This window comes from Martes martes, assembly GCF_963455335.1.
Source record: "Martes martes genome assembly, chromosome: 10".
Lineage (NCBI taxonomy): Eukaryota > Metazoa > Chordata > Mammalia > Carnivora > Mustelidae > Martes > Martes martes.
Genome location: NC_137898.1, coordinates 51,299,839 through 51,444,017, shown reverse-complemented (window position 1 = coordinate 51,444,017; position 144,179 = coordinate 51,299,839). Strand labels below are relative to the sequence as shown.

Here is a 144,179-nt window from a genome sequence, read left to right as displayed (position 1 = left end):
AACTTTCCCTCGCCTGGATTTTCATCACAGCAGGCAAGCTTCTGGTTTCCTCCTACCTCTCAGGAAATGTCTTCTCAATCACCTTCATGGGAGCCTCCTTCTACATCCCATCCCTGATGTTTCATTCATTCCCTTGCTTCCATAACAGAAATCTCCAGCTTGGATCTCTCTCCATAGCTTCAGTTCTATGTATCCAATTGCCTACTAGATACCTCCACCTTGATCTTGCACAGGTCCCTCAGATTCAAGATGTTCAAAACAGAGCTCATCTTCTCCTTCAAACCTGCTCCTTCCCAAGTGCTCCGTCTCTCCGGAAAGGGCACCACCATTCTGCCAACACCAAGTCAGAGACCTGGCAGTCATCCTGGACTCCAATGTCTCCACTACATCCAAACAATCATGTCAACTCTACCTTCTTATCATCTCTCAAAGCCAACCTCTCCCTCCGTGCAAGCTTCCAGAGCTCAGGGCCTCATCATCCCTCACCTGGTCTATTTCTCCTCGTCTGTGGTTCTTTACTGGTATCCCTGTCTCGAACCTCACCTGCCTTCAGTGCATCTTTCACAAGTGGCTACCGGACTAAAATGTAAATTTCAACATACCGCTCCCAGTGTTCCTCAGGCCAAAGTCAAAACTCCTTCATATAACCACTCAGGAGAACTGTTGAGAAGTACCTACTAAAACAAAAATGTGCCTGCCCACTTCTAGGTATATACCCAAGAGGAATGAGTACATATGTTCACTAAAAGACATGTACAAGAATGTTCATAAGAGCTTTAGTCACACTAGCAGAAAACTGGAAATAACCCAAATGGCTGCCAACTAGAAAACGCATAAAAAAGTTGCTGTATTTTTATTCAATGGAATACTATGGGGCAAGAAAAGGAACAAAGTCTCATAAGTTTAACAACACAGAGACATCTCATGATCATTATAACGAATAAAAGAAGCCAGATACAAAAGAGTACAAATTGTGTAAGTCCACTTCTGTGAAGGCTAAGAACAGACAGAACTAATTAATAGCAATTGAGACCAGAACACTATTCCCCTGGGGGTGGGGACTGACTAGGAATGGTGTGAAGGAACCTTCCGGAATGCTACACATGTTTTAGATCTTGATCTGAGTGGTGATTATAGGGATGTGTATACATATGTAAAAATTCACTGAGATGTTGGCTTAAGCTTAATGGACTTTATTGTGTGTGTTTCACTTCAATAACTAAGCTGAAACAAGAACTGCCCAGCGAAAGACTTTTATGATCTGACCCCATTCTACTTTTCCAGCTTCTCTCCTATCACACCCTCACAGGCTACGCTCCAGAGACATCAAACTGCTTATACCAGAGGTTTATCATTTTTCCCTCATACACGCTTTCTTTTACCCACACTCTTCTCTTCGCCTAAAAGACATGAAGTGGGTCTTCGTAAATATTTAAATGAATGAAATGTTATATCTTGATTCTAAATATACAACACCTCAAAGAAAAAGGTGTTTGCTGAGATGTTCCCGCAAAAGCAATGAGGTATGGATGAAAGTTCTGGAGTCAGCAGGTTAGCAGGTCCTGAGAACTAAGGCTGGAAGGAAACTAATCTGCTCTTGTCCACACATTAATTTCTCTTTCATGGATGGTTTTCACATCTCCTGAAAAACTTTTTCAATATGTCTGAGCTGGATATGAGGCAGTAAATTTTTCTAGTTGCTTATTCATCCTCATCTGCTCCTTTTTTCTTCCTAACATATATTCATCCCTTCCCAAGGCACACCATGTTCCTAGGAGGGAAGATGCCCCAACCTCAACTTCAAGCTCTGGAGTTGGCTTGAAATAATATCTTTCATTCTAGGGCACCTGGGTGGCTCAGTTGGTTGAGCGTCCAACTCTTGGTTTCAGCTCAGGTTATGATCTTGTGGTCTTGGGATTGAGCCCCATGCCTGGCTCTGTGCTCGGCGTGGAGTTTGCCTCAGATTCTCTCTCCCTCTCCCTCCTACTCACTCTCTCTCAAATAAATACATAAAATCTTTAAAAATACATATCTTTCATTTTATTCCCCTTAGAATAGTCATGGGTTCAGGGATAACCATATGTTTTAATCAGAGTGAATCTCAGTCCCTTTGCTTGAAAGGCTGGTGTGCAAGTGTTCTTTTTTCTTCCTGTGATGTGGTTGTGGTGAGAAACTGTGGCAGCCATCTTGGTACCAACCTGAGGAGGGTAAACTAAGAGAAACACTGAAACCAGTGCTGAGGCACTCCCTTCCTCAGGGTCTCTGGTTATATGTGCCAGTGCACTTTCTTATTGTTTGCACTGGGTTTGTTTTTATTTTTATTAGATTTTATTTATCCATTTTGAGAGAGAAAAGAGAGAAAGTATGAGAGAGCACAAGTGGCGGGGGAGGTGGGGGGCAGAGGGAGACACACTCTTCCTGCTGAGCAGGGAGCCCAATGTGGCTCAATCCCAAGACCCCAAGATCACAACTTGAGTGGAAGACAGACGCTTAACCGACCGAGCCACCCAGGCGCTACTGTTTGTCTTTAAATTGTGGCAAAATATACACAACATAAAATTTACCACTTCAACAATTTTTAAGTGCACAATTTAGCCACCTTGAGTACATTTACATCATTTCGTACTGGTGATGTACGTTGGTACATCACCACCATCCACGTCCAGATCTTTTTTCGTTCTGCAAAACTGAAACTTTATACCATTAAACAGAAACTGCCCATTCCCCTACCCCACCCACCCCTGCTCCTGGCAACTACAATCCCACTTTCTGTTTCTAGGATTCTGACTACTCCAAGCACCTCATATGAATGGAACCATGCAGTATGGTGGCTGGCTGGTTTCACCCAGTGTAAAGTCTTCAAGGCTCGTCTATACTGTAGCATGTGTCAGAATTTCTTCTCTTTTTAAAGTCTGAAGAATATTCCACTGTGTGTGTAGACCACATTTTGTTTATTCCCCCATCAGTGGACACTTGGGTTGCTTCCACCTTTTAGCTATTGTGAATAATATGATTGTGAATATGGGTGTACAAACCGCTGTTATGTCTCTGCTTTCAATTCTTCTGAGTACACATCCACAAGTGGAATTGCTGGATCATCCAGTAAGTCCACATTTAATTTTTTTTAAGATTCTATTTATTATTTGACAGAGAGACTCAGTGAGAGAGGGAACACAAGCAGGGGTAGTGCGAGAGGGAGAAGCAGGCTTCCTGCTGAGCACGGAGCCCAATGCAGGACTCAATCCCAGGACCCTGGGATCATGACCTGAGCTGAAGGCAGATGCTTAACGACTGAGCCACCCAGGTGTCCCCCATTTTTAATTTTTTGAATAACTTTAATACTGTTTACCATATCAGCTACACCATTTTTCATTCCTACAATCAATGTGTAAGAGTTCCAATTTCTCCACATCCCTGTCAAAATTTACTTTGTTTTGTTTTGTTTAAATGATAGCCATCATCAGGGATGTGAAGTGGTGGCTCACTGAGGTTTTTTGACTGGGTTTTTTACTTACAGCCCCAAAATAGTTCCATATAAGCCTCCATAAGGAAATTTTGGCTGGGTAGCAGGTGATCCTCTCCGTGAGATGGGAGAATGATAGTTGGGTAGAACTGAATCCTCTCAGAAGCCTAAGAAATAAATAATTGCTTTATTCACAAAGCTGATGCTATCTTGGTATAAATGCCAGGACTCCATTTATTTTTTCAACGGTTCTAAAAACTGCATCAACGTTCTCTTCTGCTTTAGGAGGGTCAAAAATCCTTCCAACAAATATTTACTTTAAAATGATAATACTTAACATCTGAGTGAATACTAAATGTCAGACACTATTGTAAGTACTTCATGTGCATTAGTTCATTTAATCCTCATAGATACTCTGTGAAGTGGATATTACCATTATCTTTATTTTACAGATGTAGAATCTGAAGTGAAGGTTAAGTAATGCTAAAAGTGGCAGACCAGGACTCAATACCAAGATGTCTGGCATCAGATCTGCCTTCTTAACCACTGCTCTGTACAGCCCACATGTGCCAGGCAGTGTTAGGCATTATGGAAGATAAACCTGAATTTAGAGGCAAATCCTGCCCTCAAAGATCTAAAAGTCCATCCTTAAGACCTCTTCCAAAATATAAATATGACAATTTCTGTTTAAAAACTTTCGGTGGGACGACAGGGTGGCTCAGTCGGTTAAGCGCCTGCCTTTTGCTCAGATCATGACCTCAGTGTCCCCTTGAGCTCCCCATTGGGCTCTCTGCTCAGCATGGAGTCTGCTTCTCCCTCTCCCTCTCTCTCTCTGCCCCTCCCCCTGCTCATGGTGTGCGTGTGCGCATATGCATAAGTGTGCTCATGCTCTCTCTGTCTCAAAAAATACAATCTTTTTTAAAAAAACCTTTGGTGCTTCCCTGTCTACTTTTCCTCCATAGGGAACCACATGAGCAGGACCAGTTACATAATTTACAGGGCTTAGCACAAAATTAAAATGCAAGGCCCCTTATTCAAAAAACAAGGGGAAAGTTCCATTAAAGGTGCTAAAAATAGTTTTTTCTTTTGAAAATGTATTTTTTTAAGATTTCATCTTTTTAAGTAATCTCTGCACCCAAGGTGGGACTCAAAACTCACAACCCGGAGGTGCTCCCTTTCAAAAATATTTTATACTTGTAAAACATAGTAGGGGTAATATCAATACATAAATAACAAGAGCTTACAAACTGCAAAAAAGAACTTTTTAGGGACCTAATTTTATACAGTGCAATAAATAAAAATACTTTATTAATGTGCTATCTTGATCATAAGATTTTTTTTGCCTCATTTTACTAGAAATTCATGTATGAGGTCATCAAATTTATACTTTTAGGATCTTCATTTTCAGTCAATATAATTAAGAGGACATCATTCATTTTCGGCAAATGAAAGGTCACAAGTGAATTTTGATAATCTGTAATTTTGAGAAGGATCCTTCTGCTTGATCCAACTGTTATTGGGTCTACTGAGAATATGTACAGGCTATAACATACTGGGATACGGTTTTGATCAATTATTTTAAAATGTAAATTTTAGAGCTTACGATTTTTGTGGAACAATTTTTCTAAAAAAATTTAACTCTTCATACAAATCACCTTGGGGTGAGTCTGACTTTAATTTAAATGTAAATTTATACAATGGTATGTCAATGTTTCCTTTGACATTTCCTGTAATTTGTGGAGGTCATATAAGAAACTAAAAGAGGCTTCATGATTTATATGTAATTCAAAACACCTATTTATGTATTCATCATATCTTTAATAAGGAAAAATTAATTTTAAAATTGTCTTCCTTGTTAATAATTGGTTAATCTGAAGCTTCATATGAAAATAGTATTCTTGGGGTCCCTGGGTGGCTCAGTTGGTTAAGCATCTGCCTTTGGCTCGGGTCATGATCCTGGTCCTGGGTCCTGGGTCCTGGGATTGAGCCCCTCGTCAGGCTCCCTGATCAGTGGGGAGTCTGCCTCTCCCTCTCCCTCACCCCTCTGCTTGTGCTCTCTCTCAAAGAAAGAAAAAAAGAAAGAAAAGAAAAGAAAGAAAGAATTATTCCTTTCCACCTCATGGAAAAATTTTTGTATTTGGTTTCTATTTCTTAGCCTGCGGATACTTGTTTCCCAGTGTTGTAGCAGTTTTAAAAACCAGAGATTCTAAACTCTTCAAAAAATTCTAATAATTCCCTGTTATGCTTGACTGCAGGATGTATACACTTGCTTTGATTTTGTAATAATTTACTGACAAAGTTTGCTGCCTGAGGGTGGGCAATTTCTGTTCTGGTGCTTGGGTCAGAGTTAATATTTGTGCTGACACCACAGGAACAGGCTCTGGGGGTGGGCCAGTCACCGTGGGTCTCAACGCTGCCCCGCATATACACACCTTCCTTTCTTCTTGTTGCTGCCACTATCTCAGCTGCCTGTCTGAGCTTTGCATCAGGATATGAGCTAGTTTTATTATTCTCATGAAGGCAAGTCATAGATACTATCTAAAGAAATGGAGGGTGAAGGACATCATAGAAAATGATAATTAGGGGTGTCCAGGGGGTGGCTCAGTCAGTTAAGCCTCTGCCTTTGGCTCAGGTCATGATCCCAGTGTCCTGATCAAACCCCACATAGAGCTCTCTGCTCAATGGAGAGTCTGCTTGTCCTTCTCCCTCTGCTCCTCCCCCTGCTTGTGCACTCTCTCTCTGTCTGTCTCAAATAAATAAATAAATATTTTAAAAAAGAAAAAGAAAATTGTAATTATAAAGGCAACTTCAAGAAGAAAAATCCAAGACTTCTAAATAGCAGAAGAGCCATGCACATGAAACTGGCCTTAGAAGAGACAGAAATGATAGAGATCAATTTGTAATGAAAAATAAAGAAGGTTGTCAAAGAATTACTCTACCTCTTAAAAATGAGGCAGGTTGGGGTGCCTGGGTGGCTCAGTGGATTAAGCCTCTGCCTCCAGCTCAGGTCATGATCTCAGGGTCCTGGGATCGAGCCCCGCATCGGGCTCTCTGCTCAGCGGGGAGCCTGCTTCCCTTCTTCTCTCTCTGCCTACCTCTCTGTCTACTTGTGATTTCTCTCTCTGCCAAATAAATAAATAAAATCTTAAAAAAAAAAAAAACAACAAAAACGAGGCAGGCCCAGATAATTTCACAAGCGAAATTCGAACAAACTTTTTAAAAAAGTAGATTATTCCAGGGCAACCCCCTCAGGTCCCCTCCCTCCTCAGGAGCCTCGTACTATCACTTTACTATCACTCAACAAAACTTGTTTTGCTGCTCATTTAAAAAAGAAGAAGAAGAAAAAAAAGTGGAGTATTCCAGTGGTTTGTTGGTTTGTTTGTTTGTTTTTTAAGATTTTATTTATTTATTTGACAGACAGAAATCACAAGTAGGCAGAGCAGCAGGTAGAGAGAGAGGGGGAAGCAGGCTCCCCGCTGAGCAGACAGCCCGATGCGGGGCTCGATTCCAGGACCCTGAAATCATGACCCAAGCCGAATGCAGAGACTTTAACCCACTGAGCCACCCAGGCACCCCTTCCAATGGTTTTTAATTGTTGTAGAATCATGGGAAAAAGTTCAAGTTTTTTCTATGAAGCAAGTATACCATTAATATCAAAACTTGAAGGGAACCTACCTGATACAGTCAGTGAATCATGGGACTCTTGATCTCAGGGTTGTAAGTTTGAGTCCCACATTGGGTACAGAGATTATTTAAAAATAAAACCTTTTGGGGCGCCTGGGTGGCTCAGTGGTTTAAAGCCTCTGCCTTCGGCTCAGGTCATGATCTCAGGGTCCTGGGATCGAGCCCCGCATCGGGCTCCCTGCTTGGTGGGGAGCCTGCTTGCTCCTCTCTCCCTCTCTGCCTGCCTCTCTGCCTACTTGTGATCTCTGTCGAATGAATAAATAAAATCTTAAAAAAAATAAATAAATAAAAATAAAAAATAAAAAATAAAAATAAAACCTTTTAAAAAATAATCAAAATTTGATAATACTGTATACCCACATAAAAAAAAACCTATAAATCAGTATCACTTATGACCATCAATAAAAAGTCCTAAACGAAAGTTAGCTATTAGAATTAAGCATCATAATTAAGTAGTATACATTTCAGAATGCAAATATGGTTTAATATTACACCATTTAGGGGTCCCTGGGTGACTCAGTGGATTAAAGCATCTGCCTTCGGCTCAGGTCATGATCCCAGGGTCCTGGGATTGAGTCCACATCAGGCTCTCTGCTCCGTGGGGAGCCTGCTTCCTCCTCTTTCTCTCTCTCTCTCTCTCTGCCTGCCTCTCTGCCTACTTGAGATCTCTGTCTGTCAAATAAATAAAATCTTTAAAAAAAAATTATACCACTTACATAACTAATCATAATAAATAAATTAGAAGTAGCAAATGATATGATCACCTCTATAGATGCTACACAGCATTTTAAGTATGTATTCTTGGGTTGCCTGGGTGGCTCAATTGGTTAAGAGTGTGACTCTCGATCTCAGCTCAGGTCATGAACTCGGGGTCATTAGGCTCCACACTGGGCATGGACCCTGCTTAAGATTCTGTCTCTCCTTCTCCCTCTGCCCCTCCTCTCTCCTCTATAAATAAATAAATAAGCATTCTTGAGAAATTCTAGAGAAACAAATTCTAGTGAGAAAAATCTATCTCAGTCCCAAAGCCAACATCAAACTCAATCGGTAAACACTAGAAAGATTTCTATTAGATTCTGAAACAAGACAAAGATGATCACTTGACTATTATTTAACACTCCACAAGACATACTAGTCAAATCAACTAGACAAAATAAATCAAAGGTGTGAAATTTGGAAGAGAGGCATGTTGCAGGTGATATAATTGTATACCTAGAAAATCTAAGAAAATAAAATGCAAAACTACTATAAATAATAAAGAAAAGCACAGTAAACACTTGCAAAATCATACACAGACACAATATAATAAAGCTGAAAATATGGATCACTAAATAAATGGTACTAGGACAAATGAGTAGCCACTTAGACAAAATGAAGTTAAATCCATTCCTCATGTCTCATTGGGTTAATTTCAAATGCATAAAAGACTTAACTTTTCTAAAAATTTCAAAAATATGAAAAGAAAAATGGGAAAATACCTTTCATCTTGTACTGAGGAAAAATCTATCACCCAAAATCCAGAAGCCATAAAGGAGTGCTAAATTCAACCATCCATAAATATACTCTGATGTTTTAAAAACACAAGTCAAAAACAATAATAATAATAATAATAATAAAAAACTTGGAGAAATGTTTTCATATCAGATCACAAAGGAATAATCTCCCTCATGTACAAAAAGCCATTAGATATAAATAAGTAGTGACCAGTAACCCAAAAGAAAATAGGCAAAGGATATGCATTAAAAGAAACATAAATTAATCTTTAACTTAAACATATGAAACAAAAATTCAAAGGTTGATAACACACTCTCCTTGCAAGACTAGGGAAATAGGCATTCAAATATTAGTGGTAGGAGTGTACAAGGACATAAGTTCTACAGAAAGCAATCTTAAAATATCTATTTAAATTAAATATATAAAATTTTTAATATGGATTGACTTTCATGTCTGAAAAAATGACATCTGGACAAAGCCATTCAGCAGTCTGTTTGTAGCAGCAGCAGATTAGAAGCAACTCAAATGTTCATCAGTAAGTGGCTAGAAATAGAAATTTTATGACATCCATAAAATAGAACATTATGCAGCTACAAAAAGGAATGAGGAAGCTCTATATGTTTTACATGGAAAGATCTCCAAGATACAATTTTTTGAGAGAGAGAAAGAGAGAGCAAGCAGCAGGCAGAAGGGGCTAGGTGGGGGCAGAGGAAGAGGAAGAGAGAGAATCTTCAGCAGTCTCCACACTCAAGATAGAGCCCAATACAAGGCTTGATCTCAAAACCCTGAGATCATGACTTGAACTGAAATCAAGAGTTGGATGCTTAACTGATTGAGCCACCCAGGTGCCCCTCCAAGATTTACTTTGAAATGAGAAAAACAAAGTACAGAACAGTGGATATTCTGTCACCTTCTGTGTAAAGAAGGAAGAAAAACAATCTGTATTCGTATTTGTTTATATACACACAAAGAATCCAGAAAGATATAAAAGAAATTAAGGAGGTGACTGGGTAGATGGAGGTAGAAAATGGGAGGGAGGTTTTCAGTGATTATCTCTTTATACATTTTAATTGTTGAGCCATGTGACTATATTGCCATAAAGAAGAAGGAAGAGAAGAAGAACTAGAGTGGAGGTGGTCTTTATTATCATGACCACCAAAGTAACTGAAAATTGAATGATGTCTAGATCCTAACCATTTTTGAAAATCACGGAAATTTTCAGTGTTTGTTCATAGTTCAACTTCAGCATAAAGTATAAGTGAATTTCTCCTAGTGCCACAGAATTGTTAATACCTGATTATGGTGAATTATTGTCCTGGACCAATTTAGGCAAAAGAGGCAACAGATAACAAGTTTTTAATTCTTGTGGCAACATTACTAACTATTGCCTAAAGTCTGTGGGAAGAGAATGGTACAATCAACATACACACGCAGAGGTCAGTCTTTAAAATCATCATATAAGATTACATATTAGAGATGCCATTATCCTTTTAAATTAGCTCATAGAGCCTATTAATAAGATAACAAGTTAAGGTGTGACCTGTGATTCCTTGCAATTATCTGTTTAACCATTCTGCAATTTTCTTGCAGATAACTAACAATGCCCTTTCATTTATTATTGGTCAACACAAGCCAGTTTGTCAATTACTTCTTACTTCTAAAATATTGTTCATGTCAATGTTCAAGAAAAAAGGAAAATAAAGAGAAAAAGAAAAGGAAAAAATAGAGTTCATATATCTTACATCAAAAACTGGGCAGTGGGGTGCCTGGGTGGCTTAGTCAGTTAAGTGTCTGCCTTCTGCTCAGGTCATGATCTCAGGGTCCTGGGATGGAGTCCTGGATCCACAGGGAGTCTGCTTCTCTCTCACCCTCTGCTCGTGCTCTCCCTCAAATAAATAAATAAAATCTTAAAAAACAAAACAAAACTGGGCAGCATATGCGACAGAAGAAGCAGGGACTTTGCAGTTATATAAATACATTTGTAGAAAAAGTAGCCCTTGCTTCCATCTCACTACCATGACACCAGAAGGATGATGACAAAGTTTCTACAACGAACATGTATTACTTATATTTTTTTGAAGATTATTTATTTAGGTATTTATTAGAGAGAGAAAGAGTCGAGGGCAGGACCAGAGAGAGGGAGTGAGACTCTCAAGCAGACCCCCCTGCTGAGTGTGGCGCCCCATGCAGGGCTTGATCTCACAACCCTGAGATCATAAGCTGAGCTGAAAGCAAAAGTTGGAACCAACTGAGCCACCCAGGAGCCCTGAAAAGGTATTATTTTTATAATTAAGAAGAGAGAAGATTTTTTTAAATGTAAATGTGTGTAAGCCGAGTGAGGAAATAGCTCTGAATGTTAACTCTGATCCTGTCCTGTGTTATCTGTGAGATCTTGGTCAGAGTCTCAGTTTTCCCATCTGTAAACTGAGGGCAAGCATACCTGCTTTCCAGGGTTAAAGTTAGTTGCAGATGAGACTGTTTGTGATGGGCTGAGTACAGGCTCTGGCACGGAGGGGCACACAGTGAGAGAGATCCTCTTTCTGCACCTGGTAGAGGCAGGACCCACACAAGCCAAGCCTGGCTGGTGCCTATTTCCTAAGTCCCTCCTCTATTTGAGCTGTTCTATGGCTGTGCCAAAGCACAGGTACTTGCCCCTGCCTGTTGGGAGAAACCCGGTTATTAATCCATACCCATGGCATGACTGTAATTAGGAAACCTGGAATTTCTGGAGATAAGCTAGCTCTGTTTAGCTCCCAGAAGGGTGTTTCTCTTTTTATGCAGGATACTGAAATGTCTCCAGAAGTATATAATATAGAGAAGTGAGAAATTACAAAATGCTTGGAAGAGCAAGAAGCGTATGCTCTAGGCTGAGCCTTCAGGAATTCCCGGAGGACACCAGCCCTGATTTGCCAGGGAAGCCGCTACTTCTGCACAACCCGGGCAAGCCTCAAGAGCTCTCCAAATAGCTGTGAGTTCAGACACCTGAGCCTGAACTCTGTCACTTCTTATCTATGTAACCTTGGGAAAGTTACTTAACTTCTCAAGAATCAAGATAAGGAAGTTACCATCATAGTATCTGCTTTCCAACACCTGTGGAATTATTTCTCCAACTTATATGAGCAAAAACAAGGCCAAAAGCAAATAGAAAACAGCCTCTGCCTCACTCCTATTTTTCAAATCTCCCACAATTACGTCTGACTAGCAGAATGTAGGTCAGTCACATTCAGGACCCTAGCTGCAAGGAGGCCTAAGAAGAGCTGTTTATGCTGGTTTTTTTAGCAGGGCTCAAAGGGATACCACAGGGACTTGGAAGTCAGTGCTGATGACCAAATAAACAAATCTATCACAGAAAGAGTTATTTAGTTCCTACTGAACTGGGGCAACTTCTGGAAACACCTGTTTCTGCTGCAGGGGTTCCAAACACAGTCAAGGTCAAAGCTCATTGTGCTCACTTGAAAATGTAGTAGGCATTTTTGTTGCCTCTCAAGCATCCCTTATCCATTACCTCCTCCTAACAACGCATAGATTTTCATTCATTCAGGTATCCCTCTACCTCTCCCCTATGCAACCCATATGCTTTGGAAAATGGACCCCCATTCCATTTCCAGAAGTGGGTCCTAACTGGTTTATATAAACTAGCACATTCTATCTTCTTGGCCATAGTCATTGGCACAAGGACAAGTCTCTCCCAAAAGAACTGACTTAAATTTCACCTTCCCTCTCTACACAAGATCCAAGTGGTGAGGGTATAATTTACAATTCATCTCTTTCAGCTATAGGTTTCTTTTCTGTTTCTCATTCTTCTTCATCCACTCCTACAACCATTTCTTCATCTTGTTCTCTGTCTTCTCTTGCATCTTCTTCTTCTTTTTTTTTTTTTTAGATTTTATTTATTTATCTGACAAATAGAGATCACAAGTAGGCAGAGAGGCAGGCAGAGAGAGAGAAAGGAGGAAGCAGGCTCCCCGCTGAGCAGAGAGCCCAATGTGGGGCTCGATCCTAGGACCCTGAGATCATGACCTGAGCCGAAGGCAGAGGCTTTAACCCACTGAGCCACCCGGGTGCCCCTTCTGTTGCATCTTCTGTATATACATATAAAATGAAAATATTATTCAGCCTTAAAAAATAAGGAGATCCTGCCTTTCGTGATAACACCCATGAACCTGGAGGACATCATGCTAAGTAAAATAAGCCAGACACAGAACTAAAAATACTGCAATTTCATTTGTATGCAGAATCTAAAACGTTGAACACAGGGAAGCAGAGAGTAAATTGGTGGGTTACCAGAGGCAGGGAAGTGGGAGAAATGGGGGCATGGTTAAAGAGTAGAAGGTTACAGTTAAGTAGGATGAATAAGTCTAGAGGTGTAATGTACAGCATGATGACTGTAGTTAATAACACTGTATTTTATACTGGAAATTTGCTATAAGAGTAGAATTCAGGTGCTCTGACCACATACACAAAACTCACTATTTTTCTATTTCTCAAAATTCACCCTTAACAGAGTAAAGGTAAACCACAAAAGGGAAGAAGATATTACAATATCTATTAACAACTAATAGTCATATCCAGAATACATAAAGAACAATTAAAAGTCAGTAAGAAAAAGACAAATCAATTAAAAAAAAAATGAGCAAGGGCACCTGGGTGGCTCGGTTGGTTAAGCGGCTGCCTGCGGCTCAGGTCATGATCCCAGGGTCCTGGGACTGAGTCCTGCATCCTTGCTCAGTGGAGAACCTGCTTCTCCCTCTTCCCCTGTCTGCCTGCCTATCGCTCCCCCTGCTTGTGCTCTCTCTCTGTCAAATAAATAAAGTCTTTAAAAAAAAAATGAGCAAGAAACTTGAATGAGCACTTCATCAGAAAGGATATCTAAGTAGCCCATACACATATGAAAATGTACTAGATATCATCAGTCATCATAGGAATGCAAATTAAAACCACAATGAGATACCACTGCACTCCTACCAGAATGGCTAAAAATAAAAAGACTGACAATAACAAGTATAGTGTAGGATGCAGAGAAAGGAAGGTACTTGCACCCAGCTGGTGGGCGTGAACACTGACAGAACCACTCTGGAAAGGAGTTTGACACATGCAGTGTGTACCAGCAATTCCCCTCCTACATACATATATAGATGTGTGTGTATATATATATATATATATATTTATATATATATATATAGAGAGAGAGAGATCTATATATATATACAGTTTGAAAACCACTGGAAACAATAAAATTGATCTATGGTGTTAGAAGTTAGGATAGCGATCGTTCGTGGGTGTGGGGGCAGGGGTGTGTGAGGGCTACAGAGTGGTAGTTATGAGTTCCATTCCTTGGCCTGGGTGGGAGTCATGCAAGTGTCTCCCATTTCAGTGGTGATAATTCGCTGATCTGAATGCATGCTTGTGATTGCTGCATGTTGTTTGTGTGTTGTGTTTCATTTTAAAAACCTGCTAGAAAAGAGCTACATGATGAAACTGAGGAAATCTTCATAAAAACAAAGCCAAAAAGACAGAAAAATGAGTGAGTGGTAAGATGAGGGACAGAACAGGGGCACCTGGGTGGCTCAGTGGGTTAAAGCCTCTGCCTTCGGCACAGGTCATGATCCCAGGGTCCTGGGATCGAGTACCACATCGGGGGGGTCTCTGCTCAGCAGGGAGCCTGCTTCCTCCTCTCTCTGCCTGCCTCTCTGCCTACTTGTGATCTCTGTCTGTCAAATAAATAAATAAATAAATAAATCTATCTTAAAAAAAAAGATGAGGGACAGAACATTCAGCATCTCAGCAACAGACATTCCAGGAAGAGAAAACAGAAAAAGAAGGAGGAAACATCCAAGGAGTAATTTAGGAAAATTCCCCAGAAATGAAGCCCATGAATTTCCAAATTATTGAAAGGGCCTATTAAGTGCCTACACTGGATGAAAATACACATACTTAGGCAAATTTCATCATCAGAAACAAAAAAAGATCCCACAAGCTTCCAGAAAGGAAACACAGGTCTCATACAAAGGGTCCGACATCAGAGTAGCTTAGGACTTCTCAGCAGTGACACTGGAAACTAGAAGGCATGAAACAACGCATTTAAAATTAAGAAAAAGTATGAGCATTGAGAATTGTGTAAGATTGATGAATCACAGAACTGTACCCCTGAAACATATAATACACTATATGTTAATAAAAAATAATATAAAATTAAGAAAAAGTATTTCCAAACTAGAAGTCTATATTTTTCCAAACTAGGAATCTGTAAGAACAGATTAACAACATTTTCATATATGTAAGGTCTCGAAAAATGTACAGCCCATTACTTCCTAGGGATGTTACTGGAAAATATGTTCCACTAAAATAAAGGAATAAAGAAAAAGGAAGGCATGGGACCCAAGAAAACAGAATATTCAATACAGGAAAGTATAGTAACCACAACCTCTACACAGTGGGACATCCTACAGCCAGGGTGATGGTAAGAAGAGAGCCCAGGGGGCACCTGGGTGGCTCAGTTGGTTAAGCAACTGCCTTTGGCTCAGGTCATGATCCTGGAGTCCCAGGATCAAGTCCCACATCAGGCCCTCTGCTCATCAGGGAGCCAGCTTCTCCCTCTGCCCCTCACCCGTTTCATGCTCTCTCTCTCTCTCTCTCTCTCTCTCAAATAAATAAAATCTTAAAAAAAAAAAAAAAAAAGAAGAAGAGAGCCCAGGATGACAGTGGGCCCCAGGCAGCCACCAGTCCAATCTGAAGCAGGCCCAGGGATAGAAGAGACTTCTTTAAGAGGATGGGAATGCACTGAATGTCTGGTAAAAAATAATGCATTAAGAGGAGATTTTTGACAACCAGCCAAGGGTTCAGGGTTAAATAGTAATTAACTCAAGGAAACTAAACAGAGAAACTCCAAGGGGGTCATTCTGAAGGACCACTCTAGCTCCAGAGTGCCTATGGCATCAGTCAAGGCTGTGCTCATGCCTACATAGCAGCCTGGCTTCTTTCTCCCAAATCCCCATCCCTGTCTTCTTCCTCTCTATACACAGGTGTTGAGCCTAAGGGTACCCCCTAATAAATATCCGATACACGAAGCTCCATCTCGGAGTTTACTTTCTGGACACCCCAAACTGCAATACAAGACAACTCCAGAGAAAGGAAAATTTGAGGAGGGAAGGACAATCCATCATATTTTACTACACCATGCAGCTATCAATAGCATTTACAAAGAACTCAAACTTTCACTCTTTGCAGATGACATGATATTCTATGTAGAAAACCCAAAAGATTCCACCAAAAATTTGCTAGAACTGATACATGAATTCAGCAAAGTCACAGGATATAAAGTCAACGTACAGAAACTGGAATCGGGCATCTGGGTGGCTCAGTTGGTTAAGCAACTGCCTTTGGCTTAGGCCATGATCCCGGAGTCCCGGGATCAAGTCCCATGTTGGGCTCCCTGTTCAGCAGGGCGTCTGCTTCTTCCTCTGACTGTACCCCCTTTGATGGTCTCTCTCTCGTTCTCTCTCTCTCTCAAATAGCCATTAAAAAAAAAAAAGAAAAAAAGAAACTGTGGAATTTTTATAAACCAATAATGAAGCAGTGAAAAGAGAAATCAAGGGATCAATCCCATTTACAATTATACCAAAAACCATAAAATACCTAGGAATAAACCTAACTGAAGAGGTAAAAAATCTGTATGCTGAAAACTATAAAATACTTGTGAAAGACATTGAAGACATGAAGAAATGGAAAAATACTTCATGCTCATGGATTGGAAGGACAAATATTGGTAAAATGTCTATGCTACCCAAAGCAATCTATATATTCAATGCAATTGTGATTAAATAATACCACCATTTTTCACAAACAATCCTAAAATTTGTATGGAACCAGAAAAGACCCCAAATAGCCAAAATAACACTGAAAAAGAATAACAAAGCTGGAGGCATTACAGTCCCAGACTTCAAGCTATATTAAGATAGTATGGTACTGGCATAAAAATAGATACACAGATCAATGGAACAGAATAGAGAACTCAGAAATAAACCCTCAACTCTAAGGTCAACTAATCTTCAACAAAGCAGGGAAGAAATCCCAATAGAAAAGAGACAGTCTCTTCAACAAATGATGTTGGGAAAATGGACAGCAACATGCAGAAGAATGAAACTAGACCACTTTCCTACACCACACACAAAAATAAACTCAAATGGACCAAAGACCTAAATGTGAGACAGGAAACCATCAAAATCCTGGAGGAGAACACAGGCAGCAACCTCTTGGACCTTGGATGCAGCAACTTCTTACTGAACACGTCAGGAAAAGGAAACAAAAGCAAAAATGAATTATTGGGACTTCATCCAGATAAAAAGAGTTTCTGCACAGCAAAAGAAACAACGAACAAAACTAAAAAGCAACTCCTGGGATGGGATATGAAATTTACAAACGATATTAGATAAAGGGCTATTACCCAAAATCTATAAAGAACTTATCAAACACAATACTCAAAAACCAAATAATCGTTAAGAAATGGACAGAAGACATGAACAGACTTTTCTCCAAACAAGACATGCAAATGGCTAAGAGACACATGAAAAAATGCTCAACATCACTCAGCGTCAAGGAAATACAAATCGAAACCACAATGAGATACCCCCTCCACAGGTCAGAATGACTAAAAGTAACAACTCCGGAAACAACAGATGTTGGTGAGGATGCAGAGAAAGGGGAAGCCTCCTACACTGTGGGTGGGAATGCAAGCTGGTGTGGCCACTGTGGAAAACAGTATGGAGGTTCCTTAAAAAGTTAAAAATAGAACTACAGTATGACCCAGCAATAGTACTAGTGGGTATTATCCATAGGATACAAAAATGCCAATTCGAAGGGACACATGCACCCCAATGTTTATAGCACCACTATCCACAATAGCCCAATTAGGGAAAGAGCCCAGATGCCCACTGACTGATGAATGGATAAAGAAGATGTGGTATATATACACACAGTGGAATACTACTCAGCCATCAAAAAGAATGAAATCTTGCCATTTGCAACCATGTGGATGGAACTAGAGTATATTATGCTAAGTGAAAAAAGTCAGAGAAAGACAAATATATGATTTCACTCATATGCGGAATTTAAGAAACAAAACAAATGAACATAGGGAAAGGGAAGGAAGACTAAAATAAGATAAAAACAGAGAGGGAGGCAAACTGTAAGCAACTCTTTTAACTATAGAGAAGAAACTGAGGGTTGCTGGAGGTAGGTGGGGGAATGGGCTAATAGGTGACAGGCATTAAGGAGGGCACTTGTTGTGATGAGCACTGGGTGTTATATGTAAGTGATGAATCACTAAAATTTACTCCTGAAACCAATACTACACTATATGTTAACTCAAATTTAGATTTTAAAAAATAGCATTTATATAACTATAATAACATCAATTTTACATATTAATCTAACTAAAATTACCATATCATTTTATCAAGAGGATAGGAGAATGGAGGAGATGCATATGTGTTCTGGGAGTATAGGAGGAAAGGGAGAAATCCTCAATTTCTATAGCAAGAAATCATAGCAACATATCAAGGAATAACATCTAAGATGAGGAGTGCCTGGGTTGCTTAGTCAGTTAAGTGTCCAACTCTTATTCTCAGCTCAGGTCTTGATCTCAGGGTCATGAGTTCAACGCCCAGCATGGAGCTCACTGAAAATACCTAAGATGAAAAATCAACAAGTAGCAAATAGTAGGCAGTTATTTAGAGCCACATGGGTAAATACCAAAAAAATTAGCTAAAAAGGAGATGAAAGTCATTACGTTTGCTCCCAGGCAAAGAGGAAGAGTGGGTAGGGACTGACTGCTATTGTTCATAGCAAATTTTATAGACTTAGTTGGCTCTTCAAACTATGAGCATGTCTAACTATTATAAAAACACAGCTAAAATTGTGAAGGAAAAGGAACCCTCATGCCCTGTTGGTGGGAATGCAAGCCAGTGCAGCCGCTGTGGAAAACAGTATGGAGGTTCCTCAAAAAGTTAAAAATAGAATTACCATATGATCCATAATTCTACTACTGGTTATTTACCCAAAGAAAATGAAAATACTAATTCAAAAAATGTATGCATCCTTATGGTTATTATAGCATTATTTACTATAGCCAAGATATGGAAGTAAACTAAGTGTTCATCCATAGATGAATGGATAAAGAAGATTATATATATATATATATATATATATATATATATATATATATTCAGTCATAAAAAGAATGAAATCTTGCCATTTGTAACCACATAGACAGATCTAGAGGATATACTGCTAAGTGAAATAAGTCAGTCAGAGAAACACAAGTACTGTATGATTTTACTCATATATGAAATTTAAGAAACAAAACAAGCAAAGAAAAAAGGGAGAAAGCAAACAAACAAACAAAAAAGAACAACAACAAAAAAACCTCAGACTCTTAAATTTAGAGAACAAACTGGTGGATGCCAGAGGTGGGTGGGGGTTGAAATTGGTGAAGGGGATTAAGAGTACACTTACCGTAATGAGCACTGAATAATGTATAGAAATATTGAGTCAGGGATGTCTGGGTGTCTCAGTCGGTTAAGCAGCTGCCTTCAGCTCAGGTCGTGATCCCAGAGTCCTGGGATCAAGTCCCACATTGGGCTCCTTGCTCAGCATGGAGCCTGCTTTTCTCTCTACCTCTGCCTGCTACTCTGCCTGCTTGTGTGCCCTCTCTCTCTCTGATAAATAAATAAAACCTTTTTTTTTAAAAAATGCTGAATCATTATATTGTACACCTGAAAATAATATAACACTATATTTTAATTATGCTTGAATTTTTTAAAAATTTTAATTAAAATGAAACAAATAGATGCCCAAAAAACAAACAACAACAACAACAGAAAACCCACATGTATTTGAAGTTAATATTAAGACTTGGCTATGTGATCAGGTGGGTCAACTATGGTATCTCCATACAGATATTACACAGGCCCCTTGAAATGAGGCCAAGATGAATATTTATTGAAATGAAAGGATGTTAAATGGTAAAAGCAGACTTCAAAGTGATATGCATAGATATCTGCCATCTTTGGATCCCTACATCTTTTGGCCTTAAATTTAAATAAATATGGCTGAAATCTTCATCTTATATACTGAGGAAAAGCATACAGCAAATATACTAATATGTAAACAAAATATATATAAACAAATTCCAATGCCCTCCCACAACACTGGTACAAATTTCCAGTTGCCTAGTTCTCATGTTTACTATGATTTCCTCTTCCTGCCACTCTGTTTTCCTGGCATCCCACTTTCTGCAGTTGTTCCCTTCTCTGTCCCTAATAAACACAAATATGGAACACTGTCTCTTTTCCTTGATTTCCCCAAAGACTATCTTAACATGAGGCACTGGCAAAGGGGCTCCAGTTCTACATGGCACCCAAGACCACTTAAAATCAGCAGGAGAATCCCTGTTCTTACATGCCCTAGATGACCCTAGGAGAATCCCTGTTCTTACATGTCCTAGATGACCCTGCTTCTGGGGGATTCTCACTGGACATTCTTCTCCCATCCCTGTCTTTCACCAAGTGGATTGGCCCCCTCTAGGTCCTCACCTGCTACCAAACTACCAAATCCTTCAAGTCCTTTGTTCTCTTATGCAGAGTATCAAGGAACCTGCTTTTCCCAGCAGAAAAATCTTGACTTTCCATATACAAAAGATGATCAAGAATCCTTTTAAGAGTAATTTCCTCCAAAATGAACAAGCAACCAGAGCCAGTTTTTCTGTTTGTCTTCCCATTATATGTGTAATAATGACCATGTATTATTGCTTTGTAATTAAGTTATTTTCAATAAGAGAGACACCATGGAAGTCAGGAGTTCACCCCATGAATAAGTGTAAATGTCAAGTGCCTTGACTGCAGCTACTACCCACAAGTTCCCACTCCACGCCAGGCCAAGAAGATGCTCATTAAGGCAGTGTGGGATGTAGAGGCCAAGGCAGATCCAGGATTCCACAAAACTGCTGAGCCCAGTGTGGGCTGATCAGCAACAGAACCCCAAGGAGACATGTGGTCAGTGCAAACAAGCTGAGACCTAGCCATGGGGGACCAAACTGCCTTCCTCTTTCCTTTCAGTATCATCTGCCCAGGACTCACTCAGGTGTTGACCCAGCCCCTGGAAGCCTTCCCTGAAAGTCCTCTCACCAGTTCTGCTATTTATTAACTGTGTACTTATTAACCTACAAACTCGACAGGAGATTGAAGAGAAAAAGAGCAGAAATTCTAGGAACAGAAAATCCACCACTTTCTGAAAGGCAGAACATGCGGAGAAGTGAATCCAAAGTGACAGAAAGATAAACCGCGGGGCAGGGGAGCAAAAGATTAACAAGGAAATAAAGACCATAAATGACACACTGGGCCAGATGGACATCACAGATATATTCAGAACATCCCATCCCAAAGCAACAGAATACACCTTATTCTCTAGTGCACATGGAACATTCTCCAGAATAGATTACATCCTGGGTCATGAATCAGGTCTCAACCGGTATCAAAAGACTGGGATCATTCCCTGCATATTTTCAGACCACAATGCTCTGAAGCTAGAACTTAATCACAAGAGGAAAGTTGGAAAGAACTCAAATACATGGAGGCTAAAGAGCATCCTACTAAAGAATGAATGGGTCATCCAGGAAATTAAAGAAGAATTGAAAAAATTCATGGAAACAAATATAATGAAAACACAACTGTTCAAAATCTGTGGGACACAGCAATGGCAGTCCTGAGAGGAAAGTATATACCAACACAAGCCTTTCTCAAGAAAAAAGAAAGGTCTCAAGAACACAACCTAACCCTACATCTAAAGGAGCTGGAGAAAGAACAGCAAAGAAAGCCTAAACCCAGTGGGAGAAGAGAAATCATAAAGATCGAGCAGAAATCAATGAAATAGAAACCAAAAGAACAGTAGAACAAATCAACGAACCTAGGAGCTTGTTCTTTGAAAGAATTAATAAGATTGATAAACCCCTGGCCAGACTTATCAAAAAGAAAAGAGAAAGGACCCAAATAAATAAAATCATGAATGATAGAGGTGAGATCACAACCAACATCAAAGAAATACAAACAATTATAAGAACATATTATGAGCAACTATACACCAGCAAATTTGACAAACTGGAAGAAATGGATGCATTCCTAGAGCATATAAACTACCAAAACTGAACCAGGAAGAAATAGAAATCCTGAACAGACCCATAACCAGTAAGGAGATTGAAGCAGTCATCAAACATCTCCCAACAAACAAGAGCCCAGGGCCAGACCGCTTCTCAGGGGAATTCTACCAAACATTTAAAGAAGAATTAATACCTATCCTCCTGAAACTGTTCCAAAAAATAGAAATGGAAGGAAAACTGCCAGACTCATTTTATAAGGCCAGCATTACCTTGATCCCAAAACCAGACAAAGACCCCATCAAAAAAGAGAATTAAGACCAATATCCTTGATGAACACAGATGTGAAAATTTTCACCAATACTAGCCAATAGGATCCAACAGTACATTAAAAGGATTATTCACCACGACCAAGTGGGATTTATTCCTGGGCTTCAAGGTTGGTTCAACATCCACAAATCAATCAATGTGATACACTACATTAATAAAAGAAAGAACAAGAACCATATGATACTCTCAATAGATGCCAAAAAAGCATTTGACAAAGTACAGCATCCTTTCTTGATCAAAACTCTTCACAGTGTAGGGATAGAGGGTACATTCCTCAATATCACCAAAGCCATCTATGAAAAACCCACAGCGAGTATCATTCTCAATGGAGAAAAACTGAGAGCTTTTCTGCTAAGATCAGGAACATAGCAGGGATGTCCACTTTCAACATAGTACTAGAAGTCCTAGCCTCAGCAATCAGACAACACAAAGAAATTAAAGTCATCCAAATCAGCAAAAAAGAAGTCAAACTCTCATTCTTTGCAGATGATATGATACTTTATGTGGAAAACCCTAAAGACTCCACTCCAAAACTGCTAGAACTTGTACAGGAATTCAGTAAAGTGTCAGGATATAAAACCAATGTACAGAAATCAGTTGCACCAACAACAAGACAGAAGAAAGAGAAATTAAGGAGTGGATCCCATTTACAATTGTACCTAAAACCATAAAATACCTAGGAATAAACTTAACAAGAGGCAAAGAATCTGTACTCAGAAATCTATAAAGTACTCATGAAAGAAATTGAAGAAGACACTAAAAAATGGAAAAATGTTCCATGCTCATGGATTGGAAGAACAAATATTGTGAAAATGTCTATATTACCTAAAGCAATCTACACATTTAATGCAACCCCTATCAAAATACCATCAATTTTTTCAAAGAAATGAAACAAATAATCCTAAAATTTATATAGAACCAGAAAAGACCCCAAATGGCCAGAAGAATGTTGAAAAAAGCCAAAGTTGGTGGCATCACAATTCCAGACTTCAAGCTCTATTACAAAGCTGTCATCATCAAGACAGTATGGTACTGGCAAAAACACAGACACATAGATCAATGGAACAGAACAGAGAGCCCAGAAATAGACCCTCAACTCTATGGTCAACTAATCTTCGACAAAACAGGAAAGAATGTCCAATGGAAAAGAGTCTCTTCAACAAATGGTGTTGGGAAAATTGGACAGCCACATGCAGAAGAATGAAACTGGACCATTTCCTTACACAACACACAAATATAGACTCAAAATGGATGAAAGACCTCAATGTGAGATAGGAATCCATCAAAATCCTTGAGGAGAACACAGGCAACCACCCCTTCGACCTCAGCCGCAGCAACTTCTTCCTAGAAACATCGCCAAAGGCAAGGGAAGCAAGGGCAGAAATGAACTATTGGGACTTCATCAAGATGAAAAGCTTTTGCACAGCAAAGGATACCGTCAACAAAACCAAAAGACAACGGACAGAATGGGAGAAGATTTTCACAAACGACATTATCAGATAAAGGGCTAGTATCCAAAATCTATAAAGAACTTACCAAACTCAACACCCAAAGAACAAATAATCCAATTAAGAAATAGGCAGAGGACATGAACAGACATTTCCACAAAGAAGACATCCAGATGGCCAACAGACACATGAAAAAGTGCTCCACATCACTTGGCATTAGGGAAATACAAATCAAAACCACAATGAGATACCACCTCACACCAGTCAGAATGGCTAAAATTAGTAAGCAGGAAATGACAGATGTTGGAGAGGATGCGGGGAAAGGGGAACCTTCCTACACTGTTGGTGGGAATGCAAGCTGGTACAGCCACTCTGGAAAACAGAATGGAGGTTCCTCAAAAAGTTGAAAATAGAGCTACCCTATGACCCAGCAATCGCACTACTGGGTATTTACCCTAAAGATATAAATGTAGTGATCTGAAGGGGCACGTGCACCCAAATGTTTATAGCAGCAATGTCCACAATAGCCAAACTAGGTAAAGAACCTAGATCTCCATCAACAGATGAATGGATAAAGAATATGTGGTGTATATATATAATGGAATATTATGCAGCCATCAAAAGAAATGATATCTTGCCATTTGCAACGACATGGATGGAACTAGAGGGTATTATACTGAGCAAAATAAGTCAATCAGAGAATGACAATTATCACATGATCTCCCTGATATGAGGAATTTGAGAGGCAGAGTGCAGGGTTTGGGGGGTAGGGAAGGAAAAAATGAAACAAGATGGGATTGGGAGAGAGACAAACCATAAGAGACTCTTTAATCTCACAAAACAAACTGAGGGTTGCTGGGGGGAGGTGGAGTATGGAGAGGGTGGTTGGGTTATAGACATTGGGGAGGGTATGTGAAATGGTGAGTGTTGTGAAGTGTGTAAGCTTGACGATTCATGGACCTGTACCCCTCGGGCAAATAATACATTACATGTTAATAAAAACAATAAATACATAAATGAATGAATAACTTTGGAATGCTTGGGTGGCTTAGTCGGTAAAGCGTCTGCCTTCGGCTCAGGTCATGATCCCAGAGTCCTGGGATCAACTCCCGCAATGGGCTCCTTGCTCTGCAGGGAGTCTGCTTCTTCCTCTCCCTCTGTTCCTCCTGCTCTCTCTCTGTCAAACAAATAAATAAAATCTTTTAAAAAAAGAAAAGGAAAAAACACTTTGCAGAGATGGGGGGCACCTGGGTGGTGCAATTGGTTAAGTGTCCGACTCTTGGTTTTGGCTCAGATCATGATCTCACGGTCCTGGGATAGAGCCTCAAGTTGGACTCTGCACTCAGCATGAAGTCTACTTGAGGTTCTCTCTTCTTCTCCCTCTCCCTCTGCCCCCCACTTGTGCTCTCTCCCTCTTTCTAAAATAAAATTTTAAAAAATTTGAAGAGAAGAAATAGGCCAGCTAAGAAACTATACATCATCTGTCCTGAAACCCAATTTGCGTTCATTTTTGTATGTGATGCCAGGTAGGGGGCCAATGTTATTCCTTTGCATGTTGATACCCAGCTGTCCCAATACCATTTGTTGAAAAAGACTATTCTTTCTCCATTGAATTATTTTGGCACACTTGTCAAAAAACAGTTGACTGTAAATGTAAGTATGTATTTCTGGACTCAATTCTATTCCACTGATGTATATGACTGTCCAGTCAATACCACACTGTTTTGGTTACTGTAGCTTTGTAAAGTTTTGAAACTAGTAAGTGTGAGTTCTCCAAATTTATTCTTCCTTTTCAAGCTTGTTTTGGCTCTTCTGGATCCCTTGAATTTCCATATCAATTTGAGAATTAGCTTATCAATTTCTGCAAAGTCAAATGGAGTACTGATAGAAATTGCAGTGAATTATAGGCCAATTTAGGGAATACTACCATATTCCCAATATTAAGTCTTCTGATCCGTGAACACAGATGTCATTCTATTTACTTAAGTCTCCACTAATTTCCTTTGGTGATGTTTGGTAGTTTTCAGAGTATGGGTTTTACACTCCTTTTGTTAAAAATTCCAAAGTATTTTATTCCTTTTGATATTATTGTCAATAAAATTGTTTTCTTAATTTAATTCTCAGTTTGTTTATTGCTCCTTTATGGAAACACAATCTATTTTTGTATACTGATTCTGTATACTGAAATCTTACTCAGTTCATTTATTAGTTCTAATAGTTTTTAATAGACTCTTCAGGGTTTTCTAAATACAAGATCATATCATCTGCAGATTACTCTTTTTCAGTTCGGATGCATTTTACTTAGTCTTCTTGACTAATAGCTACTAACTTGTTTTTGAAAACCATTTCTTTGCTGGGACTGAAACCTAACTGCTTCAGCTTCCCAGATTAAAGCTGCATTTGGGATTTAGCAACCTTATTCCAAACAAAGAACTACCCAAGAGAATCACCTCTGTGAATTCAGTAAATTGAAATATGTTGCAGACAAAACCAAGCACCCATTTTAATTCAACATTGATTGCTTTTTGCTACAAAGTTGTATAAATTCATGTTGTCTCATCATGCTACAGGGGTAGGCTTAGCAAACTGCACAACCAGGTGTGCTACCATGGTGGGCTGAGGTCACCCAACTCCAGCTCTCACCAGAGTTTCCTCCAATCTCCAAAACTGAAATAAACATGCACAAACCTAAGAGCAGAAAGCTTTTATAAAGTCTTACAAGATGTGTTCAATGGTTTTGGTTCTCAGTTGTAACATCAATGAGAACAACAACATTTTGGAAAGTGCAACATAAAGATTCCAAGAGTTGTCTGGCCCACAACTGCCCACAGAGGTAGGGAAGGTATTATCAGCCCTCAAAGCCAGAATTTACTAAAGATGGAGCAGGAGATCAGGGACCAAGAGGTGAACTAAGATGAAAGAAAAGTAACACACAGTTTGGTCCAGGGATGCTCTTGACCCAGCTCTGGGGTCAGCAATCAAGCAATTGAAACCAAGCTTCCAGGGATTAATCCTGCAGTTCCGAGGTTGCTGCAACTGTCCGGCCTGTGTGGCTCGAGTTAAAGGTCAGACCCTAAAATAAGCCTCTTTCGGAAGTTGAGATCACTGTGACTCCAGCCTGAGGGCGAAAGCAGAAATGTTCAGGGCCTACCTCACCCTGGAGGAAACAGCAGGGTGAGGGAAAGGCAGGAAGGAACCTCAAGTTCCAAGGATTCTCGTGTGCCCCACCAGCCCCACCTCCCTCAGAATTAGTATGAGTAAAGGAAGTTCAAAACAGCTAGACTGTGTCCCACAGGTGAGTGAGCCAGTAAGCACAGTTACACACACCATCTCACACATTTTAACTTGGCTACACGCACAAGTCTGCATACTGAACTTTAGTGTAGACTATGCAACCCTAAGGCCTAGGAGATAGGCTTGACAATGCTTCTTCCTCAGCCCATACCCAATCTATCACCAGGTCCTCTCAGTCTTGCCTCTGAAGCAACTCTAGAACCCCTTCCCTTTAACTCCACCATCCCTAGTCCAAGCTGCTCTCGTCTCCCCTTTGGCCACTAGCTGGGATGCTCACATCCCTTCCTCAAAATGAAAATCTGAACATGTCACCCACCTTCCGGAAACCCTTGCGTGACTTCTCAGGGCTCTAATAGTAAAGGTAAATGTCTCCATGGCCCTGCACAGATGGGCTCCAGCTCTTGCTCAGCTTCCTCCCCACCACACTCCCCACCATCCTCTGCTCCATCCTCTGGGTTTGTGTGCTCTCTGCTCCTTCCCAGCACAGACACTTGGCATACCATTGCTCCCTCTACATAAACACTTCTCCTCCTCATTTGCCCAGTCAATTTCAAACTTCAACCTCAGAAAAGTCCTCCTGACCTCACTGACTAAGCCAAATCCCCTAGGTTCTCACAGCATTGGGTGTCTTCACAGAACTGATGACAGCTGGAACTTAACATGTGAGTGATTTTTTAAAAATTAGTACCTCTCTCTTCATTAGACTGCAAACTCCATAAAGGCAAGAACCATATATATATATTTTTTAAATATTTTAAAAGATATTTTACTTCTTTATTCTGAAAGACAGAGAATGTGTGCAGGCGTGAGCTGGGAGAGGGCAGAAGAAGAGAGATAGAATCCCAAGCAGACTCCATGCTGAGCGCAGAGCCTGACGTGGGGCTCCATCTCACGACAGTGAGATCATGCCCTGAACCGTCAAGAGTTGGTTGCCCAACAAAGTGAGCCACCAGGCACCCCTAAATCTTTTTAATATGAAAAATTAGGGGCACCTGGGTGGTCCAGTCGGTCAAGCATCTGCCTTTGGCTCAGGTCATGATCCTGGGGTCCTGGGATTAAGTCCCACATCAGGGTCCTTGCTCACCAGGGAGCCTGCTTCTCCCTCTGCCACTGCCCCTGCTTGTGTGTGCATTTGCTCTCTCTCTGACAAATAAATAGAACCTTTAAAAAAATAAGAAAAGAAAAATTAATGAGCTTCCATGTATCTCATCCAGTTCCAATAATTAGAAAGGATCACAAAGCAGGATGCTGGGATTCTGAAGCAAAACCCTGCCATCTACAACTGAGATTTATATACCTTTTGAGAAAGAGCTCCAGGCACATGACTGGGCCCTGGTTTGGATGAAACGCTTGACCATGAGGATTAAGTGACAATACATCAAGAACTTCCCATTATGAACTGGGTTCTGCCAAACCATGAAGTCAGGTGCAGGCATCAGTAGTTCACTGTAATGGAAATGTAATGGAAATGGTGACCAAGCTTGGTTTGCTGATGGGTCAGCTTGGTAGGTGGGTGGAATACAGAAATGGACAGCAGAAATGACAGTCACATTCAGGGACAGCCTTGAAAGACAGTGAGAAACAAGAGAAAGCAAGGGGAAATCTTCCCGAGGAGCAGAGCTGCAAATGGTTATGGAAGGAGAGCAATATATAGGACACTACGTATATATTCCTGAGCAGTGGCCAGTGGTCCAGCTGGCTAGTCTGAGGACTGAAAGAAAAAGGTCTGGAAGACTGGAGACAAGAAGGTCTGGGGTATGGGCATGTGGCTGGACATTTGGGAGTAGGCACAAAGTATGAAGACTTTTATATCACACATGAGTACACACCAGAGAGCATCCCCCACCAAAAGGAACTGAAAACTAAGTAGATTAAATCAGTCAGTCACTTTGTCACTGGCACTGGCAGAGATGTAGGCCACACAGAGGTCCAAGAGCACAGACCCCCACATACCAAAACTACTCTAGCTACTGCTGCCTCGGAATGTCTATTCTGCCAGCAAGAGGCCAATGCTCAGCCCCAGTAAAGCACTATTCCTTGAGGAGCCCAAGAGCCACTTGGGGGCAGATCAACTCCATCAGGCCCCTTGCATCCTGGCAGGGCCAGCAGTTCATCCTCACAGGGACAGAGATCTATTCTGGGAATAGGTTTGCTTTTTCTTCCCACAGAACCTCAGCCAGCACCGATATCCAGGTGCTCAGAGAGTACCTAATCCTCCGGTAGGGAATTGCATCCAGCAGAGCATCCAACCAGCACACCCACTTCACAGTGAAGCGAGTCAGGGAGCGGGTTCATAACATTAAGTCATATATACTTTTACTGGTCATGTATGCGCTACAGCACCCAGAAGCTACCCACCTCAGAGAAGACTGGGATGGCCCACTGAAGGCACAACGGAAGCACTTGCTTCAATGACATGAGGCAGAAATCTGTAAGACCTGGGTGCCATCCTTCAGGATCTAGTATTTGCACTACATCCAAGACCTTTATGTGGGGCTATGTCCCTAAGGAAGACTACATGGGTCTAGGAACCAAGAGGCAGAAGGAGTGGCCACACTTACCATCACTTCCAGGACCCACTGAGGGACACTGTCCCTTGCATACCTGCAACTCTTAAGTTCTGCAGAGTTGGAAGTGCTAGTTCCTGGAAGAGTCACACTCTTGCCAGAACTACATTCTGTAGGTCCTAGTGCATTGAACCACAGCATCACCTGCCACCAGCGTACTTTGGACTTCTTACGTCTGAGGACCAGCAGACAAGAGTCACCAACTTGGCAGAGATAATTGAGCCTTAACAACAGGAGGTGGTGGGAATGGGTAAAACATATGCAGAACCCAGGGCTTCTCAGACAAAGAGCTGATTCCAAGCCTGAGACAGAAAACGTATAAAATGAGCCTGGAACATCTTGAAATTCCACACAGCAACCGCCAGGGTCATGTAAAACAACTTGAGAGGCAATTTGAAGAGGCTCCCAACTGCCAGGATGGGACAATAAAGATAATAAACACAAAGGAATGAAACTCATCAGATACATGTTAAGTCTGTGAGTTCACAACAATGTTTTTTAAAAAATAGCCACCTTCTGAGTATAACTGGGAACCATCCCAGTACATTATCTTAGAAGTCAATAAAAGGAAAGAATTAAGCACTTACCCTGCCTTTCCTATAAACTCTGAGAAATCAAATACATGAAGGGCAGCATCTCCTTATAAAATTATTCCACCTAATAAATGAAACAAAATGATAGATTAGAAGATCCCTATGTTGTAAACCACCCCTCCCCCCCAGTGAATGACTTACAGAAGGATAGCTGCTAACATCAAAAAAAAAAAGTGAACACGAGACATGATGTGTCTCCTGTTAAACAAATACACCACCACCTAAAGTCTCTTCAAAGGGATCAATCTGGAGGCAAATCAGGTCCCTGGATCTAGCTGCTGCTTTATAGCAAATACAGAGGACAAAGGAGCACATTGAACTGTACCACCAGCATGGAATTAGCAAAATCAAGCCTGTGGGAAACTACAGATCATACATCCCAGGTTCTTCAAGAGACAAACTGTAAGGAAAAGAAAGGGGTAGAGAGAACCCTTTAGACTAAAAGGGACTTAATAGATGTATCCAGTTAAAAAGGAAACCACTTTGCCTACTATAGTGTGTAGGGATGTACACTTGGGTGATAAAACAATAAAGAAACTCAAGGAAGTGGTTAATATAAAGGTCACAAAGTTGGAAGGAAGGAGAAGGCTGAGACTGGGAGGAGGAACAAGGAGGACTCTAGGACCACTGACTTAAGCTCTATTTTAGATCTGGTGGTGGTTACAAGGGTATTCACTCTTCAATAATTCACTGAGCTACATGCTTGTTTATTCATCAGTCCCTGAAATCTCAGAGTCTGAGAAGCCCTGAATTAGAGCAGGTACAAAAGCCAAAGCAGGCAGCACTTGAACTGAATGCACTTGATCTACCCAGGGCTGCTGGAGAGGCAGTTAACTCTAATGTCCTTGAAATACTGAACTACTAAACACGCCTATTCTGTTAAATCACACATCATTCCAAAAAGGATTTGCAGATTATAAAACAAAGCAGTAGAAAGTGAGGCATTCACAGCAGAATTAGCTGTGAGGAGGAGCAGACGGATAGATGGTCCCAAGAGAGCCTTAATTTCTAAAACATGGTTGATACTCATCTTCTCAGCAACGTCTGCTGGAAGGGGCGTTGCTCCTGCACGATTTTGCTGAGGCCGCCAACACCCTCCATTAAAGCACATAACTAAGTGCTAGGTGCTGTGCCCCCACCACACAGAACCGTGACCGCCTGGACAGTTGTACAAGTCAGATCCCTCAGCACATACAGGGTCATTTAACTCTAACTGGCATGAGCACTGGCTCCAGTAATCAGCACCTAAAAGCTGGAAGAAGATAAAGGAGAAACTCTCCTAGGTTGCCTTAAAGAGATTCCTCCCCTTATTCCCTGAGACATAAGACACTGCCCTGGGGTGAGTCGGTTGTGTGTTGTCCGTGGTCTTTCAGGCCACACACTTCACTTGAAACACGCAGCTGCCACGCCTCAGCCCAGCAGTTGTGCTCTGACCACAGGTTTCCATGTCTCAGATCCCAGGAGGGCTCAAAGCAGCAGGACTCGTCTTCACAGGTGCAAGCGTGTACTAGGAATGCCACACACAGGTGACACGACTCTGGTTCAGGTGGTCTTTTCTTTGGTCCACATCTACTGAGCACTGGCAAAGTTTAAGTCTTTTCCTTCTCTCCTCTACTTTATGGATGTGGAACCTACAAATCTGCTCCCCTCTCGGTCTTAGACTTGACTCTGGCGCTAGACATCCCCGAGCATCTCAATCTGGCCGGCTCCTTCACGTCTGCACACCTTTGCTCACGCTATTCTCACTACAAGCAACATCCACTCCCTCTGACAATCCCCCACCCTAAGCACAGCTCATTATGGTCAATACCTTCCCTGGTGTCATACTCCTCCACAGTGGCACTGGCCTCTGAGTTCCTTGAGGATGGGGGGTGGGTGGGGTGTGGGTATCTGGGTCTCAGCCTGGAACCAGGGCTTGATACAAAAGGGCAGTAACCACAACCAAGATTCATCTAGCACTTACTGCACACCTGACCCATGTGTGTAGTCAGCTAGCAATCACAACAATCCTTTGATGCAGGCACTACTATCATTCCCATTTTACAGATGGTGAGTAAATAGAGGTTCAGGAACTAGTATCTTGCTCTGGGTCACATTAGCAGTGCAGTGATTTAACTGAAGAACTTTTAGTTCCATAGTCTGTCATCTTAACCACTGCCAATGAATTCATTTATTCCACAAATACTTACTGGGTATCTACCTTGTGCCAATTGCTACTTTCTGAACAGACTGTGTCCTTCCCTCATAAATCTAACATTGAGAATTGGCAAATAATTAGTACAATGTTTGCAGGTGTTAGGAAGGAAAATAAAGTAAAGTAGAATAAGGGAATAAAAGTAACTGATGGGACTTGTTGGTATTTTAGTGCTCAAGATGTCTCTGAGGACATCTGAGCAGAGACCTGAATCAAGGAAAGTAGTAGTTGTCAGTGGAAAACCCACAAGCTTGGAGTGAGACAGTTCTCCATGCAAACTACTTAGCAGATGTAGTGGTCTTGGGCAAGTAACTAAACTTCTCTGACATTCAATTTCCTTGCCTATAAACCAGTGATAATCTACATTTGTCTCACAGGGGTGTAAGGAAAAGAGAGAAGTACATGAGTAAAGCAACTGGCTTACGGTCATCTCTGGCCTAGGCCCACAACAGACATACATGCAGTGAGTTCTGTGCTGCCCTTCCCGCCCTCTGCGTACCTCCCCAAATTCCAAAACACTGCAGACTCCTATGGCCCACTCACACCCTCTGCTGGCAGGATATTGCACTGCAGCTGTCCACAGAGCCTCCAGGCCCTTTCCTCACCTCTTCCAAAAGCCTTACCTGGACACTCACCGCCAGCTAGTCACCACAGATGAAGGTGAACGAATGACCCTCTTGGACCCTCCAGGATCTCACAGCCCAAGAAGAGGGCCCAACATGAAAGCAGCAATAACCCAGAGAGGAGGTACCAGCATCTAAGCAACTACAGGAGCACAATGATAGAATGATTGTGCCCACAGAGGATTAGGGAAGGCTTCATAGTGGGTGACTCCTAAAGTGACCATGAACCACGAACAGGAAGTGGGCAGCAGGGGATGCATTCCATCCAGGCAGGGAGAACATACAAGCAAAATCAGGGAAGCATAAAAGAGAACATTAACTGGTTTGAGGCCCTCTACCTGACTAAGCCACAGTTCTGAAACTTCCTGAAAAAGTGGTATGGTTGAAGGAAGCTAGTTCTCAGGACCCTCATAAAGACCTACTACCTACCATCCTGGGAAAAACAAATCCTTCTCTCAAGAAAAAGCTTCCCCCCCCTCCCCGAGAGAGGATAGGGTCTCATGTACCCTATGTTCCCACCCCTGGTTTTCCTTACCCTTCAAGAAGTATCTCACCTTGTCTCTGTCAATTGACAACCTTTGCAACCTTGGCCAGGTCCCTTCCCCTCTGTGCCTCAGCCTCTTCTTCTGTGGAGTGGGAAAATAACCCTTAACTGCATCCTTCTCAAATAGCCATTTGAGTTAAAAAAAAAAAAAAAAAAAAAACTAGGGAAAGCTCCTGGTGCTACAGTAGGAAGGACCCAGGAGCCGCCAGGCCCTGAGAGGGCACCCTGGACAGTTGAGGGAGGAGCCTAGGCAATGCAACACCTCTCACACTGGTCTCTCACATGGACCAAACTGTATCCCCCACCACCCACTGCTCACAAACCCCCCATAAAAGTCAGGGATCCATGCAGTTTTGTTTCAGGTGTTTTATTAAGTGGGCCATATTGTAGCTGGTTTCTAGGTTGCAAAACAACATAAATTTAACAACAATAACATAGCCAGTTAGACTGTGACAAGCTTTTTCCTTCCTTAAAAAAAAAAAAAGAAAAAAGAAAAGAAAAAGATTTAAAACACACAATGGAGGGTTAAATAAATAAGAGGAAAAAAAAAGAAAAAGAAAACCTGTTAAAACATGCTTATGTTTACTTTCGTGCAGCTGTGTGCCAAGAGGAAACGTGATCTTCTGCACGACGGTGCATCCCGGCATGTCTCCGTTCCAAATAATACTGACAAAAAAAGAAAAGATGTGGGACTGACTCATCAGTGCTCACAGAGGCACTACTAAAAATCCCTTTGATTGGAGCTTGGGGCTTCCTGCTCAGCACACCTGTGTGTGGCCCGTGAAAGCCAAGTATCCATAACAATGTTAATATAGAAAACATTAGTTTAAAAACAACGTGGAATGGCCTCATGACCAGGCGCAGGTGAGGAAGCAGAGCTGCTCCGCCCGCACGCCGTAGGCTCAGTCCGGGGAGGCCGCAGGCTCCCAGCATGCAGCCATGGCGAGGGAGGGCACCAGCTTCAAAATAAGCGGCACCAACCTCGTCTCCCTCTCCCTATCACTCTTTCACATGAAAGTGTGTAAAAAGCAAATCAGCAAATAAACTCTAAAATAGATTATTTATTCCAAAAATCCTCTACTTTTCTTTTTACAGTGAGTGTACATCTCCTGTCTCCTGCATAACTTGCTTAAATCCCCTTGGGAAGAAGAGTCAGAGCTGCAGGGTGAGTCTCTCTCGGTCCTGCTGCTAGCTGGTGCTGGGAGGTCAGATGTCGATGCCCTTGACAAGGGACGTCTCCAGTGTGATGTTGAACTCCTGCAATGTCTGCAGCACGCGGATCAAGGAATTGACAAGTGTGTGGTCTTTGATCAGCGCCACATCCTCATACATGTGTGCCGTGATGGGGCAGTCGGCCAGCAGGGCAATCCAATGGTGTAGAAGGTGATCTCTGGCGGGGAAGGGTCAGTCCAGACGGATCAGAAGGGAAGGGGAAGGGAGACAGTTAGTATAAGATCAAGGGGGAAACTTGCTCCATCACTCCTTGAACAAAGTCTGAGGCTAGAAAAGTAGATAGCTACCCCAGCCCCTTCTCCCTCCCCGAACAGTGCCTGGCAAAGAGGCCTTACATGGTTTTAAAAGGCTCCTGCTAGGGACTAAGCCCCAGGGACACCAACCCAACCTGACCCAAGTTGACCCAGTTACCTGCCACCAGGTCCACACCTCCTCCCCTGCCTCCCCCTACTTCCCCCACTTCCCTAAACCCCAGCCAGACACGAGGTCCAGTCAGCACCTCCTCTTCCATCTCAACAGCCAATCTGTCCCAGAGCATCAGTCCTCCCCAGAGCTATCACCACCAGAACTAATCCTAAGAGCTCACATCCACATAGCACTTGGCATGTGCCAGACACTGTTTCAAGAGCTTTAACCTTCATAACAACCCTATGATATGAAGTAGGTGCTATCAGTGTTATTATTACCCCTACTTTATAGATGAAGAAATTGAGGTAGATAGAGATTAAGTAGCTTGTCCAAGTTCATATGGCTAGTGAGTGGCTGATCTGAGAATATGAACCTAGTGAATCTGGTTCCAGAGTCTGTTTTTAACTACTATGCCTTCCTTGGTCCAAATGAACCACTGCCTTACATTTATTTGGCCTTCATGCTCTCACCTGACCCACAAGAACAGCCCCTAACAATCTTCCCACTGTGATGTATACCATCCATGGTATCAAACTCATATTATTTCAGTGCCCTGATTAAACAACTCTGTCCTTATATGGAAGGATTCTCTGCCCCAGCTCCCCAAGGCCCCTATCCTCCTTTCAACTGTTTCCTACGACTGCCCTTCCCATGTTAACCTGTTATTTCCTAACTCCACATCTTTTGCTTCCTTTAGGACCTCTCTGCTAATTCTGTCTGCTTCAAACTCCCTCCCCACTTCTAAGCCTCAGATACCACCTCCTCCTTTCTCTGATCTTTCTCCTCTACAGTTTCAGTGTAACTATGAATGCATGCTTCCTTTTGGGACTCTCACAACGTTCTGCCTTGAACTGTCTTTAATTTGGACATGTAAACTTTTAAACGGTAGGGACCATGTTTTATTCAGCTCATTCCCCCTGCCTTCCATAATGCTTGACACATCCAAATGTTTGCTGAAGGAATGACCAGATAGACTCTGCTTCAAATCTCACCAGTGGGATGGTTTTATTCCTCCCTATCAAAATGGGCCCCCACCCAGTTACACACACTCTCATCCCCACACATATGCTTCATACAGGGAAATTCAGGGCCTCCGAGGCCTCCCCTGCCCAGGGATCTCCAGTCATTAGCCGCTCCCCACCCCACCCCATCCCACATGCTAGACCCCTGGAACCACCTCCGAGGCTTGGGGCCACGCGGCTGCAGTACCTGGCTCCCAAGCACACCAGCATCTGAAACTTGCCGTCCTTGCCTATGTTCCGGGGAGTGTTATTGATTGCGGTCACAAAGCGGCAGAAGTTCCGGGCCCTTGTGTGCCAGTTTTCCTCAGGGACAAGTTCGTTCTGCTCCAAAGTCTCATAATAGGTTTGTGCTTTTTCTGTGAAGAGCAGAAAAGCTTCCCAGTGACAAAGACTCTCAAAACCAACCTATCACTGACTGTCTTGTGGGCAAGTCCCATGTTCCATGGGTCTCTCCATGTTGATGCAGGTAACTTAATGTAACATGAATGTTCTGACATCGCTGGTCACATGTCAAAATATAAGGTCCCTATTCTTATGTTTTAAATTTCCTTAGGTGGTTCTTGATATAAAGATGGTCTTTTCCCTAGTCTGAAGATTAAAAAAAGAAGAAAGAAAAAAAAAACACTCTTGAGGGAAAAGGTTCTTGCATGAAAATTCTCCAAGTGGGTACATCACAGGGGTTGGGCTCCAAATACTATCAAATGGCCTTTTGAGTCTACAAGGAAAAAGTGTGAGGACTTGTTTCTAAGCCTTCAAGGAAAGCCAGAGCAAACAAAACTAGATCTAATTTGAGAGTCACCTGGTTTGGCTTCTGCACCTCAGACCCCAGTGGACAGCACCCACAGTATGTGAGTGAGTCCCCATGTCTCTGCATACTTTTCCCACCCTCACACCCTGGCTCAACTCACCCAGGAAATCCCAAATGAAGACATTTTTGAAGAGCCGGGGAGATTTAAATCCATGCTGGAAAGCCTGTTCCAGGGCCGAGACAAGGCCACATTCTCCACAGAGCAACAGCGTCAGACTGCCTCGCTATGTAAAGAAATAAGAGAATGCCAGGCTTGCCTCAGCCAAGCTGCCTTCCCACCACTGCTTCCCCGAAACCGGAGTCCACAGCTGGGAGGGCAGCAAAAGCCTGGCTGGGACCTTGTCTGTCTCCCTAGCACCTGGCACAGTGAGGATCACAGAGCAGCTGCCAGTGCGTAGCTGCTGAACAGATGGATGGATCTGGGTCCCCACGACAGGGGCAAAGCCAGAGTGACCATTGTTCAGGGAGATCCAGGAAAATCCAGAAGAAGACAGGAAAATACACTGCTCATTAGGGGCCCAAGGGACTCTACTGGGTCATTAGTGTGTAAGGAAACAGGGTAACCCGAAGCTGGCAGAGACCCCGAGGCACACACTCTAGACTCCGGGTTGTCCACACTACATGGGCCTGGAAAAAGATTATTCTCTCTCATTCAGTATAAAGCCCTGGGTTGGAGGGCAGGAAGGCTCACCTCTTTCTCAGGCTTATGGAAGTGCTTCACGATGCCATTGACTGCCTCCCCGATGGACTCCTGGATCTGCCCGGTGTTCAGCTCTGATAAAAATCAAGCGGACATCCCTAACCAATCTCAGAGGCTAACAATGCCTAGTTGACTGAGCACAAGACTGAGGACATAGGAAGGGCACATGAGAGAGGCAGGATAGCCTGGACTGGACCCTAGGAAGAGTGGCTCTTGCCCACTCAACTTTGTTGAGGTAGCCCTTCCTAAAATCTTGGGGAAAAGCAAAAGCTTTTCAGAGTCACCCCAGAGTTCCATCTCTAAAAGAGGCAGGGAAAGTTTATTTTCCATTTTACCCTGGAACTTCTGGCAACCAAAACAGGGCCAAGACTTGGCTGTGAGGCCCAAGAACAAGGAAGGAGAAGGCCAGAAGGTAGACCTCTCACTCTCTAGAATCATATATAAATAGTACAGAGGACCTAGGCCAGGCTGCAGAAGCCTCTAAGGAGTGTGACACCCCCCGACACACACACACACACACACACACACACACACACACACACACACACATTCATGAGAGGAGGGTGACAGATACCCAAGGCAGCTGCACAGGGTGGGGTATGGACTCACACATCAGGGTCCCAGACATTTGAGCACGTTCCCCACCTGGGGGGCATGAGGGCCCAGCCCCTCCTCCCACTTACTGGGCTTGTTGTTGGGTGAGATGGTAACGAGCCTCCGGATGACGCTGGGGGACTGCTGCAGGGGCGGGGTCCGGCATGGCCTCTCGTCCACCTCAGGCTGGGATGTGAGCAACTCCCCAACCAGAACGCGCTCCAAGCTCCCGTCATCTATGCCCTTCCCCAACCACCGACCACATGGGAACCTAAAGGTCAAGCAATGGCCTGTCAGAGCTGCCAGCTCCTCCCCTTGCTGCTCAGCAAAAGCCAACTTTTGAGCCAATCCCTGGAGACAGGCTCTGAAACCAGGCTGGGGTTCCTCAAGGCCCTGCTCATCCGCCCCACTGTGCATCATTGGGGAAGACACCTGAATGATGGGTGGCCTAGAATCTGTGTACACCAACATCGGATGTCTTAGCCTGGAAAACACTCCTTCTGTTTCTTTTCAGGTGCATGAGGCAGAGCCAAACAGGAAGTACCTCAGTCTACCACGACCTAAAGGATCTCCTTGGGAACTCCACATACCCAGGCATCAAACCCAGCCCCTGGTATACCTTACCCCACTGTCTCAGGGCACAGGTGAGGGAATACTTACTTGTAGGTATGTCCTGTGATCTCATTCCTGACCATCACATACTCCACCAGCCATTTAGCATATAACCCAGAGTTATCATGGCCTATCTGTACCGTTGTGAGCTTTCCCAAGTTCTGGCACTGTGAAAGAACAGCCAAAAAAAGAAAGCAGGTAGGTCAAGAAGATAAGAGAACAGAGAGGCACTACTCAGAGGTACAGATCTGACTGGCTGCCTGCAATCTGGTCCCTTAGTATCTACAGGGACGAGCACATGACTCCCCTACCACCAAGGCTGGGGGTCCAGCACTCTCGCTGATGGGGAGTGATTAAGAGAGAAGATGCTACTACCCAAAGGAAGAAAAGGGCCTACACGCAGAAGGGTCTGGAAGTGGGACAGTAGTCTGAGATTCAGAAGTCTCTGTGACTTCTGAACATGCCAAGGGCAGGGAGTTATGCAAATCCAGACAGAGAAGTACCTTTGAGTCAGAGACCACTTAGACAGGGCAGGCTCCCCCATTCTTGGGTCAACCCTTGGCTCTGTCCTCTGATCATCCCAGGACAGGTCAACTGTGCTAATACATTAACATTATAAAAGCAAGACCACCATAAAACCCTGCAGAAAGCCTCCATAAGCATTGTTGCAGACTCAGATCACCAAGAGCCTGGGGTTGTGATCCCTGGATAACACATACCTCGAAGGTCATCTCTAACACGTTCCTGGGAATCTGCAGGATCTGTGTCTCACCCAGTTCTCCCGAAATGCAGATCCATGGGTTGGCGGTGAACATGGAGCCCCCCAGCTTCTTGCTCGGTACAATCAGGATATGGTACGGGATCACTGTTTGGGGGAAGCCACAAAAGCATTGAGGGGGATCAGGAATCCCTCCATACCTGAAAGGGCCCTGAATTGCCTGCCCAGGTGTGCTGGCATGGTTGGAGCCCCTGTTGTACTGGCCTGAGCAGAGCCAGGAGCAGCAGATCCCAGGACCTAGTCTCTGGCAGGCTTAGAGTACCAGCCAATGCTACCCTCAGTCTCGTTCCTCTCAGGGTTACCACCCATAATCAAAGATCCAAGCCCAGGGGCGCCTGGGTGGCTCAGTGGGTTAAAGCCTCTGCCTTTGGCTCAGGTCATGATCTCAGGGTCCTGGGATCAAGCCCCGCATGGGGCTCTCTGCTCAGCAGGAAGCCTGCTTCCTCCTCACTCTGCCTGCTTCTCTGCCTACTAGTGATCTCTGTCAAATAAATAAATAAAATCTTTAAAAAAAAAAAAAAAAAAAGATCCAAGCCCATCTGCAGGCTCGGAGGCTAAGTTAATTTGTTCATCAAAGAATATCACCAACTCTGTATTGTACTGAATTGCTTTTCAGAGCACTTTTCAATCTATCATCTCGTGAACTCTAATAACAATCTCCAGAGAAGTCCTATAATGTTCTTTCTGAGGTACTGACAGGGAAATAGTTTCCTGTGAGTCTCCTAAGTTCCAGTCCAGTACTGCTTCTCCTGCAGCCTACAACACTCCTCTCTGAGAGGGAGGATGGGTGTCATACAGGAACAAGAGTCCATGCTGCTGAGGCTGCTGAGACATGGGCCAAACAACTAGCCATGGGGCAAAATCAGAGACTAACCCCCAAGGAAAAGAGCATCCTGGTACCAAAGGAAGATGAGGCTCCAAAAGCCTTCCTTGGACCATACTGAACCCTCCTTCCTCACTCTGCAAATAGGGAGACAAGCCCACAGAAGGGGTCAACTCTGCTCACAGAAACCTAATGAGTTAGGGCTGAGCAGAGCCTGAACCCAAATCTCCCACTGCAACCTGGAGTTGTTACTTCAGGAAGAGTAATTTTTCCCTGTGTGCTGGTCTAAAACCTTCTAGGATGCTGTATCACTCTCTGAGCGCAAAACAAAAGGGAGATTTCTTTACAGGTGTGCAAAGAGGGCAATGAACTTCACCACGCCATCCAACTCCACTCCACCTTCATCACCTTAGGCCCCCCAGAGCAGTGCCTAGGACAACAGTGACAACATGATGGCCAAAAAGACTGAGCTTCCCAGTTCAGAACAAGAACAAGAAGCTTCAGAGAAAAAACAACCTCCACAGACGGCAAATGTACCTCTCTCCTACAGAAACAAAAGGCAAATTGAAAGTACAAGTGACAATATTCTTTCTTTAAAAAAAAGGGACAGTGTGCTAGCAGGCTCATGAAGATTGGCATTGTGAAGGCTAGTGGGGAGCACAGGGCTACTCACGGATAGTTGTGAAGACATTGGTGAAGCAAAAGTAATCGACGGCATTGAAAGAGAGGAGGTGATAGAGGAACTGCTCCTTCTCGTCGTCACAGCGCAGGAAGGCATAGCGCTTGTACAACTTTCTGTCAGAGAGGAGGCAATACATCAGTCCCCTGGCCAAAAGGAGGGGAAAGAGGCTAGAATTACTCAGTTCTGGAAGGAGATAGCTAAGGGAAGAATAAGATGTCAAGCTTCAAGTTTTTTAGAGTCACCTAAAAAAGGAATAAAGCCAGCTACTCCATCTAAATGAGGGCTACACGGAAAGTGGCTGAAACCATAGCAGAAACATCAAAACCAAACTCTACCTGTGTCCAAGGACTGACGTTACTACAACGCAGTGTCAGAAGTCATAGGGTCTCCTTTCCTCAACTGGGGGCTGGAACTGTCACCCTTCAGGGATGGCACAGGCCCTCTCAGGCTTCTAGCTAGGAGCATCACCCCAGTGGGCGTTGTAGGAATAACAATGGCAGGAGGTCTGTGATCACCAGTCGTTACCGGGGCAGCCTCAGACCCTCCAGCAGACCTCAGACCCATGAGTCCAAACACTGCTCTGAGTGTGAATGTAAGCCCCAAACAGCCTGAGTCAACAAAGGGAATGATCCAGATCACAGGGAAAGAAGAGCTGCACACATCATGTCCTTCCCCTCTTTTCAAACTTTCTCCCATCCCCATCCCCACCCCCTTTTACTCATTTCAAAGGCCAGCTCCTTTGCCTGGCATTATAGACCCTCTGCAACAGCAAGGATACCTTCCCCAAATAGAGGCGACATGAAGAGCCAAGTGCACAGGCCTTCAGCAAAGAGAAACAAAGAAGGTAACTGTCCTGGTTGCCAAGACTGCAATCACTGTGGCCAAAGAGATGTGGATTCAGTAAATCTGTGAAGTTTTACCTATAAGGCACACCTAAGAGATTCATTCGCCAACCACGGCCTACACTGTGTGCAGGTGCCACCTATCCTCAAATACAACCCAGGTGAATACATCAGGTAAAGGCTGTGGTATAAGACTGCCCGTAATGAGTTGCCAAATGAAAGGCTCTCTGTGGGAATTTAAAGAGCCATAAGCTTCAATGGTCCTAGACAAGGAGAGGCCCAAAGGACAGCATGGATTTAGACAGATGTTGCAGAAGAAAGAGGACGAGGAACGGAAACCAGTTTGGCTGGAATTGAGGGCTCAGGGAGATGACCAGTTAGCAATGAAAGGCCTCTTCAAATGAAGAAAGGCCCTAAATAGTCAGGCTAAAGAGTTTGCAACTTACCCTACAAGTAATGGGTTTCTGCAATTTACCCTAGGAGTAAAGGGAAAGCCACAGCTGGTTTCAGAAAATTTAAATTTAGTGCATCTGATGAGTGAAAAGGGCCCAAGAATGAAACTAAGACAGCAGCACTAGATAAGAAGAGAGGTGGAGACAGAGGCAAAGGACCTGAAATGTGCATGTGGAAGGTAAAGCAAAGCAAGGAGTCAAACTGGACCCCAATTTCAAACTAGATAGGGAGGAATAGGGATGTTCAGGGAGAAGAGTGGTGATATAAACAAAACACTTAAGAGAAAGGTAGTTATGGTGAATAATTCTGTGAAGCTTGCTTTTGTTCTCGCTGAGCTAAAGGTAAGAAATCTGGATGGAAATAAATGCAGGACTGGAGCTCAGAAGAAAAGTCAAAGCTACAGGGTCAGATGTGGAAGTCACACGACTGGAAACAGAAGTCATGAGAATGCATGAGATCACTAAGTGAGAGAGAAAGCATGAAAAGAACATGTGTGCATGCAGAAAACTGAGGACTGTGGAAGCCAATATCCTGGAAAGGGCAGGAGGAGAAAGAGAACAGGATAGTATAAGGCCACAGCAGTCACGCAAAGTGAGTTTCAAGGTATAGGGGCTACTACACAGTATTAGTTACTGCATGAGGTCAAGGAGAAACAGTGTAAGCTCAGTATACAAGAGCTAACTTTCTCCCCTAGACCCTGCAGCCCCCTTACGCTGCCTCGACCTAACTCCCTTCTCCAAGCTGCACAGTTTTGGAGGCTACCTGGAAATCCTAGAGACTCAGGAACATTCTATCAAGATATACTCTCCAAGGCTGTCCTCCTCCTCCTGTCTGTGCAGCTAAGCACCCATTTTATGTGCCCAGGTGAATACCTACTAGGTGCTGGGCAACATGCTCATTCATGCCCTCAATGAAAGGAAATTGTAATAAGCAGCATGCAACTAGACAATGATAACACAGTCCATCAGTGGTGAGGCAGGTTTGAATAAATACTGTGACAAATGCTATGGGTGCCCAGGGAAAGGATAAACCAAGTCCCTGACATGTCTAGACAAACTCTAGCAATCTAGTACCTAGCATCCTGAGAAGCGTGAGTGGTATGATGTGACTGGAGCTTTAGTCAGACTGAAGAGAAAGGTAAGAGAGCAGAATGAAGGAATAAATAGGTTTTGATGAAGGGCCCCTTTTTTCCTCCCTTCTACCCCACCCAAAATGCAATCTGTGGCAGCAAAACTCATTTTCCACTCACTGGAGTAGCACTGGGGCCAAAATATAAGGTGGAAAGTTTCTAATACTGAGTAAATCCTGAGCTTACCTCCTTTTAAAGGGGCTACAGTTTAAAGAAAGCAAAACTAGCCTCCTGACCAAGGTCTGTGTGCCGTTTGCTGCTGACTGGACCTTTTGGCTCATACATACCCAGACCTACCCACTGTACTGGACTTCACAAAGTTCTTTGTGCTTGACCCGCTTTCAGATGCCTCCCTGTCCTCCTGCTAGTGACACCCACACTGGCCAGCAAGAAACACTCCTGCCCTAACCTGCTACAATAGCAATTTTTTTTTCTTAACCATACACAACTGTCCCTTAGAATCTGGTGTACAAACACTTCCCTTCCAAACTCCAGGCTTATGTGTTCACTTGTTCTCCCGAACTCCAAATTTTATTCCTAAGCCCTCCTGTCCCTCGAGGAAATCGAATTTAAGTGCTTGAAGAATTGCTGTTTCACAACCTCTCAAAGTGAGCTCTCTAACCTATGAAGGTTTTAAACCTACTTCTTGCTGTGATTTACACACACAGTAAACAATCTAAATCATTACATTTTCACTTTGAATAAAAACAGATTCTGCAGATTTACTCAACTGTCTACACAAAATTTCTCCAAGGACCACTCCTCTGCTTTATCATCCTTGGGGAAGTCAAATAATAAAGGACACCATGAAAAGATGCCTAAGGAAATGCTAAACAAAAATGCCCAACAGGCTTGCCAGTGAAGAAAGAGCCAAACATAGACAGGAAAAGTGGAAAGGTCATGGTCCAAGAGGCAGAGAAGGGGGACAGTCTTCCTTCCCACTCCTCTGGTAGGTAGGGTACAAAACAAATAAAAAGAAAATCAAATGCAGGGAAGGGAACGGTAGGTTGAATGGCCCCTGGGAGTGTGAGAATGATGAGTGTGAGAACCTTGGAATCTTTCCTCTTCCTCTTTCTAGGTGGGAAGTGTGGAGGGAGGGAGCCTACAAGGGCCACTGGAAAGCCCTTAAGCTCTATGGAGACTCCAGTAGGGTCCAGATGGGAAGAACAAGGACTGAGTTATTTTGGGCCCACCCTGGCCTCAGAAAAGAACAAGAGATAAGGGTTATCTTAGAAGTTTCCTTTTCTTTCCTTAATCCTTTCTTCCCCAGGACAGGAAAGAGACCAAGAAAATGCCCTGTGCCTAAGAGGTATACAAGTCACCCACATGCAGTCGGGAGAGGGGAGCCCCAAAACTCTGAGGTACCCAATAAGGACCCCAATCTTCTCACTACCTCTTTAAGAAAGATATTTGGGGACAGGCAGATTAAGAAGATAGGAAGAACAAACATAGCAGAATTTTTCTTCTATAGTTAAAGAGGGAGAAAGGGAAATATTACAAGATCTTCATATGCAATCTGAGTTTAGCTGAACACAGCAGAAATAAAATAGTGAATATTCTCCCTCCTAACACAAGGGTTTCCAAACCCTCCCCACCATTCCTGGGAGCCTGGTTCTACTCCAGGTGGAATGGCCTTACTTGGTGAGTTCATGATCTGAGAGAAGCTGCTTCAGGTGTCTGGAAAGTAACTTTTTTTCCATGGATAGTCGCACCCATGCTCTGGCCTTTCCCACATCAGTCTTGATTTCCCCGATGTTCTGGATGTGCCTGAAGGGAGAATGGGAAAAAGGAGGTGGGGAGTGGAGTAGAAGAGGAACTCACTATAAATACCACCCCCTGTAAAGCCAAACAGGCCTCGTGAAACAATCCGATCCCATCCTGGTCAGCGTCCATCTCTCTTATTCTCTAAATCCTGGGCTTCCCTGTGGCTTTGCAGAAAGGCTCATCACAATTTGCAGGGGGCAGAGGGGTGACAATACAACTCTCAAAAAATCAGGCTAACTCTGGAGCCCTGTGATACTAGGGTATAATTCTCCAAAAATGTCAAGAAACTCAACTGCTCGTGCAGCTCTATAACTACATCATGAAGCACGAGACCAATGGCAAGTCTTCCTGGTTAATGGAGCTGCCATAGAAGCCCAAGTCCCCTAGACTCTGCTGTTGAAGGTAGACACTTAAGGAGCAACTGAAAACGGGCTCTTAGTGGCTTAGTATATATGAATCCAGACTGACCTCATATCCTGAATGAGGGAGATTCTCAGGGGAGACATGACTGAGCTGGCATCAGACTTCCTCCGTTCTGAATCAAGAAGTATTCCTAGAACAAAAAAGCTGGTCATGTCCAAAGAAAGATCTGAATATCCAAAGAGCTGACTACCCAAATCTGAATAAGGAATAGCTGGTTACTTTGGTAACACGTAGCGATTCATGAATATTTATGAAGTACTTAGTAGGTACCAGATGTTATGCTTTTATACATATCATCTCATTTAATCCTCTAACAACTACATAGCCAAGGAAGGTATCACAGAGTAGGGAACTGAAATTCGGAGAAGTTAAATGCTTTGCCCTAGTTACCAAGTGGCAAAGTCAGGACTGGAGGGAACACAAATCTTCTGGCTTCTAATCCAGCATGTTCTTATGCACCCATGGAAGCAGTATTTCCATTTGGAGCTACTATTCATGTCCTATTCTTGTCTCAAACTGGGCTACAAAAGAGCCAAGGGAATGGGTAAAGAACATGTCCCAGAATGCTGCAATACAAGCATACCTCATTTTGTTGCGCTTTCACTTTATTGTGCCTCACAGATATTGCACTTTTTTTTTAAAACAAATTGAAGGTCTATGGCAACTCGGTGTCAAGCAGTCTACTGGCATCATTTTCCTAACAGCATTTGCTCACTTCAGGTCTTTGTATCACATTTTGGCAATTCTCACAATATTTCAGAATTTGTATTATTATTATATTTGGCCTTTTTAGAAGATTTATTTACTTAAGATGAGTGTGTGCGCATGACCATGTGCTCAAGTGCAGGGGAGAGGCAAAGGGAGAGGGAGAAGAAATCCCAAGCAGACTGCGCTGAGTGCAGAGCCCGAAACAGGGCTCAATCTCATGACCCAAGAGATCACAACCTGAGCCGAAACAAAGAACTGGAGGCTTAACTGTTTGGACCACCCAGGTACCTCCATTATGATTATATTTGTTGTAGTGATCCATGATCCATGATTAGGACTTGCTGATAGCTCAGATGATGGCTAGCGTTTTTTAGCTATGAAGTATTTTTTAATCAATGTATAAATATTTTAGACATAACACTGTACATTTAACAGACTATAGTATAGTATAAATATAACTTTTTATGCAGCAGGAAACCAAATAATTCACCAGACTCACTTTATTGTGATATTCACTTTTTTGTGGTAGTCTAGAACCAAACCCACGATAGCTCTGAGGTATGCCAATGTATTTATATCCTTATGTCTGGTCCAATACTTATAACTTAGTATCTTCACCATTTAGCTGTTGAGAATTTTTGGCTTTCGTCTATCCCTCATCAGTAACTTCTATAGCCTTCCTAAGAAGACTTTTTGTTCTAATATCCAGAAAATGGACCAAAAAACTCATCAGGCTACTTACAGAGCTCTTACACCTGGTTTTCAGCCAACTATTTTCCCCACATTCAGCGCTAATTGAGGTCAATTACCTCAAGGAGAAAGAAACATTGAATTCATGCCTATGTCTTTACTTCCACTTGAACTGATCTTCACCATTAGGAGAAGAACATCCAAGAAAACAAACTTCCTGGCAGAGAGAGGAAAATGAAGGATGGTACAAAGGGGAGAAGCTGCCAAGAAGTATAGGAAGAAGGGGGACTGTCCTGGAAGGGACACTGTAGAAGGAATACCAGACCAGGAGACAAGAGGCCTGGCTCCTAATCTGGTCTCTTCCATGAATGCAGTGTGTGATCTTGAATAAATTCAATTCCTCTCTGGATCCCAGTTTCCTCCTCACTCTAATATTTTTATTAAATTAGAAATGGAAAAAAAGGGCAGCTGGGTGGCTCAGTTGGTTAAGTATCTGCCTTCGGCTCAGGATCATGATCCCAGGGTTCTGGGATCTCTCTCTCTGTGTCACATAAATAAATAAAATCTTAAAAAAAAAAAAAAAAGTTAAAGAAGTATTAAGAGATCATTCACATTCACACCAGGCCTTGACTCTGAGGAGTTCCAAGGTAGGACACAAGCTCTCTTAACAGACAGGTCATCTCAATGCCCATCTCTGAGGTATAAAACAAAAAACTCTGAAGATAACCTGCTCCAAACATAGGACACCAGTACCACACAAATTGATTAAAAACCTAAAATCATTTTAAGACTGTCCTCTTGCTGATATAAATCTTCTATCTCGCTGATCAAAAGGCACAGAAACAGAGATGCATGACTGGCTCAGTCAACAGAGCACACAACTCTCAATCTTGGGGTCATGAGTTCGAGCCCCATGTTGGGCATAGAATTTTCTTTAAAAAGTGGCGGGGGAGGGGGTGGGTGGTGTGAAGAAATACATAATGAAAGCAAACCCCAAGGATTTAGCACACTCTGTGGTTCAGAGAGCCGAGGAGCTTAAAATTTAAAAAAGGAAACATTACATATAGCAAAGGTTTCAATGACCTAGAATAGTCTACTGCAGATAATTACCCCAGTGGAGGATAGGAAAGCGGGTGCAGGGGGTTCTCCCCATTGGGGCAGAAACCATCTTACCTGAGGTACTGAGGCTTCCTGATGTGAGTTTTCTCTGCCGGTTTTCCTGATAATGTAACAGATGGGACCACAAGGCTGATTTCCCCTGGAAACAACACAAGGGAGAAACACCTATCAGTTTAGATTTCAGAGGCCAAGGCACCCAGTGAACAGAGTCATAGATACTTTTAACACACAGACATGGGCTTTTACTAAAAAGTATCTGTACTACTATTTCCTTTTATCGATGTACATCCAGATGAAATGTATACAAATATATCAACCTACTAAAATGTAGGAGAAATATAAAGAAGAATGGAAAGGAAAAGAAAAGAGAAATGTCCACCACTTCAAACAGGACATGGCCAAAAAGAGTCTATGAATAGACCAGCGGATAAGAAAGAAAAAAAGCAAACAACCTATCAACTTCTGCTTTGGTTAAAGGCCAGACTAGGAAGAGCATGATGACTTCTGTACAAAGGAGCTAATATCTAGTCTACAAGACCCTATGATAGCTCCTGAATTTCCTAAAACATTTAAAGGCATTATTGCCCTTAGCTCAGGCTGAGGAGAATAAGCTGTCATTAAGATGAGGTTTTACTGGGGCGCCTGGGTGGCTCAGTGGGTTAAAGCCTCTGCCTTCGGCTCAGGTCATGATCCCAGGGTCCTGGGATCGAGCCCCACATCGGGCTCTCTGCTCAGTGGGGAACCTGCTTCCTCCTCTCTCTCTGTACTTGTGATCTCTGTCAAATAAATAAATAAAATCTTTAAAAAAAAAAAAAAAGAAAGATAGATAGATGAGTGCCTGGGTGGCTCAGTCAGTTAAGTATCTGCCTTTGACTCAGGTCATGATCCCAGGGTTCTGGGATTGAGCCCTGCATCAGGCTCCCTGTGGGGAGTCTGCTTCTCCCTCTGCTCATCACCCCCACTCGCGCTCTCACTCTGCTCTTTCCCTATCTCTCAAATAAATAAATAAATCTTAAAAAAAAAAAAAAAGGATTTAACGAGCTTAAAACAAAACCCAATAATCATAATGGTATTAAAAACACACACAAGTTAAAACTAGAAAATACTATTTTATTCATTGAAAAACCAAGTAATTTTTAAAAATTATGTTCAACAATATCAACAAGACTTACAACTTCTATACACTAACTGGTATATTGATATAATATATGTGAAAGACAACACAAGAGCTTAAAATATTCACACTCTTTGATTTAGTAATTCAACTTCCAGAAATCTGTCCATCCCTCTGCCAAAACAGAGTAGGCTCCTGAAAGGGCAGGGACTTTGGCTTATTCATCACTGTAGCCCCAGAATCTAGGAAGACTGGGAAGGCAGCTTCCCTTAATAGACCTGTGTGCATGTGACATACACTAAGTACAGCCAGTCACCAGAGAGCCCTGACATGCAACACTGCTGAAGAGCCAAAGGCTAGAGCAGCACCAGCCTGCCGTGCCAGAAGAGATGCTCTGTTTCACAGTCATTTTACTGGAGAGAGAGCAAAGGCAGGAGTGAGAGTGCAGCAGCTGGGCTGAGGCTCAGTAATAGAGCACTGGGGTCTTTCTAGTTCAGGAGATACGAATAATTCTTTTTCCTCTTTTGCACAGAGGCTGGTTGAGACTGCAAGGTTCAATTTAGCCTAACTACCCATTTAGGGCATTATATAGGGAAAGGAAGATACAGATAGCACTGGATTCTCTAAGGATGTCATACACAGGTCAGAAACCAGCCATTTTCACTTACCCAAAGGGCAGCAGTTCCAAACCAGTATGAAAACCAAACCTCACCTCTTAGTGTTAGAAGAATATACTGGAGAATGATGCCCATCTCCTTGAAAAATGTCATTGAAAACCCAGAGAGTTGTGAGCAGTCATGGCCAGTAACAAAGTTTAGGAAGCTAGCAGCAAAAACTGCTGTTTGGGTTCTCTCTACTTTTGAATAGATTAAAACAGGTAGTTGATCAGTAAGGTACCCTCAGAAAAAGGCAATAAGATCACTCTCAGAGTGAATTTGGTCACAATCTGGGTGATCGCAGGATCATGCATAATGCATGATGGAGACCAGGTAACCAGGTTATAGAACTTCTGGACTGGAACATAACCAGAGAATGTCTCACCAGAAGAAAGGTGTTCTACACACACGCTAGCAAAGTAAAGGCCTAAGAAGAACATGCAGTAGAAATGCAACATGAATAGTCACAATCTGCAGCTGAACATGTATAGGTCCCCGAGGGTACAAACGCCCTGCCAGAAAGCACATACCCTTGCTTCCCTCTGGTGACAATGTCAGTGCTTCACTTTTAGTGCTCCAAATGCAGGATTCAGAACAAAATGGGACCTCAGTTGAAAAGTCCCCATTATTTTGTATTAGTTTCTCACTAAACAAGTAGCCTTTATCTATCCAAACCGAAGGGGGAATTAAATGGGCTCCAAAAAATATTTCTCATGCTATGGGAATTTTTTAAGAATATGGCTGCAAAGCCTCAGAGGACAGGTTTAGAACATGTGATGTTCTATGTTCAAAGGCTGGGGGGGTGTACATTTTGCCAAAAAGCTAAAGAGCTCAACTATAAACGTCAGGATCGTTCAACTTAAAGAAAAATGATAAAATAATTATGTATATTCTACTCATTTGTTATATAGAAAAGGAAAGAAACAAATTCTTCATGTAGAGCCTAGCATAATAGCCATCATATGTTATATTCCTACCACATGCCAGGTATTTATGTTTATTATATCTAATTATCATAACCCTCAAAGGTAGATTGGATTAATTCCAGGGGTACGGATAAAGAAAATGAGATTAAAAAATCACAAATTACTGGAAGTCATCCAGCAGAGCTAGGATTCAAATCCCAGTCTTTCTGACTCCAAAGTCAGATTCATAGTTTTAGCTCTTCAACACTTACGATAGTATCACCGAAAAATTAGGTAAGGACATGGAAAAAATTATTATTAGGTAGAAAAAGCAAGTTGGGGCGCCTGGGTGGCTCAGTGGGTTAAGCCTCTGCCTTCGGCTCAGGTCATGATCTCAGGGTCCTGGAATCTGGCCCAGTGTTGGGCTCTCTGCTCAGCAGGGAGCCTGCTTTCCCCCCTCTCTCTGCCTACCTGTGATCTCTCTGTGTCAAATAAATAAATCTTCCATCTAGATTTTTAAAATGTTTTACTGAGCTATAATTCACATTACCATAAACCCACACTTACAAAGTATACGATTATCTGTTACCAAAAAAAAAGAAAAAAAAAAGGGTGCCTGGGTGGCTCAGCTGGTTAAGCAACTGCCTTCAGCTCAGATCATGATCCCGGAGCCTGGGGATGGAGTCCCGCATTGGGCTCCCTGACTGGCAGGGAATCTGCTTCTCCTTCTCACTCTCCGGCCTCACATGTTCTCTCTCTCATTCTCTTTCTCTAAAATAAATAAATAAAATCTTAAAACAACAACAAAATCTGGTTTTTAGTACGTTCACAGATTTGTATAACCATCACCACTACCTAATTTTAGAACACTGTCATCACCCAAAAAGAAACATCACACCCATTATCCGTCACTCCCTATTCTTTCTTCCCGTCTGTCTGACATCCCCTAACCTGCTTTCTATGGATTTGCCTATTCTGGGCATTTTATATACATGGGATCATACAGTATGTGGTCTTTTGTGACTGGCTTCTTTCACTTAGTATGTTGAACCATGTATCATCCCTCAGTCCTTTTACTGCTTAACTATATTCCACTGTATAGATACAACACATTTACTCTATCTATTCATCAACTGATAGACATCTGGGTTGTTCTATTTCTGGCCTACTAGGAATAATGTTATGAACATTTATGTTAAGTATTTTTTTTTTAAAGTTTCTTTCTTTATTTATTTGTCAGAGAGAGAGAGAGAGTGAGCACTGGTAGACGGAGGCAGAGGGAGAAGCAGGCTCCCCGTCGAGCAAGGAGCCCGATGTGGGACTCAATCCCAGGACGCTGGGATCATGACCTGAGCTGAAGGCAGCTGCTTAACCAACTGAGCCACCCAGGCGTCCCTGTGTTAAGTATTTTTATACAGACACATTTCCATTTATCTTGAGTAGGTAGCTCAAAGTGGACTCACTGTGTCATACAACACCATGCTTAACATTTTTGTTAAATGTTAAATTGTTTTGTTAAATGTTAAAGTGGCTGCACCATTTTACATTCCCACCAGCAAAGTGTGAAGGTTCTAATTTCTCCAGATCCTCACTAAACTTATTACTGTCTTTTTTATTTTAATTATCTTAGTGGATATAAAAAAGTATCTCGTTGTGGTTGGATTTTTAAATATCCACAGTATGTGAGTACGATGTGCACAGAAAAATGTTTTGGAAAAAAAAAAGAAAAAAAATGTTTTGAAGGACAGATATGGTAGACAGTCTCTATACCCATGACAATGGCACTCCAGAAGGGAAGAGATCTTGGTCTGTTTTGTTCATGAAGGTACCTCAAGTGCCTTCAACAACAATGCCTGGCACACTGTCAGCCCTCGATAAATACTTGATGGATACTTATGTGTATTTTCTATTTTATCCATATTAAAACCATTTTTTAAAAAAAGTTTACTTTAGAGAGCAAGAGAAAACATAAGTGGGTAGAGGGGTAGAGGGAGAGAATCTCAAGCAGACTCCCTGCTGAGTGCAGAGCCCACTGCAGGGCTCGATCTCTATGAGATCTCTTAAGGCATGACCCACAAGATCATGACGAGCGAAAATCACGAGTCGGACACTTAACCAACTGCACCACCCAGATGCCCCTAAAACTGCTTTTGAAAAGATTTCAAGTTCTCTTCAAATTTAAAAATGTATAAAAGTAGGGGTGCCTGGGTGGCTCAGTTGGTTAAGTGACTCCTTCGGCTCTGGTCATGATTCTGGAGCCCCAGGATCAAGTCCCACATCAGGCTTCCAACTCAGTGGGGAGTCTGCTTCTCCCTCTGACTCTCCCTGCTCTCGTGCTCTCTTTGTCTTTCTCTCTCTCTCAAACAAATAAAATCTTTTAAAAAATGCATAAAAGTAAAAGTTGTCCATCTTGACTAGCTATTCCAAACAGAGTATTCTGAAATAAAGAAATTCTCTGGTATCAAGCAGCAAAAATCAAACTTACTCAATTTCCTGCAGTCCTTTCTCAAATCCTTAGACAGTTAAGCTATCTGTATATAAAAGAAATATTAATTACAGAGCTTTTCCCACCAGGAATATACCATTAGTAAAGGACCTGCAGAGTACATTTGGTACTTATGAGCTCCAAGTTCTCTCTTTTGTGTCCCATCTCTAGACCAAGGCCAGCTGCTGAAAAGGATCTATCAATTTGGCCTTTAGTTCTATGTATAATAAGGAGGATGCCACTCAAGAAATGTCTAACAATAACACAGATTCATGAAGCATATCTTTTAAAGAAAATAGTTTGGATCACATTTATTTACTTATTTGTTTTTTTAGGTATTTCAAGTCTCACCCCACACGGCCTGCACCATTTTTCAAAGCCAGCCAGCTGGAAGAGTATGGAAAAGCTAGAAGTGAAAGGAGAAAGAGATTTTGCTCAGCAGGGAGAGTCTACACAATCTTACCTGCTTTACTTGTAGCCCATGACTCCAGATCCTCTCTAGGAGGTCACAAAGGCTGGCAATCAAGGTGTTCTCCTCCACCCCTGTGATGTTCACCTCCCCGTGCCCTAGTTCCACAGCCTCTCGGCCCATCTTCTCCACCAGCATCCTCTTGGTCTACAAGGAATCAATCAGTAGGATTAGATAACTATGGTGAGCAGGATACATTCAACTACAGAGGGCTGTGGTGACCCACACAGTACTTCCCTGGGCTGCGAAGGACAAAATGAGTGAGACCAAGAGACATTAAATGTATTTACCCCCCAGTTACAAAGATAAGAACACAGCAATCACTGTGTGACCCTGGGCAAGTAATGCCATCACTCTGGATTAATTTTTTGCATTAATGAGATGAAAAGAGTTGAATAAAACCCTTTGGTCACATCAGTTCGGACAGTCTCTGTTTCACACTGTTTAACTGATCTTACCAAACAAACCTGCAAGCATTTAAGGCTAGAAATATATCTAAAGTACTTGCCAAGGGGATCAAAATTAAGGACCAATAATTTACTTTTTTTTCTTTCTTTCAAGATTTTATTTAAATTCAAGTTAATTCACATATAGTATTAGTTTCAGAAGTAGAATTTAGTGGTTCATCAGTTGCATATAACACCCAGTACTCATTACCTCAAGTGCCCTCCTTAATGCCCATCACCCAACTACCCCAAATCTACCCACCCATCTCCCCTCCAGCAATTCTCAGTTTGTTCCCTATAATTAAGAGTGTCTCATGGTTTGCCTCCCCCTCTGTCTTTATCTTATTTTTCCTTCCTTTCCCCTATATTCGTTTTGTTTCTTAAATTCCACATACAAGTGTAATCATGTATTTATCTTTCTCTTTTTGACTTATTTCACTTAGCAAATACCCTCTAGTTCCATCCGTGTTGTCGTAAATGGCTCAGTAATATTCTGCTGTACATATATACACATCTTCTTTTAAAATATTTTATTTTTTTGTCAGAGAGACAGAGAGCATAAGCAGAGGGAGCAACAAGCAGAGGGAGAAGCAGGCTCCCTGTTGAGCAAGAAGCTCAATATGGGACTCATCTCAGGCCCTTGGCATCATGACCTGAGCCAAAGGCAGACACTTAACCGACTGTGCCACCCAGACGTCCCTATACCACATCTTCTTTATCCATTCATCAGTGGATGGACATCTGGGCTCTTTCCATAATTTGGGGTGCATGTGCCCCTTCAAATTAGCATTTCTATATCCTATGGATAAATACCCAGTAGTACTATTGCTGGGTCATACAGTAGTTCTATTTTTAACTTTTTAAGGAACCTCCATACTGTTTTCCACAGTGGCTACACTAGCTTGCATACCCATGCACAGTGCAGGAGGGTTCCCCTTTCTCTGCATCCTCACCAACATCTGTTGTTTCCCAAGTCTTTACTTTTAGTCATTCTGACCAGCGGGAGGGGATATCTCAATGTGGTTTTGATTTGTATTTCCCTGACACTGAGTGATGTTGAGCATTTTTTCACGTGTCTCTTAGCCATTTGTATGTCTTCTTTGGAGAAATGTCTGTTCATGTCTTCTGCCCATTTCTTTTTTTTTTTTTTAAGATTTTATTTATTTATTTGACAGACAGAGATCACAAGTATGCAGAGAGGCAGGCAGAGAGAGAGAAGAGGAAGCAGGCTTCCTGCTGAGCAGAGAGCCCAATGTAGGGCTTGATCCCAGGACCCTGAGATCATGATCTGAGCTGAAGGCAGAGGCTTAACCCACTGAGCCACCCAGGCACCCCTTCTGCCCATTTCTTAATGATTATTGGGTTTTTATGTGCTGTGTTTAAGTTCTTCATTGATTTTTGGACACTAGCTCTTTATTTTATGTCATTTACAAATATCATCTCCCATCCCAGGGGTTGCCTTTTAGTTTTGCTGGTTGTTTCTTTTGCTGTGCAGAAACTTTTTTATCTGGATGAAGTCCCAATAGTTCTTTGTTTCCTTTTCCTCTGGTGACGTGTTCAGTAAGAAGCTGCTGCATCCAGGGTCAAAGAGGTTGCTGCCTGTGTTCTCCCCTAGGATTTTGATGGTTTTTCTGTCTCACATTTAGATCTTTGATCCATTTTGAGTTTATTTTTGTGTGTGGTGTAAGAAAGTGGTCGTGCATGTTGCTGTCTGGTTTTCCCAACACAATTTGTTCAGGACTGTCATTTTTTCCACTGGATATTCTTTCCTGCTTTGTTGAAGATTAGTTGACCTTAGAGTTGAGGGTTTATTTCTGGGCTCTCTATTCTGTTCCATTGACCTATGTGTCTGTTTTTGTGCCAGTACCATACTGTCTTGATGATTATAGCTCTGTAATACAGCTTGAAATCTGGAATTTTTTATGCCTCCCGCTTTGCTCTTCTTTTTCAACATAACTTTGGCTGCTGAGGGTCTTTTCTGGTTCCATACAAATTTTAGGATTGTTTGTTCTGATTCTCTGAAAAATGGTGGTGCTATTTTGCTCACAACTGTATTGAGTATGTAGATTGCTTTGGGAAGTACAGACATTTTAACAATATTTGTTCTTCCAATCCACGAGTATGGAATGTTTTTCCATTTCCTTGTGTCTTCAATTTCTTTCATAATAATTTATGAATTTCAAATAATTTACTTGTAAGTAAAAATTTTCAAATGCTTGTTATAAAACAAAAACCAAAAAACACACTGTATAACGATAATTTCAACTATGTGTCAGGCACTGTATTAAACACTGCAACTGAGAGAGGTATTATTACTGTTCCCAATCTACTAATAAGGAAATTGAGGTCAGAGAACTTAAAGAACTTGCCAAAATCACACAGCCAAAAAGTAGTCGATCTGGCCTCTGAATCTAACTCTGCCTGAATACTGAGTTCAAGTCCTTAACTAAGATTTAATTCTGTTATAAATTTGTGATATACAAAAATCTAAAGAGCAAGAAGAAAATCATCCCTAATTCTACCTTTAAGAAAATAATTCTTAATACTTTGGCATATTTTTTCCATTGTTATTTTTAGTGTTTTTAATATAAAACAGACCTCATAATCATGTTTTTATATATATATATATATACACATATATGTGTATATATATCTCACACACTATTATAACCATCACCCAAGTTAAGAAATAAAACACTGCCCATTCATACCTTTGAAGCATCCCATGTGTCCTCTCTAAATCACCTTTTCACTCCGGAAATGACCACTATCCTGACCTACACAATAGAACTACAGAGAAGCAAAGAAATGCTTATCATCTGTATTTGCATTGCTAAACGAGGTAGTTCAGTTTTGCCTATACGTTTTCTTTTGTGATTTGCTTGTTCATTAAACTTTATGTTTGTGAAATTCACACACATGGATGGGGACAACTGTTGTCCATGTCCATCACTGTACAGCATTCCATCATATGAATATACTACAATTCACTTATTAATTCTACTACTGATTGGCATTGGGTTGTTTCCTGTTTGGGGATACTACAAAGAATGCTGCTATAAGCTACTTGTACAGATCTCCTGAATCACACTGCAAAAAAAGGGTTCTCTAGGGAAAATATTCAGGAGAATACTAGATAATACCACATTGTTTTCCAAAGTGGTCACACTAATTTACACTTCCAACAGCACAAGAGTTCCCGTTGCTCTACAAGGTAACCACCATTTGGCAGTGCTAGACTGATTACTGTATTTCTTCAATTCTAATACATACATTATTCTGTGTATTAACATCTCTGAAATTGGGATGTATTTCATAATCATTGTTAACCAAAGAATGGATATAATGTTAGTTAAAAGCCAGCTCTTTGCCTACTCTGCCTAAACCTGTGCAGTAAACATGTCAATTGGTCTCACTTTTTTTTTTTTAAAGATTTTTAAAAAATCTTTTTTTAAAGATTTTGTTTGTAAGAGAAAGAGAGAGAGCACAAGCAGGGGAATGGCAGGCAGAGGGAGAACCAGGTTCCAGGATAAACAAGGAGCCTGATGTGGAACTTGATCCAAGGACCCTGGGATCACAACCTGAGACAAAGGCAGACACTTAACCAACTGAGCCACCCAGGCATCCCATCACTTTATTTTTTTAAATTTATTTTATCTTTTATTATTAATTTTATCTTTTTTTATTTTAATTCCAGTGTAATTAACATACAGTGTTATATTAGTCTCAGGTGTACAATATAGTGATTCAACAGTTCCATATATTACTCAGCGCTCATCAAGATAAGTGTACTCTTAATCCCCATCAGCTATTTCACCCATCCACCTTCCCATCTCCCTTCTGGTAACCATCTGTTCCCTACAATTAAGAGTCTGTTTTTTGATTTGTCTCTTTTCTTTGTTCATTTAAGTTCAACTGATGAGTTGAAATCATGGTATTTGTCTTTCTCTGACTGACTTATTTCACTTAGCATTATACCCTCTAGATCCATACATGTTGTTGCAAATAGCAAGATTTCATTCTTTATTCTGACTGAGTAATCTTCCTATACATATCAATCAATGGACACTTGGGCTGCTTCCATAATTTGGCTATTGTAAATAATGCTACTATAATCTTTTTGAGTTAGTGTTTTTGTATTCTTTGAGTAAATACCCAATAGTACAATTGCTGAAACACAGAACCCTATTTTTAATTTTTTGAGGAACCCACATACTATTTTCCACAGTGGCTGCACCAGTTTGCATTCTCACCAACAATGCACCAGGGGTCCTTTTTCTCTACCATCCTTGTCAACACTTGTTGTTTCTTGTGTGTTTGATTTTAGCTATTCTGATAGGTGTGAGGTGGTATCTCATTACGGTTTTGATTTGCATTTCATTGATGATGACCATCTTTTCACATGTCTGTTGGCCAGCTGTATGTCTTCTTTGGAGAAATGTCTGTTCAAGTCTGACCATTTACTGGTGTTGAGTTGTATAAGTTCTTTATATATTTTGGATACTAACCCTTTATTAGATAGGTCATTTGAAAATATCTTTTCCCATTTTTTTGGTTTTGTTAATTATTTCCTCTGCTGTGCAAAAGTCTTTTATTTTGATGTAGTCCCAAGAGTTTATTTTGCTTTTGCTTACCTTGCCTCAAGAGACATATCTAGAAAAGATGTTGCTATGGCTGAAGTCAGAGAAATTACTGCCTGTGCTCTCTTCTAGGATTTTTATGGTTTCAGGTCTCACATTTAGATCCTTGAGTTTATTTTTGTGTATGGTGTAAGAAAATGGTCCAGTTTTATTCTCTGCATGTAGCTGTCCAGGTTTCCCAACACCATTTGTGGAAGAAACTATCTTTTTCCCATTGCATATTCCTGCCTCCTTTGTCAAAGATTAATTGACCAAATAATCATGGGTTTATTTCTGGACTCTATTCTATTCCACTAATCTATTTTTAAACAAAGCACCTATTATTAACAATAGATTATTGTGCACTTTAAAATATGTTAAAGAGAATAGATTTCATGTTAATTATAGTTACCACAAAAACAAAAAAACCCATAAAATAACATAAGAAAATTTTTGGAAGTGGTAGATATTTAGCACCTTAATTATGGTGATAGTGTCATGGGGTATGCATATGTCCAACCTGTCAAAATGTGTACATTAAAATATGTGTGTAGCGGCACTTGGGTGGCTCAGTTAAGCTACCGACTCTTGATCTCACCTCAGGTTTTGATCTCAGAATCATGAGTAGGTGTGGAGTCTACTTAAAAAAAAAATAGGTGTGCAATTTTTTGCATATCAAGTATACCTCAATAAAGCTTAAAAACATTACTGTCTGTAGAACTGAGAAAAACATCCCAACAATAAGCTTAAACTGAACAACATACTTTGGCCTGGCACATAGTTGGCACCCCGTAAATTTTTGTGTCTAGATAATGATATTACTGCCATCAAATTAAAACAGAGAGGCAAAAACATTTTCCTATGTGTAAGATTAATCTGTTGAAGACAATTCAACTACAAGGATTTCATGTTAAGTAATGTAAGGTGTCTAAAATTGAAAAGTACATCCCTCTCTCAGTTTTAAAAAATATATATTAATATCAAGCAAAGTGTGCTTGCTCTCTAGTAATGGTATATTTATTTAAAACAAATACACCTAATTCCAAGTTAACAGGATCTTAAAATCAGTACTCTCCCATTATATTAACAAAATTTTTAAAACCAAGAAAGAGTGCTCAGAGCCCAGATGTAGTCCCCCCCCACACCCCGCCCCGGCTGCCAAGGGAAAGAGCACATAAACACAAGCAACCATGGCTCACCTTGTTGCGACATTCCTTCAGCAGGCCCTCTACAAACTTCCAGTTGGTTTGAGCAATCACTGACGGGGAGAGATTGGACAGTTTCGGTTGGCGGATGGTACTGCCCATATTCCTGGCTTCCTGGATGTACTTCTACAGCAAAGAGAAAGATCAAAAGCTCTTTGGATCCATACACGTAAACCACAGGTGACCAGTAATAATGAGAGCCTGAAGAGGGCACTACTATCACCCCACACTTTTTTATTGCCTCCTTTTGCTTACAGTTGGAGGTAGAAAGCTTAAAATGAAACTCTTGCAGCAAAAAAGAAAAACTAAGACAATATGATGAGTTTTCTCTGATGTAAGGCATTCCGTGAGTACTGTAATTACCTTTGCTTTAATGATGTAAGAGGTAAAGAACACACAGCTAACATGGCTGCAGCATGTACAGCTCGGTGTACAAACCCAACCAAGTTTCAGAGTACTAATGAGAAATCCATTTTCTCCACCACACTGCAAGGAGTTTAACTCTTCTGCCCATATCAAAAATATCTACCCTTGGGGCACCTGGGTGGCTCAGTGGGTTAAAACCTCTGCCTTCCGCTCAGGTCATGATCTCAGGGTCCTGGGATCAAGCCCTGCATCGGGCTCTCTGCTCCGCAGGGAGCCTGCTTCCTCCTCTCTCTGCCTGCCTCTCTGCCTAGTTGTGATTTCTCTCTATCAAATACATAAAATATTAAAAAAAAATATCTACCCTTACTATCATAAAGTATATAGCCTTGCTAAATTAGGGCCTGGAAAATAAGAGTGCACATTTAAGACAACAACTGCATTTTCTGTTCTTCTACACTGTGCTGGTGATTCTCCATATGCTACTTTTTTTAACACACACACAGCAATTCAGTGAACTGCACAATGACATCCCCTCAGCAGCACAAGTTCACAACCAATATTTTTACCCTAGACTTTACTCCAGTAGTACAATTCTGTCCATTCTATCTTCTGGTCCTCAGTCTGCCCCTCCTTCCAACCACTAAGGTTAGACATTTCAATTCCTTCACCTGAACTACTGCTACCTGCCTCCTATTTTGTTACCTACCTCCTGTAACTCTTTACTCCAAATGATTCTGTCCACAGTCTCCATTACACAACTTACGAAGGTTTTGACCCTCTATTTCCTCTACTTGAATGCTCTTAACTTTGTCTCTCACAATCCCATCAATGTATGCAACAGGCTTAAAGGCTTAAAGGCTTAAAAGCTTCGAAGGCTTAAAGAGATAATGGCTTCCTCAGTCTTCGTTTGAATACTACCCCAGGTAGAACTGAGCTCTGATAATCAGAGATCAAACATTGACTTGCCTCTCACATGGCCCTTTCAAAGACTGTTTTACTAAAGTTATTTGTGTATCAGTTTGTTCCCTTAATAAACTGGTATTCCTTGACGACAAGCCTACCTCCTGTCATCTTCATAGTTCAAAGTGCTTACTACAGTGATTTGACCAAGGAAACATGCTCAATAACCATTGCTGAAAAAATAATGTGGAGGTGAGGTGGAAGACCCAGGGGAGACTTCTAAAATAATACCAATACCCCAAATCCCTTATGCCACCTTCACAAAATGTCTAACCACAATCATATTCTATAAATAAATCAGCAGTTAAAAACTCATAACCATACTTTGCAATTCTAATTTATTCCTTTAAAAAACAGCAAAGACAAAATGGTATTTGTTTTCCCATTCACTGAGGTGTCAGACATATATGAAAACAATATGCTTTAATAGGTTTTAAGTGTAGAAAATGTAAATTGCAGTGTCTTTTCTCAAAGAGAAGCTCCTGAAATGGGATTCTGAAGGTGAAGCTCCATTTTCACAACTTCTCTGCAACTAAGACAGGGTCTCCATCCTGAGACTTATAACTAGAAACTTCACTGGGAACAAGTTACAATAGAGCTAAGAAACTCAGCTGGTAAACTCAGGAGGTCAATTCAGAAATCCCTAATCCCCAGGGACCTGAAGATAACATTCCTCTCTTTTGCTCCTCTAGAAAAAAAGTCAAGATTATCGGTTTTAAATTAAAATACACAAAAAATAGAGGAAAAGCACCCCCACTCCCGAGTTTCAGATATTCACAGTATTAACCTAAGTCCAGCTTTTCTTCCTTCTCACTCTAACAGAATTAACTTCTTTACTACCATACTACACACACAAAAAGACTCACAAATTTAAAAAGTAATTCTCCCAAATTTTAGACTCTTATCTTCTGAGGTTCCTATCACACTCCTCAGAGTATCATTCATGACTGAGTACCGAAAAGACAGTGAAAGGCTCTCTTCTTAAGCGGGACATCATTCCTAATGGGACGACAAACAGGGCGTGGCTCAGGGAGAGGATCTACATGGTTAATAGCTAGCTGTCACTTGCAGAACATCATACATCCTGGATTTGTCATAACCAAGGCCCAGTATCAGATATCAGGAACTAACTCAGTATTAACCCTTCTTTATGGGGAGAGGTCATTGCTAAGACATTTGAATTAGACCAGAGGCCAAGGAAATGGGAAAGAGGAGAGTGTAGAATAGTCACAGCATCACTGTCACTCTTAACATGTCTTACCTCTCTCTGATCATTATCTAAACGCAGGTGTTCTGTGTGCTGCTTCTGCCTATCTTTCCGCCTCCACTGGGCAGGAGCATTCCTTTTTGTCCACCTGAAAAAATTCAAGCAGATAAATTATGGACATCGCACTGAGAAAGTAAGGTCAAATTACTGACAGGAGAGAACCTGAACGTCTAGGCAACAACACCGGCCATGGGAAAACCACCAAAAAGTCACCTGAGATAGCTCAGAGACTTTGAGGAAAAGGAGCTCAGACCTCAGTGTCTGGGTAAGAAAAACTCCCCAGGAAACACAGGCATAGTTCTCTTAAAACATGTACCAAAAAACTTCATACGCAGACTCAAAACTATACACATTCAACTCTGTCTGAGCTTTGATACAACCATCTACGAAAGTAACTAAAAAAGAGCAACCCTGCCAAAGTATCTACTTTCAGTTCAGACTCCAATTATTTCAACTACCACTTACCGAAGACACAATGCTAGCTAGGTATGGTATGGGATTTAGTCGAGAGATGATTGCAGTCTATCTGTAGCCTGGCTTTCTGCAGCCTCGGGCATGTGGAGCTATCTCAACTTGCAGAGTACAGACAAGAATTAATTATACTTTGTCACCTCTATTTATTCTTGTTCAAACAAGTGAACAATCTGACAGTCTGGGTCTTTTCCGTATTTGCTTTATAAAATTCCAGGAGTCTTCTATCAGCTCAGGCCCAGATACTGGATAACCCTCACCATCTGTGGTTAGGGAGCTGGATCAGGGAATCCCTGAGGTTGACTCACTTGTTGCTGGCTGGCCCGGTGGAAAGTACATCAGACTGCAACTTAGGGAAAAAGCCTGGCTCATACTTCCCTTGTCCAATCTTCATGTCAAGTAAATGGGGGTGAATCGCAGTATGGTCAATTTTCGCCAGACGCAGTTCAATTGCTTTCTCTGAATGATAATAACAAAAATAAGTCAAATATTTTTTGAAAATACACCACATTTTAGGCCATAAAACAAGTCTCAATACATTTAAGATCATTTGAATCATACAAAATATGTCCTCTGACCACAATAATCAATAACATCATAAAACTAAATAACACACTTCTATATAACACTCATGGGTCAAAAGAGAAATCAAAAGAGAAATAAAGTATTCTGAAACTGAATAAAGAAAAAAATACAAAATATCAGCATATGTCATTAAAATATTACTTGAAAGGAGATTTACAGCATGAAATGCCTGTTTTAGAAAAGAAAGGTTTCAAACTAATGACCTCAGCGTCCACCTTAAAAAATCAGAAAAAGACAAGGAAATTAAATCCAGAAATACAAGAAAGGATATAATAAAGGCCAGAATAAAATCAATGAAATAGCAAACAGAGAAAATTAAAAATCCAAACATTGGTTCTTTCAGATCAGTAAAACCAATTTTTAAAAGTCTGGTCAGGACAAAAAGGAAAAGAGACAAATTAACAGTATCAGGAATGAGGTGACATTGCTACAGATTCTATAGATATTAATACAGGAATATTCAAATAATTTAATGCCAACAAATTTAACAATAGGTTAGATGAAGAGATTCCTTGAAATACAAAAACTGCGAAAGCTCATTCAAGAAGAAACAGATATGGGGGCGCCTGGGTGGCTCAGTGGGTTAAGGCCTCTGCCTTGGGCTCAGGTCATGATCCCGGGGTCCTGGGATCGAGCCCCGCGTTGGGCTCTCTGCTCAGCAGGGAGCCTGCTTCCTCCTCTCTCTCTGCCTGCCTCTCTGCCTACTTGTGATCTCTGTCTGTCAAATAAATAAATAAAAATCTTAAAAAAAAAAAAGAAGAAGAAACAGATATGAATAGACCTTTATCTACTTTAAGAATTAAATCTGTAGTTTATTTTTAATTTAATTTTTTTAGTGGGCTCATACCCAATGTGGGGCTTGAACTCACAACTCTGAGATTAAGAGTCACTTGTTATACTGACTGAGCCAGCAAGGGACCCCTGAAACTATAAGTTGAAATCTTCCCACAATAAACTCCAGGCCCAGATGGCTTCACTGATGAATCCTGCCAAACATCCAAAGAAGAAATAGTACCAGTTACATAAGCTCTTCCAGGAAACTGAAGAGGAGCAAGCACTTGTCAACTGATTCTCTGAAGCCACCATTATCATCCTGATACCAAATCAGACCAAGACATTACCAAAAAAAACAAAAACAAAAATAAAAACAAACAAACAAAAAAACCACAAAAAACTATGAATCAATATCCCTCAGGAACATAGATGCAAAAATTCTAAACAAAATTTTAGTAAATCTAATCCAATAATATACAAAAAGGATAATATATCATGCCCAAATACAGTTTATTTCAGGGATGCAAGTTGATTCACACACTCAAAAATCAATGAATGGGGGCGCCTGGGTGGCTCAGTGGGTTGGGCCTCTGCCTTCGGCTCGGGTCATGGTCTCGGGGTCCCGGAATTGAGTCCCGCATTGGTCTCTCTGCTCGGCGGGGAGCCTGCTTCCCCTCTCTCTGCCTGCCTCTCTGCCTGCTTGTGATCTCTCTCTCTGTCAAATAAATGGATAAAAATCTTTAAAAAAAAAATCAATGAATGTCATTCACCAAATTAAAAAACTACATCTAATAACCATATAATTACCTCATCAGAGGCAGAAAAAGCAACATCCCCTCTGACAAAAACTCTAAGCTAACTAGTAACAGAAACAAATATCCATCTAATAAAAGATATCCACTGAGAGGCACCTGGATGGCTCAGTTGGTTTAGCATCCAACTCTTGATTTTGGTTGAGGTCACGATCTCAGGGAAGCAAGACTGAGCCCCATGTCAGGCTCCATACTCAGTGAGGAGTCTGCTCAAGATTCTCTTTCTCTCTCCATCTGCCCCTCCCCCTCCATGTGTTTGCTTGCTTGCTCTCTCAAAATAAATGAATAAATCTTAAAAAAAAAAAAAAAACCCTCTTTTTTTTAAACCTATGGCTAACATCATACTTAATGGTGAATGCTTTCCCCTAAAATCAGGAATAACTCAACAATGTCCACTATCACCATGTCTTTTTGACACTGCAGTAAAGGTTCTAGCCAGTGCAATATGGCAAGATAAAGAAATAAAAGACATCTGGACTGAAAAGGAAAAAGTAAAACTATTATTATTAGCAGGTAAGATGATTATCTATGTAGAAAATTTGCTACAATGTACAAAAAACTACTAGAAATAAGTACAGTATGGTTGAAGGACACATATCAATATGCAGAACTCGTATTTCTATATATTAGCAATATTAACAATTAGAAATTAAAATTTTAAAATATCATTTATAACAACACCAAAAACTATAAAATACTTAAAAGATAAATCTGACAAAGGATATGTAAAACTTGCACAGTGAAAATTACATAACAATGCTGAGAGAAACTAAAGAAGACCTAAATGAATGGAGAGATATGCCATGTCCACAGATCAGAAAATTCAATAACATTAATGTGTCAAATCCCCGTAAATTGATCTACAAATTCAAGGCAATTTCAATCAAAATCTCAGAAGGTTATTTGTGAAAAGTGATAAGCTGAATCCATATATATATGAAATACAAAGAACCCAGAATAGTCAAAGCAACTGTGAATGAAGTCAGAGGACTAACATTACCTGACTTCAAGATTTCATATAAAGTTGCAGTAATCCAGACAGTGTGGTACTGATATGAATATAGACTAAAAGATTAATGAAACTGAACAGAGAATCTAGAAACAGACTGACATGTATATAAATCATGGATATTTTGACAAAGGTTAGAAGGCAATTCACTGGAGAAAGAATAGTCTTTTCAACATATGATGCTGTAACAAGTGGATATCCAAATGGAAGAAATGAACTTGGATCCTTAGCTTATACTATATATAAAATTTAACTTGAAATGGATCATAGACCCAAATATAAAGCCTGAAAATATAAAACTTCTAGAAAGAAATATGGAGGAAAAAAAATCTGTGACCTTGGTTAAACAAAACTTTCTTACATATAATACCAAAAGTATAATCCATTATTTTCCCTAGGATTTTATTTTTAAGCAATCTCTCCACCCAACATGAGGCTCAAACTCACAACCCTGAGATCAAGAGTCTCATGCTTTATCAACTGAGCCAGCCAGGCACCCCATTTTTTAAAAATATTTGATCCATTTGTTTTAAAGATTTTATTTATTTGACAGAGAGAAAGAGAGATCACAAATAGGCAGAGAGGCAGGGAGAGGGGGAAGCAGGCTCCCCACCGAGCAGAGAGCCCAACGCAGGGCTGGATCCCAGGACCCTGAGATCATGACCTGAGGCGAAGGCAGAGGCTTAATCCACCGAGCCACCCAGGTGCCCCTGATCCATTTTTTTTTAAACTGATAAATCAGGCCTCATCAAAATTTAAAACGCTGCTCTTAAAAGACCGCTGTTAAGAAAACAAAAAGACAAGCCACAGAGTAGGGATAATATATGCATATATGCATAATCATAGATAAAGGACTTGTATCCAGGATATATAAACAACTTTCAAAACTCAATAAAAATTAAACAAACAAACCCAAAAGGGGGGGGGGCGGAGCAGAGACACTTCACCGGAAAAGATGAAATAAATAAATGGCAAATAAGCAGACGGAAAAATGTTCAACATCATCAGTCATCAAGAACACCCAAATCAAAACCACACTGAGATATCACAACAAACCTATTAAAACAGCTAAAATTGAAAAGACTGACCATACTCAATGTTGGCAACAATACAGATTAACTATAACTCTCATAAGCTGCTATTGGGAATATAAAATGTACAACCAACCACTTTTTGAAAGACAATTTGTCATTTTCTTTAAAAAAGTCAACATACAAATTCACATGATCCAGTCATTCCACTCCTAGGTATTTATGCAAGGGAAAGGAAAACATGTAAACAAATGTTCATAGCCCAAATGCCCACCAACAGGTAAATAAACAAACGGCAGTAATAGCCATTAAATGGAATACTACTCAGCACTGAAGGGAATATGAATGAACCTCAAAATAACTATGCAGAACACACACACACCCCCCCCACAAAAACATACTGTGTGATTCCATTTATATAAAATTCTAAAAATGAAAACTCTATAGTAAGAGAAATCAGAGCATTGGTTGCCTCAGGATTTCGGAGAGAATGGGGAGGGGACAGGATGGAGGTATTACAAAAGGCCGTGAGAAAACTTCTGAGGGTGATGAGTGTATTTGCTTGTCCTTGATGTAAATCTATACATATGCCAAAATTTTAAATATGTGCAGTTTTCCTTATATGTCATTTATACTTCAGAAAAAAATTTTTTAAGATTTTATTTTTTTATTTGTAAAAGAGAGTGAGCACAAGCAGGGGGAGCAGCAGGTAGAGGGAGAAGCAGACTCCTGGCTGAGCAGGGAGCCCAATGCGGGACTCAATCCCAGGACCCCAGGATCATGACCTGAAGAGAAGGCAGCGACTTAACCGACTGAGCCACCCAGGCATCCCCAAAAAATATTTTCTTAAGATTTTTTTTATTTAGGGACACCTGGGTGGCTCAGTGGTTAAGCAGCTGCCTTTGGCTCAGGTCATGATCCCAGTGTCCTGGGATCTAGTCCCGCATCGGGCTCCTTGCTCTGCGGGGAGCTGCTTCTCCCTCTGCCTCTGCTTGCCGCTCTGCCTGCCTGTGCTTTCTCTCTCTCTCACTCTAACAAATAAATAAATAAAATCTTAAAAAAAAAAAAAGATTTTATTTATTTATTTGAGAGAGAGAGAGCGCGAGAGCAAGCACGAGCTGGGGGAAAGGCAGAGGGAGAAGAAGGAGGACAAGCAGACTCCCTGATGAGCAGGTAGCCCAGCTTGGCGCTTGATCCCAGGATCCTGAGATCATGACCTGAGCCAAAGCCAAACACAACCAACTGAGCCACTCAGCTGCCCCTCAACTTCAAAAATTTTAAAGAATAAGGCGGGCCCCCACCTGCGACCACTGTGAGCTCTAACAGGTACATACCCTGGACGCATCTGTGGGAGCCTGCCTGCAGGCTGGGAGAAGGAACGAGCTCACGTGCACCTTCTCACCACACCTCCAGCCCTCATGTTTGTAGCACCTCTAGGTTGGCGTGAATCATGTGCCAAGTCGGACAATTAAGGAAAAAAAAATTTAAAGAGAACGAACAAAAAAAGCTGGTAACTCTCCCGGCATTTCCTAAAAACATCTCAGCCTTTGGGCCTTGATGTTATCCTAGGTCAAGTTGCATTCTCTCTCTGGGCCTCCCTCACTTCTTCCCACCCTTACTCTCCTTCAACAGAACTTATTCAGTGTCCAAAATGTGGCAGGTGCTATTCCAGGCCCTGCAGATACAATGGTGAATCAAAAGAACACTTTTATCTATAATGTTAGCAGGTAAATAGAATTGATTTCCATTAAGATCCCTTTTAAATGTAGCATTTTAAAAGATCTCCAAAAAGATCCTTTTAGCTAATTGAACATAATAATTAAAAATTTTTTAAATTAAAATTTTAAGCAAAAAAAAAAGAAGACCCTTTTTGTTATGTTTTTACCATTTTCCAATCAGATTGCTTCAAGAAACTGAGGTGTCAGATGTGAGATGGAGTGAGGTGACTGAACTAGTAGTCCTCCAAGGTGGGGATCTAAGACCAGTGGGCAAGAACCCTGCCCTAGCATATCTGGAGTACATCTCTCTAGGGCATACCTAAAATATTGCCATTATTCCTAAGAGCAGAGCATATAGAGTCGCTGAAGGGTCTGTGACACCCATTTTTCTGAAATGAATCACACAAATGAGGGTTAGCTGACCCTCCTTCCATATCCCAAACCCCACATTCTAACAGGGCCATAAGAATATGTGCTCCGGGGGCGCCTGGGTGGCTCAGTGGGTTAGGCCTCTGCCTTCGGCTCAGGTCATGGTCTCAGGGTCCTGGGATCGAGTCCCGCATCAGGCTCTCTGCTCAGTGTGAAGCCTGCTTCCTCCTCTCTCTCTGCCTTCCTCTGCCTACTTGTGACCTCTCTCTGTCAAATAAATAAACAAAATCTTTGGGGGAAAAAAAAAAAAAAGAATATGTGCTCTGGCCACAACTGAGACCAGAGTAATTCAAATCAGTATGCTGCAGTGTTTGGTGTTCAACAAATAGATTACAGATGGGCTGAGAATTGACTGCCTAAACTTGTGGGGATGGGCAAGGCCTCAAGGGACTAGAGCTTCTTCCTTTATAGCCTCTAGCTATACACAAATTCCTCCCTTTATTTTAGTGAATCAAATACAAATTTATCATTTTCAAGTGTAACACAACATGAAAAGACTGGGAAGTCCTGATTTAAACTGATGGCGGGGGATGTTTCTCTAAACCGACACTCTTTAAAAAAAATCTCCATCAGGGATGCCTGGGTGGCTCAGTTGGTTAAGCCGCTGCCTTCGGCTCGGGTCATGATCCCAGTCCCGAGTCGGGCTCCTTGCTCAGCAGGGAGCCTGCTTCTCTCGCTGCCTCTGCCTGCCTCTCTGCCTGCTTGTGTGTACTCTCTCTCTGACAAATAAATAAAAAAAAAATAAAAAATAAAAAAACTCCATCAAACTTCCCAGGACCAAAATCTTAGGCAGGGTTCAGGAATACAAAGCCTGATGTGTTCCAGGAGGCAAGCATGACTATGTCAGACTAATCCACTTGCATCGGCAACATGCCCTCAAGCCTTAGCCAAGAGGACTGTCATCTTAATGAAAAGCCTGGAACGAGAGTTGAAGGGTAAAGAGAGAAGGCTAGAGAACATAAGTTTGACAAAGCTAGGACTTTGTCCAAATTGTCACCAGTTTTGGGGTGCCTGTGTGGCTCAGTCTGTTAAACAACCGACTCTTAACTACAGCTCAGGTCATAATCTCATGGTTGTGAGACTGAGGCCCACACTGGGTCCTGTGCTCAGTGAAGAAACTGCTTGTGATTCTATCCTCCTCCCTTTCTCTCCCCCTCTCCTCTTCCTCACACTCATGTGCAAGCACACACACACTCATTCTCTCGCTAATAAATAAAATCTAAAAAAAAAAATTGTCACCAGTTTCATCTTCAAAACCTAGAAAAATGCCTGGCACATTCATTCACCCAGTAAAAATTTGCTGAACACTTACCATATGTTCAGCATGAATGGTTATTATACAATTTGGTAAATGAATGAACAAAATATACAAAAAGCCTCCAACAAGGACACTGAACAACCCACAAGGAAGTGAACACACTACTTAATGTGACACCTCAAATGAGACTATTCTCTAGCTAAGCTGATCTAAGAAGGGCCTCTGTAAACAAAAAGGTCTTTTCATTCACGCATGCAGTGAACAACTTTTAACATCTGTACGTGCTAGGCCAATGCTAGCAGATTAGGGGCAAGAAAATGAGTAAATAGTCTCTGCTCTTAAATTGTTCCCTAATAATAACAGCTCAAACTAGCAGAGATTATAGAGAAGAAGCAAGAATAAAGCAGCACAGGAACACAGAGGGGGAATCCACTGACTCAGGCTGAGGTCATCAGAGCAGACTCCTCGGAGGAAGAAACATTTCAGCTAAGTTTTTGTGGCAAATACTGTCCAATGCCTAATCATAACTCATTCACCCCTTCTTTCTTGCTAATAGAGCCCTGATATTGTTTACGGTAACATTATACCCAGTTCAATACTCACTTTCACAGCCTCCCTTGAACTTAAGGATGGTCATATAACATGGTCATGGTCTACATGATCAAGCTTTCTGAGAAAGCTTTAGTTTTCTGATACAAGAGGGAAAATACCCCTGGTATCAACCTTTCCCTCTTCTTGCACTGAATGTGAACATAAAAAGCCTCTTGTAACCATGAGGCAACAAGTATGAATATAAAAGTCAGAATGTTAAGGATTAACTGGGTGAAAAGACAAAATTTCAGTTACTGATTACACTGCTGAGCAACTGAGCCAACACCGAAAACCACTAATTCTGCATTCCTTACTAATTTGAGAAAAATAACCCCCATCCGTCTAATCCAAAGGTGATTAAATTCTTGATTACTTATAGCAGGACCCATTCCTAACTGACACAATGTGAAAGGAGAAGTTTGCCAGGCAAAAAAATGGGAAGGCTATGGGAATAATTTATGCAAAAGCAGAAACGGGGAAAGAAGTTGGCATGTTTAGGAACAAGGACACTAGTGACATAATCCAACAGGCAAGTATAGCACCAAAAAGGCCTCACCTGCTTCATCCACGGTGGTACACTTCTGGTACATGGATGTGCGGAGAGTAGGTGTCCGAACATTCAACAGCCTGATTTTGTCCACTCGGGAATCAAACACCCGGAGTACAGGGTCTTTATCGTCATCGTCATGACACATGATTTTGTTGTCAATAAAAGAAGCAAACATCTGGGTCTCTAGGAATCTTGAGAGGAAGGGCAGATATGGCTCAGGCTGGTCTGATAGAAAAGACGCCTGGTGGGACCAAAAGGAAACACAGTCCTTGATAGGGAAGAGGGAAGCGGGTATATCAGCCTTGACCAGCAAAGGCAATCCACCCAAGGGATCCAGTAGGTTAATATTTCTCTGAAGTTTCTTAGGTCTTTATGAAAAGCAAACAGCAAAATCTCTTCATGGTTTGGTTTTTTTTTTTAACACTCATAATTTCAGATCTCCTGAAACTGATACACTAGCCCAAACTTACTCAGGTAACCTACTGTGGTGACCAATCAATCATCCCAGAATTCTCATGCCCAACCTGCAAGTGCACCTTAGCCCAAGAGAGCTCTCGGACTCAAGGTAAATCACCTGACAGTAATAACCAGCACTGTTCTAAAGCAAGATCTTATATTCCATCAACATCACAAGGATTATGAACTTGTTTCCAGCATATAATGCAGGAAAACTCATCTTCAGTTAAATCTTCAAGAGAGTCTAGAATGTTCTCATTCCTCACCACCTCCCTAGCAGGATTACTCACTTTATCAAAGTTTTGCATCTGCTCCCTGTTGGTAAACCAGGACTCCTTATCCTGGCTGGGCTGAATGACAAACACCTCATAGTCTGCAAACATCTGAGTAAAACGATTTGCAAAAACTTCACGGATCTGAATGTTTAGCTGGTAAATCCGGAGTTCTTCCTCATCACACTGAACCTTCAGATCCTTATTGCTGCTGGGGTCTTCACGCACTTCCAGCTACAAAAAAAGAAAAAACAGTTGAAAATATAAGCTTTTTCTTTATCCCCCCAAAATGCAACTCATCTGTCCCCTACCACCCCTTATTCCCCTCCTAACTCCCTCCACACCCGCCCTACTCCCCCACCCTGCAATGGTCCCCCAGCAAAAAGAGAAAAGAAACAAAAGGAAAAGAAAGAGGAGAGGGGAGGGGAGGGGAGAGGTGGGGAGGGGAGGGGAGGAGAAGAAAAAGAAGGGGAGGGGAGGGGAGAGAGGTGAGGAGAGGGGAGGGGAGGGGAGGGGAGGCAAGGCAAGGAGAGGAGAGGAAAAGAAGGGGAGGGGAGGAGGGAGGGGAGAGAAGGACGAAGGGAGAGAGGAATTCTGACATGCAGAAGAGAAAAATGAGGGTGTTGGCACTTGCAGGTACCCAGGAACTCAATGATAATAGAGATAAGATCATTATGGGCAGAGATTCAGGAATAGAGGAAGGGCTACCACTTATCTCAAGGATCATCGAGAGGAGGAAATCTGGAAAGTCAATGAGAAAATGATAATGCAAAGCAACAAAGTCAGACTCTGGCTCTCCCTTCATCTCTTTGATTTTCTCCCCCACATCACTGTTCTTATCTTTCTCCCTAAGAATTTCTCCTTACTGTGTCTGTTTTAACCTCCCTTAAATATTTCTCTGCTCCTCTTTAGCCATGTTTAAACATCTGCTTTACTAGGGTGTCTGGCTCATTGGGTTAAGCCACAGCTTTCAGCCCAGGTCATGATCCCAGGGTCCTGGGATGGAGCCCCCCATCGGGCTCTCAGCTCAGCAGGGAGCCTGCTTCCCCCTCTCTCTCTGCCTACTTGAGATCTCTGTCAAATAAATAAATAAAATCCTTTTTAAAAAATCTGCTTTACTGGGGCACCTGCGTGGCTCAGTGGGTTAAGCCTCTGCCTTCAGCTCGGGTCGTGATCCCAGGGTCCTGGGATCAAGTCCCGCATCCCGCTCCGTGCTCAGCGGGGAGCCTGCTTCTCCCTCTCTCTCTGCCTGCCTCTCTGCCTACTTATGATCTCTCTCTCTCTGTCAAATAAATAAATAAAATCTTTAAAAAAATCTGCTTTACTAACTAAATAGAACAGGAAAATGAAATGTTTCACATTTTGCCAAAAAAAAAAAATAGCCCAACAAAATGATTACATTGGCCCATTCTGCTTATATGGAATTTACAAAAATAACTTAACTGTGAGAATCGGGGAGGGTGGAGAGATGGGTAAAAAACTACAGAAAACTGATAGTCTCATCAAAGTCAGGAAACTTCAGCCTGGAAAAAGCAAAGGACTAGCATTCAGGAGGACCAGGATCTAGCCTCTGCTCAGTCAATTACTAGACATTTAACCTTGGGTTCGCTAAGCCTTGGTTTCTTCATCTATAAAACAGTGTTAAGAATACCTGCTCTGCATGCTATAGATTGCTGTGAAACTGACAGGGTAATGGATTTGGAAGAGGTCTGAATACAAAGATTACCACTGTCCTCCCTCCAAGTCACTCTGCTATAGTGTTCACAAAAAATGACAGCAGGTTCTCCCTGATGCCCAGTTGAGAAGCTATCCAAATTCAGATTTAAACAGCATTTCCTAAGATAATGTTCGCCAGAGCTGAATCCAGAGTCTCCCCTCCAAAAGCATTCTTCCACGGCTCACAAATAAGCCTTGCCCTGAACTAGGGGCTTTTTTATCTCATACTATATTTCACAAGGGCAGCCCCCTAGTACAGACCAAACCTGTCACAAACTCACATACAGCATCTTACCTTTTCCAGGCTCACTCCAGTCCTCTTGACCAAGGCCTGCAGGCGGGCAATAGTTTCATTCTCCTTGAGGAGCTCATAGGACTGCAAAGGGGAGCCTGCAATGTTCCCATTCCTCTTGTCAGAGACAAGCTCAGAGGCCCGTAGCCTCTTTAGCTTGGAGGCACTCTCGCTGCAATGAAGGTTTCCTTCAGGGGGAATGCCAAATGCCATGAGAATCTCAGAGACTTCCTGGACAAACTCCAACTTGTTGGGAAACTGAGGCAGGTCCTCTGGCAGCTCAATGAAGTGGTTGTCAATGTCCACAAAACAGAGGTTAGCCTGGCAGTCAAAACAAGATGAGTGTAAACAACTCGAGAGCATGATGAAGAAGGTTTAGAAAGGATAATGAACAAGAGAGAGAAGAGGAAGTATCTGATACTGGCATGTATGGGATAAGGTATAAAGAAGATGGGGCTCAGGAAGGAAACTGACCTGAGTTCCAATATTCCCCTGCCACTTTCTAGAGAAAGTTCCTTAACCTTTCTGATTTGGTCTCCGCAGTTATAAAATGGAAAGAAAGAGATAAAAACACTTATCTTAGAGAATGCTAAGGATTCTGTGATGAGATAGATATTGAGCACCTAGCACAAAAGTCACACATATAACAATTGCCCATAAAATGTTTGTTGCATTCATGAATTCTTATAGTAGTAGAGAGAACACCAGGAGTGAATCAGAAAGTCTAGGTTCCAGATCTGACTCCAGCACTATCTCCCTACATGACCCTGAGCATACCATTATCCCTTCTGAGTTTTAGCCCTAATTTGTTAGATTTGGTGGCTGGTCTTAATTATTTCTGTGCTTTGTTCTGGCTTTGAGGTTGCTTCTGAGAGGATACAGAGACAGAACTCTCATACACTGCTGGTGAGGTAGGTAATATGGATTAACAAAGAACAACTTGGCAGTATCTATCTACCCTTATTTTACAGACAAAACTGTTACAAAGAGGTTAAGTAACTTACTCAAAGTCATACAGCTAGTATGTAGAACTGGGATTTGAACTGAGCTAGCCTGACTTCACATACGCTCAAGCTCTTAACCTTCCATTCTTCTCCTTAGAAGTCCTTTTATAGCTCCTGTCCCTACTGGTATTTCCTTATAGCTATAAATTAGAAAAGCCTTTTTTAAAAAAATATTTATCTTACAACCATGAACCTGTCTAGCCAAGACAACTATCATTTCCTTCACTGCAGTGCATTATTAAATGCTTAATAGTGCTTCTGTTTCAAGATAAAACCAGAGAGGGATACAAACCTATTTCTTAATCTTGGGAAACAAACTGAGGGTTGCTGGAGGGGTAGGGATGAGGGCACAGGGTAACTGAGTGACAGACACTGTGGAGGTTATGTGTTGTAATGAGAACTGGGCATTATATAAGACTGATGAATCACAAACTTGTAACCCTGAAACAAGTAATACATTATATGTTAATTTTTTTTAAAAGTTTGAGAACCGCAGGCAGACACACACACACACACACACACACACACACAGAGTTGTTCAATTCTGCTAAATAATCCAAGAAATACAGACAAAATATTTTTCACCTACTGGGTTGGCAAAGATCTACAAGATTTATAAAGTCCAATGCTGGCCAAATTACTAGAAAACAAACATCTCATACACTGTTACTAGGAATATAAACTGAAAACTTTCTGAGGACAATCTTAAAGACATTTTTTTCCTGGGCAATCCAAAAACTAGAACATTACCAATACTTTATCTACCTATATGCTCCTCCCCAATCTCATCCTCCAACCTACACATTCCCAACCCCAGGTAACCATGATCCAGAATTCTCTATTTATTATCTTTTTGCCCTTTGTTAGACAATTTATCACATATAAATGCCTTTAAGGGTCTGCTTGTTTTTTAAATTTATGAAAGGATGACTATTCCATAAGCAGTGTTGTGGTACTACTTTTCTTCACTCAACATAAGGTTACTAACATTCAGCTCTTTTCTTATATGTAGCTATATGATATTCATTTGCACTCTTGTATAATATTCCACTGTGCGGACAGAGCACAATTTAATCAATTTTCCCATTAAAGGGCAATAAGTTCTTTCCTATTTAATGCTTTGACATTTTTACATGGTTTCTGGGACACGTGTGCAAGATCTTCTCCTGGGTGTATCCTACAAGTGGAACTGCTATATTGTAAGCTCTGCAAATGTCCAACTTTATAAGATAATGCCCAGCTGTGTCCAAAGTGGTTATAACAATTTATATTTTTACCAGCAATCTACTGATCAAAATCCTACCAAAATCAGTATCATCAGATTTCTTAATTTTGTCACTGAAATAGGTGCATTTAATTTATACTTGTCTGGTTGCTAGTGAAAAAAATGTGCATTTTTTTGTGCAATATTTGTTCATGTCCTTAGCCCATTTTTCTAAGGGGTGGCTTATCATCTTACTGGTTTGTACAATTTCTTTACAATCTCTTGATGCTAATTCTTTGTAGGTTATATGTGTTATATAATCTTCTAGGTTTTATCATCTTTTAATTTTAAGATATCTCTTAATTTAAAAAATCATATTTATACTCTAGTTTTTCTTTAGACCACATAAATGTTCCACCTTTTACTAAAAAAAATCAAATTTATCTTTTATTTTAGGGATACTGCTTTCTGTATCTTGTTTATGAAGTCCCCACCCAAAGGTCAGAATGTACTTAATATTATCTTTAGAAGATTTAAACTTTTGCTCTTGATGTTTATAACTTTTTAATCCATCTCAAGTTGATTTTGTTATGCTGGAAGGTAGGGATCCTTTTACTTTTTTCCCTTTTGAACAATTTTTCCAGCTGCATTATTATTAAACAGTCCCACCTTTGGGATGGTACCTCTATTGTATATCAAATTGCTGATCCACTGATCCTTCTATTTTCCCCTGTACCAATAAGTCTTTCCATCTATAAGAAGAGGTGGGAGGATGACATTAAGTCTACTTAAATATAACTATTCCCCAAACTTTCAATCTATTAAAATTGCACATTTTAACATGTCCATGCATGCATTCATTCAATAAACACTTGCATAAACTACTCCATCTACCATTCCACAATCAAAAAAGAGAACTTTCCCATATCTAAGATACAAAGATTAGAAGAATAGCTTTAAAACTCGCTACTTTCTGGATCCAAAGGGTCACCTGTACCCCAATGTTTACAGCAGCAATGTCCACAAGAGCCAAACTATGGGAAAAGCCCAAATGTCCACTGACAGATGAATGGATAAAGAAGATGTGGTGTACACACACACACACACACACACACACACACACACAATGGAATACTACTCAGCCATCAAAAAAAAAATCTTGGGATGCCTGGGTGGCTCAGTTGGTTAGGCGGCTGCCTTCAGCTCAGGTCATGATCCTGGGGTCCTGGGATTAAGTCCTGCATCGGGCTCCTTGCTCGGCGGGGAGCCTGCTTCTCCCTCTGCCTGCTCTGCCTATTGTTCCCCCGACTTGTGTGCTCATTCGCTCTCTCTCTCTGTTAAATTAATAAATAAAATCTTTTAAAAAAAATGAAATCTTGCCATTTGCAACAACATGGATGGAACTAGAAGATATCAGGCTAAGAGAGATACGTCCATCAGAGAAATATAATTATCATATGATCTCACTCATATGTGGAATATAAGACAAAAAACATAGGATATAGGGGAAGGGAGGGAAAAATAAAACGATGAAATCAGAGAGGAAGACAAACCATAAGAGACTCTTAATCATAGGAAAAAACTGACAGGAGAGGGATAGTGGGATGGGGCGCTGGGCGCTGGGCATTAAGAAGAGCACATGATGTAATGAGCACTAGGTGTTCTATAAGACTGATGAATCACTGACCTCTACCTCTGTAACAAATAATATATGTTAATTAACTGAATTTAAATTTTTTAAAGTGAAAAAAATTAACTTTCTGGAGTTCTTCCACTGAATAACAAGTTTAATCCTTGACTAGAAAAAAGGCCAATAAATGTTTAACACCTAAAAATAGGCTTTTTGTTTGTCCCTTTAAGATTTTAAAATTAGGGACACCTGGGTAGCTCAGTGGGTTAAAGCCTCTGCCTTCAGGTCAGGTCATGGTCTCAGGGTCCTGGTATTGAACCCCGCCTCGGACTCTCTGCTCAGCGGGGGGCCTGCTTCCTCCCTGCACCCCCCCGCACCGCCTGCTTCTCTGCCTACTCGTGATCTCTCGCTCTCTGTCAAATAAATAAATAAAATCTTAAAAAAAAAGATTTTAAAATTAAAAATGCTTTCATATCAAACCATTAAAAAAGATAGTAAAGACAACTAAATCTAGTCATGAAGATCACCTGCCTTATAAGACCTGTCACAGAACAAAGTTCTGTGATCCCCCCAAAGGTACACAATGCAATCATTTATCCCACTGGTTCTCCTCTCTTTGTAGAAAAAAAGCAGTCTGTCCAGCTGGAAACACAGAGGCATCTAAAAATAACTGCAACCCTCAATAATGCTTGTTTGGCTTTTCTGCCACTGATGTGAGACAAATATAGAATGTCTGTAAAGAATTTTATGAACTCCAAATGCTATGTCCACATACTGTTGATATATTCCTGGTGAGAGATAGCTAGAGGACAGAATGCAGCTCAGGCACACTTCAGAGATGGGCTAGATTAAGACAGGAGCCTTGGGTACCACTAGCCATTTTTTGTAGAGTTGGACTCAAGGAGTTAAGGATGAGAAGGCAAAGTGAAATAGGAGGTCATTCAAATACTAAGTTCATACAATAGCCTCATACTATTTTCTCCCACACACTGAGAATTCTGGCAAACAGAAGCAACTTACAAGCCTACCTCAAACTCCTCATGCAACCCTTTCCTCAGCTAAGAGGCCAACTCCTGCAAAACAGCCTGAGGGACAATAAGTAGCCTAGAAGAGGCACTGAAACCACATGATCACTTCTCCTCATTTTACCTCCTGCCTTGCTGGAAGAGGCCATGGGAAGACTTAGATACTCTGGGGTAGTAACTACATGGACCCCCAAAATCCCAGAAAGTCTTCCAAATCTTTTCCTGCCGGAAGTCACAATGCCCCTTCCCCGTCCTGAGTTCATAATACCGAGTCACAGCCAGCTTCATCCCTAGTCTATCTCCATGTTATTTCCAGAAAGGGAGCTCAATACATACATTACCAGGAAAAGCTATTGAAGGAATATCTTGAGAAAGGAGAAAAAAAAACAGTAGGAAAGAAAGAAAGACCCAAGATAGGAAGAAGTAACACTCTCTTCTTTACTCTAATATCCTCTGCCTGTTTTCCTTGACATAGCTATGGACAAACTGCCTCCTTCCTGGACCCACACAATGAAACCCAAAAGAGAAATGCAGGACAGAGAATGCCTCACAAAGGCAGCTCGGCACCCTCCCTTGCTCAGGCACAGCTGAGCTCATGGGTTGGTATAAAAAGGAACAAAGGGCTTTTTCACAGTCTTCTGATGCCCAAAGATGGGTCAGCAACTGATGAATTCGGATTTACGGATCTAAGAAATGTAGAGTCTTCATCCCTCTGGAGAAAGTCCCTTTTACTAAATCAACCTTGCCCTATTACCATGATGATGCACCTTTGCACAGGCCAGGTGAATTTTCCCAGTTCTGCCTCAAACCTCCTTCTAGCAGTGTAAAGATATCACAGGATGTCCACCAAAAGGTTAAAAGTAGTTATCTCAGGGTGTAAAATCTGAAGTCATTTTTACTTTATTTTTATGCTTTTGTGCACTTTTAGAATTTTTCACTAGAAACATATATCACTTATGGGCACCTGGCTGATTGGTAAATCATGTGACTCCTGAGCTCAGGGTTGTAAGCTTGAGTCCCATGTTGGGTGTAGAGATTACTTAAAAATCAAACCTTAAAAAAAATTATATGTATATATATACACACACACACACACATATATATATATATATAATTTGTGAGACCTCCCAAAGTTGTCTTTTCAAGATATTATTAGTCTTCTTTCACTATGCATACATTTCAGGGTGCTTTACTCCTTAAGAAAGTTCTCCCCAGTCTAAAGTTCCCAGAAGGAACTACACAGGCACAGGTATTCTACAGGTTGTCTGCTAAAAATCCAGGTAAATATCCACCTATGAAACGACCTGCACAAATATGTGCCCTTCAAAAGGACAGTCTGGATGAAGTAGGACTCTGAAACCCTCTAACTGCTAACTAAGTATGCACAGGTATTCCTCAGTAACATTGTCATCTCTCCTTCCCAAGCAGACCACAGCGAGACACAAAGGATGCAGCAATACTGCAGAAGTAGAGACCCCAATACGCAGAACAGAGTGAACTTTTGGGTTTCTCAAACAGTCCCACTGAGTCCCCCATTAAGAAAACTGCTGGTCTCTTAGCAGCCTCTTCATAACCCACGTACCTGAGGCACCCAAAGAACGATGCTGAGGGATCCTACATGGAACAGAACTTGCCCCAAATATGCAGCAAGCAGGGGCGCCTGGGTGGCTCAGTGGGTTAAGCCGCTGCCTTCGGCTCAGGTCATGATCTCAGGGCCCTGGGATCGAGTCCCACATCGGGCTCTCTGCTCAGCAGGGAGCCTGCTTCCCTCTCTCCCTTTCTCTCTGCCTGCCTCTCTATCTACTCTGATCTCTCTCTGTCAAATAAATAAATAAAATCTTAAAAAAAAAATATGCAGCAAGCAGATGCTAAAGATGAAAATAAAACTGAGAAAACTGGCTTCTTGCCTAGTGACCTACTTATTACACTGGTATGTAGCATGCCTCTCTAGCTCTCCACCTTCAACCATTTTTTGTTGTTATTCTTATTCTGACTTTACAAAATCATAGATTTATTCTGAAGAGATGTCAATTTAAATATGCATGTTTCCATTCTCCAAACTTTGACATGTACTCTTCATGTATATTTATCAGTAAAACAAATATATATATAAAAGCCCAATATCCCAACTCAATGATTTTCTCCATCATTCAGATCTTTTCTTCCTTAATTAACCTTGTCCCACTCCAAACAATACAAAGCTCTATAAAATCAAAGCAGCAAAGGGGGTGGAAAGGGAAGAAGCTACAAGGAGGACATTTTGCTTCTAAAACCAAAGGAGAAAGGAAAAGTAGAGATCCATCTGACTACAATGTAAATACTACAGGTGTGATCTAATGAGGAGGGTTTCATCAAGGACACTGCCAAGACATGCCCAATAACATGAGTGAGGCTCAGATCCAATTCCATGAGACCGTACTCTTTGGAGGCTTCCTTACTAATATTACTTAGTTATGCAAAAATCTCCCTCCATAAACATTTTGGTAGAGGGAGGAAATAGAGCCACGTAACATCAGTGTATGTATACTCCAAAATCTTATTCCCAGGCCTTTCTAATGACTGAGAAGTTCAGAATATGAAAACCCTTCCCCCAAGTGGTTTCATACCAGCCACAAAATGACATAAAAAGGTAGACCAGTTCTTTAGGTAATTCTAGAAAAATAAAAAAATAAAGCAATCTTATTTTATGCTTTAAATCTGCTTTAGAATGAAGCAGGAAATTAACAAAGAAATACATATTTATAATCAATTCTCTTGGTATCTCAAACAACAGGAAAGAGGAGCAGACCATCCTCACAGCAAGAGAGGAAAAGCTTCTCTCTCAAGGCCTTCCTTATCTTGAACAAGGGAAGTTTTCAAAGCTGGCTTAGCACCACAAGAATCAGTATGATCAGGTCAACTTTTACAGATAGACTTGGCCTATAAAAGAAACACACTGATTTATTAATACTTGGTCTGAGTAATGAAGTAATAATGAAATTACATTATGTGGGACTCCCTTAAAATAATCGGGGATAGGAGGTATAAAACTAAAATACAATTTGACATGTATGATAACTATTAAAGCTGCATGCTCAGAACACGGGAATTCATTATGCTACTCTTTTGCGTATATTTCAAGTTTTACAGAATGAAAAGACTTTTCTTTCTTTTTTTTTTTTAAAGTGGGCTCCATGCACAGCAAAGAGCCCAACACAGGCTTGAACTCAGGACCCTGAGATCAAGACCTGAGCTGAGATCAAGAGTCAGAGGCTTAACCAACAGAGCCACCCAAGCACCCCTGAAAAGATTTCCCAATAAACGTCTTGAAAAGTTTGTAAAATACTTGAAAAACTACGCATGGAAAAGGCAATTCACAATAGTATAAACAGAGAGATTACAATGTATATAAAGTCAGATAATAAAGATGACAAATGACACAAACTAAGCTAAATGTTCGTTGCTTTTACATTTTTTCCTGGAAAGCTATTTATGTTCCTCAGAATAAAAGAAAAACTTTGTGACACCACCCTGGGCTCATCCCAAAGCCATTTTCTCTCTAATCCTAGAATGGGGCCAGGGGCACTAGCAACCAAGCTCCACATTCCTCTCACCTCTTGAGGCAGCTCCAGCTTTGACCGGTCATCCAGGCCATTAGAATGCAAGCCCATCAGGTATGGAACAGGAGCATCTAAGAAATGTAGGAGAGAAGCCGGGAGAATAGGGACATAGACATGCTGCCACTGGAAAGGAAACATGAGAGCTGTAATGGTCTCCGCCACAGTCATCAGTCTCTGGTAATCTAGGTTTATAAAAAAAAACAAAAAACAAACAAACAAAAAAAACACACATACAAACCAGTCAAAAACAAAGCACTTGCTTGCCAAATAGTAAGTTAACACCTTCAATACAATTTCACATTTAGAAAGGATCAGGACAAACTTCAGCAAGGATATGCTCAAAGTGTGGTTCTCTTATGGGTATCAGAAAGACAACCCTGAGACCTCAGTGGACCACAAGCTGAAATATACCCACACATACAGGTTCCTGCTAATAATAAAATTTAATATGGAAATACAGTAGAAATCCTAAATGGCACCTTGCTTCAAATACTAAATCAGGAGGCTAAGTAGATTCTCTTAAGTCGAAAGGGGCTGGGGAACTGCAACAAAAACAAAAAAAAGGAACAGCGGCCTGGGTCTTCATTCAGCATAGAAGTTCTTTTACCACTCAGATATGTCTGCATTCTATAAGGAACTAATGTGAGCTCTGCCTTCAAGACCAAGGCCAAAGAACCACAAAGCATGCAGAAGCTGGTTTTCCGCACTAGCCAAGTCTGCCCTCCACCTGGAACTTTTCCTGAATAGGAATAGCACAAATGTGTTATTTTAATACTTTAATAAAAAGCTTCCTGAGAATTTGAAAGACTCAGAAGATTGACTTTCATGCCTCAAAACTCTTATTTTAGGTCAGAGATCTTAGTTTGGAAGGGAAGGCTTTGAGTTCAAAGTTTTGCTTTCCTTTAGAACACAATTTCTAGACCCATTTTATAAAAAAAAAAATTAATAAATACATTGGCAAAGCCAATAAAATGAACTGGTTAAAAGTAGAATTTTAAAAATTATTATTCACAAATGGTATAATGGTTTCTGGCATTTAAAGACAGAGCAGAGGAACATAAATTTTAAAATCATATGAGTAACATCCTCTGGAATGGCTGATTTCAAAGGAGATTTCATAAGGGTTAAAGTGGTTTCATATACTAAAAATCCACCCCATCATTTAAACAAATAATAGCTTGGTTCATAAAGGAGTTATAAGTAACAAACAGCTTTCCCCAAAATGAGGATGGTTGAGTAAAAAGCGAGCAACAGCTGATATGTATCAACTAAGTAAAAGTTTAGCAAAGTATCCCATATTTGCTCACTACTCACACTTTGAAAATTGCCTATCACCTTATTCCTGGCTAAGCAAAGAAGAGCATAATCTGGAAAGAGTTTAATTAATGAGGCAAACATATAGCAATTAATGATTAAAACGTCATCATCTCAAACTTAATTTTAAGGGCACTACAGAAAATGCCTCATATGCTTCTTGGGGGAAACTAAGGCACATAGGTAAATGATACAACCAATTAGTGCCTAAAAGTGAACTGAGAGATTGATCATCAATTAAAACAAACAAACAAACAAAAAATGGTTTAGCAGAAGGACAAAAGAATATAAGCTTCTCATATTCAGTAAAGATCAAGGCAAACTAGTAAGAGTTCAAGGAGAGAGTCTCATTTTTCATTGTGCCCACACAAAGCATCATCATTCCTATATTAAAAAGTACTTAGTGGGGCATCTGGGTGGCTTAGTGGGTTAAAGCCTCTGCCTTCAGCTCAGGTCATGATCCCAGGGTCCTGGGATTGAGCCCCTCATCGGGCTCTCTGCTCGGCAGGGAGTCTGCTTCCTCCTCTCTGTCTCTGCCTGCCTCTTTGCCTACTTGTGATCTCTGTCTGTCAAATAAATAAATCAAATCTTTTAAAATATATATATATATTTAGTGAAGATTCCCACCCATCATTGAAGCAACAATAAAAACATTTCCCCAATTATAAAAAAAAGTAACCTTTGAAGAGTTAAATTAGGTTATATATATATATATATATATATATATATAATTTCAGAAAGAGGATTTAGTCCCACATGAAAGTAAACAACTAACAAAATTTACAGCATTGCAAGCTCTGCCTTCAGCCTCTTCAGTAATACCTCAATTCCATGGGATGTCTGTACAACATGGCTTTTTAATCTTTCTGCTGAAATTCTTCTCGATGACATTCCAACGATCTTTTTAAAGATTTCATTTATTTGATTGAGAGAGAGAGCTGGGGCAGAGTGAGGGGCAGGGCGAGGGGCAGACTCCCTGCTGAGCAGGGAGCCCAAAGCAGGACTCGGTTCCAGGACCCTGGGTTCATTACCTGAGCTGAAGGCAGCCGCTAACCAACTGAGCCACCCAAGCACCCCTTCAAAAATCATTATTAAGAAGAACTCAAATGAGGGGCACCTGGGTGGCTCAGTCAGTTAAGCAGCCGGCTCTTGGTTTCAGCTCAGGTCACAATCTCAGGGTCGTAAGAACGAGCCCCTTGTGGAGCCTGGGCTCCACTTAGCAGGGATTCTCTTGCTCTCCGTCTTCCCGCTCAAACGTGTGCTCTCTCTCTAAAATAAATAAAAATAAATAAAACCTTTAAAAAAAAGATAAATTCTAATGATTCTCCAGAGGAGACCTCAATTCTTCTATCTACTCAAGAGCAATAATCTCAAGAATTTCAGACATCTTAAGAATTTATTTTAAAAATTCAAAATTAAGATGAATCAAAAGAATGCAAAAGTGTGCAAGAAAACCTTCAAGTGATATTTAAAGCTGAAGGTCTATGTCCCAACACTGGCTCTTAAACATATTTTGAATAAATATTACACTGAAATATCCCATCCCCATCTACACTATGTATATATACCTACACACACACACACACACACACACACACACACACATCACTGCTGGATTTAAAGGGGGTGGGGGGAGTGGGCAGGCAGGAGTACCAGAGGCTTTTTCAATTATGAGAAAACCAAAAGATTTTCTCCTTTCTTTTTTTTTTTTTTTAAAGATTTTATTTATTTATTTGAGAGAGGGGCAATGAGAGAGAGCATGAGCGAGGAGAAGGTCAGAGGGAGAAGCAGACTCCCCATGGAGCTGGGAGCCTGATGCGGGACTCGATCCCAGGACTCCAGGATCATGACCTGAGCCGAAGGCAGTCGTCCAACCAACTAAGCCACCCAGGTGTCCCAGAGTTTCTCCTTTCTTTGCCCAAAGTCAATAAAGCAGGTATTTTATATGGCTGGCATTCCTGGCATGTTGGCTCAGGGACAGTAAAATTTCACAGAAGGCCAAGGGGTGCCTGGGTGGCTCAGTGGGTTAAAGCCTCTGCCTTTGGCTCAGGTCATGATCCCAGGGTCCTGGGATCGAGCCCCACGTCGGGCTCTCTGCTCACAGGGGAACCTGCTTCCTCCTCTCTCTCTGCCTGCTTCTCTGCCTACTTGTGATCTCTGTCAAATAAGTAAACAAAATCTTTAAAAAAAATTTTTTTCACAGAAGGCCAAGAGACAGTTTGAGTAAAGGAGTCCCAAAAATGACTTTGTCATGAGATATCCTGGCACTAGACTACTACTTACAGTACCCAGCTGCAGCGTCTGGGAACATCTATTCCATAATCATAAAACAGGGCATGCTAGAGTCTGAAAGAAAAGGCTTGCTCTGCTCCATCAAGGCAAGTTTTCCAATAGCACAGAAATCTAATTCTGGTTTTTTCCCTACTTTTCAGGATAAATCTAATCTAGTATCTAAAACTCAGCCCACTTATTTCCTAAGAGTGGGTAACCTTATTTACCTCAGTTTGAAATCTCTGAAGAATTCCTTGTGATGCACTTGAAATTATGGGATTCTTAGAAACAAAACACTTTTGGAGGTCAGAGATAATCTCCTCTCTCAAGGCTAAGCCACTTTCCATTTATGTGGTTTAATTTTACAGACACTAGAAATTTGGAATTGTAGGGCCTTTCTGGTCTGAGTTGTTGGTTTCTTTTTATATTTTAAATTTTTTTTATATCTTACATTTTTGTATTTTAAAAAAGCAACGTCCCACCTTGGAGGAGGACCTAACAAATAATGCCTCAGGGATCCAGTAATCTGTGGTACCCACTAGGATGCTGACCTCCAAGAGCTTTAAGCAACAGCACAAAATCCATCTCTGTACACCAATACAAACGATAAAATCAGCGTCTCCTTTGCCATTGCCTGTGTTTGTGCTCATTATTCCAAGAAGGTGAAACCAATAAACAGGAAGCAGCCGAAGGTCAGGTGCACCCAAAGTATTTCAAACAAACATAATCAACTGGAGACACTAAGGTTCTAGGCAACTATGTTCTCTTAAAGTTCTCATAATGTTGGGGCACCTGGGTAGCTCAGTCGGTTAACTGTCATGATCCTGGGGTCCTGGGATGAAGTCCCTCGTCGGGCTCCTTGCTCAGCCGGGGAGCCTACTTGTCCCTCACCTCCCTGCTCATGCTCTGTCTCTCTCCCCCAAATAAATAAATATTTTTTTAAAAGTTCCCATAATGTTTAATGAGCAATTACTTTTAACAAAAGGAAATAATGCAAAACATAGTGGGATTACCACCACCACTCCTGATTGTGAGGGAGGGAGGGAGGAATGTTTTCATGGTTTGTCTCTGTGCAAAGAAAGATAATAGCTTTGGGGCCACTCTACAGATAATTTGCCCCTAAACAAACTACAGGGCCAATTCTACACATTGGAAACTGAATCATGAACTGTCCTTGCATACTCGCACTTTTGTGAAAAAGTGAATAGGGATGAATAAGGATGTTTCTCAGGTACTCTTTGGTCTTAGGAAACAACCTAATCTCTATGTCCCTTTCTCCAAGATATATTATTAAATGAAAGAAAGTGCAAACAATGATTAGCATATTCCCATTTGTGTTGTTTCTAAAAAGTATATATGTTGTATATGCATGATTATGTTTGGAAGGAAATAGCAAACAGTAGTAATCTCCCTGAAGGAGAACCAGGGACCAGAGGTGGAAGTCTTACACTTCACTATACACCCTTTTATAATGTGTTAAAATTCCTACCATATGATTGAAAGTCTTTTTTCCTACATTTTAATATACCATATTTAAAACATATACTTATGGTATATTAAAGTTTAACATTAGTTTTAATATACCCTACACATATCATAATGTACATGTGTACTTTAAAGAATGTTACAAGCCATACGTATGTACTCAACACTTCACATAAAAAAAGTTCATGGTTCAAAAAATATTTGAGAGGGGGCACTAAAAAAATTAAGAGATTACTTCTGAGGAGTAGGATTCTAGGTAAAAAAGGAAACTTTCAATTTTCTCTGCCTTGTTTGTCCACACATTATTTATTTGTTTTCTAAAAAACTTATCTTTGAGGCACTTGGGTAGCTCACAGTCAGTTAAGCGCCCAACTTATGACCTTGGCTCAGGTCGTGATATCAGGGTCCTGGGATCGAGCCCCAAGTCAGGGAGTCTGCTTGAGGATTTCTCTCCCTCTCTCTCTCTCTCTCTGCTCCCCTCCCCCCACCAAAAAATTAAATAAATCTTTAAAAAAAAAAAAAGGGACTGAGTAGGGATGCCTGGGTGGTTTAGTTGGTTAAGCCTCCAACTCTTGATTTTGGCACAGGTCACAACCTCAGATTTGTGAGATGAACCCATGTCAGGCTCCCTACTGGGCGTGGAGGCTGCTTGGGATTCTCCCCTTTACCCTCTGCCTCTTCCCCACAAGCACACATACTCTCTCTCTCTCTTTTTCTCAAAAAAATAAAATTAAAATAAATATATAAATAAAAAGACTGAGTAATGCAAAGTGGCTAAAAAATACCACAATTGAATTAAGCATATCATGAGGCTATTAAGTACAAAAAAACCCCAAAAAACAGGGAAAACTGCAAAAATCTATAGGTAGTCTCCATTCTGGTTCTTTTGCAAGGTTCATTAAATTCTCACTCCCCTTTTAAAAACAAAATGTATCTAGAAAACCTAGTGAATGCATTATGGGTGTGGTTTATAAAAAAAAAAAATTCAGACATCTGATTAGTAGACCCATAATCAAAGGAAATACCTAGTCCCTTCATCAAAAGACTAGTTACTATACAGTCATGTTTTAAGCTAAGATACAATGTTTAATGGATATATGTATAATTTTTATGATTATCAGACTTGAATGACTTTTTCAATTATCCAATCTACTACCCTACTAACTCATATCAGGTAAAGAATGTCTCTACATACAATTTAACAGCAAATGGTAAAAAATACACTATTAAAAAAACCTGTATCTATACAGACAAAGAACAAACATTACCCAGGAGTACAAGTTAAAAAATAATTTTTATAACTGTCAGTTCATCCAATGGGTTACACTTTGTAAGTTGTACCACTTCACCTGCATTTTTTCCCTAAGTCACACTTCTTTTCTATTCAGTAGGCGAGACATGCAGTGGGCAACACTGTGAGTGGTGATGACGTGTTTCTGGAAGGCCAGAAAAGATTTTCATCCACCTGAGGCCTTTGAATCATAAATAAAAACTATTTCAAGAAAACCAACCTCAACTGTTTACCTATTAATAGAGAGCATAACCTACATGCAATAAAAGGCAACAGCATTTTACCATCAGCCCTGCTCAACAATATCCAGGAATTTTTTTGGAAAAATCTTTTTCCTGACCATGCTATAAACATGGCTTTAGGCCCTGAGTTCCATTTGAGTCTATACACAAATCTTCTTAATCGCCTTCAAATCTCTTAAAATTTATACTACTGATTGCATTATTGCTCTATTATTGATAAAATAACCCATATTCTGGGAAATTTAACCCAAATTCTGATGGAAAAAAGTCACCTGTCATATTTCTGTTTCAATCCTCCTTCTCCCATGTCTACAACATCCCCCCTGCATTACAGGTACCCAACTTACTGAACAAAATAAAAATCTATGAGTCCATATAATACTAAACAAACGAGGAAAAATAAATGCTATTCCTTATAGTACAATGATAATTAATATATATAGATGGAGGGGCACCTGGGTCAAACAGTTGGTTAAGCATCTGACTCTTGTTTCAGCTCAGTTCGTGATCTTGGGTTGTTAGATCAAACCCCCTGACAGGCTGAACACTTGGCATGGAGTCTGCTTGAGATTCTCTCTCCCTCTGCCCCTCCTGCTTGTGAGCTCTCTCTCTCAAATAACTAAATGAATCTTTAAAAAAATAAATAAAGTATAAATAAATAAATACATATAAGTGGAGCTAGAAAATCACCATTTTGTGACCATGATGGTATTAACTAATTCAGACTAGAATCATCAATGGATGTTAAATCTATTGGGCAAAACTTCAAAGAGGAACAATATATTTACAGTTTCAAAATAACTTCCCACAACTTACTAATTACAAAGGGAAGAAGGACAACTTTCCATTTAAGAAACCTGGCAAACATAATCTTAACCAAGTGATCAAATTAACATTACCAAAGATGGGCAAACTGACACACAAGCACCTCCTGTCATGATAAAAACATACGTTATGTGCCTCCTAATACAATGCACTGAGAGAATCACAACCTCACCTGTGTATTATAACCAAAAATGTTTAACACCTGAATCTAATCATGAAGAAACATCAGACAAACCCAGATTGGAGGACATTCTACAAAATGTCTTGCCTGCACTCTTCAAAAATATCCATGTCATGAAAGACATGAAGAAGTAAAAAGTAAAAGCAAAGCATGTTACTAGACAAGACCCTGAATCAGGAATTAAAAAAAAAAAAAAAATTAGCAAAGCAAATATTTTTGGGACAATGGTGAAACCTGAATACAATATTATAACAATGTTACATTTTCTAAACTTGATAATCATGCTATGGTTGTATAAGAAAATGTCTTTGCTCTTATGAAATAAAAGCTAACACATTTAGGAGTCAAGGGACATGGGATCTACGACGATTCTCAATGGTTCAGTTTTATGTTCACACACACACATAGAGAAAGAGAATAAGACAAATGTGGCCAAATGTTAATAATTGGGGAATTGTGGGAGAGCACACAAAAAGTTCCTTGAACATTTCTTGCAACTCTTCCATAAGCTGGAAACTACTTCAAATTAAAGAGTCAAAAAACTTAAAACCTACAATGATTATGCATCTCAGAGTAACAAAGTCCTTACAGTGGACTATAATTGTAAAACCTAAGCTCCTGTTAACAACATCTGCTTCTATATTCCTGCTTTCTCACTCTGCACCATCCACCCAGTTTTCTCAACTGTTTTCCAACATAACAAGCACATTCTTTTCTCAGAACCCTTATATGTGCTATGCCCTTTGCCTAGAATACTTTTCCCACAGATATTAACAAGGGTCGCTCAGAGAGGGCTTAAACTAATCACTCTGTTAAAAAGTGGAGCGGCGCCTGGGTGGCTCAGTTAGTTAGGCATCTGCATTTGGCTCAAGGCATGATCCCAGGATCCTGGGATTGAGGCCCACATCCGGCTCCCCACTCAGTGGGGAGTCTGCTTCTCCTTCTTCCTCTACTCCCCTCCCTCCCTCCCTGCCCATGCCCTCTCTCACTCTCACTCTCTCTCTCGAATAAATTTTTAAAAATCTTTTTTTAAAAAACTGCAACTTCCCTTCCCCAAATACCATCCTCTTCCCTGTTCTATTTTTCTCCATAGACCTTATACCACCTTCCACACTATAAACTTTATTTAGTCACCCCCTGGCTCTCCACTATAAGATCAGTTCCATTACAGGAAGGATTTTTACCTGTTTTGTCGACCACTGTATCTCTATTCCCTGAAACAATGCTTGGCACATGGTAGGGTCTAAATAAATAGGTACTGAATGAATAAGTTTTATGTTATTTTTCTGATTCATTTAATAAACATCTGTTTCCTTCTGATCTACTTTACTATTTTGTCCAAACCTGCCCCTCACATTCAGTTCACCTCTAATTTATAAAAAACAATTCAGTTATAACAAACAACAGGAAGAAGTACTACATCCTCATTTTCTCGAAGGATCATTATTTGGGAATCCTCAGTTTTACTGTCAGGTTGCAGAAGGGGCAAAAGTAACTGCAGAATGATGAAAAGTCAGCTTTCCAGAACCATCATTTCCTACCACTCTTTTCAGCATCAATTAGAAGGGATGCCAGGAAGGAACTCCTCCCAGGCTTAAGTGCCCAGCAAAAGGCCAGGATGACAGCCAATTAGAAACTGTGGCCCTCTTGTACTCCATCAGTTTGCCATCTACCACCTACCTGCAAAAGATCTGAGTTTTGCTCAAACTGTAATGGCCCGTGACCTTTACAGTCAGTTCCACTGTATTCAATATGGAAAGAAGGGAAGCCCTATACAGGGAGAAAGCTCTAGTAAGCACTGACTTACGCTGTGAGTAGAGCAGGATTTGAAACTCCAGAAGGGCACAAGTAAAAAGCTGAAACACATTTTCCACCCCAAGCAGTTCAAAGACCTCTTTGACAGGGAAGTCAAATAAGGGAAGCTCATTGGTACTTGGTCTCTGGCAGATTATTGGCCCATAGACCCCGGAAAACTTCAAGGACCGGCCAGGAGGTGGGAGTGGCACCTCATAGAGTACATTGTATATGTAGCTCTCAAGGGGCAGTGGAGGGGGCTGAGGTGAAGTGACTGCCTGGTGAAGTTGTTCCAGCACACTCCGACATGCTTTCATGAAGGACATCGGTGTGATGAGGCAGATGCACTTAGAGACGTAGAGCGTGTCCCGGCTAATGTCATAGGAGTTGAAGCGCTGAAGCTTGGTCCCAGGAGTGCCTTCACCATCCTCCATGCCATGGTCTCGACCATCAACAGAGGGAGAATGTAGGACATCATACTCAGCATTATGCATGTGGTAGAGGGTCTGCATTGCACTGCAGATCTGCTTGCTGGTCACCTCCTCATAAAATGTGAGGGCAAACCCAAATGTCCGAGAGCCATCCTCCCTTGTGATAATAAAGGCATGGAACTGGGGCTCCCTGGGATCAGCCTGGGTCTTGAATGCTAGCCCTTTGGGCATGCATAGCTGCAAAAGACAACAAGGAAATAAGTGGTGAGAACACTCACTGCTGGTCCTCTTTTCAGAATACCACCACTATTCATTTACTCACAGAGTACCTACTATGCTAGGTGTTTGGGATGTCAAGATCAACGCAGCAAAATATCTGTCCTAAGAACCTCCCTTTCTAAGACATATGAGTAAATAAAATTATAATGCAGTTACCAGGACTACCCAAAAACAAAGTGTTAGGGCAACACAGAATAGACAACCCAGCCCAGGAACATCAGAAAAGGTTTCACAGATGAGGTGATATTAGAATTCATCAGTCAGACAAGGGAAAGAAGGTATTTCAAAGACAGGAAGAAAATCCACAAAGATAAGGAGGTAAGAGAAAGCTCGGAGAATTTAGGTAGGTGGTTAAGCATGACAGCATTTACTGGAAAATGATGCTAGAAATATACCTATATACTAGACAAATTCAACTTTGCACCTAAAAATAAACATAAAGTTTTAGACTCTATCAGCTCACAAAAACCTGTCATGAAGAGAACCTTCTCTTTTCATATGAAAAAAGGGAGCATTTCACATAAAGCAAGGGGATGACATAATCAGGATAAAGATGTACTTTTTTCACTTTAACTCAGATGGGTTATATAAATAAACTTGGATAGCTAATCAAACTGACCTAAATCAATCAATCCCCATATGATCCCCTAGCAGCCTGGAGTGAACAAATAAAAGTCAATGAAGTATCTGACTTTTGGCTCAGGTCATGATCTCAGGGTCCTGGGTTGAGCCCCAAGTTGGGCTCTGCGCTCAGCAGGGAGTCTGCTTCTCTCTCCCTCAGCCCCTCCCCACAGCCTGTGCCCATGCTCTCTCTCTCAAATTAAAAAAAAAAAAAAAAAAAAAATGCTGTCTGTCCAAAATTAAGATGAAACAAAATACCCATTTCTGCCATATCACCCAGATAAACATAACTGAGAATGAGAGAAAACTGTTTTAAATCAGACTCACCATGTAATCTCAGTATTATAAGCAACCAAATAGCTCAGTACCTCGAAGTTCACTGAACCATTACTATGCATTTGTCTGACAAAACAGAAACAATGTGATTTTCAGTGTATTTGATATGTTGATCAAAATGCAGAATCATGAATAATATGCACACAGCCCCTTCTTCAAAAGTTACTGGTAGTTAGTGAAACCGCTCCTATCATAGTCTGGACTCACAGTTCTACTGTAAATTCATTTGTAAATTATTTCATACCTGTAGCTAACAAATACTAACCATTCCCACTGCATCTTGGTCAAAGGGATTCCATTCTACGTTGTCAGGGTATCGGGCAAGGACCTTAGACTTGAATGTTCGTCTCAGGGGTGTCTGCTCAAAATTTTCTCCTGCAAGAAAAAGAATGAAGCAAATCATCTCTACAGAGTCCCTCAAAATCATGGAGTTATGACTGTCTGATCTTGGTAGTCCAGCAAGGTACAGAAGTAAAGGCAAAGGAGTTAGTATGCCAACCATCTAAGAACAGGAAAAGTATTAAAGTTATTAGGAGTAAAGAAGCTGAAAAGGTTTAGCGTGGTTAAGAGTGGACACCACTAGCTATCTTTCCTTTTCTTGAAAGTGAATTATTACTAAAATCCACTGGTTAATCTTCTTGGGAGTGGAAATAGCACAAGGAATGACAAAGTATTATATCCACCTTTTTTTCCCTGTAAACCACATTTAGTTTGCTTAAAGTCAACTGATATCATAGAAGCATAAATGATTTTAAATTCAGAATAAAGTATGCATTTCTATGATCTCTGAAAAAACACGAAGGGACTAAAAGATTCAAGAACATTTAAAAAAGCAAATTTCAGGGTAAATCTAATGAGGTATTTACTCAATTCAGAAAAATTTGAAATTTCTAAAATTCTACCTTGTTTCCCCTTCCCCCTTAAAAACATTAGAATATACTGAAATAAAGAACATTAAAGTGAAAAGAGGAAGAACCAAAGAACCCACCACCTAGATGGACTCAAATATGAAAAACCTACTGGTCAAAAAAAGGTGCAAGAAAGTTAGAAGGTCAAAGGTACAAAATACCACTGTAGAGACATGTAAAAGCCACCAGAAAGCTTGGGTGTTCTCAATTTTGTTTTGTTTTTACCTTCAGTCGTACTGGAAATGAAAGGGCTGGCACCATCCCTGGCTTTAGAAGCCTGTATGTACTGGCATAATGCTATATGATAAATGAAATAACAGAGTATTACAATAAAGCAATATTATTCAAACTTTTTTGACCATGACTCCAGTATGAAACAAATGTTACATCATGAAGCAATATACACATACATGATGTGTACATATAAATTTGCCTAAAACAATTCCACAAAATAATACTTACCCTTACTCTGTGTGATGCCCTTTCATAATTTCTACTCTACATCATTAAAACCAAACTTAACTAAAACTACTAACACAATTCTTTGAAAAAAAAAAAAAACAAAACAAAACATTACAATGCAGCATAATGAGATGAAGAGCTCAACAGGTGTCAAATTACTATAAAGTCACTGCTACTTTATCCAAAAGTATCCTGCCCCAAATACTGCTTTTCCTAAGGAGTTAGGGAACAGGGGACAAATTAAATGTACCCAAATATTTCAAACAAATAAATTTAGCAGGAGTCATGGAAAAATATGTGGAAAACATGATCAAAAACAATTAGAATGAATTTGATACCTATTTATTGAATAATCATGTCATACAAGGGCCTTGGGTACTGAAGGGACAGAAATGAACAAAATGAAGCACCTGTCCTCTCAAATGTACAGGAAAAAAGAACATACACAAATAACCATTTCACAGGGAGGTTATTATCTAGGAGGCTCCAGATCTTTACTCTATGTGGTCCAACCACTGAGAGCACACTTGCACAAGATCCTGCTCACATGTTCTAGCTGATACTACAAACTCTGTTCTATAGTCGTTCCGAGTTGGTTTGGAACCCAAAGGAGCTAGTGATTAAGGAAGCTGCACTCTTTCGAAACAGGACTGGGATAAACCTAAAGTCGCATTGTTCTTCACTCTAAATCATCCCAGAGGCATCTTAGCTTTCTAAAGAGTTTATAGTAACTCTAAGGTACTTGGTCCAGAAATTAATAAGGATTCCAGTCAGTAAGTTATCATTTATAACTAAAAACACTCATTTCCACTTTCTCTCAGGTTTTGTCATCAACATCTTAAGAGGCACACTTATTCATAACTTTCAACTTCTGACAACTAAAGCTAGTAACACAATTTCAATTCCTCTCATTTCCTGCCTTCTTCCAAACTGAGTTTTCCGAAACTCTTTTCCAGCAAATTTCATCTCTCAAAATATATTTTGTAATCTCCACTAAAGAAGACTGGCAAAATCAACAGGCAGCTGGTAACAGTGGTAGCAATACAGCCCCTACAGCTATGTACAGCTAGTCTCAAGCTTTCAGTAACACCTGTGAACACACCCATGGCAAGGCTGCACTCACTGTACAGAAAAATTAAACAGCGAGCAGCTGACATAATGATCTTGTCTACACTCTGAAATTCTCAGAATATGTATTTAAACTGCATTCAGTTCTGAGAAGATAACTATGTCTTCCTCCTAAGCTTCCTCACTTGTAGTTGTCAGTTTGTTCATTTCTTCCTTACTAAGCTAGAAAATCCCCTCACTACAAACCACAAAATATTTCAACAGAAACAGGAATCAGGGCAGTTTCCACTGTCCTTAATGAAAGTCTTTAGAGAAGCATATTTTTTTTAAAGATGGTTATGAGGTGACCCCAAGACATAATGAGCATTCAAAGGATAGAATAGACCATTTCAAACAATCAGTGAGAAAAGGCCAGAGGTGAAAATAACTGAAACGGAGTATAGACAAAGAGGAGGGGGAGGTTATGAATCACAAAAAGAAGTGGTCTTTAGATCCTCCATCCTTCGCACCACCTCTTCACCTCCTGCCCCTTCTTCAAACAAGCTAAGTAAAGATCTCTTGTTAAAGAGTCAGTAAAGGCACCACTGAGACTGCCAATCTTAGACATGAGTCCTTCTGTGTATTGGACTGGACCAGTATCAGGAATATAGTATTTTCATTGCAAGGAGAAAGGGGGTGTATAAAGAGGTATGAGAGCCCTGAGACCAAACCATGTTCACTACAGCACCCTATACAGAGTGTCAGAAAAGTCACAGAGGAAGGGGATTCACAAACCTAAGATATTTTTATTAAAACAATTCAGTCTTTCATCATTTGCTAAAGGCTAAGTTTTCAGACTAAGCAGTAGAGAGTTAATGCCTCAGGAACATCTACAGAGACCCACCTCAGGAAACCCATACATATGTCACAGATTGCTTAAATCCCTAATTATTTAGACCTTTGGAAATTCAAATGATACTAGGAATAAGACATGCAACCACAACTGTCCTATTGTCCTGGAAACAGTATTTACTTATTTGCCTAACACACATAGAGTCCACAAATGTCATAAGGTCTGGATGCCAGAACTAAGGCCCATTTCTAACAGCAACTTAAAAATTAGACAACTAGGTGTCGGTCTATCTTTGTGAATCTGTCCCTGGGGAAGTACTATTCAGATAAACCATAACAGATTTTTTTTAAGCCTGCACGCCTTACAAGGACTTCTAACAGGTTCTTTGTTTACTTGTTCTGCTTTGACCAAGCAAGAAACAAACTGACATTTGTATTGCTATTTACCCTGTTGGTAACTAGCTTGATTTGAATAATTGTAAATAAGGGATGCTTACAACTGAGAAGCTTCAAAGCAACCCCTAAACTCTCTGAAATACTTTAGAAAATTTTGTATGAAAATATGTGCATTTTTCTAAAGAGAAAACGCAATTTTCATCATTCTTTTTTTTTTAAGATTTTATTTATTATTTGACAGAAAGAGACACAGTCAGAGAGGAAACATAAGCAGGGGGAGTGGAAGAGGGAGAAGCAGGCTTCCCGCTGAGCAGGGAGACAGATGTGGGGTTTGATCCGAGTACCCTGGGATCATGACCTGAGCTGAAGGCAGATGCTTAACCATCTGAGGCGCCTCCAGATTCTCAGATACTTAACATCTGAGCTGGAAGCAGATGCTTAACCATCTCAGGCGCCCCCCAGATTCTCAAAGGGTTCCATGACCCAAAAAAGTCAGAAGCCACAGCTCCAAATGTTTCTCCAACTTGGGCAGGAAACATTTGACCACTTACAGATAAGCCTAAATTGGTAGGCTTACATACAGTCTAAAATAAAACATATGCACTACTAAATAACTGCTTTCTGGGTTAATGATGACAACATTATTTCTCCTTTTTTATCATGAGAAGTCTATAAATGCAAACTTCTCTCTTTTTAAATATACACACGTATGTGAATGAGTTAAAAAAAGAAAAAAAAATCTTATCCTCAAGATTTGTAACTGAAGTCATCTGAAAAGTCATCAGAAAATGTTCACCAAGGGGAGCATGGGTGGCTCAGTTGGTTAAGCATCCTGCTCTTCATTACAGTTCAGGTCATGATCTCAGGGTTGTGAAATCAAGTCCCATGCTGGGTTCCGCACTCAGTGGGGAGTCTGCTTGAGATTCTCTTTCCTCTCCCTTTGCCCTCCCCAATCCAATCAGGCTCGCTCTTTCTCTCTCTCCAAAAGAAACAAAATCTTAAAAAAAAAAAAAAAGTTCACCAAAATCTCAAAGCCATACATTTATAATAAATGTATTACATCTGTGGTTAACAGTGATGGTTTTGAAATGGTAGTGCAGATACGAAAAAGCATGTTCCAAACAGCTATGTGAAAAAGACCCAATATAGTCAAATCCTCACCTGGTTTATATTAAATTACACAAAGCTTCTCCAGAACATAGTGTTAGCTTAGACTGAAGAAAAATAAAAGTAACCATCATTCCCTAAGAAAGTGTTTATGGGACACATCTGTTATACCTCCATCTTGGATTAGATATACCGAATAAAAGTATTTCAATTTCTAAACCTATCAGTAATTAGAGTTGACATATACTCAAGAAGCTTTACACAAAATTTGAAGTTTGAAAAAAAAAAAGAGAGAGAAAAAAGATCAAGAGCTAAGGGCACTTTTTTTTAAACTTTTTTTTTTAAGATTTTATTTATTTATTTGACACAGAGAGAGAGATCACAAGTAGGCAGAGAGGCAGGCAGAGAGAGAGGGGGAAGCAGGCTCCCTGCTGAGCAGAGAGCCTGATGCGGGGCTTGAGCCCAGGACCCTGAGATCATGACCTGAGCCGAAAGGCAGAGAGAGGCTCAACCCACTGAGCCACCCAGGCGCCCCTACGGGCACTTTTTTTTAAGATTTTTTATTTTTAAGTGATCTCTACACCAAACATGGGGCTTGAACTCACAACCCGAGATCAAGAGTCCCATGCTCTACCGAATGAGCCAGCCAGATGCCCCTAAGGGCATTTTTATATCCAGTCTCTTAGAAGGGAAGGATAATACAAACATTTATGAAACTACAAATGATTGTCAACAGAATAATTTATATCTAGGGCATGTGGGTGGCTCAGTTGGTTAAGCCTTTGCCTTCAGCAAAGGTCATGATCTCAGGGTCCTAGGATCAAGCCCTGAGTTGGGTTCCCTGCTCAGCAGGGAGTCCTCTCCCTCTGCCCCTCCCCATCCCAGCTCCCCATCCCAGCTCATTCTCTCTCAAATAAATAAATAAAATCTTTAAAGACAAAAAAAAAAAAGGAAGAAGAAGATGGGGCACCTGGGTGGCTCAGTTGGTTAAGTGTCTGCTTTCGGCTTAGGTCGTGATCCCAGGGTCCTGGGATGGGGCCCTGCATCAGGCTCTCTGCTCAGTGGAGAGCCTGCTTCTCCCTTGCCCTCTGCCTGCTGCTCCCCTCGCTTGTGCTCTCTCTCTCTCCCCGTCAAATAAATAAACAAAATATTAAAAAAAAAAAAAAGAGAGAGAGAGAGAGAGGAAGAATAGTTTCTATCCAGCATGATGCATATAAATACTCTTCCATGCTTCCAGTCATGGAAGAGTAGCTCCTATGAGACCAACTCTCTTGCAGATAACTATGAACATGCACAGAATATAAAAAACAATACCTGAAGGTACTAGGGAACAAAAAGGCAAGCAGATTATGATGGAATAGAGAGGGTCAAAACTTGAAAAAAGGTAATGACATCAAGCAAGTGTCTCCTGTTAATGGCTTTTGGCCAGCCAGGTCCCAGTCTGTGCCTTGAAAGATGGCTAAAATTCGGATCAAAACCCACAGTCTTACTAGCTTCACAAACCAGTGGACAGACTTCAAGGCAACCACAACAGTGGAGTGAGGAAGGGAAATTCTGAAGAGAACCAAAAGGAGGTGCCTCAAACCCTGTGTATCAATTCTCCTAAAAGAACTGAACTGAGATTTAAACTGCCATTCACTGCAGGGAACATAGTTTAACAAAACAAACAAATTCAATGTTCTTTAGAGGAAGGTTTAAAAAAAAAAAAAAGAAGAAGAAGAATCCAATGTCTACAACATATCATGATCAGCACCAAGGACACAACTCAACAGAATTGTTTGGCATATAAAGAAAAAGGAAAACATGATCTATTCTCCAGAGAAGAGTCAATCAACAGAAACTGACCCTGACTTGATCCAAATATTATGGTCAGCAGACAGATTTTAAAACAGCTATGATCGGGGCGCCTGGTTGACTCAGTCAATAGAGTATATAACTCTTGATCTTGGGGCTGTGAGTTTGAGCCCCACACTGGGAGTGGAGATTGCTTAAATAAATAAAACTCAGGAAGGAAAGAGGAAAGGAAGGGAGGGAGGGAGGAAGAAATCAACTATGACCATAATGAATGAAAAAAATATATCTCAACAGCAAAATAGACGGTAATTCAGAGGATGGGGTTAACAGCAGACTGGAGATGCAGAACAGTTAGTGAACTTCAAATGATATCAACAGTGGTGCCTGGCTGGCTTAGCTGGTAGAGCATGTGACTCTTTACCTCAGGGTGGTGAGTCCAAGCCCCACACTGGGCATAGAGCCTAATTTTTAAAAATTATTAAAAAAAAAAAAGAGAGAGATCAACAAAAAGTATCCAATCTGAAGAACAGAGAGAAAAAAAGATTAAGGAGAGAAAGGAGAGTATAGGAGAGGACCCCAGAGATCTGTGGAGTAACAAGTCTAATATACATATAACTGGAGCCCCGGAAGAAAAGGATAGCAAACAAGTTAAAAAAAAATCTTTTTTAGGGGCGCCTGGGTGGCTCAGTTGTTAAGTGTCTACCTTCAGCTCAGGGCATGATCCCAGGGTCCTGGGATCCAGCCCCAAGTCGGGCTCTCTGCTCGGCGGGGAGCCTGCTTCCCTTCCTCTCTCTCTGCCTGCCTCTCTGACTACTTGTGATCTCTCTCTGTCAAATAAATAAATAAAACCTTTTTAAAAAAAAAATGAAGGCAAAATAAAAATATCTTCAAGTAAAACAAAACTAAGATAATTCATTGCCTGTAGACCTGTACTACACAAGTGAGAAAAGTCTATCCCAATAATACACGATATGATCCCATTTATACACCATTCTTGAAATTACTAAATTCTAGAAATGAAGAATACATTGGTGGTTGCCAGAGGTCAGAGATGGAGAGAAGGAGGGTTCTATAAAGGGGCAATGCCCAAGAATCCCTGTGGTGATGGAATTATTCTTTTACTTGAGTGTATTAATGTTAATATCCTGGCTGTAATATCCAATAGCTTTGCAAGAAGTTACCACCACTGGGTAAAGGGTAGAGTGTCAATTCTGAACTATTTCCTGCAACTGAAATTACCTCAAATAAAAAGTTTAATGTTTTTAAAAACCTGTCAAGGTTTTAAAGCGGAGACTTCAGGTAATACAATTCAAACATCCAAAGTTAAACCCTGGACCAAACTCTTCAAAGGCAGCTGAGCTATCCCTCACTCCAGGGCCACAACACAGGCTTTTGGACTGCCCCACCTCACCATATCCACACCAATCCTATAGGGTCTAATTCACATTATCTACAGCAAGAGTGATAGAATTTTCTTCCTCTGGGAATGGATACAACCAGGTTATTATGCCATCATTTGCACACTGGCATTCTAGGATGTCCTAAAATTGATCCTGCTGGTGACACTGGCGACCAATTCAGGGCCACTCATGCTATGATCAGTTTACTTCTTGCACTAAAAGATGTCACTGTATTTTTCCTGTTACAAACATTCCTAAAACAGACTGCCCATCGAAACAGTACTACTACCAACTCATACATATATCTGGTCCATGTTGAAAAATCAGCTTGTGTTTTGCCAATTCACTTGCTGCCTCAGTATTTCATTCCTCTTTGTCTTTCAGATAATTTTCTGAATTCTTGAATAAATCAGAGATCATCTCTGGCCATCTTTGACTAATAAGGTACAGTGTAATAAGAGAAGGGAATGCAAATTTCTAACTAAACAAGAATTAACCTTGCTACTCCTTTTAGGTGACCATTTCATTACTATCACCAGTTTTTCAATGGGGACAGCTTAAAAAAACACAGTAAGACTAGCTGAGTTTTGGTAGCTACACAAAACCATCTAACACTATACTCCCCTCGGGGCCCTGGGTAGCTCAATTGTTAAGCATCTGCCTTCAGCTTAGGTCATGATCCTAGGGTCCTGGAATCAAGCCCCGCATCAGGCTCCCTGCTCAGCCAGAACCCTGCTTCTCCCTCTCCCACTCCCCTGCTTGTGTTCCCTCTCTCGCTGTCTCTCTCTCTCTCTCTCTCTGTCAAATAAATAAATAAATGAATAAATCTTTAAAAACAAAAACACTATACTCCATTCATCACTCTCCCTCACCTCCTCTTCATATGAAATTGAGGTAAATTTACAGGTCCTGTGGCACAGAGAGGGTACCTGCTCCTTGAAGAGACAGGCTGTACCTTGGCCCACATCATCAGCTGATGTGTGCTCAGGGGCCTGACGTTCACAAATACCCAGAATGCAGAGAATGAGCTGCCCCCCACTTTGGACGCACCACAATGCCTGTCCTATCTAAGTCACTAACCCAGAAAAGCTGCTCCTCAGGCTTTTCAATGAAAGCAACAGAAACCATCTGTTACCTCTTTGTTTTCCCCTGGAGGTAGATCTGTTCACTTTCTTTCTCAACATATTTTCGTGGTTAGATAACTTTAGATTTAGGGATACAGCCATTACTTTTATTGATGTTTTGCCTCCTGCTTGACATCTTCCAGGATGCGCCATACCAAGTCCAACTCCTGCATCTAGTATTTCTAAAATGACTGAACTACTTATATACCCAGTTTTAACAAGAGTTTAGGATTTGAGAACCTATCCAGACAGAACTGCTCCAAACAACAGCTAGGACAAAACTTTGGTAGCAAGATATCAAGTGTAGACACTGCTTTCCTTTTAGCCCAACCAAAAACCTTGGCAGGACACACATCTGTTGAGCTAACATCTTGAACTTACGTAATTTGTTCTGTTTAGTATGGGAAGCAACAAGTTATTAAATTAATGGACTTTCAGATCAGTCTAATGAACACTGTCGTGTGTGTTGGATATACACATACTGTACTGAATTACATACAGTACATACTGTACTGAATTACTGATAGAGAAAGGACTCCCAGCAGTTATATGTGTACATAGGCACTTTTGTCTAAAAGCTAGCTCCTCCAGAAAAATGGACTTAGGCAAACCCAGTGGACTGGCATCTCTAAGTAAGAAACAGCAGAGGACAAATGTAAGCAATCTTCATCCTCTCCTCAATACGAAATTTTAAAATAATTAGCATAAATTAACAGTAAGCAACTAGCCTAGAAGGTAGGAGATGGAGCTAAGGTCTTACCTTGGCTACTAACTAGTTGTGTGACCTAAACAATTTGAGTCTTGTGGGTCTCACTTTCCTCACATGAAAGATTAAGAAGTAGATGTCAAGTTGCTAATCTAGAAAGGATTTTCCCAGCTTGATCAATTCATGACTTAATAACTGTTGGGCCTCCAGTCTGACCCAGCATGGAAACTGTACCTTTTAAATTGTGAGCAGAAGGGGCGCCTGGGTGGCTCAGTCGGTTAAGTATCTGCCTTTGACTCAGGTCATGATCCCAGCATCCTGGGATGGAGCTCCAAGTCAGGGTCCCTGTTCAGCAGGGAGCCTGCCTCCCACTCTCCCTCTGCTGTCCACCCCCTGCTTATACTCTCGCTTTCATTCTCTCATAAATAAATAAAATATTTTTAAAAAATAAAAAATAAAATAAATTGTAAGCAGAAGGCATGCATTAGTTCTCCCACTGGGCCTCTCTTCCCAAAACCCCACAAAACAACAGAAGAGAGGTGGGGGTCAGGGGAGCATAGACACAGAATGAAAGTGAAGGTGATAGCAACAGAATTTTAGAAGCTGGAAAGCAGATGGATGAGTGGTTCCTGACAGCAGATAAAAGAAAGCTAGGATATAATATAACCTCCAAAAAGCTCAGGAACTTGTAGCATCAGGCACTTCTGGAAGTGGGGTTAAAGATGGGACTAAAAACAGAAGGATTGATTGAAAGTCTATTGAAGAACCAGCTGGCATCAGCTCAAGAAGAGATAAATTGTTGTAGAACTATACAATAGAACATTATTCAGCCATAAAAAGGAATGGAGTACTGTTACATGCTGCAACACAAATGAACCTTGAAAACATTATGCTAAGTGAAAGAAGCCACAGGCTTCTTTCTACAAAGACTACATATTATATTACTCCATTATATGAAATATCTAGAAGAGGCATATTCATAGAAACAGAAAGTGGTTGCTAGGGGACTAACTGCTAACAGGTATGCAGTTTCTGTTTGGGATGACGGAAATGTTCTAGAACTAGGTAATGGTGATGGCTACACAACAGTGAATAAACTAAAAATGACTGAAGTATACACTTTAAAATGGTTAATTTATGTTACATGAATTGTATCTCAATTTTTTTAAATAAAAGAACCAGCCTGACCCCACCATACACTCTCCCCACTCTGCCGCCTCCAACATGCCAGAAGAAAACCGGAAGTTTATTCTTTACAAGGGATAAATAAAAGAAAGTGAGCTGGGTGAAATAGATGTCAGTGGTCAAAAGGTACAAACTTCCAGTTATAAAATAAGTCAGACCTGGGGATGTCATGTACAACATGGTGACTACAGTTAACAATAGTGTATTGTATATATTAAAGTTGCTGGGATGCCTGGGTGGCTCAGTTGTTTAAGCAACTGCCTTCAGATCAGATCATGATCCCAGAGTCCCAGGATCAAGTCCCACATCAGGCTCCGTACTACACGGAGCCTGCTTCTCCCTCTGACCCTCCCCTCTCGTGCTCTCTCTCATTCCCTCTCAAATAAACAAATATTAAAAAAAAAAAAAGAAAGAAAGAAAGAAAGAAAAGGCTCATTAAAAATAAAGGGAAGAAGTTGCTAAGAAAGTAGATCTTAAAAGTTCTCATTACAAGAAAAAAAAATTGTAACTATGTGGTGATGAATGTTAACCAAAATTACTGTGATCATCATTTGCAATATACAGACATGTATCAAATCATTATGTTGTACTCCTAAAACTAATACCATATTATATGTCAATTCTATCTCAATTGAAAAATTAAAAAAAAATTTTAAAGAGTGGGCACATCTATAACTTGGAATTACAGCTGAGGTATCAGGCATCAACAGCTGGGAAACCAAAGGCATAGCTGAGAGCAATGGTATCATTCTAAAAACAGAAAAACAAAAATTTTACATACTGAATTTGAGATTCCCCTTCTACTACCTGCCTCTCACAAAGTTGGCAGCTGGGATTATGTCCTTGAGGTAGAGATTTAGAGAAATGTTTTCTATGACTCTGACCTGCCCAAGAAAAAAGACCAAGAGACCTTCATACTACAGGGAAGAAACTATACAGCCAGTGAAACTCTCAGAAATCAATCCCTCCCCCATGAACATCAAATTTCCAATCAGCTTCTTGATGAATTTTTCTTTTTTTTTAAGATTTTATTTACTGGGGCGCCTGGGCGGCTCAGTGGATTAAAGCCTCTGCCTTCAGCTCAGGTCATGATTCCAGGGTCCTGGGATCAAGCCCCGCATCGGGCTCTCTGCTCAGCGGGGAGCCTGCTTCCTCCTCTCTCTCTCTGCCTGCCTCTCTGCCTACTTGTGATCTCTGTCAAATAAATAAATAAATAAAATCTTAAAAAAAAAAAAGAAAGAAAAGATGTTCTTATGCACCTATGGATATAACTTTCTTATAAATTACAAAGAATGATACCTTGCTTGACATATATGATATTTTAAACACTTTAACTCAGAAGAAGTTATAAAAATGAATACACAAAATATTAGATATGGCTATACGACTTCTGGAAAGGTGGAAGTATGGGTGATAGCTACTTTTTTCTTTATACTTTTCTGTATTTTCTGAATTCCCTACCTACTATGACCATATATATAATCTCTATGATAAAGTGATTTCACTAAAGAATATAAATAATTTAATAGTGCATTTCTCCCAGCTGATGAAGAAGATACTTTTTAACTCAGATTTAGAATATTAACCTAATTCCTAATTTCTGTACTGCAACTACTCTGTACATTTCCTCCTCTCTGTATTATATGGAATGAGAAACTTTTAATGCAAAAGAGAAAGAAAAGTATATATGTACCACTTGGAATCCATTGAACCACTTTCACATATAGTATTTCATTAAACTTCATCACAGCCGTAAGAGAGATTTTACAGATAAGGAAACTGGCTCAAAGATAATCATTCAAAAAGTAGGACACAAAATGGGATTAGAAATCCCTCCAGACACCCTTGTCTAATACTCTTTTAACCTACTACACTAGAGTGGATGTCTCTTAGAACATTAGAATTTAGAGCAGTCAAGAAGTACAGCTTTGGGGCACCTGAATGGCTCAGAGGGTTAAGCCTCTGCCTTCGGCTCAGGTCATGATCTCAGGGTCCTGGGATAGAGCCCCACATCAGGCTCTCTGCTCAACAGGGAGCCTGTTTCCCCCTCTCTTTCTGCCTGCCTCTCTGCCTACTTGTGATCTCTCTTTCTGTGTGTCAAATAAATAAATAAAATCTTAAAAAAAAAAAAAAAGTACAGCTTTGGGGTAAAGAAAGGAACATTCTATGGGTAAGTAATCTTCATCAAAAAGTCTAAAAAGCCATAAAACCACAAATTCTCTACTGTAATAAAGAGTAGTATTCTCAATCTACAGCTCATGAGAGGGTTCCACCCTAACTAAAAGCAACCCAAAATCTCCTGCATCCTTTCACTGCACCAAGCAACATCAATCTCCAAGCTGCCCTAACCTCTAGCAGTTAGGACCCTCTAACAGATGGTTCCTCAGAGCCTCTTGCAGCTGGAATAGAGAGATCCAGGACAAGTAACAAATGAAGCTAAAATGGTGAATGGTAGAGGGTGGAGAAGGGGTGAGGAGACAACCTGCCAGTAAGTGAGCTTATTAGTAAGAACAGACAGGAGGCTAAGGCCTTCTATCAGTTCTTGGAAGAAACCCAAGACTTAAAGCCACCACTGTTGCCAAAGCTTTAGGTGAAAACCCACAGCTTCTTAGAAAGAGCTGGAGGAACAAATGCTATGTCAGTTCTTTCTCTCTACCTTTCTCCACCTCAATTCTTGCTCTCCTCCAGCATCTGTATCTCTAATGCTCTCTTGTCTGGACACACTCTGAAAATGAATCAGTTCCATTAAGATCAACAACACTACAAAAACACTGATCCTCCTTTTCCTGGAAAATCATTAGGTCTGCTAAATGCTAAAATGAGGACCCTAGCAGAATGACTAACAGGGTAGCAATCTTCCTGAAAATGAGTCATTTATGAGGCAATAGAGGCAGCTAACAGTCTTCAAGCTATTATAGTCAAATACCATCATCTCTCCATTCCCCCACTATTCTTTTGTCATACAATCTATCTGACACATCCTTGTTTTTTTTTTAATTTGTTTCCCCTAGCTCTTGATTACTATCCTCTCTGAAGAGCATATTTCTAGTCAAACAGGATGACTCAATAGTCCCTAAACATGCCCAAGAGTTCCCTGTTGATCCACACTTTACCCATCCCCATTTACATCCTCTAGATCTAAGTCCTTCCTATCCTTTAAGACTGTTGAAATGTCACCTTTATTAAGCAGCTTTCTCTAGTCACTACCAACATATGTGACTGTTCTCCCTATACAGTATCATGTACTCTCTGACAGAACTAAATGCCAGTACTGTACTAAACTGTGACTTCACTAAAGGCAAGATTTACAGTTAATTCATTTCCATCCTTCCACCTGTTTTCAATGAAAGTCCAATTCTTTTGAGGAGAACGAAAATTATTCTTTTTATCCAGACTGTTAATATGCCTTAAAACCTTCATATGGGAGTCAGAGAATTAAACATTAAAAAGGTTCCAACCCACAAATTGACACCTTTGACACAAGCTCAACCAAACTAGCATAACATCATAGAAGCTCTAAAAAATTTTTTTAAATTTTTAAAAAATCCATACCCTTTAATCTGCTGCTAAATCCACTAAAATTCCACCCAAAAGGCACCAGAAAAAAAACAGCAACCACTAAAATAGCACCCCAATAGCATTAAAAAAAAAAAAAAAGCAATTTCAGAATGCCTGGTTGGCTCAGTTGGTTAAGCGTCTGTCTCCCAACAGGCTCCTGGCTCAGCAGGGAGCCTCTTTCTCCCTCTGCCTGCTGCTCCCCCTGTGACCAAAAAATAAATAAATAAAATCTTTTAAAATAAATAAATAAAGCACTTTCTCATAGTAGAGCTATTTACAACTACAAGAAAAAGAAAATATGCTGAGTGAAATAAGTTAAGCAGAGAGAGTCAAGTATAAGGTTTCACTTACTTGTGGAGCATAAGGAATAACACAGAGGACATTGGGTGAAGGACTGGAGAAGTGAATTAGGGGAAATCAGAGTGGGAGACGAACCTTGAGAGACGGTGGACTCTGAGAAACTAACTGAGGGTTTTGGAGGGGAGGAGGGTGGTGGGTTAGGTGAGCCTGGTGGTGGGTATTATGGAGGGCACGTATTGCATGGAGCACTGCGTGTGGTGCATAAACAATGAATTCTGGAACACTGGAAAGAAATAAAATGGGGACAAAAAGAAAAGAAAAAGAAAAGCAAACACATAACAGGATAATAGTTTGGTACATCAACACAACAGAATATAATCTACCCATTAAAGCAATACACACAGGAAAAGAAAATCAAGAACATTTATTAATTACAGTTGAGTTAAGAAATCTAGATACCCAGGCACCTGTGTGGCTCAGTCAACTGAGCACCTGACTCTTGATTCAGCTGGAATCATGATGTTAGGGTTCTGGGATGGAGCCGCAGGCTGGGCTCCCAACTCAGCAGGGAGCCTGGCTTGAGGATTCTCTCTCTCCTTCTGCCCCTCCCCCTCTTTCGTGCATGCATGCACAGGCACACTCTCTCTCAAATAAATAAATAAAATCTAAAAAAAAGAAATCTAGATATAAATAAGGTTAATAAAATTGTTTAGAGACAATGGCTCTCAGGACGCCTGGGTGGCTCAGCTGGTTAAGCAACTGCCTTCAGCTCATATCATGAGCCCAGGGTCCTGGGATACAGCCCCACATCCAGCTCCCTGCTCGGCTGGGAGCCTGCTTCTCCCTCTACCTGCTCTGCCTGCTCTGCTTGCCACTCCCCTTGCTTGTAATCTCTCTGACAAATAAACAAAAAAATCTTGAAAAAAAAAAAGAGAGAGAGAGAGAGAGAGAGGTGTGTGAGGGGAGTGCAGAGGGAGAGAATCTTTTTTTTTATTTGAAAGAGACTGACACAGCAAGAGAGAGAACACAAGCATCGGGTTGTGGGAGAGGGAGAAGCAGGCTCTCTGCTGAGCAGGGAGCCCAGTGCAAGGCTCAACCCCAGGACCCTGGGATCACGACCTGAGCCGAAGGCAGATGCTTAAAAACTGAGCCACCCAGGTACCCCGAGGGAGAGAATCTTTTTTTTTTTTTTAAAGATTATTTATTTGACAGACAGAGATCACAAGTAGGCAGAGAAGCAGGCAGAGAAAAGGGGGGGAAGCAGGCTCCCACCGAGCAGAGAGCCTGATGTGGGGCTCGATCCCAGGACCCTGGGATCATGACCTGAGCCAAAGGCAGAGGCTTTAACCCACTGAGCCACCCAGGCGCCCCCCGAGGGAGAGAATCTTAAGCAGCAGACTCCGTGCTGACCATGGAGCCCTGTGGGGGGCTTGACCTCACAGCCCTGAGATCACAACCCGAGCCAAAATCAAGAGTCAGAGGCTTAACCAACTGAGCCACCCAGGCGCCCCTCACCTAGAAAATTCTGACCAAAAAAATCTTAATGACAGATATCTGGTCATTGTTCAAATTTCCTTGTTGACTCATAAATGTTTGAAACCAATTTTTGTTTTTGTTTTTTAAGTAGGCTCCATGCTGTGTAGGAAGCCCAACATGGGGCTTAAACTCAAAATCCTGAGATCAAGACCTGAGCTGAGATCAAGAGTGAGACGCTTAACCAACTTGAGCCAGCCAGGCACCCTTGAAACTAGCTTTCTTTTTTTTTTTAAGATTTTATTTATTTATTTGTCAGAGAGAGTGAGCACAGGCAGACAGAGAGGCAGGCAGAGGCAGAGGGAGAAGCAGGCTCCCCGCTGAGCAAGGAGCCCAATGCAGGACTCGATCCCAGGACCCTGGGACCATGACCTGAGCCGAAGGCAGCCGCCTAACCAACTGAGCCACCCAGGCGTCCCGAAACTAGCTTTTAAATCACTAAGTGGATGTAAAGGAAAATTACTTCTAGGAATTTTTTTTATAAAGTTAAGAGCATGAGGAGAAAAGACAATTTCACAAACAAATTAGAGAAACTTCAACCTGGCTTATGATAGGAGAAGAAGGATGGTTAGAGGTAAACATGATTTCCAAAATATTTAACTATCAGTGCAGTGTGGACACCAACCACTGAGACCAAACACTACTCATACACATATGATACACAGGCTAGATACCAACCTTGGATAGAGCCCTAAGAAACAAGCAGAGAGGCCTCAAGAACCTGCTTCTCATGAAATTCAACCCTGCTTACAGTGGAACAATAAGCTACAACCACATCATTCACAACCAAAATTAACACAAGGTCTTGATAAACACATGTTGCCACAGCTGTTAACTGCTGGATCACTACAGCTGCAGTTGTTCATCCTACCATCTATCATCTGAACCAGGCAAAGAAAAAAATCCTCTTCTAAGCAAATAGCATGGTAAAGTGGGAAAAGTTCTTGATGTTAGCATAACCTATACTATAGCCTGCTTGTCTATAAAAGTCAAAACCATAACAACTGGGGCGCCTGGGTGGCTCAGTGGGTTAAAGCCTCTGCCTTCGGCTCAGGTCATGATCCCAGGGTCCTGGGATCAAGCCCCACATTGGGCTCTCTGCTGAGCAGGGAGCCTGCTTCCCTTCCTCTCTCTCTCTGCCTGCCTCTCTGCCTGCTTGTGTTCTCTGTCAAATAAATAAAACCTTTAAAAAAAAAAAACCATAACAACTGATGATGGCTCAGTCGGTTAAGCATCAGCTCAGGTCATGATCCCAAGGTCCTGGGATAGAGCCCCACAGTGGGCTCCCTGCTCAGCGGGGAGCCTGCTTCTCCCTCTGCCTGTCTCTCTTTCTCTCAAATATACAAATAAAATCTTAAAAAAAAAAAAAAAGCCATAATAACTGGGATTGTTTATACCCTTCAACCTACTGCTTATAGGTCATAGTTTTTCAGATAAGTTTCTTTAGCTTGCTAAAGAATGTAAAAGATAGTCCCGTGTGATTTTTTAGAATCCTTTTATAAACAGAGGGCAGGCATATCCTGACCATTTTTTTAAAGATTCTATTTATTTGTCAGAGAGAGAGAGAACACGAGCAGGGAGAGGGGCTGAGGGAGAGGAAGAAGCAGGCTCCCCACTTAGCAGGGAGCCCAATGTGGGACTCGATCCCAGGACTCTGGGATCATGACCTGAGCAGAAGGCAAACACTTAACCAACTGAGCCACCAAGCTGTCCCTATCCTGACCTTTTTTTTTTTTTTAAAGACTGTATTTATTGGGACGCCTGGGTGGCTCAGTTGGTTAAGCAGCTGCCTTCGGCTCAGGTCATGATCCCAGCGTCCTGGGATCGAGTCCCACATCGGGCTCCTTGCTCGGCAGGGAGCCTGCTTCTCCCTCTGCCTCTGCCTGCCACTCTGTCTACTTGTGCTCACTCTCGCTCCTCTCTCTCTCTGACAAATAAATAAAAAAAAAAAAAAAAAAAAAAAAAAAAGACTGTATTTATTTATTTGACAGAGAGTAGGCAGAAGCAGGCAGAGAGAGAGGGGAAGCAGGCTCCCTGCTGAGCAGAGAAACCAATGTGGGGCTCGATCCCAGGACCCTGAGATCATGACCTGAAACAAAGGCAGAGGCTTTAACCCACTGAGCCACCCAGGCGCCCCTATCCTGACCATGTTAAGGTAAACCTAAAACAACATATCAAAAGGAAGAGAATGAAAGAGCTCTTGAAGGGAAGTAAGAAAGCCTGAATTCCTCCTTATTTAACACAATCAAATCTCATGCAAATCACTCTTATCTTCCTGGGCTCCAGTTCCTCCACCTTCAATAAAGCACCTGCCAGTCTTACCTCCTACCCAACCCCCCTCTCCTTCTTTAGACATTATCCATACCAACTCACTTATAGTTGCTAAAATATGGCATGCTTTATCATGCCTTCATTCTTTTCTAGATGCTATTCCCTGCTTAGAATGACCTTCATTGGCTTCTTTGCCTGATTAGCCAATCTACATTTATTCAAGTGAGTGCTATCAAAATCTATGGTATTCCAACAATGTTGCCAGTTCTGCAACTCCAAGTTCTGAAACTCTTCTGTGAGACCTACTGTCAGAGCCATTTACTGGTCATAAAACAAGTCTGCTCCTTTGAATTTAATTCCTACCATATGGTTTTCAGTTCCCTCACCTCCCTAGCTCCTAGAACTAGAATCGGTACTCTATTTAAGTGTGGTCTAACTAACAACATTTAAAATAGGACTATCCACTTCTCTGACAATACCTATTAATACAAGCTAAAAATCACAACTTTTTGACATAAATCAAAGTTTCAGCCAACTAAAAGCCTCACATTTTAGTGTTGCTATTAAGTAACATCTTTTCTTGGGGGGGGGGGGGGACATCTTTCTACCCTTCTACTTTCGAATCACGGCCTTCATCATACAGCTCAAATCTGTTTCTTATCCCCATATATATCTTAATCCTTCCCATCAAACCATTCCTGAATCCAAAAACAGTGGTGACAGTTATTAACCTCTTCTACCAGTCTACTCCCCTTAATAAAGAAAATGTAGTTAGTCTGACCTAACATGTTCCTAGTGGGCCTGTGTCAGCTCTTAATAATCAGTTTCCTTTTCTAAATCCTCATACCATATCCTTAATAAACCATTCTAGATTTTGACTAGAAATGTCAAGCTCTTACCTCCTCAGTCTTGAAAATATGTCTTTTTGTGGTAATTCCATATCCTTAGACGTGACAGACAGCAACTAAATGATCTCATCCCAATACTCTTACTGAACTCTAGGGTACAACTTGTTTGGGTCAAGAGACTTGAATTCAGGGGCACCTGGGTGGCTCAGTCAGTTATGCATCTGCCTCCTGTTCAGGTCATGATCCCAGGGCCCTGAGATAAGAGTCCTGAATCAGGCTCCTTACTCAGCAAGGAGCCTGCTTCTCCCTCTGCTTGCCACTCCTGTGCTCCCCTCCATCTCTGACAAATAAATAAATTAAATTTAAAAGAGAGAGAGACTTGAATTCATTCAGAGGAATTAAATGCTCCTATATAAATGCTTAATGGTCTCAGGTTTGGGTCTCCTCTCACTAATTTAGTTCTACCCTTTCCAATCTATAGATAATTTACCATGACAATGTGTGGAGGAGTTTCTGGGGGCATTTCAGTCTTGGGAGATATTTTTTTTCCAGCGACGATATTTGGAATTTCACATTTAGAATACTATCTAGCATAAAATGCTCTTCTTGAAGAAATATTTAGCACAACGAACATTTCTTTTAGTTTGTTTCTTTTTTGGTTCTTCAAAACAAATCCATAAAACTGTTAGAGGAAGCAGAGATGCTAATTATAACACAGTTCTTTTTACCATAGCAGCAAAAACCGAACTAGCCAATCTATTATAAAATAAGGCTAAAGAAGAATTCTAAAAATAAATACACCTCTGCGACCACAGAGAAAAAGAAGAAATGTGCAAGCCAAAAATTTAAATTCTCCCTCGAGGTGAAAATATCCCCATAATTCATCAACATATCAACCCACAAATATTTACTGAATGTTCAAGACACTTAAAACAATTCACCCAAAAACCTCACATCTTACTCACACCCTCCCACCAAATCCAAGCTATAAATATAAGTACAGTGATGTTTTCTCCACTCAGCCACCATAGGATACTTGTCTACCACACCCTCAGCCACTCTACTACATTACTACATTATTCCATGCTCAAGCAATTTATCAGTCTTGACTGAGTTCCTATTGTTTACACAGCTCTGTACTAAGTGTTTTAGAGACATAAAAATTTATCATTAAAGGGGTGCCTCAGTGGCTCAGCTGGTTAAGCATCTGCCTTTGGCTCAAGTCATGATCCTGGGGTCCTGGGATCAAGACCCATGTCAGACTCCCTGCTCAGTGAAGAGCCTGCTTCTCCCTCTTCCCCTGCTTGTGCTTGCTGGCTCTTTCTCTCTCTCTGACAAATAAATCAAATCTTTAAAATAAAAAAAGAATTTGGGAGCCTCCTATCAGGTTACCCTCAGTAACAGAGGTGAATTCTCTTTACCTTAAGATATCTTAGAGTAATATTCTTTTTTTTTTTTTTACAGTTTCCTAAAGTTTTACCAGCTGGTACTAAATCAAAGCACAAAGACAAGCATTTGTTTTACTAAACGTCTATCAAAAGGACTGTATTTGGTTGTATCAAAGCGTTGTTGTACTACAGGCCCAGCTGTGACAGCAATGGAAATGTTTCTCTTCCACTCTGTAGAATGTTGAAAAGTGGCACCCATGCGCATGCCCACGTGCACGGTAGAAGGGCTTTTTTCAGGCAGTATGGAGTAATGTCACAGTATAGTGATTAAGAGGGTTAGCTCTGAGATTGCAAATCTAAATGTGAAAGATAGAACAATAAAGCCTTTAGTAGGAAACAGAACATCTTTGTGACTGTGCAACAGCAAACATATCTTAAACAGAATATCAAATGCACTAAATACAAAGAGAGAAAAGTGACAAATTGGATATTATAAAGACTTCTGTTCTTCAAAAGTCAGCATTACAAGAATGAAAAGGAAACAAATTAGGAGATATTTTCAATACATGTAACTGACAAAAGATTCATATGTAGAACATATAAAGAATTCCATTAAATCAATAGGAAAAAAAAAAAAAGACCAACTGAACAAAAAATGGCAAAAGACTTGGTTACTTCTGAAAAGGGGGTTATAGGGACACCTGGGTGGCTCAGTCAGTTAAGCGTCTGCCTTCAGCTCAGGTCATGGGAGCCTGCTTCTCCCTCTGTGCTCTGCCTGCTGCTCCCCCTGCTTGTGCTCTCTCTCTCCGTGTCAAATAAATAAATAAAATCTTTAAAAAAAAAAAAAAAGTATATAAAAGTCTGATGAACCTTTGGCAAGTGCTCAACTTCATTAGTCATCCAGAAAAATGCAAATTTAGGTAATGCAATACCACTACACAAACACCAGGATGGCTAAAATAAAAAGGAAGGAAAATGTCAAGTACTGATGAGGACAGGGAGCAATCTACACTCTTACGCACTACAGGTGAGAATGTAAAGTGGTACAACCACAGTGGAAAACAGTATGGCAGTATTTACTAAAAGTGAATATATACCTATGACCCAGCAATTCCACTTCTAGGTAAACACCCACCCCAAAGACCAAAGGGCATGTTCACAAAAAAGGCACATACAGTAATGTTCATGATATATCACTATTGTTAATATTCAAAATCTAGAAACTACCCACAGTGTCATCAACAGTAGAATTGAGAGAGAAACTGTGGTAGAGGTACACAATGGAAAACTACACAGCAGTGAGAATGAACAATCGAAAACTACTTTTAACAATATGGATGAATCTCTCAAACATGATGTTGTACAAAAGAATCCAGACAAAAGAGTACAGCATTTGATTCCATTTATATAAAAGTACAGAAAAGCAAAACTAATCAATGCTGTTAGAAGTCAGAACAGTCGTCACCTCTGGCAGACAAGAGAGACAATACTGACTAGAATGAGTACAAGAAAGAGTTCTTGGGTGCTGGCAACACTTCAGTTTGTAAAAACACATCACAGTGTGAACCTGAGTATGTGCACTTTACTGTATACTATATTGATATCACTGAAGTTTAATTCCTTAAAAAAAGTAAACTCTAGATTCCGACAGATCTGATGAATCCCAATCTTCCCACGTATCAGCGGAATGATCTCAGGCAAGTTATTTAACCATATTGTCACTGTCCTCATATAAAAAGTGCAAATAACAACAGAACATACCTCATGTGGTTGCTAACAGGCCCAAATGAAAATGTATGTAGTACTATTACCCTTTCTTCACTTTGCATTAATGTCAAAGTTATAGAGTTAAGTGATGCAAGGAAAAATGTTAGTAATAGTGAAAACACTTAATGCTTATTCATCATGTGTCAGGCACTATCCCAAGCCACTTAATGTATTAACTCCTTTAATCCTACAACAACCCTATGAGATAGATTTTAAGTCCACTTTAAAGATGAAGAAACTTCAACACAGAGAAGTAAATTGTCCACCATTAATCAAACAGTAAATGGAGGATCTGGGTTTCAAATCCACATGACACATATTATACTATCTCCTTTACTACCCCAGTAGGGAATCCCAGCCTTAAGGAAGAAAAATAAATGACCATAAATCTATTCCTTCTTTATCCGTTTGCGCAGCTTGTATACTATACGTATCATGGACAAAACACTCAGGGGCGCCTGGGTGGCTCAGTCGTTAAGCGTCTGCCTCCAGCTCAGGTTATGATACTGGGGTCCTGGAATCGAGCTCTGCATTGGGCTCCCTGCTCAGTGGGAAGCCTGCTTCTCCCTCTCCCTCTCCTACTTCCCCTTCTTGTGTTCTCTCTCGTGCACGCACTCCATCAAATAAATAAATAAAATCTTTAAAAATAAGAAAAAAGAGAAGAAACACTCAACCAAGAGTTAAGGAACCCAAATTCAAGTCTCAGCTCTGACACTAACCAGCTGTGAGAATTTAAGTAAGTTACTCAGAACCCTTCCAGCACACTTCCTTCCTCTGCAAAATGAAAGGTTTGGAAATTCTAATCAACTCTTGGTTCTTTTCTAAGAGACCTATGTTGCCTATTTTAAAAGAATAAATCCTGTACCTTTATGTTCACTGCAGCATTATTTACAATAGCCAAAATATGGAAGCAACCTAAGTGTCCATCAGTAGACAAATGTTAAGGAAGATGTGGGGTATGTGTGTGCGTGTGTCTGGACACACACATACACTAAAATATTACACAGGGGCACCTGGGTGGCTCAGTAGGTTAAGCCTCTGCCTTCGGCTCGGGTCATGATCTCAGGGTCCTGGGATCTAGCCCACGGTCAGGCTCTCTGCTCGGCGGGGAGCCTGCTTCCCCGCCCCCACCCCCACCTGCCTCTCTGCCTACTTGGGATCTCTGTCAAATGAATAAGTAAAATCTTTAAAAAATTAAAATAAAATATTACACAGCCATGACAAAGAATGAGATTCTGCCGTTTGAGAAAAAATGGATGGGTCTAGAGGATAGTATGCTAAGTAAAATAAGTCAGACTAAGAAAGACAAATATATGATTTTACTGATATGCAGAATCTTTAAAAACATGAATAAACAAACAAAAAGCAGAATCATACCTATAAATACAAACAACTGGCAGTTACCAAAGGGGAGGAGGATAAGGGGATGGGAAAAATGGGTGAAAGGGAATGGAAGATACTGCCTTCAGGTTATACAATGATTAAGTCATGGGATAAAAGGCACGGCATAAGGAATAAAGTCAGTGATATTTTAATAATGATGTATGGTGACAGATGGTAGCTAAGCTTGTGGTGAGCATAGCATATGTATAAACTTGTCAAATCACTATGTTGTACACCTGAAATTGATGTAACACTATATGTCAACTATACTCAAATTTAAAAAAGAAAGAATACAATGCAAATTATACTTTAATTTTTATAATAATAATAAAGAATAAATACAGCATAAATAAAAGTACTAGAGATGATAGTGATGATTACTTATGACATGACAATGAATCTGACTGGTTCAATAGATACTGGTTCCAGTATCACAGTGCTAGTAAAGACTTTTATTATAGATAAGAATGTTCTACCACAGCAGAAGCTTGTTTTTTTGAGTTAATGGCTCTTGTCAAATAACTCAGACTCTTAGTCATTTTTATCCTAAAATCCTATCTCTGAATCCTAATCTCTGAATATCAAGTATAGTAACAGTACAGAGCACTGATATTAGTCTCTCTTCTCCTTAACCATTCTTCTCGGGCTCTCCTTTTTACTCCTGTCTGCTCCTTGCTCGCACCTGAGGAAATTCAAGACCTACCTTATAGACTCTCGTAATAGGCTGAATGGTGGCCCCCCAAAACAACATGTCTACATCCTAATCCCCAGAACCTGTGAATAATATTATCTTATTTGAAAAGGGTCTTTACAGATGTAATCAAAGATCTTGCGATGAGAAAATCATCCTGGATTAGCTGAGTGGTCCCTAAATCCAATGCTAAGTATCCTTGTAAGACAGACACATAGAGAAGACACAGAGAAGAAGGGATGTAGAAGATAGGAGCAACGTGGCCAAAAGCCAAGAATGCCAACAGCCACCAGATGCTAGAAGAGGCAATTAATCATTCTCCCCTAGAGCTTCTGAGGGAGGGCAACCTGTTAATACCTTGATTTTGAACCTCTGGCTTCCAGAACAGTGAGAAAACAAATTATTGTTGTTTTAAGCCACCCAGTTTGTGGTAATTTGTTGCAGCAGCCCCAGGAAACAAACAAATGCCACAAATCACATTTCTTTAGCCACCCTATTTCTATAGCAAGCTTATCAGCTTTCCCTAAGCAAAAAGAGATCGCCTTGCAAAGCACCCCAACCTCAGTCCCTCCTGCTCCTTCCCACAAAAAAAAAAAAGAGCAAGAACAGAAATTATAAAGAGACAATTCACAATATAAATATGAAGGATAGCAAATAGCTCTTTTTAAAATATCTTAGTAGTAAGGAAATACAGATTAAAACATAATGACATCAAAAAATGAAAAATTACTAATATTATCAAAGATGTAGGGAAAGTGTAACCCTCATGTGTTGATAGAACGTAAAATGTGCAGCCACTGTGGAAAACAGTTTGGCAGTTCTTGGGAAGGTTAAACATAAAGATACCAAATGACCCAGCAATTCCACTCCTGGGTAGATTCCCAAACAGGTGTTCAAACAAAACCTTGCACATGAATATTCAAAGCAGCATTATTCACAGTAGCCAAAGAATAGAAACAACTCAAATGTCTATAACAGACGAATGGATAAGCAAGATGTAGTACATCCACACAATGGAATATTATTCAGCCATAAAAAGGAATGAAATTACTAGACTTCATCACATTGTAAGCATTTATGGAGACAGATGGTAGCTACACTTGCACTTGTGAGCATCACATAATGTATTCAATCAGTATGTTTTACACCCAAACTAATGAAACAATGTGTGTCTACCATATACTTCAATAAAGAATAAATAAAAGAATGAAGTACTGATATATGCAACAACTAGGATGAACCTTGAAAACATTAAGTGAAAGAACCCAGACACAAAAAGTCACATACTACATGATTCCATTTGTATGAAATATCCAGAATAAGCAAATCTATGGAGACAGAAAGCAGGTTGGTGGTTGCCTGGAACTGGGGAGAAAATGGCAATAAGGAGTGACTGTTTAATGAGTACAGAGTTTGCTCTCAGAGTGATGAAAATATTATCAAACTACACACTGGTGATGGCTGCACAACATTATGAAATATACTAAATTGACACTGAACTATACATTTTTAAATGGTTAAATGCTAAATTTTATGTTATGGAAATATACAATCCCACCGAACAATACATATATACGTGTGTGTGTGTGTGTGTGTGTGTGTGTGTGTGTGTAGGACTAAATAATGGCAAACTAGGGATGAACATAAATTGGTACAGCATTTTTGAAAAAACATTTATCACTACATGTGAAATGTGTTTAAAGATTCATCTAATTTGGCTTAATAATGTCTTATCGATATTTACATTAAAGCAAAAATAAGACAGTCAAGATCTGTATAAAGTACTACTGTGTAAAATTATTTGTAATAAAAAAGTATAAACCACCCAAGTGCCAAACAATCACTAAAAATTTTACAGTTCAAAAAAAAATTTTATAGTTCACTCACACTGTGGAATTAAATAATTAAAATCACATATATGAAGAATATTTAATGGTATGAGACTATTCAAGACTTTTTTTTTTAGGGTTTTACTTATTTGACAGAGAGAGAGACAGCAACAGAGGGAACACAAGCAGGGAGAATGGGAGAAGGAGAAGTGGGCTTCCCGCTGATTAGGAAGCCCGACCCAGAGCCCAATGCCAGGACCCTGGGATCATGATCTGAACCGAAGGTAGATGCCCAATGACTGAACCACCCAGGTGCCCCATATTCAAGACATTTTTAATACCATGGGAAAATTACTGACATATAATAATATATTCAAAAAGCAGTATATACACAATACACTTATCTTATGATCCCAATTTAAAAATATATACTAGTGCACATTTATATTTTCACTCCAAGTATTTTTTTTTAAGATTTTATTTATTTATTTGTCAGAAAGAGAGAGAGTACACACAAGCAGGCAGAATGGCAGGCAGAGGCAGTGAAAGAAGCAGGCTCCCCACTGAGCAAAGAGCCCAATGCAGAACTCAATCCCAGGACCCTGGGATCATGACCTAAGCCGAAAACTGCGGCTTAACCAACTGAGCCACCCAGGCGTCCCATTCACTGCAAGTATTTTTGAAGTTTTGATATATTTCCTGACAATCAAAATATTCTTTTTTTTAAAAGATTTTATTTATTTATTTGACAGATCACAAGTAGGCAGAGAGGCAGGCAGAGAGAGAGGAAGGGAAGCAGGCTCCCTGCTGAGCAGAGAGCCCGATTCGGGGCTCGATCCCAGGACCCTGAGACGGTGACCTGAGCCGAAGGCAGAGGCTTAACCCACTGAGCCACCCAGGTGCCCCCCAAATATTCTTAATACATAATTTCCACAAATCAATGAAAAAAAGATAATAAACACAATGGAAATATGAAGAAAGGACCTGAACAGAAGAAATATACAAATGTACATGAAATATATGAAAATATGCTCAGCCTCACAAATCATTAAATTCAGATTAAAACAAGGTATTTTCTTCCTAGCAAATTGGAAACATGTCAGAAAAGTCCTAACATTTTATTACAGATGTAGAGAAACTGGAATCTTAAAACACTGAGATGAGAGTCTAAACTGTTGAGGAAACTTGACAATACTATTAAAACTTAAGATGTACACTCCTCAGACTCAACAAAGACTTGTTTTAGGGATAACCTTATAGAATGACTCCCACTAAGTGTAAAAACATAGGTATGAGGATATCTGAAAAAAGAAAAATTTGAAATATTCTACAGATCTTTATATTTATGTTGGATATTCTTTAAAGATGTTATTTATAAATATATCACATGTTAGAATTTGAAAGAAATCCCTTTTAGTTTAGCTTGTCTGAATGAGTTTCTGCTCCCTGTAATTAACTCTTCACTGGGATCAACAAAATTTCAGGAGAATACTTGATAATATTGAGAAATATTCATGATAGAACATTAAGTAAAAAAAAATCAAAACACAAAATTTTACATTTTACTTTATCACAATATGTAGAAGTATACATGCATACACCCACACATAGTAAAAACTGGAAAGAATTGATCTGGGTGATGGTTATACACATGCATACCTATATAAAAATACATCAAGCTATATACTTAGGATATGTGTTTAAGCTATGCTGCAATAAAAATGTTTAGAAACTAAAAGGAACTCCATAAAGACATCAAAATACTAACAACTTAATTCTGGATAGAAGAATTATGAGTCACTTATTTCTGTACTTTTCTATAATTTCTAAATTCTCTGTAAGAAATGTGTATTTTATAACTCAAAGTTTTATTTTTAGAGAGAGAAAAATTCCATGATCTTCAAACATTTTTTTAGAAGACTTTTATTTATTTGACAGAGAGAGAGAGCGAGAGAGGAATACAAGAGGGAGCGGTAGAGGGAGTAGTAGCAGGCTTCCTGATGTGGGACTTGATCCCAGGACCCTGCGATCATGACCTGAGTCAAAGGCAGACGCCTAACAACTGGGCCAGCCAGGCGCCCCTATTAATTTTTATAATGACCTGTGATTTTTATTATCAGTAAAAATAATTTAAAATTTTAACAGTTATTGTCAAATAAAGACTCTGGGGAAAACAAGAAAAGGGACGCCGAATTTACGTAAAATAAAATCTCTAGTTTTCTTCAACAATGTAACAATAATCAATACCTATCTTCACAACTAGGCAAAAACAGTGTCAGAGGGCTATTACTAAAACTACTATTACTATAAAACTACAGGGGCACCTGGGTGGCTCAGTTGGTTAAACATCTGCCTTCAGCTTAGGTCATAATCCCAGCCAGGGTTCTGGGATTGAGCCCCACATGAGGCTCCCAACTCAGAGAAGAGCCTGCTTCTTCCTCTCCCTCTGCTACTCCCCCTGCTTGCGCTCTGTTTCAAGTAAATAAATAAAATCTTTTAAAATTTTTTAAATAAAAATAAAATAAATAAATAAAACTGCAAAACCAAAGGAAAAAGAGGACATCAGCTGATAACACAACTGAGAGAAGAACCAAGTCCTTTGACATTCCTGTGGAAAGTAATTCTTTTTTTTTTTTTTTGAGATTTTATTTATTTATTTGACAGACAGAGATCACAAGCAGGCAGAGAGGCAGGCAGAGAAAGAGGAGGAAGCAGGCTCTCCCCAGAGCAGAGAGCCCGATGTGGGGCTCGATCCCAGGACCCTGGGATCATGACCTGAGCCGAAGGCAGAGGCTTTAACCCACTGAGCCACCCAGGCGCCCCTGTGGAAAGTAATTCTAATGTATAACAGAAGTGCATGTAATTTGTTATAAATTGGATTTATCCACTTACAAATTGTGGCTCATGAATACCATTTCTAAATCATTTCCTCCTCTGTCTTCCTGCTTTTAAAAATCCCGGAAGTTTCTTTGTTGCTTCCCATAATATTCTTTCGTTATACAGAATATGGTAAACCAGAAGTCAGAGCCAGTCCCCAAACTACAACCACAAAATATGCAAACTACAGCCTACACTGAGGGATTTCTGAGGTTAAGACACAAACTCTTTTTTTTTTTTTTCAAAGAAAACAAACCTCAGACAAAAAAGTATTAAACATCCTAAAACAGCCACACCAAAAAGGGAGCTTCTTAGAAACAAAGCCCTCGTAACTATTTGACCTAGGAAAGACATTCCCAGAACTAATAAGAGTGGGTTAGACAGGAAAATATATATATAAAATAACAACCAACCTTAACTACAATTCAGACCATGAGTGACCTGGTTCTTCTCCCGACAGATCTCTTCTACTGCAATGTGGGTTGGGGACTGAGCTACAGAGTCCACACCATAGCTCTGCTATTCAATGATTAAGCCATTGCTTCAATTTTCCCAAATACACAACTGAATACAATAATCTCATCAATGGTCTGATACCAGACAAAAGATATGGATTCTAACAGTTCTTTCCAATTTTCTGGGTGACAATGGACAAAAAATTATATTTTGAGTAGGACTGAAAAAATTTTAAAACTTTTTAAAAGTACACAACAAAGTATAAAGTCACTTACAAATATTAATCATTACCCTCTGTAAAAAGTGATGGATAGACTATCTCTCATTTCTATCTCTGACTTTTTAAATTCTGTGACCAATATTAATAAACGCACACTCATATTATGTTTTGCCAACTAGGAATAGTTTAGAAGCCAAGGAATCCCACACTCACAGAGGAATGAAGCCTAATAAGAGGAACCACCATAAAGCACCTTCTCCCTGATTAGAACTCTCAGCACTCCATGAATACTCTAGACTAAACCAGTTAGTTCCACCTATATAGTAGATCACAGATGGCCTAGCAAAATTCTGACTTGCCTTACCCACCACACCAATGAACAAAAAATATTACTAACCTGGCTACCTTTAACAAGAAACTATGACAGATCCTAAGTGTAAGATACTATACTTAAGGTCTCAGATATCAGACCACCTTAGTATATCAGAGAAACCTGATGATCAAAACTATACCTGTTCCCATCTTACTTTCTGGAGTCATATCTGATCCTCTAGCAGCACACTGAAAATAGCTTGAGAGCTGGCACATGCTCTCATTTTCCACCATGACAGGACTATGTCACTCATAAATCCAGTGCAGGGTTCCATATACTCCAAACTAAAATCAGTCACCACAGGACATCTAGAACACAGACATTTGTCCATTATCTGCCTCACTTAGTAACTTTTGAGAACTAAATCTGGCAATGACAGCCTATGTGTAATCACTGAATTCCCTAAGTCACCAACTTCCAAAAGGTTGTCTTTCTCTCCTTCACTGGATCCTATGCCACATCCAGCAGGTTCTCTCCTGTGTACCTAGGTTCCTGAGAGACCTCTAAGACCACTTGACAGTAATTCATATCCAGGGACAGCAGAGGAACTGAGGAGCCAAGCCAAGTCCAAGAAGGCTATCCACCAGAGTTAGCCAGAAAACAAGCTTATAAAAGGATATAGAACTGGAAATGGGCGTTGTCAAAGGATGTCTTAGGCAAAGAAAACTGTTTCTAATCTAGGAGGGAAGGAAGGGCTGCACAGAGCAGAGTCACGCGCAGAGTTGTTAAGCAGAGAAGAGCAAGGCTCCAGGGCCGTTCGAATAAAATCCACTTACTTTCAATCTGATCCTCCTACCTGAGGGAATGCAAAGTAGGGTTCTCTCATGTTTAAGAATATACAGTCTCGGGCCCCCGGGTGGCTCAGACAAAAAAGCATTAAACATCCTAAAACAGCCACACCAAAAAGGGAGCTTCTTAAAAACAAAGCCCTCGTAACTATTTGATCTAAGAAAGACATTTCCAGAACTGATGAGAGTAGGTTAGACAGGAAAATATATATATAAAATAAAGAATAAAGTTAAAGAATATACAGTCTCTCCAACTAAATTTAGCATGTAACTGAAAAAAAAATTTTTTTTTTAAGTAGACTTCATCCCAATGTGGGGGTTGAACTCATGACCCCAAGATCAAGAGCTGCATGTTCTATCCACTGAACCAGCCAGGTGCCCCAGCATGTACTTTTAAACTGCCTTGGACTACTCTGTTTTCTGTGTGTTGATCTCTTCTCTCAATTTCTGCTTTGCTCAACTTTCAAAAAGGAAATATGTGACCTAACGTAGGAAATCTTCCTCCTGCCACAGCAACCTTGACCTCTGAAGTTATCACAGACCCTTGAGGTAAGCTACCAGGATTTAAGTTTTGCTTCAGCTAGGAGTCTAGGATTCAGAGCAGAGATGCCTTTATATAATGACCATGAGAGAATCTGCATAAAATTGAAAGACTAGCAGAGGAAAATAAAAATAAAATAAAAATTAGCTCATACTGACTCTCTGAAACTGGCTTATCAAGCTTTTTATAGTCAATTCATCTCTGGAAAGAGATAGCCTTTTTTTTTCTTTTATATAAGGTATACTTCTTAGCTATCAGGAATATGAAAATCAAAACTATGATGAAATATATATTCATACCCACTAGGATGCCTATAATCAAAAATAAAGTTGTAAGTATTGGCAAGGACATGGAGAAAGGTAGAACCTTCATATACCCCTAGTGGGAATGTAAACTAGTATAGTTGTACTGGAAAACAGTCTGTCAATTTCTCAAAAGGTTAAACACAGTTGCCATATGACATCACTCCTAGGTATATACCCAAGAGAAATGCAAAGAGATCTCCACACAAAAACATGTACAGGGACACCAGGGTGGCTCAGTCAGTTAAGCATCTGCCTTCAGCTCCAGTCATGGTCCTAGGGTCCTGGGATCAAGGCCCACATTATTTTCTCCACAATGGGCTCCCTACTAAGTGGGAGCCTGCTTCTCCCTCTCCCTCTGCTACTCCTCTGCTTGTGCTCTCTCACTCTCTCTTCAAATAAATAATAAAATCTTTTTAAAAAACATGTACACATGTTTTTTAGCACCTGGGTGGCTCAGTCGGTTAAGCGGCTGCCTTCCACTCAGGTCATGATCCCAGAGTCCTGGGATCGAGCCCTGCATCGGGCTCCCTGCTTAGCGGAGAGCCTGCTTCTTCCTCTCCCTCTGCCTACTTGTGCTCTTTATCTCTCTGTTGAATAAATAATAAAAATCTTAAAAAAAAAAAAAGGTACACAAATGTTCACAGCAGCATTATTCATAGTAATCAAAAAGTATAAACAACCCAATGTCTATCATTTGATGGATAAATAAAATGTGGTATATTCTTACAACAGAATATTATTCAGCCATTAAAAAAACCCATACTGATAAATGCTGTAATATGGATGAACCTTGTTAAATGAAAAAAGCCAGTCACAAAGACCATATAGGACTTGATTTTATGAAACGTCCAGAAAAGGCAAATCTACAGAGATCAAAAATAGATTAGTGGTTGCCTAGGGCTAAGGACGGTTACAGAGTTGGAAGGAAATGGGGAGTGACTGTTAATGGGTGGGTATGGGTCTTGGGTGGGAGGGGGGGAGAAGGGTAATGAATATATTCTAAAACTGACTATACTGATGACTGCACAACTCTGTGAATATACAAAAAAACCACTGAACTGTACACTTTAAATATGTGAATTATATGGTATATGAATTAGATCACAATGAAGTTATTTATATATATATATAAGAAAATATATACATACAAGTGATACAACAAATGCAGCAGAATGTTCATCAGTGAATCTGTAAAAAGGATGCACTGAAGTTCTTTGTACTATTCATATTAATGCTCAGTGTGAAATTATATGAAAAGAAAAACCTAAAAAAAATAAGACATCCTTCATGAGAATCACACATAGTATTCTTCCTTAACATGAAACAGAAACCTGCACTAGAAAAACTGACATAATGTCTGCTCCTGCCTCTGCCAAACAAATATTTCACTTGTCCCCTCTACTCAACAGATTACTGCAAAGCATCATCAAATAGCAGAAAAGAAAAATGAAACGTGGCAAGGGAGAAAAATATTCTCCAACTTTCTCATGGCCTCAGTTTCTTCATCTGTAAAATCAGAAGGTTATATAATCTCTTGGAGAGTTCTTCCACATGTGACATGCCATGAATTTTAGGTTCTAAATTCACTGCTCAATATGGTTAAGGAGGAATATGATCTCACCAGTCCTCTGACTTTCCTAGTCAGTAAGCATTTTTTTCTCTCTTCTAACAGTGATATTAAGAGATGATTTCAGTATTCTCAGTATTCTAAACAGGCTCATACAGGACACTGACGAGTCTCCTATCTATGTTCCCAAGCCTTTCTCTTCAATTCTTGCCAAGGCTCTCTGCTCAGAGCCTGGGGAAACTGCAGTACTGGATGCATGAACCAAGAATACTTACATCTCAAAGCTAGGTGCAAGTCAGTTCAGAGGAACCTAAAAAGATTCCAAAGTAAGAAATAGATCACAAGTATTCTGGAATCTTAATTCTCAGGCAGACAGGGAAAGTTAAATTCAGGAATCCCATCTCACAGTAAGCCTTCTCCTGCAGTCACCAGCGGTGATCACAAGAAGAAAAAGGAGAAAGAAGAAAAGGAGAAACAAATATACCTGGGATATCTATCCATCAAAGGGGTAAATAAGGACTGGACTCTACTACCATCTGCCACCCCACTTAGGATGAACCAACAGGAATAGAAAACATATATCAAATGCAATTCTTTTTTTTCCTTTTTTTTTTAAATATTTTATTTATTTATTTGACAGACAGAGATCACAAGCAGGCAGAGAGAGAGGGGGAAGCAGGCTCCTTGCTGAGCAGAGAGCCCCATGCGGGGCTCGATCCCAGGACCCTGGGATCATGACCTGAGCTGAAGGCAGAGGCTTTAACCCACGGAGCCACCCAGGCGCCCCTCAAATGCAATCCTTACAGATTTGCTTATCTCTCTGACAAGCTCAAGAAGCTAACAAGCAGACACCATTTCCCAAAGTTGCTAGACTTACGATTCATTCATTGATCACCTCCCCCAAACCCAAAATAATTTCTCAACTAACCAGAAAACAATTTTCATACCTTCCTCAGTTCCTTGCACAACAAATAAGCACATGACTTGCCTAAATGCTTAAGTCTGAAAGAAAGGGGAAGTGAGAGGGAGGGACTCCTATAAAATCCAGTGATTTGAGTTTATATTCAACTCAGCAAGCTCTATGCTTATTATCGCAACGTGAGAATGAATCTTAATCCTTCTCCACAAAACTAGAAGGAACAAATAAGTGTCTTTGATTTGCCTGTTCTGGATTCGCTTTTAAGAGTACAGAAGCTACCTGAAGTATAGAACTTAATTTGCATAGAGAGAACTTAGACTCCTCAGTACCTCCCTAAAGACCTGGGTGCAATTCACAATTTCCTATAGTTTCACATATTATGACATCATCAGTTTGAGAACTACAAGGCCAGCTACAGAGAGAAAACGCACCCTGGAGAGTCTCAAGACTGACCTGCATAAAGCTATTTGTATTCTGTTTTTATTTTTTTCAGATTCCCTCTGGGTAGTCCAGATTCCCCTACCAACTCACCAGAAATGAAGTAAAAAAAGAAATCCTTCAATCAGCGCCCATTCGAACAAAGGCCACCTGCTGAATAAATGGTCTTGGCATTCCACTACTGCCACCACATTTAAAAAGACAGAAAAAATACTCTTTCTTCAACATTTTATACAATTGATTCCCCCTTTCTTTATTCTCCCAATAAATTTTCACAGGGATATAATTTTCGCTTGCAGATAATTTACAGATAGTCACTAAAAGAAAAGTAACATTTTTGAGTGTCTACTTGATGAAATGCTTTTTACGTACGTTCCCTTTTTTATAGATGAAGATCCCAGCAGAGTTATCTAACTTGCCCCGGAGTCACAGAGATAGCCAACATATTGCAGAGGGGTAATGTTTAAGTGCAAAACCCATGCTCTCACTAACACATCACTTCCCAGCTTCATTCTAATGCTTTTACCACTTGCGAACCATTCTCTTCATTTTCTAAAATCAAATTTCTTTTTTTTTTTTTTAAGATTTTATTTATTTGTTAGAGAGAGGGCACAGGCAGGGGGACGGGCAGGCAGAGAGAGAAGCAGGTTCCCCGTTGAGCAAGGAGCCTAATGCAGGACTGAATCCCAGGACCCTGGGATCTTGACCTGGGCCAAAGGCAGATCCTTAAGTGACTAAGCCACTCAGGCGTCCCTAAAATCAAATTTCTATATAATTTAATAGATATTCAAAGCACAGCATTAAAAAACAAAAAACAAAAAAACACTTGCGTATTCCACCACTTTTTTTAAAGTTTCTTTTACAGGGGAGAACTGTGATATTTTTAGTCTTCCTCAACATGTTAAGTGTTTTCTAAAGACCCAACCAGGCAATGAAATGCAGTTTAATGTAAAAGAGAGCACTGAACCAAAAGTCAGGCAATTAACTAACAGGATGTTGGCCCTACTGTCCTTCCTGGGGTTCATATTCCTCTCTGAGGTCTTTCCCAGCTCCAACATCATGGACTGAATTCCAAATTTACATCACAAAGTCACAAATTTAATAAATATGAAACATACATGAAAAACCAACATCTGTATTAGAATTTGAAGATCTAAAGAAGTGATCTTGAAACAATAAAGTTGCCCCAACAAAAGGCCTAGAATTAATAGCGTTATTGTTTCATGATTTTTTTATCCAGCTGGTATTAATTTGAGAAAATTGTATATCTGTTCTGACCTTGTTAAAGGTCATCAATTTACCGTGCTTTTTAAAAGATGGTCTATTTTTGTCTATTTTGAAGTATACACCTAATTTTTTTTTCCACAAGAAACACTGGAATTTTTCTGGTGACAAAACAAAACAAAAATCTTGTCCTATTATCTTTGAAGCAAGGTAAAATTAGTCAATAGCATAATAACTTTCAGGAAACTTTGGTGAATACATCATGACAAAACAATGAAAAGGAAATCCCTCATCAAATCAGGATGATACAACAAACCTCCACTCACATGAAACGTGCAAACTGGACACTCCAAAAACTTTTTCAAAACTGTTGCAATTCAAAGGTTCCAATGACAGTGCAGTGGAATTCATGGGGATTTTACAATTATGACATTCTTCTGCAATTCTTGTCAAATTTGATCCGGGCCCCATCTTCACTTTCCTACTACTTCCCCTTTGAAAGATGACTTGAGAAGCATCACTACCCAACCCAGACTCTCCCACTAGGTCACCGCCCTTTTACTCACAAATGAAGCTGGTCTCATAACGGCCACCCATTACTTCTCATAAAAAGAGGCATGGCTTGGTACAGGCCCTTTCTAGAACTAAGAGAGTTCTCACCCTTCTTGTGCCTCAAGTTCACTTTATTACTTCATGTCCTACCAAACCAGGGAGCCCAGCCCAGGGCTGAGTTAGAACAGTTTTGAGGAACTGGCTTCTTGGGAAGAGGCCAGAAAAACTCACAAGTTTCTGTTTTGCTCTCCTTGTTTTTTGTTTTGTTTTGTTTTTCAGTCTGGGTGGAACTTACTTTCAACTGAGATGTGGGATACCTTCTTCCCTCCCTAGCAGGTGTTCGACAACAGGCTTACTTTCATCTTGTACCACCAAGTCACTCTACCTTCACCAGACAGAACACACAACGCTTCCCCCTCCTCCTCGTCGCCTACTACAGGACCATAGCGCAGAGGCGCGGAGAGGCCATTCGGACCCCTGCCGACTCAGAGCCCCCTCAGCCCGCTACCCCACCTCCAGCCCGACGCCCCCTTCCCCGGCGCCAGCCGAGGGTCCCGCAGACCGGCCCTCGCCCAGCTCCCGGGACAAAGCCGGGAGGTTTCCTCGAGGGTCCCCTGCCGCAGAGGGCGCGGGGAAGGAGCCCCGGGCTCCGCGAGCACTCACCCGACAGCTCATCCGGCTCCAGCCCGGTCTCGGTGTCCAGCCCGCAGATGACAAAGTAGTCGGCGAAACGACTGGGCGCCGAGCCCCCTCCGCCGCCGCCGCCGCCGCTCATGGCGCCGGGGCCGGGCCGGGCCGGGCCGTGCGGAGCGCGGAGCCCCCGCACCAGGGCGCCCGCCCGCCCTCAGGCCGCCCCTCCCGCCGCCGCCGCCGCCGCTACCGCGGCTCGGGCCGCCGCCCCCGGCCCTGGCCCGGTCCCCGCGGCCGCCGCGGCTGCCGTGACGGGGCAGGGGGGCTCCGGGCCGCCCCGCGCCGCATCCTGGACGCCTTCCTCTCCGCGCCGCCGCCGCCAGCCGAGAGCGCCGCGACCCGAGCGAGCTTGGAGAAGGGCGGAATGCGCGGAGGAGAGCCCCCACCGCGACCCCCTCCCGCCGCGCCTGCGCAGGCGTCGTCGGGGAGGGGGCGGGCGCCTGGCGGAAAGGATGACGTGATGCTCTTCGGGCCCGGAGGGCCGCAGCTTCCCAGGCGGCCGCCGCAACGGGGCCATCCACTGTCCGGTCGCCCGCAACCGCCACCCCCTCGAGGCTGCGACTCCTTTTGAGAGGATAAGGAGGTGAGGGATGAGTGGGCGCATGCCGCAGAGCTGAGACCTTGGTCCATGTTCTGTCCTCCTACCTACTTCTCACATGGGAGATCCCGATGTCTCCCTAACCCGGCCCTGTCACAGGGATGGGGTCGCGGGACTGAGCTCGGCAGCCCACCTCGTCCCATCTCCAGGCTAGACCTAGACCTCAGATAGCTCTTTCCACTAGCCCTGCACCTTGGCTTCAGTGCCTTGCTTTTTCCTCAGGAGAGCTGAAGATGCCCCCTCTTTTGGTGGAGGTGGATAAGCCAGTCCCATATTTACCCTTTTTTACAAATGGGGAAACTAAGGCTTAGAAAGAAGCAAGGACTTCCTCCAAGGCTATACAGAGTCTAAGAGATAAAACCCGGTCTAGGATACTGGGCTCCTGGTCAGCTCCCATCTCCCTCACCTACCACCCCAGGGCAGGCCTTTTCCCATGCACCAGACTGTCCCCTTTTCTCTCCTGGAAAGTCCAGGAGAGCTCTCGGGCCACTTAGGAGCTCCCTTTCCACTTAATGAGAATTCTCAAGTCCATCTCTAAGCCCGTCGTCCTGAGAGAAAGTGGGGAATGAGAAGGAGAGAAACTTGCTTCCTAGCCCTTGCCTTGGGACCCTCTGATTTGGTTTCCCACAGAGGGTAGGCAGGAACCTGGAGGTAGGAAGCCAGGAAGATAATATAGTATGGAGGTTACTACCATGGGCTCTAGAAACAGAATGCGCAGATTTGAATCCTGACTTTGTCATTTACTATGTGACCTTGGGCACTCTCCAGGTGCCAGCAGTCATGTTTTTGTGAAAGTTACATAAGATAAATTTGCAGACTGGTTAAATGGTCATAATAGTGCCTGGAACGTAGATGACATACCATATTATTATAAATTATTATTATAAATTATTATTATTATTCCAGCAAGAGGTTTGCTTTGGCAGGCTACTACTAAGGACTCCAGAAAGTAGCTGGTTTCCCCAAGGGCCAACCATGGGTTCTCTCCTGGGTTCTCTCCTGGGTACTTCTCTCAAGCATTGGTTCCCTTGGGGAGGGTGGCCTGGAGGTCACAGCCAACATCACTGGGAACCATAGCACCTGCCCTTCCCTGTATGTAACCTGCCTGAACTGATGGGACAAAACGGGGAGGAGTAGGGGCGCCTGGGTGGTTCAGACGGTTAAGTATCTGACTATTGATCTCAGCTCAGTTCTTGATATCAGTTCAAGTCTTGATCTCAGGGTCATGAGTTTAAGCCCTGTACTGGGCTCAAAAAAAAAAAAAAAAAAAGGGGGAGGAGAAGGTAGCTTCACAGAGCCTATCCAGAGTGATGCCCCACCCCATCCTGTATGTTGGGGACACAGAGACAGTAGAGGGGGCTCAGAAAGCTAAATAATTACACAGCATCTGGGGCATCTCCCCATGTTGGGAGATGGTCAGGGAATGCTTCCAGAAGACAGTATTATCTGATCTGAGTTCCAAGGATCAAAAGAAATTTCTCAAGTAAAAAGAGAGAAAAAATAGGTTTCAGGAAGAATGGGTAATCACCAGGAGTGACAGATTAAAATGGTACATTCAGGGGCACCTGGGTGGCTCAGTGGGTTAAGTCTCTGCCTTCAGCTCAGGTCATGATTCCACGGTCCTGGGATCAAGCCCCACATCGGGCTTTCTGCTCAGCAGGGAGCCAGCTTCCTCCTCTCTCTCTGCCTGCTTCTCTGCCTGCTTGTGATCTCTCTGTCAAATAAATAAATAAAATCTTTAAAATAAAATAAAATGATACATTCGGGCAACAGCAAATAATTCATTTCTATGCAAAATGAAGAATTAAAAGGGGATGAAACCAGGGAAAGAGGAGAGGGACAGAGCAGGAAAGGCTTCATATGCCAGAGACTGTATCCTGTAAAGTGTCTCAGGGGTGGTAACGTAAAGGAATTTGAGCTGGGGAATGATAAGATCTGACTGACATCTTAAAATGATCGCTTGGGGGTGATATGGAAGAAGAGACTTGAAAAAGACTTAAATCTCCTCAATTTGAAAGTCCAGAGACTTTTTATCCGATGCATCCAGGGCAAGCACGTGCTGGGAGATCTCTCAAACTAACTCAACTCATAAAACACAAGTTCAAAACAAAAGCCCAACTGTATTAATTTGTCCTGGGAAATGTAACTGCTCAGAGGCCCAGAATACTCAACTGTAAAGTGATCTCCTTCCCAGTAGGAAATGTTTGGCAGCATGATTGCTTCTTTTGAGAATCAGAGAGAAAACAGAACTGGATGCTCTTTAGATTTAGTGTTTAAATCCCCATTCCTGCCTTTACTAGCTGTGTGAGCTGAGGCGTATCAGTTAACCTCTCTGGAATATAAGAATAATCATTCTACCTCTCCCAAAATTGCTTTGAAAAAAATTTTTTAATTTTATGTATTTATTTCTTAGAGAGAGAGAACAAGCACGAGCAGGGGGGAGTGGCAGGCAGAGGGAGAAGCAGGCTCCACACTAAGCAGGGAGCCCAATGCTGGACTCGATCCCAGGACCGTGGGATCATGAACTGAGCCAAAGGCAGATGCTTAACCAACTGAGCCACCCAGGCATCCCTTTTAAATTGATTTTTAAAAATCAATGAAAAAAGGACTTTCAAATATCTGGGACATTTTATACTCTTAGTAAGTAGCATATTGGGGCACCCACTTTCACGATGAAGGACATGAGAGAAAGCAAGTGGACATCTGAGGGAAGGTAATTTCAGGAAAGGACATGAGACCAAAGTGTGCCTAGAGTGTTCAAGGAGTTACAAGAAGGTTAAGGCAGCTAGAAAGTGTTGAGGTGGGAGGACTGGTAGAAACGGTAGAAGGTGTGGTGGATTTGGCTTGTAGTTCACAAAAAATGTTCTCCTTCCACAGTGTGTGGAGTTGTTCCTAGGAAGCAGCTGTCTGGTCATGGCAACTTTTCCCAGTCCCACTTGCATCTAGATGTGGCCATGTGACTAGTTCTCACCAATGAAATGTGTGTAGGAATTTATGTGTGTCACTGCTGGGTCAGGGTATTTAAGAAGCAAATGAGGCTTTTCTCTCTCTTTCATGCTGTCCACCAGCTAGAAGTAGAGGATTCTGAGGTTCTAAAGAATGGTAGAAGGAGCCTGGATCTCTGAATCAAGCACATAGAGGAAAGACTCCAGCTGACCAAAAATACCCACACTGGACTATTTTGTGACCAAGAAGTAAACTTCAATTATGTTAAGCCCCCAGTGCTGTGGAGTTTATTTGTTACAGCAGCTAGTGTTACTCTCACCAAAGCAGAAGATGTTGGGGTTGAGGCGAAGCCGATTACAGGGAGCTCTGTAGGCACACTGGAAAGATTTGGCCTTTGTCTTTGAATAAATTGAAGGGTCACTGGAGAGTTTTGAATAAAAGAGAGTCATGACTTAGTTTAAAAGGATATCCAAGGCACTGTTTTAAGTACTTTATGTATATTAACTCTGCCTAGAACCTGTCCCTGCACTCAAGATTTGTGTATCTAACTGAATTCTTATCATCTCAGTTTAGAGGTCTAAAAGGCATCTCCAGGTTAACATATTCCAAATCAGATTTCTGATTTGCCCCCATAATGCTGCCCTTCCACATTCTTCCCCATCTCAATAAATGACAACCCCATTCTTTCAAGTCATCCGAAAACTTTGCATTCATTCTTGATTTCTCCCCTCTCCATCTCTCTCTCTCCCTTTACCAAACACACACACATTAGAAAATTCTATTAGTGGGGCACCTGGCTGGCTCAGTGGGTTAAAGCCTCTGCCTTCAGCTCAGGTCATGATCCCAGGGTCCTGGGATCCCAGGGTCCCAGGGCCCCGCATTGGCCTCTCTGCTCAGCAGGGAGCCTGCTTCCCTTCCTCTCTCTGCCTGCCTCTCTGCCTACTTGTGATCTCTGTCAAATGAATAAATAAAAATATTTTTTAAAAGAATTCTATTAGTGGGGCACCTGGGTGGCTCGGTCAGTTAAGTGTTTGCCTTCAGCTCAGGTTGGGATCCAGGGGTCCTAGGATCAAGCCTATATAGGACTGACTCCCTGCTCAGCGGAAAGCCTGCTTCTCCCTCTCCCTCTGCTACTTCCTTCTCCCTCTCCCCTCTGTTCTTACTCACTCTCTCTCTCAAATAAATAAATTAAATCTTTTTTTAAAATTCTATTAGTTATGAAAAACAGTGAACAAAGCATAGCACAGTATTGTCCAGCTTTTAATCCCTTTAAAATTATCTGGCTCTAAAGTTAAAAGAAAACTGAAAAAAGAACAAGCTACTGAAAGCATGAAACATTTTGGTTGTATGAAATCCAGAAAATCATTAAGCATAGTTCGAAAAATATTTTGGGACTTTGTAAATTTCCTCTACTTTTAGTGAGGGTTGCTGGATAATGATATCAATAATGGAAAAACTGGGAAATAAAAACAATTTCATAGTGTGTAAAACATAACGATACAATGCATATAATAAACCCCTCATTTTAATATAAATATATAATTTTTATTAACAAATCAGCTTCCTTTTGCTTGATATATATTCAATAAGTTCAGTTTCTTTAAGTAAGCTCTATGCCCAGTGTGGGGCTTGAACTCATAACCCAAAATCAAGAGTCACATGCTCTACTGACTGAGCCAGCCAGGCACCCCTTAACAAGTACTTTTTAAAAACCGGTTTGAAGGAACACCAGATTATTTGCCCTTTTATTTCTCTCTGGAATGTCGGTGCTGCCCTGGAGGATTGTAGGAATAGCAGGGCTATCTATACCTTGCAAGTCTCTACCTGGAAAAGCAACACCAAAGTAAAGGGGAGGGAGGATATGATCATAAAAGATTGCCCAGGAGCAGAGCCAAACCCTGCTTTGAAAGATGGGAAAAGGTCATTGGTGTATCTTGGATCAAAACTAACTGGAAAGGTATATATATATATGCACACATACATCCTTTGTAGTATGTAACAGCAAAGACGAACAGAAAAGCTAAGTGGTAACAATTCAAATATCCAGCTATAGGAGACAAGTCAGAGAAACTACATTTTGTGCAAGACTTGAAATAATATGCATTTATAAAGCAAAACAAGCAAGAGAAAGATTGTGAGACAAAAAGGAGACTCATTGTGTACTGACATGGGAAAATATCCAAGATATATTGTTAATGTAAAAAAACAAGAGGGAAAAAAAAACCCAAACAAACAAACAAAAAAACCAAGGGGCAAGACAGTGTGTTTAAGAGTTAAAATGTGGAAGCGACCCAAGTGTCCATCCATGAGTGAATAAATAAGCAAAATGTAATATGGAATGGAATCTTGGAATATTATTTAGCCTTGGAATATTATTTAGCCTTAAAAAGGAAGGACGATCAGAGGTGCCTGTGTGGCTCAGTCATTAAGTGTCTGCCTTCGGCTCAGGTCATAATTCCAGGGTCCTGGGATCCAGCCCGGCATCAGGCTCCCTGCTCATCTGGAAGCCTGCTTCTCCCTTTCCTTCTCCCCTGGCTTATGTTGCCTCTCTCACTGTCTCTGTCAAATAAATAAATAAAATCTTTAAAAAAAAAAAAAGAAAGAAAGGACGGTCAGACACATGCTACCACATGGAAGAAACTTGAGGACTTTATGCTAAAACTTATGCTAAAACTTATGCTAAAACTTCCATGCTACCACATGGAAGAAACTTGAGGACATTATGCTAAATGAAATAAACCAGTCACAAAAAGACAAATAGTATATGATTCCACCTACACGAGTTGCCTAGACTAGTCAAAATCCTAGTGACTAAAAGTAGAATGGTGGTTGTCAGGGGTTGTTGGGGAGAGAAGAATGAGGAGTCATTATTTGATAGGTATAAACTTTCCATTTTGCAAGATGAAAAGAGTTGCATAACATTATCAATGTACTTAATAGCACTGAACTGTACACTTAAATAAGATTAATATGGTAGATTTTATGTTATATACATTTATTTTACCACAAATTTTTAAATTGAGGGAAAAACCCACAGTCAGGAAAATAATTGAATTTCAAGGTAACTCATCAATCTTTGGTTGTTCTGAACTTACTTCTTGGACACTATCTTTTTTTTTTTTTTTTTTTTTTTTAAATCAGAGAGAGAGAAGGAGGGGCAGAGGGAGAGAAAGTATCTTAAGCAGTCTCTAAGCCCAGCATGGGGCCCCACCGAGGGTGAAGCCCCACAGAGGGCTCGATGCAGGGCTCGATCTTAGGACCCTGAGATCATGACTTGAGCCAAAATCAAGAGTTGGACAATTAACCAACTGAGCAACCTAGGTGCCCCTGGATAATAGCTTTTAAAAAGGAAAGGGTAGAGGTTCCTGGGTGGCTCAATTGGTAATGTGTCTGCCTTTGGCTCAGGTTATGGTCCCAGGGTCCTAGGATTGAGCCCCACATCAGGCTCTCTGCTCAACAGGGAGTCTGCTTTCCCCTCTCCCTCTGCCTGCCTCTCTGCCCACTTGTGATCTCTCTTTCTCTTCTCTTTCTCTGTAACATAAATAAATAAAATCTTAAAAAAAAAAAAAGATAGCCCTTCTTACTTAATGTGAAATGGATCAGTTTGATTTATAAATTTTACTGTTGGGATTTTTAGTGGAATAAAAGATTGGCGTTATGACATTCCCATAATAATACGAGTCTCTGAAATCAGATTCCCCAGGTTCAAATCTCAAATTTACCATTTACAAAACCTGTAATGTTAGGTAAATTTCTTAACCTCTCTAAATGGAGATAATATTACCTGTCTCACATGTTTGCTGTATGAGTTAAATGAGATGATACATGTAAGAAAAAAAAAAAAGACAAGGGTATGAAATATGTTACTATCTGTGAAAACAAAAGAACTATGTACTTTTGTAAAAAAAATTTTATTTATTTAGTTGACAGAGAAAGAGAGAGCAAAAGCAGGGGGAGGGGTAGGCAGAGGGAGAGGGAGAAGTAGGCTCACCAGGGGTAGCAGGGGAAGCCCGATGTGGGACTTGCTCCCAGGACCCTGGGATCATGACTGGAGCCAAAGGTAGTCACTTAACCAACTGAGCCACCCAGGCCCCCGAACTATGTACTTTCTTTATTGTATATTAAGTGTATGTACCATTTTTGTGTAGTATATATACAAAATTATAAAACATATACAAAAGTATAAAATTGTATATACTATTTTTGGAAAAAATAAGACATTGTTAAAACTGATTAAGTCTAGGGAAGGAAACTGAATGTCTGGGCTAAGAAATCGAAGGGAAATATTTCATTGTATGTTGTCTTCTACTTTTTGGGTATTGAACCATAATGATGTATTATCTCTTCAAAAATAAATAATAACAAACTGAGGGTTGTGGGAGGGGAAAGAGGTAGGGGGATGGGGTGACTGAGTGATGGACATTAAGGAAGGTACCTGATGTAATGAGCACTGGGTGTTCTATAAGACAATGAATTACTGACCTCTACCTCTGAAGCCAATAGTAGATTATTTGTTAATTAATTGAATTTAAGTGCAAAATAAAGAAATTTTTTAAAACAAATAAATAATATTCAAACTTTTTAGGACCACCCGGGTGGTTCAGTCGGTTGGCATTTTCTTTTGGCTTGGGTCATGATCCCAGAGTCCTGGAATTCAGTCCCATGTCCGTCTGGCTCCCTGCTCAGCCCGGAGTCTTTTCCCTCTGCCCCTCACCTCACTTGTGCTTTAGAATAGGGCCTTGCTGCCCCAACTCAGACTTATGATTCCAAAAGGAAGAGCTATGTGGATCCAGAAATCCCTGGGACAATGGCCTGTGTCCACTAAAAAACTCAGGAAGCAGGAGCAGTCCCACCTTGTCCTTCCAAGCGAGGCCTGCCTTGGACCCAGAGGGACAAGCAAGTGGTGAGACACTATTAGGCAACTATGAGGACCCTCACCTGACCTGGCATACTATATATGCAAGGAGTCTAGAAAACCTCTCCCACTAACCTTCCCATCTGTACATTCTTACCTTGCCTCCATACAGAACCTCTGAAGAGAGAATAGGGCCAAGCGAAGGCTGGATTCCAAGCTAATGCCAGATTAATTGTCCTCCTTCACCTGTTGACCCCATTCAGGGCTGAGCTCATGCCCCTTCTCTTCTAAGGGCCCTCTGCTGAAAACTCCTAGAGCCCTCTTAATCTTATCACAAAGGACTTTGATACCAGTGGCTCAGTTTCCTTCCCCCAAAGCAATCAATGTTAGCAATGCCTTGTTTATCATTTCAGAGATAGTCTCTGCCTATACTAACAGGGGTACTTCCTCCAGCAAGACCGGAATCAACTTGACTCCACCCAGGCAGAATCCACCCGGTCCCCAGTTCATAGCACAGCATTTGAGAAAAAGCTGATGAACCCCTGCAGGTGCTCAAAACCCTTACTCTCCAGTGCTCAGTGATGAGTTCACCATGTGCAAAACTAAATGAATCTCACTGATGACACAGAGAAACGGATGCTTTACAATATGGGCTTTCTTAAGACTAGAAACACAAATTCAGCTGGATATAGACTAATCTATCCACAGCCATCTCTGGCAGCCAGCTCCTTCCGGACAGCAATCCATCTCCACAGAAGTCACACAGGCTTCACTTTCCCATGTCCAACTGTCCCACTAGCCTCCAATACCTCATTCATAACAGGCATCAGGCTCCTCATGTCTCTCAATGACACAAGGGAGGTTAAAAATTGGTTAAAAATTAGATACCACCCAGACAAACCATTAGAGACTCTTAATCTCACGAAACAAACTGAGGGTTGCTGGGGGGTGGGCAGGGAGGGATAGGGCGGCTGGGTTATGGACACTAGGGAGTGTATGTTCTATCTTGAGTGCTATGAAATGTGTAAGCCTGATGATTCACAGACCTGTACCCCTGGGGCAAATAATACATTATACATTAATATAAGTAAGTAAATAAATAAATAAATAAAATCAGACACCACCCCAGAGTAACAAAGAAGCCCCAAAGAAGAGTCAGTATCAAGTAGCATCTGATGGCTCATGGCATGGGGAAATAGGAAGTTGAGCAACAAGAGAAGCAAATTGCGGATAAGGTCCATAAGTGATGCAACTTTCCCAGAAGTGGTTCATGAGCACATGCATGTGCGTATCTGTGTAGCTGTGTGTTGGAGTTTATATGTGAGGGTTGTGTATAGGGTTGATCATGTGTATGTGTGCATTCATGTATATTAGATGTATGTGTAATTGCACATGCAAATAACTGCATGGTGTGTGTGTGTGTGTGTGTGTGTGTGTGTGTGTTTGTGTGTGTATGTTGTATGTACCTGAGGAGGCCCAGACAGGGCAGACTGCCAAGACCAAATAAGCAGAGAGATACATTTGCCTCTTGACAAACCCAGGAGTGTCTCACTGATGGTCTGCTCTTCCTCTCTATCTTCCTAGACTGAGGAGACTTTTGAGAGTTTAAGTGGATGGCCTTATTTGTGCTGCTGCCAGCCCTCTCTCTTAGACTGTGAACGTAGTGGCCTCACAATTCCCATCAACTTGAGGGCCAAGAACTTCCTGGGAAAGGCCAGATGGCCCAATGAGGGACGTGAAAGGCCCTTGGACAAGATCCCAAAAGGAAGATATATTTAACTGTGGCTTAACTCTCAAAAATTTCTTTGGGGTGATGGAACTGTAATGTATCTTGATTGTGGTGGTGGTTACACAATTGTTTGTATTTCATATCTCACAGAACCACACACTAAAAAGAGTGACTTTTACTATCTGTGGATGATACCACAATAAAAAAAAATGAGAAAACATCTGTAGAATTGATAATTGAATATTTTAGCATTTTGTCCTACTGATTGTAAACAAAAACATAGAGTCATACTATCAATTTTCCAAGTTCTATCAATCTGCCTTTAGTGTGACAGACAGAAAAATCACACCAGAATTATTATAGAGAAAATGAATGGTGTTTAATTATTAGATGATTAAATTTATAATAATGATACTGACAGAATTCAAACAGCACATCAGGAATTAACTGTAATCAAAATAAACTGAATTTCTAAAGTTCAGAGCATTATGTCCTAGAACATATTTGGAGAACACTTTGTCTTTATTCATGCATAAAGGGATGCTCCACTTTTAAGAAGACTGTTTAATGTATTCTGTGAACAAAGAAGAGATATAACTGGGTCACTAGTCAGTGTGGGGCCCACAAAAGACTTATTAGCCATTGTTATTAAATACAATGTATTCACAGTATCCAATAATCTTTTGGCAAATGTTAATGAAGTGGTTTGGGCCCTTTCTGAGTCTGACCAAAGGTTCATAAAATTTCAGGAAGAAGAAGAGGAGGACGAAGAGAGAAGCAGATGCTCATTCATGGGGTTTGAGAGGCCGCTTGACCGAGGAGCCAGGAAGCCCAAGCTAGAATCCTAATTCTGCAATTTACCCAGATCATGTGACCTCAGGCAGACCCCTAGCTCTCTCAAGTCTTTGGCTTACCCACTTCTGTGAAGAAAGGCCTGGCCATGAGCAGGGTTTCCAGTAGCTGCATCTTTGAGAATCCTTTTATTGTTTTCCCACCCCAGGGACCCTATAATCAGAAAAATGTCTCTGGGACGCCTGGGTGGCTCAGTCGATGAAGGGTCTGCCTTTGGCTGAGGTCACAATCCCAGAATCCTGAAATTGAGTACCACATTGGGCTCCCTGCTCAGGAGGGAGCCAGCTTCTCCCTCTGCTAGCTGTCCTCCACCCCTGCTTGTGCTCTCTCTCTTTCTCTGACAAATAAATAAGTAAAATCTTTCAAAAAATAAAAAAGATATCTCTGAAACAAATTGCATCTGTAGTCAGTTTTCCCATTTTTTATGAATAAAAGATACATTCATCTGATGTTAAGATTTTTTAAAAAGGTTTATTTGTTTTTGAGAGACAGAGAGAGGGAGAGTGAGAGAGACAGAGGAGGCAAGTGGGGGAGGAGCAGGAGCAAAGAATCTTCAAGCAGAATCCCCGCTGAGCGAGAGCCGGTTGCTGGGCTCAATCCCACCACCCAGGAGATGGTGACCTGAGCCGAAACCAAGAGTTGGATGATCAAGGGACTGAGACACCCAGGTGCCCCTGATGCTAAGACCTTTTTTTTTAAAAAAATATTTTGTTTATTTATTTGACAGACAGAGATCACAAGCAGGCAGAGAGGCAGGCAGAGAGAGAGAGGGAAAAGCAGGCTCCCTGCTGAACAGAGAGCCCGATGTGGGGCTCGATCCTAGGACCCTGGGGTCATGACCTGAGCTGAAGGCAGAGGCTTTAACCCACTGAGCCACCCAGGTGCCCCAAGATTTTTTAACTGGTACAAAATATGTGGATCACAAAGAGTTAACGTAACTCCAGCCAAAAGCAAAAACAAACAAACAAAAAAACACCTGGGGGTTTGTATTTTGTATTTTATTTTTGCCTGTAGAGGTTTCCTTTAGATAAAAATACTATTTCCATCCACTCAGCTTTGTCAGATGATGGAACTGGCCAACAATCCCCACCATGACAATCTTCACGGGCTGCCACGGGACAAGGCAATGTAAAAAAGAGGAACAACTGGTTTTGATTCTCAAATGAATGCCTCTGAGGCTGGGATTCAGAGGTATGCCTGGGCCACCCGTAGGCCTGCCACCTGGCCCCCTGCCAGTTGCCCACTAAGATTGCCAAGCTCAGGTTGTGGGTCGTCTGTGTGTGTGCCTCTGGTCCCCAGGGGCCCTGAAGGGAACAGGCAGGGCTGCCACTCACGTTTTTACAGACTCACCACTGCCCAAGAGACACCATTCACTGTAGTCACCATTAATTTATAAAGTGATTATGATGTTTTCCAACAGATGGCAGTAAAGCATCTTAAGAAAGGGGCATCTTTTTCTAGTTCACTCAAAATCACGGTATGAGCTAACCACAGGGCTGCATTTTCTTTGCGTTGCCCGAAGTGGTGCCAGGAAATAGCAGGA

General features: G+C 41.0%; 1 protein-coding gene across 2 annotated transcripts; it reads right to left on the bottom strand.

The window, feature by feature from the left end:
* Positions 1-33,740: 33,740 nt before the first annotated feature.
* Positions 33,741-131,763, bottom strand: DENND5A (DENN domain containing 5A). 2 transcript variants are annotated; one of them, XM_080816995.1, is made up of 23 exons: positions 131,630-131,763; positions 95,291-95,362; positions 94,423-94,532; positions 92,504-93,158; positions 83,082-83,269; positions 74,629-74,946; positions 72,636-72,851; positions 71,896-72,130; positions 63,441-63,591; positions 62,656-62,749; positions 60,063-60,194; positions 53,793-53,945; positions 48,224-48,308; positions 45,698-45,782; positions 45,104-45,232; positions 41,033-41,154; positions 39,478-39,623; positions 38,807-38,925; positions 38,236-38,417; positions 37,544-37,626; positions 36,953-37,076; positions 36,232-36,400; positions 33,741-34,771 (listed from the first exon to the last, which is right to left on the bottom strand). In XM_080816995.1, the coding sequence occupies exons 1-23, from the start codon at positions 131,739-131,741 to the stop codon at positions 34,588-34,590; spliced, it is 3,864 nt and encodes a 1,287-aa protein (XP_080673121.1). In that variant the 5' UTR covers positions 131,742-131,763; the 3' UTR covers positions 33,741-34,587. The 2 variants fall into 2 exon arrangements, with proteins under 2 accessions (XP_080673121.1, XP_080673122.1); XM_080816996.1 differs by having other exon boundaries at positions 34,579-34,771; positions 36,266-36,400.
* Positions 131,764-144,179: the final 12,416 nt, after the last annotated feature.

Excerpts from the sequence above, each read along its gene's own strand:
- DENND5A (XM_080816995.1), bottom strand. The coding sequence starts at position 131,741 with ATGAGCGGCGGCGGCGGCGGCGGAGGGGGCTCGGCGCCCAGTCGTTTC. Across the intron at positions 38,926-39,477 it reads TGTTAGAGATGACCTTCGAG|TGCCAGAACTTGGGAAAGCT; the intron begins GTATGTGTTATC and ends GTTCTTTCACAG. Across the intron at positions 37,077-37,543 it reads TCCATAAGCCTGAGAAAGAG|CGAGGCAGTCTGACGCTGTT; the intron begins GTGAGCCTTCCT and ends TTCTTTACATAG.